Source organism: Acartia tonsa, chromosome 5, assembly GCF_053477335.1.
Source record: "Acartia tonsa isolate MP-2025a chromosome 5, ASM5347733v1, whole genome shotgun sequence".
Taxonomy (NCBI): Eukaryota; Metazoa; Arthropoda; class Copepoda; order Calanoida; family Acartiidae; genus Acartia; species Acartia tonsa.
In genome coordinates this window covers 37,656,265-37,768,680 of record NC_137264.1, presented here as the reverse complement: position 1 = coordinate 37,768,680, position 112,416 = coordinate 37,656,265, and the positions used below count along the sequence as shown (strand labels likewise).

The 112,416-nt window shown below is 32.2% G+C and overlaps 2 protein-coding genes and 1 non-coding gene across 3 annotated transcripts; 1 reads left to right on the top strand and 2 right to left on the bottom strand.

Moving 5' to 3' along the window:
* The first annotated feature begins 5,598 nt into the window (after window positions 1–5,598).
* LOC145320012 (uncharacterized) lies at window positions 5,599–81,046 on the top strand. The gene is made up of 12 exons (XM_080162453.1): window positions 5,599–5,652; window positions 18,633–18,743; window positions 37,018–37,069; window positions 40,365–40,410; window positions 56,917–57,024; window positions 68,345–68,403; window positions 71,533–71,551; window positions 73,331–73,361; window positions 77,612–77,668; window positions 78,102–78,182; window positions 78,462–78,586; window positions 78,947–81,046. Exons 1-12 carry the CDS (start codon window positions 5,616–5,618, stop codon window positions 79,184–79,186), a joined length of 966 nt encoding a protein of 321 aa, XP_080018579.1. The 5' UTR covers window positions 5,599–5,615; the 3' UTR covers window positions 79,187–81,046.
* On the bottom strand, window positions 11,885–11,956 carry TRNAT-UGU (transfer RNA threonine (anticodon UGU)). Its single transcript has one exon. It is a non-coding gene; the product is annotated as a tRNA-Thr (tRNA).
* Window positions 81,047–81,104: 58 nt separating the features above from the next.
* On the bottom strand, window positions 81,105–109,793 carry LOC145320134 (mitochondrial 2-oxodicarboxylate carrier). Its single transcript, XM_080162573.1, has 17 exons — window positions 109,712–109,793; window positions 109,258–109,317; window positions 108,524–108,550; window positions 103,224–103,272; window positions 102,468–102,495; window positions 101,788–101,853; window positions 98,110–98,154; window positions 97,577–97,623; window positions 97,108–97,132; window positions 95,810–95,859; window positions 93,906–94,017; window positions 93,625–93,667; window positions 92,357–92,467; window positions 91,391–91,475; window positions 89,964–90,044; window positions 89,649–89,682; window positions 81,105–82,598 (listed from the first exon to the last, which is right to left on the bottom strand). The coding sequence occupies exons 1-17, from the start codon at window positions 109,782–109,784 to the stop codon at window positions 82,515–82,517; spliced, it is 1,020 nt and encodes a 339-aa protein (XP_080018699.1). The 5' UTR covers window positions 109,785–109,793; the 3' UTR covers window positions 81,105–82,514.
* Window positions 109,794–112,416: the final 2,623 nt, after the last annotated feature.

Here is a 112,416-nt window from a genome sequence, read left to right as displayed (position 1 = left end):
CATTTTGACACTAAATTAAATGAATCAACCAATCAAAATTCAATTTATTGTTTAGGTCTTGGGATGTTTTGAAGCAATTTTCTGATTTCCCTAGCTTCAAAATACAAATGAGAAAGATTTCTAGTTTCTACAATAAGAAGAGGCGCTAACATTTAGAAAAATTAGAACTAATACAAGAATGACAACATATATCAAAGCGAACCTCTGTAATGGTAGGACAAATAAACTTTATAATTACTTGTAAGTTGTAGAGTGTTAGAACTGAGGGCAGAATATAAATAGATATAAGGACATATAAGATTTTTAGGACTTGATTAGGGAGATGCTTCGCTTATAACATTACTAATATTATGCATGGTTAAAAACTTAAACATTTTAATAGATATTGAAAACAGAAATATACTTTTAATTTTTCATGACTCTATACATGTTTTTTTTATTATCTTTGTCGTAAGATGTATTATGTGTTAAACTTATAATTATTAAACTTTAAAAATTGTAATTTACAGAAGGGGTTGTGTATGATCATTGGGGATGTGAATCAATTTATCTGCCATTGTCTTATCCCTTTAGATCTCATATAAAGAATACAGGACTACAGCCCCTCCACCCCCCCCCCCCATCTAAGGTAATATGATATGAGTTGTCCATCTGAAGTCTATTATTAGGTTTGTTTTTTTTTTTTTTGGGGGGGGGGGAGGGGGGAGGCTTATGTTCATCATAGCTTAGACATTTTAAAGGCGAGGCTTTTCTATGATTAGGGTTGGTCCTTCCATCCGTCACAAATGGATAGCTTTTTTTGTTAATTTAGGCATGTTTGAGATATCAAGCAGTTTTTTAACAAATTGACTTACAATTTTGCTTCGACTCTTCTGACACTATACAAGTGTTAATATCCGTTTGTCCTACTGTATCAGTGCTTCGCTTTTATGGATCTTGTAATCCTTTCTAAAATTTTCCATGACTGAGTATATACATGTCATACATTTCCCCCCCCCCCCCCCATAAAATGGGATTATCATCATCATAAATAATTAATGGGGGGTGGGGGGAAAGAAAGGAAGGGGTTGAACATAGGAATAGTGTGATCAACAGCTCATTGTCCCCTCCCTCCCTGGATATTAATTTTTCCGCCTCTCTTTATGGCTTATAGCCTTATCCTTTTGCAAAATGAGGGTTTTATGGATGTTGTAATCCTTGTTATAATTTTTCCTGACTTTCCCTTTTTATGTTTTAGGTTATGTCAGTCTAAAAGTCAAAATATCTTGCAATAAAAATTAAAAGTAAGAAAAATCAGGGATCTTAAGAGATAAGACAATAGCCAATAAATTGATGTACATCCCCAACAATGATACAAAATATGGTTCTGATATCACAAAAACCAATCAACCAATATTATTTTTTTTTATAATTCATTCTATAAAAATAAAAAACTCATCAATATTTAATTTTTAAAAAAAATTTGTATAAAAAGTAAAAAAAAACACTGAGAAAATATTAGGTGTAGAGGTTTCGTGTTCTTTCTAGACAGCTATATTGGCTATTTTTCCAAATTTTGACGGAACGAAAAAATTTATTGGAAAATATCAGTAAATATTAACTTTCAGGATCGTAAATATTTAGAAAAGATTTTAATATTTCTGTTTCATGTCCATTTTCAACCCTTTCCCTAATTATTATCAACGACTTTGGACCGTTCGTAGATAGGGGGAATATCTGAGAAATATTGACCCGTGGGTTTCAAATTTCCATCGTCAAAGATATATTGGATTTATTTCAAGTAGACATATGTCTGAAAAAAAGATTTTTTTATATTGATTTTATGGATTTCTATGTCGCATATGTGCATTACCGCCAGAAAGACGGACAAATGACAGAAGTTTTAAAGGGTAGCTTTGCTAACAAAATATAAAATGGAAATACAATCCAATTAAACTTGGTTCTAGAAGGTGTAAAAATCAGGGATCTTAAGGGATAAGACAATGGTCGGTAAATTGATGTACATCCCCAATGATGATATATCAAACTACCTACTCTGATGCTGACAATTAGTGGTTGAAACAATTGGACACTCAACTAAATAAAACAACCAATCGAAAGTTAATAGAAGTCCCAAGGGTTGTTAAGCCAACGAATACAAAAACATGATTATAAAACTTTGGGGACTAGTTTAATTAAGAGTTGAATGTGCCCTCCCTCCCTGTGGACAACTAGAATAGTTATTGGGTTTTATTTGTTTTGTCTGATTTTTTTGTGTTTATTATACCAAATATATGAAATTGAAAATAAAGTTTTAAGAAAGGTCTTTGAAAGCCTAAAGCATAATAAATCCCTTATATGTAACCACAGCCTCACTACGAAGGGGGTCATATAGCTACTGCCTACTTTAGTCGTCTATCTTGAATAACAGTTGAGGAAATGTTTAAATTCTAAGACGGACAGTTAGAATGACTTTGCATTTAATACAATTAAGGGCTCGGCCGCCGCGTTCAGACCTCAGTGAAATCGTCATATCATAACTTTAAAACTAAGCTGAATGTGTAAAACTGTTCCTAAACAGACAATCCAATCTTTTATGCACCCAAACAGGTTTAAATTTGAGTCTAATGCTTGGCTGCCGAGCCCTGCATATAATACCGAAGCATAATATAAAAACGTGACAACAAAAAATTGGGTCGCATTTGACATATTTATTTAGTAATAAAAAGCCTTATTATACCCAAATAGTCGTAATTGGCGGAGGAAGGAACAGTGTATAATCATTATGGAAACTCAAAACGAAAACCTATTCAAATATGGACGTACTGTCACTAGAGTAGCTATATTATAAGCATCAAATTTTGTACAATTAGCAAAATAAAAAAATATTTTTTACATTCTAAATTACATTTACATTAGATACGTGTCAAATGTAATGGTTTATAGATTTACGTATTTAGACAGACCAACTTGCAAGATTTATAAAGTCTTCAGGCTTCAGTTATCAAATTTTTTTGAACCGCCCATTTACAACCGTTTTGCAACTTAAATATGTTTCTAGCGGCAGCTACTATACAACCAGAGTATGTCTGATCGACTGTCCATCATTAACTTCCGTCAATTCCTTTTTAAATTTAAAGTAACTTATATATATAATAGTTTAAGCTGCGCTAATATAGGACATAATTGTCATTGATGAAAAAATCCATAAATTGATAAAAAAACTATTCGATTTATTTGAGAAAACCCTTCCCTGCGAGTATGTAAATAATATATTTGAGGGCAATTCAATTAGTTTTACTTTGTAAATAGAGAAAAATACACTTTAAGGTTTATTTCGTTAAAACACTCTTATCTATTGCTCGGTTACACATAGACCACCCCCCCCCCCAACCACCAACCCCCAAGATTTTTATTTTTGAAGGAGGGGTACAAACCTTTATTTACGGTGTAATTCGGAGGGTAAGGGGGTGTTAATGATCGCACTAGGGATGTCAAAATATTTAAGTGCGCTTCGCGCACCCTCCTGAAAAAAACTGTGTACGCCCCCTGAATGATGGATTTGTTGGACAGCTAATTTTGATTATTGTATACTATTAAAGTTTAAAAATCCGTATTGAATGTAGTTGATTTAGGTCATTTTTACTTTTAAAATTGAAAATAATTAAGGAGGGGGGGGGGGGGGGGGTATAAGTATCCACTGACGTTTGTATGGATAATTTCCCTCTATTTTGTTTACTTATCATTATTAACATTAGGTTTTTCATTTAATATAAAATTTTATTACTGACTAAAAATAGTTTTTTGTAAAAAGTAAAAAATACCTTTCTGAATTTGATCTAATTAAATCGTCATATATAGTGATTTATTTGCAATGTCTGTCAAATAGAAAAAATGTTTTTCTGCTATCGGTATATTAGCATTTTATTAAAAGCGAAGCTTTTCTATAATTAGGGTCGGCCGGAACGGATAGCTTTTTTCGATAATTTAGGCATATTATAATTGTTCTATCAATTTCAAACTTTGCATGGTGATTCCTGTATTAGTTATTAACATTGTATTCGTGTATGACACGTTACTGTTACTGTTTTTTATTAAATCTCTTACTGTAATCTACTAAATATATTTCTGACTATTTATATAATTTTACAAATTAGGTTTCAAGTCATGAAATTTAATTTAAACAAGGATGACAACATCATAAGTAGCGAATCACAAAAAAACAATGAATGACAATATGAAGAAAAGTCAAACAAAAAGACCTACAAAATAAGTCAATTAAATACATTTTCGTAAGAAATTTTAAAATCCAATTTTATATTTGTACGAGAAAGTTACAATTCTCCATAGAGTTCAAATTTCCTCGAAGCATTATCGACTAGCATACAGGCAAAAAAAGATATGAAACAGTTGCCATAAAAATCTTCAGCTTTTTATCTTTAGAATTAGCATTAAATACCCTCCGTCAGAAAAAAAATAAGGTGAAAATTTTTAAAGATGCTCAGAATTAGCCGCACAGACAAACGGACGTATGGACAATAGGGTGGGTCGATTTTGGACATTTTTTTTCTGAGGCCAAAGCGGGGATCTGTAAATGATTTTTATGAGTATAACACACCTCTGGATGATTTAAAATTTATTCTAAGTCTTAAAACCGCTAACGACCAGACATTCAATTGTATAGCTATTTGTAAATGGGAGTCAAAAATTTATTGAATCAGAACTATGGCTTCATGGTGCTCCCAGGAAAGGCATTGAGGAGTAGAATCAGGAACTTTTGACCGTTTCAAAATATCTCGTTCCTAGCCTGAGAAAATCTAAAAAACCTCTACAAATTGGACAATTCTCAATAAACCTTTAAAAAATGTGGTTTTTTAGTGATTTCTAAGGCTAGGAACGAGATATTTTGAAACGAACAAAAGTTCCTGATTCAGCTCCTCAAGGCCTTTCCAGGGAGCACCATGAAGCCATAGTTCTGATTCAAAAATTATTTTGAATGTCGTCTGTGCATATTAATAAGAAATCAAATATATTTTTTAGTGGTCGCGTTCTAAAACTCAATTTTTGAAAATTCTTTTTCGGTCAGAAATGTTTTCAATGTTAATTTTATCTGTTGCATATCCCCTCTTTGTCTAATTCCGATATGAACCCGCCCTAATGGACAATGTGAATTAAAGAGTAGCTTCGCCCTTAAAAAGGTTGAAAAAGCATTAGACAAATTGAAATTTGATGCAGATGAAAATAAATCAAAATAAATTAGATTTTTTCTGTACGTGTGTTTGAAAGCAGTGAAATTAAAGACTGGATTCTTGTACAATCTCAGACCACTTAGTGTCTGTCATTTCTGTGACAGTCAGGCACACAAACAAGGTTTTATTAACCCAATCAGTTGATTGATTCCTTGGACAACAATGTACAATATTTTCAGCGAAGCATTCTAAAGTACTAAAAATGTAAATGAGTCCGGGACAGTAACCTGTATTAAAGCAATTTTACAACAAATTTTATTACATTTTTAGACTTATTAATTAAAATTTGCTTATCATAGTGTCATGTTCGTTTTTATTAATGTTGTCATCCTTGTTAAAGATATTGATTTTCATATTTATTTTCAGATAAAATATAATTTTATAAAAATGATGTTATATAATAGAAAAGAGAAGTCAGCTACAGGTACTAAAACAAGGGGGGGGGGGATGAGGAGGCATTGGACTGTAAATTACACTGGTGTCTAGAGTTTAAAACCTTGTTATATTATTCGTTGGCTCAAAACTTTAGTAATTTTTATTGAATTTTAATTTGGTTGCTTCCAAACTATTATTGTACAAACTTTTAAACCAATTGTTTTCAGGGATAAGGGATAGGAAACCTGGCCATAAATTAGGTCTCGGCCTGGTTTTGAAAGGGATCATGCAACTTTTACCATTTGCCTAATTTAATGACGTTACTGGCGGACGGCTCATATTGGCTATCGCTCTAAACCAATAGTGTTCTGTGATTTGGGCTTGTTTTGTATCAACCAATCACCAATTGGCGGAAATTTTAGAAGCAGACAATTCTAGAAAAAATAATGATTTGTCTGCTACGAAAAAATAAATATAAATTGTGTTAGATCACATTAGTTTAATTATTAAATCAGCTTAGAGTTAAACATTAAAAAAGGGCCATATAGAAAAAACAAAAATAACGGAATTATTTTTTTGGAAAGAAGGTAGCTACGAATTTTCATTTGGTAGTTTATAAATTAGATGTTGTATTTTTAATTTTAAAAATTTAATACCGAATTGATACAACACCTTAACCCTAATTTTTGTACAATACAATACAGTACAGATATATCATTACATTATAGTATCCAAAGAACTTGATAGAATGTTACCCAAGTGAATATTTATTTATTTATTTTGAATTTTAATTAGCAATGAAATTTTCAAATAAAATTTTTACTCATTAATAAAAATGCAAATAATACAAACTAAAATCTGTCTGAGGGAAACCCAACGATAGCTTTCTGACAGTTCAAATTACCAAAGTAAAAGATAAAAAAATTTTGGGAGAGAAAAAACTTCATTTTAACAAAAGCCATTAATATATAGGTTTAAAAAAAGTTATGTTTTTTACTTTAAACTAGCTACCTGAATTTGATTCTATACTTTATCTACACACACACACACACAGCTTTTTCATTAGCGTTTAGGACGAACCACTGCGCCATCCCAAAACTGGTTTATTAGGCCTAGGCTTGAAATAGGCCTGAAATAATATTTTCCTACGTTTCCCATCCCTTATCCCTGATTATTTTAAATTTACAGAGGGTTTGTCATCATTTAGAATAAACATAATTTTTCCTTCATTGTCTTATCCCATAAGATCCCTGGGCATTAACTATATCAGTTCAACGAGATACTTCGCTACACACAAGCATCCTGTTACTTTTATATAAAAAATATCGAAAGAAAATTGAATTAATTTGAAAAGACCAATCTAATATATACAGGAAAAATTTGCTTTCACAGTACACAAATAACAGGGATCTTAAGGGTTAAGTCAATGGACAATAAATTGTTGTACATCTCGAATGATAGTAAACAAAATTTCCCTAACTGTTAAATCAAAATCATTGGCTGAAAAATCACTGCAAATTTGGAATCAACTATTATTCAATAAATGTACCCAAAGTTTTTAAATCAACGAATGAGATAACATGTTTAAAAACAGATTTGTGTAATTTTTAGGTCCAATGTCCCCTTCCTCCCTGATAATCCTTATAAGTATCAGGATGTGTGTTTGAGGATCTTCTCGCTAACCGCTGATCTGATCGGGTTCTCCTTAACAGGGTAGCTTCTCGGTAGGTCTCGGGAAGGTTTACAACTATTTTGGGCAGGGTTCGGAAGCCGCGCTATCAGCCGCGCGGCTGCGGCTGCGGCTGAATCCTAATTTGCGGCTGCGGCTGAGGCTGAGGCTGCTTAAAGTTATGGAAGTGGCTGAGGCTGAGAGTGGCTGAGGCTTAGTGCGGCTGAGAGTGGCTGCGGCTGAATGCGGCTGAGGCTTAATAAGAATTGGGGTGGCTGAGGCTTACAGTGGCTGAATTGGAATTTTGTGGCTGAGGCTTCGAGCGGCTGAGGCTTACAGTGGCTGAGGGTGGCTGAGGCTTACAGTGGCTGAAGGATTTGTGGCTGAGGCTGCGGCTTACTGAAAGCCGCGCGGCTCATAGCGGCTGCGGCTTACAGTGGCTGATTGGAAAATTAAGCCGCGCGGCTGAGTGAGGCTGAGGCTGAGAGTGGCTGATAACATAATTAAGCCTCGCGGCTGATTCTGAGGCTGCGGCTTACTGAAAGCCGTGCGGCTGAGGCTGTGGCTGAATTAAATTCAGCCGCGCAGCTGAATGCGGCTGCGGCTTAATACAATATTAAGCCTTGCGGCTGATCTTATGGCTGATTATAAAATAAGCTTTGCAGCTGAGGCTTCGGCTAAATTGGATTTTTTAAATGCATTCTAGGACATTTTTTGGAGAGTTGAGGGTGGTTAGGGGATGTGAGAATAAGAGTGGAGGGAAGAGGGGGGAGGACAGCAGGATTTTTTCAAATGTTTGATTCAGAATTAGTACCCAAATTTTATACTGGTACCCAAAGTTTTATACTGGTACCCAAAGTTTATTCTGGTACCCAAAGTTTTATTCTAGTACCCAAAGTTTTATAATGGTACCCAAAATTATATACTAGTAGTCAAATTTTATTCTGGTACCCAAAGTTTTATTCTAGTACCCAAAGTTTTATACTGGTACTCAAAGTTTTATACTGGTACCTAAAGTTTTAGTCTGGAACCCAAAGTTTTATAATGGTACCCAAAGTTTTAGACTAGAACCCAAAGTTTTATACTGGTACCCAAATTTTACTGGTAACCAAAGTTTTATACTGGTACACAAAGTTTTATACTGGTACCCAAAATTATATACTAGTACTCAAATTTTATTCTGGTATCCAAAGTTTTATTCTAGTACCCAAAGTTTTATACTAGTACTCAAAGTTTTATACTGGTACCCAAAGTTTTTATACAGGTACCCAAAGTTTTAGACTAGTACTCAAATTTTATTCTGGTACCCAAAGTTTTATACTTGTACCAAAAGTTTTATACTAGAACCCAAAGTTTTATACTGGTACCCAAAGTTTTATACTGGTACCCAAAGTTTTAAACTGATACCCAAAGTTTTATACTGGTACTAAAAATTTATACTGGTACCCAAAGTTTTTTACTGGTACCCAAAGTTTTATACTAGAACCCAAAGTTTTATACTGGTACCCAAAGTTTTATACTGGTACCCAAAGTTTTAAACTGGTACCAAAAGTTTTATACTGGTACTAAAAATTTATACTGGTACCCAAAGTTTTTTACTGGTACCCAAAGTTTTATACAGGTACCCAAATTTTATACTGGTACCCAAAGTTTTATACTGGTACCCAAAGTTTTATACAGTTACCCAAATTTTATACTGGTACCCAAATTTTATACTGGTACCCAAAGTTTTATACTGGTACCCAAAGTTTTATACTGGTACCCAAAATTTTATACTAATACCTAAAATTTTGTTTTAATATTGGTACCCAAAGTTTTATACTGGTACCTTAAGTTTTATACGAGTACCCAAAGTTTTATACTGGTACCCAAATTTTATATTGGTACCCAAAGTTTTATACTGGTACCCAAAGTTTTATACTGGTACCCAAAATTTTATACTAATAGCCAAAAATTTATTCTGGTACCCAAAGTTTTATACTGGTACCCAAAGTTTTATACTAATAGACAAAAATTTATTCTGATTCCCAAAGTTTTATACTGGTACCCAAAGTTTTATACAAGTTTTTTAGCAGTAGGAATTTATTTCAACATCTTTAGTTATGATGCAGTACAAAGCCTATCAACTCCCAGACGACGAGCCGATGCGCTACATGTTGAGCCACGGTCGAGGGTTTCTATGACATTAACTCAAGGTCCAACAACCCTGGATAACTAAGGGGAATTATATCTTTCCTTTGCGCCTGTTCATGTTGCACACCTAGCACCTAGGAACCATTTAATGTCTTCAGTTATAACGCAGTGTCTGCGCGAGATTCGAACCTATTACATCCCTGATGACAAGCAGATGCGCTACTTGTTGAACCTTGGGGAACCAATTCTTTCCTTTTCTGTATTAGTTTAAGTGACATCTATCCAGCAACCAACTTTTTTTATTGAACTACCTGCCTGAAAGTTTTATGGTAATGAGTTACGCCTGTTTATGAGCCAAGGAAATCCTCCTACTCCAACTTTACATGTTGCACACCTGCCATAGCAGCAGTAGGAACCATTTAATGTCTTCAGTTATAACGCAGTGTCTGGCCGAGATTCGAACCTATTACCTCCCTGATGACAAGCAGATGCGCTTCTTGTTGAACCTTGGATAATTAAGGGGAACCAATTCTTTCCAATTTAAGTGACATCTATCCAGCAACCAACTACCTGCCAGAAAGTCCTATGGTAATGAGTTACGCCTGTTTACGAGCCAAGGAAATTATACTCTAACTTTACATGTTGCATACCTGGCATAGCTGCAGTAGGAACCATTTAACGTCTTCAGTTTTCGCGCAGTGTCTGGCCAAGATTCGAACCTATTACCTCCATGATGACAAGCAGATGCGCTACATGTTGAGCCATGGTACGCAGGTTAAATTTGTCTTAAAAATAATTGTCTTTAAAATGCTTATCATATGTACACTTGCAATAAATGTATTTGTCATAAAAACTTACCTCTTATGAAAAATGTTTTTTTACAAAAGTGATTTTTATTACAATTATTCATGGGTATAATTTTTATGACTAACTTTTTATGTCACATAATCTTAATGACAATGTAATTATGAAGTTATTACAAAAAATACTAAACAATAGGTACTGGAAAAAGAAGAACTGAATTAAAATAATTTTTTGGGGGGTAGGGTGATTTTTATTGGGTGGGGAGGGCCAGGGCGAGTAAATCACATTTTTAATTTTGGGGTGATGTTTAATTTTTTTTCTAAGGCAATTTTTTTCTGGTAGTGTGATGGTACCCTCCCCCAAAATAGTTGTAAACCTTCCCAGTACCTATAAGAAACTACCCTGAATAGGAGCACCATATCGGTTTAGTAGTTAGCGAGATCCTGTAGTACAAACATATAGACAGACAAACAAACAGACATCATAATACTTAATGATCTAAAAATAAGACAAATTTTCATTTTGAAATATTGGAGCTCTGATAGCTTTTTGGTACGGTAACAGCTTTGAACCATCTATCATCCGGGTTCGAATCCCAGAAGAAAAAAAAATTTGGGGGGATGAACGGTGACTTTTATTATTTTTTTATGGGAAAATAGGGGGGAGTTTGGTTGAGCACCCACCAGTTTTAATTTTAGTTTTTTAAAAAATTCAAAAACTTGGAAAAGGCAATTTAAAAAGTTTACATTAGTTCAGTAGTTATCGAATTCTTAATCTACAGACAAAATAACTCTCCATACTTTATACATTTCCCCAAAAAAATTATAAACTTTCCCTGGATCAATAAGAAGCTTCACATTACCACTTTATATAATAGAATATGTGGATATATTAAAAAAAAGAAAATTTGTTAATAAAATTATGGACCTCATTTATTGGCCAGTTCATTTATATATCCCATAAGAGGGGAGAGATGGATTAAAGGGGGTGTATGGGGGTTATTGTTATTTTAGCCAGCTGAGATTATTTCTTTATCAGAGTACATGAAAATATGGACAACATCAAAGTAATAATATATCGATTCATGTATTGCTTATAAATTCAGAAATTGTATAACATAATGATAAAGATAAAGAAACATTTTTTTTATAATAATTGCAGTTTCGAAAATAAAATCAATTTTAGTAAGCATCTTTGTAAAATAAACAAAATCGGATGATATATGATAATCATTTAACTATTTCAATCTATCGAGTACATAAAGATTATGTAGATTTTTTTGCATATTATACAGGACAATTTATTGCATTTTACAGACCTTTTTTAACCAACTTTAAAAAGTAAAATACATCGCTGTTTAAATTTTTTTTGTTAGAAAACATATTAGGATAATTTGTGTTCAAAATAAACACACACACACACCCTCCCCCCTACTCAAATCTTAATTTAATTATTTTCATTAATTTAAAAATACCATGAAAAATGAAATATGTATAAATCTTTTTTTTTGCATAACTTTTTTAGTGTCTCTCATCAACCACAAAGTATTAAATACATTTAAAATTGAAGAAATATCTAAGTAGGAGAAGCTTAATTATATAGAACAAGTATTGCGTACCTAAACGGAAAAATAATAGAGAAGCTACTATATAACTTGAGTATCACAAAAATTGATTGCCCCCTGTGAGGTTTGAACTCACGGTCCCTAGTTTACAAGACGAGTGCTCTACCATTGAGCTAAATAGGCCACTTGTACAAGAAAAAAAATTTAAGATAATGCAAATTCATAGTGAATATTAAGTAAATTCTGAAAAATTTGTATCTTTTAAAAACAATAAAATTAGGCAAACGTCAGTAGGGCAGTTACCCTATAAATAGTATTCAATAATATTCATAAGTATCAACGTTCAAAAACGTATTGCTCCTGGTGAAATTCGAACTTATAACCCCGGCATAACAGTGTAGAAGAACCGTGTGCTAACTGATTGCGCCACTAGAGCTCTTACATTACAGGTTCAAACTTTTTGTAGTTGTTCGAGATGGTAGTTTCTATGTTGTAATTTTAAAAAAAACTTAAGATAAAATTTTTATAAAAGAATATAAAAAAATTTAAAAGTATAACATTTAAAAAAATTATTTTTGGGCGATGGAAATGTCTGACCCCCACCCCAAAATTAGCTCAAAACCATCCAATGTCAATATATATATAACTAGCGGCTACGCCCCTAGAGGCCTTTAGGGGGCACTTGAGGAAGAGAGAGAGTCAAATTTAATAACCCAATTTCTTATTTTAAATTTTTAAAGAAAAGTAAAAAAAAAATTTTTTTTTGGGGGGGGGGGATTTTTTTTTTAGGGGGGGGGGCCTCCCCCCTCATTTTTAATTTTAGTTTAAAAAATTTTAAAAAAATTTTCTTTTTTGAGGGGGGGGGGATTTTTAATTTTTTGGGGGGGTTGGGGGTGTCCCACCCCCCAAAAAATAGTTATAAACCTTCCCAGGACCTATGAGAAGCTACCCTGTTAAGGAGAACCCGATCGGTTCAGCGGTTAGAGAGATCCTTCGGTACAGACACACAGATACACAGACACACAGACATCCTGTTACTTTAGTAAAAGGATTCCTGAGAAGGACAACATTGTCAGTTCAGTGGTTGCTGAGATCTTAAGCTTCAGACAGACAAAATTAAATGAAAATTAAGCCCCGCGGCTGAATTGACGGCTGAGGCTTGTACTAATTTAGCACCTGCGGCTGCGGCTGGGGCTTACAATATCTCAGCCGCGTGGCTGTGTCAAAGCTGCGGCTGAATTAAAAAAATTAAGCTGCGGCTGAGGCTGCGGCTTACAAATATCAAGCCGCGCGGCTGCGGCTGCGGCATAATCATAACTTTGCAGCTGCGGCTGAGGCTTTCTTGAAGCCGCGCGGCTGAGTGCGGCTGCGGCTTCAAATTATTAACAGCCGCGCGGCTGAGTGTGGCTGAGGCTTCCCCAACTATAAGCCGCGCGGCTGATTGCGGCTGAGGCTTAGAGGGGCGTTGGCTGAATGAGGCTTAGTGCGGCTGAGGCTTAATGTGGCTGAATTGGAGTTTTGTGGCTGAGGCTTACAGTGGCTGAGGCTTACAGTGGCTGAATGCGGCTGAGGCTTACAGTGGCTTATGTTTTCTTTAAGCCGCGCGGCTGCGACTAAGGCTGAGGCTTATTGGGTGGCTGAGGAAGCCGCGCGGCTGATTTTGAGGCTTCTCGTAAGCCGCGCGGCTGATGGTGGCTGAGGCTGAGGCTGCGGCTGCGGCTTCCGAACCCTGATTTTGGGGGAGAAACGCCCCTAAAAAAATACCCCCCCCCCAATTTTTCCCCCTTTTTTCTTTTAAAATTTAAAATAATAAGTTGGGTTATCAAATTTGACTTTCCCCTCATCAAGGGTCTCTAGAGGCAGCTAGTTTAGTAAGAAACTAGGACAATCATGTCCATAAATAGCGCAGCAGTAACAAGACACAAATATTAATCTGATGTTCATTCTCCTATTACTATATTCGAGTTAGAAATGCAGTTTCTCTTAATCATGGTTAGGGACAAGTTTTCTTAAATTTTCATATTGTACCTTTGAAATATGATTAAAAATCATAAATTATAAACAATTTTTCATGGATCTGAAGTGATAAGAAAATGGACAATCAATTTATGTACTGTACACCATTAATTATGATAAACCATATTACCCTATATGTAGATTAAAATTTTTGGTGGAAAAATTTGGGCACTGCACCAACTATAAAAGAGCCAAGCTTTAAAGCCAGCTTTTAATTGTACTAGTGATGCTATAATTTGAAGTAGTATCCTACAAAAAAAAGGAAGGCAGGGCGGGAATCTATTTTGGGGGCTAAAATAAAAAAAATAATTTTATGGGAGGGGGGGTATTTTTTACTGATAACTAATAGTAACACGATATGTGTTGGTTTGGTAAATTCTACATCCACTTGATTTTATTTTTAAAATTTTTTGGGTTTGCTCAATATTTCAGAAAACATTCCCCTTGTCCTGCAGGTGTATATCCAGAATAATTGGCAGGACAACCTTTATATTTAATCAAATAATTGTCAAGATTAGATTAAACAACAGAAGGGGTGGACCTTCACCTCCGCAGAGGAAAATAATACCAAAAAATATCCTATATTTCTGTTTTTTTCTCTGTACTGAAGGATCTTGCTAACCGCTGAACTTATATGGTTCTACTTCACAATGTAGCTTCTTATAGGTCTTAAGAAAGTTTATAACTTTTTTTCGGAAGGGTACCTTCACCCTCCCAAGATTAATTAAGAGTTGATATAGTTAATTCCTTATCGTCTTAGGGTTCACCATTATAAACATATTTTTTTCCTATTGATATCTATTCAAATGCGCGTAATTGATAGCACATTCAAGAGAAAAGAACAATAAAGTAGGTTTTTGGTAATCAAATAAACAAAAACATGTATTACAAGTGCATTTTATTTGTTTTAGCATGGCAGTTTTAGAGATTTTAGGCTTCACACAAAGAGATACAAACACTTGGTGAAATATTTATTGAAAAATACAATAGTATAAATTGGGAGGATATAAAACTTTCCCGATTTTGTATAATTTTTGAGGAACACGACTCCAGTGACGTCATATTTTTCTTTCCCGAAAAAGGGAAGGGGGGAAGAAAATCTCTTCAAAAGAGATGGGGAAAACCCCCTTTTCTCCCATCTCTTTTTTCTTCCCTCCTTTCCTTTTTTTTCTTTCCCCCTTCCCTTTTTCGGGAAAGAAAAATATGACGTAACTGGAGTCGTGTTCCTCAAAAATTATACAAAATCGGGAAAGTTTGTTTATCCTCATAAATTGGTTCAATAATGTTAAAAGAACAATGAACTAGAATTTTATGTATAAATAACCTTTGGCAAATAGTTAAATGTTGAAAATGTGTGTAATTTAAAAAGTCTTAGCTACGGACCATCTCTGATTATAGAGCATCTGCGTTGCTAAAAAAATATACAGAGACGAATATTGCATGTATCTGGAGATTTTGACAGGGATAGACAAATGGATTATAAATAATCTTCTTCCAAATTCTTATAAAATAAAATTATTTCATGTACAACTTATGAACTGAAGGGGAAATGAGAGTTGTAGTTTAATTTAACCGCCTTTAACCCATACCTTCCTGTAAACAAATGTGATATACATACGTCTTTTATGATTAGTCAGGGACTTACTTAGGACATTAAAATTTGATCATACTGAAGTACAGAAACCTGCCTCTAATAATCCTCTCAGAATTTTGTTTTATAGCACCAGAAAAGCCATTTTTCAGGGATCATATACAATATACATCCCCAATGATGAAAAACAATTACCCCTTCTGCAAGTTAAAATTATGGTTGAAAAAATCTGATACTTCTAGTTTGGAACCATCCAATTAAAATTAAATACAGTATCAAAAGTTTTTGAACTAAAAAATAAGATGCCGTGACTATAAAACTTAGGGTACCAGTGTTATTTACAGTCCAATGTTCTCTCCCTCCATAAAACTTTTGAACTTCGGAGATTAATAATTTGACTTATATGTTCAAATTTTAGGGTCAGGTTTTAATACTTGAACATGAACCAATTCTGGGAGTTATCTTCAATAACATTATTATGCCAGAATTACTATAATGATAATAATTATGAATTGCCAGAGTTGCAATATAGTACAGAATCATTAGATTCAGTGGTAGCCAAACCTTTAGTAGCGCAGCTATTCATTAACTAGGATCTCTCCGTAAGAATACGAAATGGAGAAAAATAAAAAGAAAAGCAATGAAAATACAAGGAATAAATAGTAAAGAGGAAAAGGAGAAATTTTATGAAAGGAAATAAAAGGGAAAGGTAGGGAAATAATAATAGGGAAAAGATTGAAGTATAGAGAGAAGGAAACTAAAAAGGAGAAAGAAAAAAGAGAGGGATGCAAAAAGGGAATTTAGAGATAGAGTTTAAAGAAAATAAAATATTATGATAACCGGTTCTACCCCATCCCTTATTCTCTTCCCCACTTTCAGATTGGCAGGGTGACGCAAATTTCAGATCCCGGATTTCGCGATTTGAATGAAAGTTATCTTTATGTATTATAGTGAATTAAATAATCTTAAAAGCAATGCTTTTATCTTATGAAGAAAAATAGTAAATCAAACAGCGAAAACTGATATCTGAAATTTGCGTCACCCTTCCAATATGACGCAAGACGCATGACCGCTACGACCGTGGTAATATTTAAAACCCAATCAATTTAGAACAAATGAAAGAAAGTAAAGTAAAAGGAGAGAAAGCAGTACGTACTAAAAAGAAGAAAATGCCTTATAAGCTGGACTTGTAGAGTAGATTTGCTTCTAATAATGCATATTACAGAATTGCAGTAATATTTATTAAGCCTTGTCTTGTCTTTTCATTACAATAAGATTGGAAAATAACTAGGTTTAGACCTTTTTGAAAGCAGGCTTTTCTTTAATTAGGGTCTGTCCGTCCGTCCGTAATAGTTTGCTCTTTTTGTTTATTTAGACATGTCAATCACCTAACACAATATAACCTAACCTAACCTAAAATAACCTATAAAAAGCCATTTTAAAAATACGAAGAATCGCTCCTTATGGAGGGATGTCGTGGAAAGGACTATACCCCAGAAATATCCTATCGATGATTCCCATACCAGTTAAGTTCGGACATCCATTTAAACTTCTTGACAAAATTGTTTTATATGATTTAATTATCCTATTCATCTGATTTTTGGAATAATGATTCCTAGGACAACAAGTTATAATATTGAAAGTGAGGCATCTCTATTATCAAATCCTAAAACACAACACATGTATATAATTTTTTGTTTAGACTAAAAATTAATGTTCTGTTTATTAAGTAAGAAGTACAGCTACTCTTTAATCAAGGTATATCATAATGTTTGTAACAGAACATTAGAAGTTTTGTTAAACAATTAAGGTAAATGATTTTCAAAATGGAGGATGGTAATGGGGTGATTACCCCTCTCAAAAATACGGGAGGGCCGTAAACACCCCCAAAATATTAAAATGTATTAGATTTTACTAGACAAAAAGTTTACTTTAAGTTGGGGTTGCCATTGATATCACCAAAAGTAATTTGTTTTAGAAAAGGGAGGAGTGTGTTTCAGTTTTGGCATTGTACCTCACCTAAAGTTGAATTCCCCTCCCGCTATGTAAATATTCCTTGAATATTCCTTGAGTATGCATTGGCAATTAGGAAACTATGAGAAAATAATTCTGCCAAATAAGGTCTTCTGTGGGAAAGGATTGCAGGGATCAGAAGGGATAAGACAATGGCCGATAACATACATCCCCAATTATGATATACAATATTACCCCTTCTGGAGATTACAATTATTGATTGAAACGTTTGGAAACTCAACTTTAATGAAACCATTAATCAAAATTCAATAAGAGTCACCAAAGTTTTTGAGCCAGCAAATAAGAAAACGTTATCATAAAACTTTGGGTTCAGTATTTTCAGGGACCTTACGGTCTAAGACAGTGGACGATAAATCTACATTTCCAATATTGATAAACAAAATAATCTCCTATTTTCAGGTTTAAAATAGTATTTTATCCAAAGAATAAGTTAACATGGTTATTAGGGTGGGTCGATTTTGGACATTTTTTTCTGAGACCAAAGCGGGGATCTGCAAATGATTTTTATGAGTATAATACACCTCTGGATGATTTAAAATTTATTCTAAGTCTTAAAACCGTTAAAGACCAGACATTCAATTGTATAGCTATTTGTAAATGGGTGTCAAAAATTTATCGAATCAGAACTATGGCTTCATGGTGCTCCCATTGAGGAGTAGAATCAGAAACTTTTGACCGTTTCAAAAAATCTCGTTCCTAGCCTGAGAAAATCTCAAAAAACCTCTACAAATTGCACAATTCTCAATAAACCCTAAAAAATGGCGGTTTTTAAGTCATTTCTAAGGCTAGGAACGAGATATTTTAAAAAGGACCAAAGTTCCTGATTCTACTTCTCAAGGCCTTTCCTGCAATAAAGGATTTTTTTCATTTCGTTCGCATTATGAGTCAGCTATAAATTGTCGCATATCTTAGCTTTAAGCTTTTCTTGGATAAATTATTTCGTGAAAAAAATTTCTCCCTCAAATAAATGTGAAGAATATGACAAAACATAAAATAAGTTAGTCTTGAATAGTGGACTTAGTGGACTTTCTTAGAATAAAGTTTGCTTCATAGAGGTTATGTCGCTGCAAATAATGTCGCAAGTATCTCGTAAATAACAAAAAGTAAACAAAGGTTTTTGTCTGCAAAAAAATCCCATATTAGGTTTGACGAAAAATGGTGTCAGATGGACCATCTAGATTTACTTTGTCTATTAAATTTATTTACTTATTTATTTAGACTGGTTATGGCTGTGTACCCTACCTGCACACGCCCACCTCCCCCCTCACCTCCATGTACAGAAGCCCCTCCACCTCCTAGAAGTTTACAACAAAAGAAATATGACCACAGGTAACGCATTTAGAATTACTTAGTAAGCAAAGTACCCCCCTTATTTTTCAAATAAATTTTAAAAAGGGGAGAGTTTTTTATTTTTATGCCTAATTTCTGCTGTGGGCACTTTAACCCTGAGAGGCTACCCTGTACTCATAATGACCTAACCCGACTTGATCTAAAGTACTAAACAAACACATGAAAAACAACGCTTCCCCTTTCCCCCCTACATTTATACATTTATTTATTCGCTAATTTAAAATGGCCTAAACATACAAATAACATATAGGACGCACTCCATAATATAATCATTACTTAATTGATTTAAAAACTTTAAAATATTTTGACCAATATAAGTACATTTTGATACAATAAAATACTATACAAGCAAGGCACACTTGGTAATGTTCTGGCCATTGTATAGAGACAAACAGACATATACACATATTAATAAATTAAATAATCCTAGAGGTTCAGGGTCTATATAACCTTCCGAGAAATTCTCTAAAAAACAACATATTATCATATATGATATTTTTCTAAAAGTTAATATTTCTAGATAAATCTTAATTATATAAATTATTTCCTTATAATCGACAACAGAAACAAAATACACTTGTTAGTGTGGTTCATTCTCACTAACTAAACAAGGATGACAACATCCAAAAAAGCGAAACACTGAAACTGTAGGACAAACGGACATCAACACTTATATAGTGTCAGAACTGAATAATCAGAATATAAATGTATTAGAGTTGAAGCAAAATTGTAAGTGTAAATTTGTTGAAAAACTGCTTGATACAGGATAATGTTTATGGACATACTTACATTTTTAGGACTTGATTATAGAGTTGTTTTGCTTGAAACATTATACTTTGTTGTCCCAGGAATAAACATACCAAAAATCAGATCAATCGGATGATTAGATCACAAAAGAATTTGTTGTTCAAAAAGTAAAAAAATCAACATGTTTAAAATAGACGTACGGACATTCTTGTAATGATTATAGAGTTGCTACGCTTTCTAAATCGTACCTAACTACTAAAGGAATCACCATACAAAGTTTGAAATCGATAGGACAATTCTAACATGCCTAAATTAACTAAAAAAGCTATCCGTTTGTGACGGACGTACGGACCTACCCTAATTATAGAAAAGCTTCGCTTTTAAAAATAGCTTGAAACCAGCGTATAAATACCGTTTTGACTTGACTGGTTTAGGTACACGAATCTATTAATGGACAACAGAAACACACCCACTTGTCCCTATGGGGTATTTTCCCTGCGGGACTCTTCTAAACCTTACTTAACCTATCCTAACCTACCATATAAGCAACAAAAATCCTTCTTGTAATTTTTTTTGTGGCCCACAATTGGCAAAGATTCATAAGTTTTATATCATTTAGGGATAGTGGGATATGACAATGAACGTAAATTTATTTGTTTCCCCATTCTATATGTAATCCTAATAACAAACATATCTATGAGAGGGAAGAAATGGGTCTAGTTTAATTTAAACACCATTATCTCATCCCTCCCAGAGTAACTGTAGACTAGATCTAATAACTAAAAAACTTTCCTTTCCCGGAAAAATTTATTTCTGCTAAAAAATGGATGTAGAATATACGTGGATATTTTAACAGGGGAAAAATTGTCGTAAAAATAGGTTGCTATTTCTACAGTCATATATTGGTTAGTTCGTTCATCCTGTAGGTGGAGAGGGGATGTGGTAAAGGGTGGGAATTCGGGATCGTTCTTATTAATCCCACTACTTTATAAGAGTACAAGATAATTTGGTGTATGATCCAAGTCATGATAAATCCATTGCTGAAAAGGTAAAACTAAGTATAAATAATAGATGAACCTAAATTAAGAGAAATTGGGAAAAATAGCAATATTGTAAACATTTATAATTTAATGCAAAGTACATATATAAACAAGTGACGCAACATCCATAAGTAGCGAAATTTCTTATCTATAATACAAAGTAGAACGATATCTGTCTGTCTGTCTGAAGCTTAAGATTCTAGTAACCACTGAACCGATTGGGCTCTACTCTTCAGGGAATATACCTATTGATCCTGTGATGGTTTTAAGCTATTTTCTTGGGTAGGGGGGGGGGGGCAATCCAATCCCTCCAAAGAAAAATATCCCCCCTGCAAAAAAAATTCTTTTAAAATCAAAATTTAAAAAATGGGGTGGTCGACTACCCCACTCCAAAAAAATTCCTCCCCAAATCTTTTTTTTACTTTTTCTCTTTAAATTTAAAATTTTGAAAAGGGTGGGGGAATTCCCAGTACTTTTTGGGGCGAAGCCGCTAGTTGTAAATATTACCACTTCCCAATAAAGCCCTCTATCCGATATAAATTTCTTTAAAAATTCTCATAATCATCAAGTCAATTTTATGTCTAATTACATGATATTCATTTTTGTATTCGTTGAATTTTTTTAAAAATACGATGCGATATTGAATGGATATTGGAAAATATAGTGATAAAAATAAAGGTTAATAATCCATGGTATTTCATGTTTATTTTAATTTGCAAGAACTCAACCAAAAGTTACCATTTAAAAATGTATAGAATAATATGGATTCGGGAAAAAGGAATTTAAATAGAATACTTATGGATCTTAAGCTGTAAGGCAATGGACGATAATTAGTGTGAATTCTCAAAATTATTTGTTTAAAAGTTTAGTCACTGCTTTTCTGAATCAAGTATTGGAGATTTAATAAATGTACCCAAATTAAGGGAGGGAGAGGACATTAGTCCCCATATTATCTTATTCGTTGGACACTTTTACTCAGTTTAATTGGTTGGTTTCAAACTAGAAGTGTCTAAACTTTTCAACCAATAATTTTAATAAAACAAGTGGTACTTTTGTTTATCATTATTAGTTTTAGATTAAAATACGTTTAAATGTATTAAAAATATATCGGGGGGGGGGGAGGGGGGAGGGGCATGCGTATTTTTTGTTTTGTTTATGCCTAACCCCTGCGGGGAGAACCTAATAATAATGTCTAACTTTTTATCTTTGTGACGTAACAAAAATCAAAGGATGAGAGGGGAGGTGGGAAAGGAAACCCCTAAAAAAGAGATAGATTTTTGTTACGTCACAAAGATAAAAAGTTAGACACTATTAATAGGTTCCTGCGGGGAGCCTAAACTCTCTACTCAATATAACCTAACCTGACCTGATTCAAAGCCTAAACTTACCCAATATAACCTATTCCAACCTACTCTAAAGTGAAACACAAACACACAAATAACTTCCCTCCCCCTTAATATTTTTAATTAATTTCAAAATAACTTGAATTCTGATAGTTAAGATTATACAAAGATTAAATTTTATTCTATTTTCCAATGTTTTGTTCACTGCTACTGGTAAAGAAATGAAATCATACAACAAAATAGCATAAACATTTTCAACATTAAAACTTAATTAATCTACCTAGGAATTGATTATTACCTCCACAGGACCAATTTATAGCTACTGAATAATTATACAAAGTTATTTTTGAAATCAAAGTTTTTTTTTACATATATTGTGTTTCCGTAAGGGAACAGGGTTTATTTAAGTTCGGTGTAACAAAACTGGTATTCATTTTATGATTTTTATTTTGATATTTGTAGAAAAGTTAAGGTATAGTCCCTTTTCGTGACAACGCCCCTTAAGGGGCGATTCGTCGTATCTTTAAAATGGCTTTTGATAGGTTACTTTAGGTTATATTGGGTTAGGTGATTGCCCCGCAGGGTTAGACAATTGGCCCCGCAGGGTTACAGCCCCCACAGGGGCTACTTTCATTGAATTTATTCTTGTTAATGTTTATAAGATTTTCTAAACTGTGATTTTATGAAAGCTAGCATCCTTATTAATATTAAGACCTAATGCTATTATTTCTTCTAAAATATTGTTGCTGCGTTATTTGTTGAATTAATTGTCATGTATTGTTATTTTTGTTTTATTTTCCCCCAAGGAGTCAATAAATCTAAAATCAATTTACTTAAAACATTTTTTGTGTATTATTGTTAGGAGATTGAAACTAACTTTATAGAAAGTTGAAATGTAATATAGGATTAGGGTCTTGTCTAATATAAAGATTTTATTTCAGTGTATATAGTTTTGAAATATCACATTTCCTCAATTTTGGGCTGAGAAAAGCTTTACAGTTTAACCCAATGGGCCGTTTGTCTCTATGTCTGTTTTTATGAAATTTTGCTTATCTCGGCAGTTTTATTTTTTTTTGCTAAAAGTATCAGAAAATAATTTCCAGACGTCGTATGTCATTGGATGAAAGGAAAATAATCTTTTTTTTTATTTCAAAAGGTTTTTCATATGAAGCTAATTTTGTTTTAGTAAGGTTTCTTTTTAAATTAAAAATTGAATATAAAATCACGAGTCAAGTTTTTATTTATAATCGATTATATATCAAAATGTCTACGGTGACAGATACCTAATAGTCAGAAATGTACGACTTCTAAATGTTTAATGAATATTGATTATTTTTTGAAAATATCTTTGTTATTTTTGTACAGTTAGTACAATTAATTCTATTTCAAATGTCGCAAAAAAGTATAAAAAAATACATTGTACAAATATTATTAAACAAAATTATCCTTGCAATAAAGTAAAAGGATCTCTGTGTGTGTGTTTGTTTGTACCGAAGGATCTCGCTAAACACTTCTCATAGGCCCTAGGAAGGGTAATAACTATTTTAAGGGAGGGTACCTCTTCCAAGAAAAATCGCAAAAAAACAAAAAAAATATATCTAAAACCACCTAGTGGCCGCAAAAATAATTTTTGGTAAACAGCTGATCTTAACATAGATTGAAAATAAAACATTTTACGTGCCCCTAGAGGCCTCTTGGGGGCGTTGCCGCTAGTTATACAAATAATATCAAATCTTGACAGGTTAATAAAATAGGAGAGAAACAGAACAATTACAATTATATAAACAGCAATGTTCCCAGGGAGGGTGGCGACATTAGATAGCAAATTACATTTGTACCCAAATTTTTATAAACATGTTTTCTCAGGCAACACCCCCCAAACCCTTAAACTTGAAATTGCAAAGGTCTGCCTTTCCCTTTTCCTTTTCCCTAATTGATTTATACCCCCCTATTGCATCGCTGTGCACGCCACTGGTACTAACCGATAATAACCATGAAACAAATATTATGCAGATGCGCTACTTCTGATCATTTTCCTTCTTGTTTATTTGTAATCTTAAGACAAGAAAAAGACAGGGAGTAAGGGAGGGGACAATGGATTGAATATTCAATTTTTAAGAGTCTCAGACTTTGGGTACTGGCTTAAAGGGAATGTGCACAAATACAGCAGATTCTGACTGACTTTGGGTACTAGCGCATCAATGCCCCGCTAACTAGCTGAGTTAGTTTCGAATATGCAGACAGAAAAATTTGTTATTGATGGCTGGTTTTGACAAATATTTTTTCCCAAGAAAACGTCATTTCATTTATTGAAACTCTACTGTGATATTTATGTATTAAACAATCTAAGAACTGCTTGAATTTAGGTGTTAGTTAAAAATATATGAAAAGGGTTGACGTAGTTCTAAACAAGATTTTTCTAGTGATTAATTACAGAATGTTTACTACATTGTGATGTATTGGTAATTTAATTTTCAAGTAAATGATTTTTTTCTTAGAACTAATTTTGTTTTAAATTAGGTTACCATGATCCCTTTACAATTTTGGTCAAATTTTCTTGATAAATCTGGTTTTCATTGCTTTTCAGCGAACCCTCTTAAATTGAATTAATTGCCCATTGTCCCCTCCCTTACTCCCTGAGAAAAAGAAGTCTAGGTATGATAAGCTAGAGTGTGTGTGTGAGAGAGAGAGAGAGAGTGAGAAGAAGAGAGAATAAGAAAATAGATCATCCAATATTAACCAGGATAATACAAGAAATCAATATCTACACAGGTAGCGAAGATAATTAATTGAGACCCTTTTTCAGACCCTCAAGAATTTCTGACTCTAACACCACCACAGTGACCATTTTTTTGATTCCTTAACACATTTATTTTCAAATTTTTTGGGTCCTTTTTACTTAAAAATCTAAAACGGTTGTTATTTTATTGTTTTTAAAGCTAGCAGAACAATGTTTGATTGAAAATATTATTTTTAGGTAAAATTTAATTTAGAATTGGTTAAGGTCTGATAATATGATATCAAAGATTTTATTTAACTGCAAATTATCATTAACAAAATCTGATTGAAGTTATTTCTGAAAGACTAGCGTGTAGAAACTTTTTACTATTTCAATCACTATCAATGTTGAGTTACCCCCCACTACCCCCCCCCCCCCCCATTCCTAATTATTTTTGTTTTTAAAATAGCCTAGAACCCTCTTACGACCAGTACCAAACTTTTCTGAAAACTGTGTATAGATCAGTCTAGTCATTTATGCGATATTTTTCACCACACACACACACAAATAAATACTTTAGGGTAGGATATTTGAATAAGGGCCAGTCAATCTTCATCCATTTTTTTCGTGTGAGAATATGGCTTGGATAGCTTATTATCTCACTATCGGCTTCGCCCCTAGCCTCTAGTGGCTTTGCTCCAAGAGGTAATTAAAAAGAGAAATTAAGTATTTCTGGTGCTGCCATTTAATATGAAAATTTTTTGTTGGTAATATCCTCTTAGAAATTTTTTTTAAAATTTACACTGCAATGTCCCCTACCTCACTAAATAGACATCAAATTGATTTTGGGCATTTGTATTTTATATAAAAAATGTACCAGACAACATGTATAGAATAGCTGTCTGAAAATGATGAAATGGGAAAAACTTTATATGAGATTAATAAGCTTTTATCATCAAAACTTTCAATATATTTTTCTGAAAACTTCGAAATAACATCCCTTTTTTTAATAATTTACATAATTTACTTGATTTGTCGGTCTGATAGTCATACTAAAAATATATTTGAAAAACATGTGAAAGATTTCATGATTTATCCCCAAGCTTCACATAGGTCCTGGGATAATTTTAGGCTATTATAATCCTATTATATAAAGTAGCAAGCTTTTTTTGTCTGTCCGAAGGATCTCGCTAACCGCTGAACCGATATTGTTCTTCTTTACAGTGAAGCTTCTTATAGGTCCTGGGAAGGTTTTGAACTATTTTTGGGGAGGGTGTCCTCACCCCCCTCCCCCCAAAAATATTGTTTTCTCTTTTGGAACTCAAATTTGAAATGGGATGAGGTCGAATTTTCCTCTCATTCCTTAAGTGCCCCTACAGGCATCTAGGGGTAGCCGCTGGTAATAGATTTATTCCGTCAGATGGTCTTATCTATTTTTCCTTCTCTAGTCCCTAGATGCTAGAGGCGCAGCTGAAAAAGCAAGGAAAAAAATAAGATAAAAAGTATATGATGTTATGTATTACCTTTATTATATTTTGCAAGCATGATCTTTAGTGTTCCTTCACTTCCGCTAATACCTCATAATAACAAAGTAATTGATATTTTGTAAAGCCCCAATACAAATTTGGTTGGACAAAGTACCTCATAGACTACTAGTTGTTGCGCCTAGCATTTATAGGCTCTGTAATTATATGAGGCAGACAAATAACATGAAAACATACCAAATCTCAGTCTAAATATAAAATGGAATAAAAGCATTACGGGACTTAAGTGAAGCTACCCCAAAAAGGAGAGTTCAAACAGTTCAGTAGTTATTAAGATCTTAGGCTCTAGAAAAAAAACTTACTACTTCATGGCACAGGAAATACGACATAGTCACAGGAATCTTCACAAAAAAATAACAGTTTATCTCGAAGGAAAGCCGTGTACATCATATTTCGCTCCGTACACAATCATTTTCTGGTTAAAGTGATAACACACCAACAACTTAAGTTCTGCCAACAGCAAAACGGGGCCCTGACAAAAAAACAACAAATCTTTGATTTGAAAAATGAATCTTTCCTATAATAATAATATGTTCAATATTGTTCGTGCTATATATCTGTCTGTTTATTAACAAGTCCCCAAAGTTCTATAATAACGTTTTCTTATTCGTTGAATTAACAACTTTGGGGACTTTAGTGAATTTTGGTTGGTTGAATCATTTAGTTGAGTGTCCAAACGTTTCAATCATTAGTTGTAATCTAGAGAAGGGCTGATTTTGTGTATCGTCATTAGGCATGTACATTAATTTATCGGCAATTGTCCTTTTGATCCCTGGGTAATAGCTGACATATACTTTACATGTCATTTTTTCAAATGGATTTTAATATTATTTAGGTCGACTGCATGGCATTAGATTTATTAAAAGTGGTCATAAATGACACACTATTAACATAATGGCATTATTTTAATATTATAACTATTATATACTTGTACTACATAAGTAACTACGTAAAATTTTTAAACGAAGGATTAATTCATACGGGCGGGTGACACTCAAACTCCAGGTCCAACAACTCAGGATAACTAAGGGGAGACAAATGTATACTTTTCTGTCTAAACAACCGGGGTATTAGGTTAAGAAACACCCATCAGACAACCAACTCTTTGATTGAACGACCTTGTCTGAGAAGTCGTAACTGTGCATGGTAATGAGTTGCGACTGTTTTGGACCAAGGCATTCCCCCTACTCTAACTATTAAAATTAGCAGCATGAACCATTTTTAATGTCTTTAGTTATGACACGGTATTAAGCCGATATTCAAACCTATCACCTTCCCGTCGACGAGGTAGCTGAATAAAGTGACTCCAAAAATCAGCCATCTGACGCCATAAAAATGAGGGATTATCCATCTATTTTTTAGGGGTTTTTCTTTCCCACTTCACCTCTCATCTCCCACATTTTTTATGACGTCGCATGGCTGATTTTTAAGACACTTTGTCCAGCTACTTAGTCCGGGCCTCAAGATAGATGCACAGTTTTCCATTATTAATGGAGTTACATATTTTACACACAGAAATCTTGACAACAACCAATATTAAAAACGGTCATAACACCGCCTTGAAAAAATAAGAGCTTTCACACAAAATATCATGTTGAGCACTGGTACACCCGCACTAGATATACCACACTTTTCTGGGATCTTGCTGAGTCAAGTATCAACTGTTGGGAATATCAAAGGATGACTCCATGCAAAATTTTAGCCGGATCCGGCCAAAACCGGCCGTGAATTTTAATAAAAACCGGTTTTTTCCGTTTTTTAAGGGGTATCTGTAAATCGATTCGGCTGGAGCAAAACCGGTTGGAGGTACAAAAAATTTTACTTCACATGAAATTTAGCCAATGCAATTGCCTACAAAAATGTACTTCATCATCAACTTGATTGGACAACTCTTTCCCCTCCTAAATGTCCATTAAAACCTCGGAAACGGCAAAAATCGCCAAAAATCACGCCTTCGGCGGCGAATAACGGCTAAACGGTCAGCCGGAGGAGAATGAAACATAAATGAAGAAATGTCCGCCTCAAAAAGTTGTTCAATATCAAAGAGATGCTTGAAGTCTCTTAAACGACTCCTTCCCCTCCTTTAAGGGGAAAAACTGAAAAAACGTGATTTTCAAAAGTATGCCCACTTCGTGGGTGTGGGGGGCACTGAACCCGTCACCCCAGGGTCACCAAATATAAAGTCTAGGCGGCCCACAATGCTGAATTTTCACCAAGTGAAAGTCTTGTGTCAATATCTCTTATGAGAAAAAAGTTATTAATTAATTAAAATTTCAAATTGTGATTTTTTGATGGATTTCTTTGATGAAATGACAGGCTGGTCAATTTTTAGGCCGTTTTTTGCGGTTTTTGGGCTGTCACGTCCAAACGGTTTGATATAATCTCACGGGACCTTTTGCCCGACCTAAGTCTGTGAGGTCTAGGAAAAAAAATCAGACTTATGCAAAAGATTATAATTATAATCTTTACACAGAAAAATGGCACGAGGTGAGGGTTTGAGGGGGCAAAATGAGCCAACCAGCGATTTTTGACAGCGCACAGCGACGGTGTGCTTCATCCAATCCGGGATTTTTTTTTCTTAGACCTCACAAATAACCAGACTTAGGTCGGGCAGAAAGTCCCGTGAGATTATCTCAAACCGTTTGGGCGTGACGGCCCAAAAACCGTAAAAAATGGCCTAAAAATTGACCAGCCTGTCATTTCATTAAAGAAATCCATCAAAAAATCACAATTTGAAATTTTAATTAATTAATAACTTTTTTCTCATAAGAGATAATGACACAAGACTTTCACTTGGTGAAAATTCAGCATTGTGGGCCGCCTAGACTTTATATTTGGTGACCCTGGGGTGACGGGTTCAGTGCCCCCCACACCCACGAAGTGGGCATACTTTTGAAAATCACGTTTTTTCAGTTTATCCCCTTAAAGGAGGGGAAGGAGTCGTTTAAGAGACTTCAAGCATCTCTTTGATGTTGAACAACTTTTTAAGGCGGACATTTCTTCATTTATGTTTCATTCGCCTCCGGCTGACCGTTTAGCCGTTATTCGCCGCCGAAGGCGTGATTTTTGGCGATTTTTGCCGTTTCCGAGGTTTAAATGGACATTTAGGAGGGGAAAGAGTTGTCCAATCAAGTTGATGATGAAGTACATTTTTGTAGGCAATTGCATTGGCTAAATTTCATGTAAAGTAAAATTTTTTGTACCTCCAACCGGTTTTGCTCCAGCTGAATCGATTTACAGATACCCCTTAAAAACCGGAAAAAAACCGGTTTTTCATAAAATTCACGGCCGGTTTTGGCCGGATCCGGCTAAAATTTTGCATGGAGTCATCCTTTGATATTTCCAACAGTTGATACTTGACTCAGCAAGATCCCAGAAAAGTGTGGTATATCTAACCCGCACCCCCCCTGATTTTTTAACAAATTGAAAATATGGGAAGGGAAAATTTTTTCGCTTGTTGAAGTAAAAACTACCCACCCTTATATTCAATTTATTTTAAAACTTAAGTTGAAGGTTTCAGTGCTCGATGGACACTTAAAGAAAAAACATATAAATTTCAATATGTTATGCATTATTTGAAATAATTAATCTACTGTTTTTCAAATAATAATTCCTGAGAAATTTGGTACAATTATAAATTATATAAATACACAAGATTGTAGGGCTTTATGAGAACAATGAAAATCTTGATTGAAAGTGTTTTCAAGGTTAATTTACTGGAAATAAAGAAAGATAATGTAAATGATTACCTACATAACATAAAGAGTTCCTTTATATCATTTTATATTTATATGAGGATGTATCGTAGATACTTTAGGATTAGGGAGGTAGGTACGTCCTTTCTTTTATTTGTAACTCAACTATTATTGAAGATATGCAAAATAGAGGATATACAAACTTTCCCGATTTTGTATAATTTTTGAGGAACACGACTCCAGTGACGTCATATTTTTCTTTCCCGAAAAAGGGAAGGGGGGAAGAAAATCTCTTCAAAATAGATGGGGAAAACCCCCTTTTCTCCCATCTCTATTTTCTTCCCCCCTTCCCTTTTTTTTCTTTCCCCCTTCCCTTTTTCGGGAAAGAAAAATATGACGTAACTGGAGTCGTGTTCCTCAAAAATTATACAAAATCGGGAAAGTTTGTATATCCTCCACAAGGACTCTGGTAGGAAATAGACAACTTATTCATACGTACTGTACTAAATCAATCATTACTTGGACTAATTTAACCAAATTAGGTTTTTTTTTAGGTTTTTGATATTTCATACAACCCCCTTAAGTTATTCATTACAGTAAAATACAATTTTAAAATTTATTTACTGTGTAAATATGCATAAATATGACGTTTTTACTGACAATTATGTTGATTTTTACTCAAAGCATATATCTTGTAGACAATAAAATGATTATAACTTTCGTTCTATTTAAGATAAATTGATGAAATAAAAAGTACATTCAATTTTATTAAGCTGAAAAGTCACTTATTGATATTAAGAAATAATAAACCCCTTTGAGTGGGGGAGGGGGGGGGGCGTTGAGTATCGAAATAAGAAACTAATGTAAATTTCTTTTCTACGGTCGGTTTTAATGATTCATATAGCAGCCAAACTGTTTTAGGCAATACCCATTTGTCTGTCTGTCCCTCTGTCTGTCTGTCCTTTTGTCTGTCTGTCCCACCACTTGTCTGTCTATCTGTCTAACTGCCTCTCTTTTGGATTTCAATGAATCATCTACCATAGCCTAATTATAATTTGTTAATGCCTCAAAGACTCTCTGTTACTATTTACCTGTCCCTCTGTCTGTCTGTCTGTCCCTCTGTCTGTCTGATCATTCACAGGTTCTCTATTAATTGTCTATTTTAGTAAAATTTTGATAATTCTTCTTGCCCGTCTGTCTGTCTATCTACTGAGTTTCTACCCTTGGTCTAACAGACTTATTCACTTAATTTATAAAAAATTAGATTTAACTAATAATATAGTGGTATCTTGTACCAAGAGATACACAAATAACCTTGTGTTGAAAAAAAACAAATAAAAAATGATTCAATTTCTTCTATGAAAAAAAGTGTAATACATGTTACTTTATTCTCTTTGTACATCAAAAATATGTTTCAAATTTATAATATCAGGTTATATTCCATTAATTTATTAACAACTAAATTTTTTGACACCCCACTTATGACTTTTAACAGCCCCCTTTAACTAAAATCAAGGGTGATTTTATTAAGATTTTACCAAACCTACTTTACATAAGAAATTTATTACATTTTAAAAATTTTTTTTATAAAAAGAGGATTGGGATATATCTCCCTCCCAACATTAACTTTAAAAACTATTGTAAAATATATTAAAAGTTATAAACATATATCTATCAAGATCATTAAAGGAATTAACTCAAGTTTGAGGGGGGGGGGGCTTAATGCAACCATCTCATAATCAATGCACAAATTGCACTTAGAATTCGAATTTTGTTACAAAACTTGGCATGAGTAATCCTTGGTACATCTATTTTCCCAAAATGGAACAAAAAGTTGCAAAAGTGACGGCTAACAGCTGGCGGCTCAGTCATTTAGCCGTTTTTGGGCTATATTCAGGGCGAAACTATCATTAATTGCATAGGAATCAACTTTTTGAAACATATTTTTGCTTTAAATATCCATTTTTAAAATTTCTTGTACCAGCTGCTTGAACTGGCTGAAACTGGCTGGGAGCAGCTAAGAGTATGAAGAGTATATAGGGCTTGTGACATGTCTAGGGGTAGGTTTTTATTGTTACTGAGCTCAAAAATACTACTATAAATAGTGGGGGTCCATCCATTTGGCAGCTGGGGCTGTTACACAGACTGTTAAAAACCTACCTAGAGACACGTCACAAGCCCTATCTACTCATTCTACTCTTGGCCGCTCCCAGCTGTGCTGCGGCCATTAGCAAGCTGCCAAATGAATTTTTTTTGTGGTATTCTAAAAGTTAATAAAATAAAATTAATGGTCTTCTTATCAATAAAGGGGGGTTTGGTGCTGGAGGGTGGGCAAAATTGATATATATTGAGCTAAAATTTTTAAACTACCTGGTCCAGTAGTTACTGCATCTAAAAGAAAAACAAAATTAAAATTTTTTTTTAAGTTAGGTAAGAAAAACTGCAAAAATGGAATTTGACTTTGCAGATTTCTTGCTACACCTTCATATGTTATTATTGAGACTGCTCCATTTTTTTGGTAAATTTCAGGTTTATATTGACATACTAGAATTGAAATTTTGTAAAAATCTTTAAAATTGAGATCACACAAAAGAACTAAAAAAACATTCTTTTTGCAGATTTCAAAAACTTTGAAGTGCTCGTGAGGTCACAATTATTGCATCACAGAAAAAAATATTTAGCATGGGTCATTTTTTTGCTTAAATCAACCACATTTTTACTGGGGGCAAAAATTTTTTCATGGTGGGATGATTTAATCTACAATATATACTTTTGGCTGTTGACAGCTGTTCTCAGCCATTTTTGGCAGCGAAATCTAGAAATTAAAAAAGTGTTTTTAGTAATATGTCCTTGTCCATGACATAAAGTTATAATGTTAATTAAGAAAAGTTTAATTCAATGGAAATATTCAATTTTTTATATCCTTATAAGCCATTACCCAGCTGCCACTATTTTTGGTAGTATTTTTCAGCTCAACACCCCTTAAAACCTATCCCTAATGGATGATTCCTACGTAATTATTGCTGGATTTGCCCTGAAAATAGCCCAAAACTGGCTAAACAGCTGAGCAAACAGCCCTTAGCCATTACTTTTCCAAATTTTTGTTCCATTTTGGGAAAAAAGATCTACCAAGGATTACTCATACCAAGTTTTGTAATGAAATTCGAATTTTTGGTGCCATTTGTGCATTGATTACATGATGGTTGCCTTAACCCCCCCCCCCCTTAAGCTTAACTTTTTGTTAAATTTTGAAAAACAGACCTACTAAGGATTACACATGCCAATTTTCATAACAAAATTTGGATTAATTGATTATGGGATGGTTGCATTAACTCCCCCCCCCCCCTACATATGTATGAGAGTTTCCTCATGTCTCAATTTACTAATTAAAAGTTGTACAGTACAGTTGTACAGAATATTGCAAGATTTTTTTAGTAAAGTCTGGTAATTAATTTACCTAAAAATAGATAGCATAGAATTATCTGAATCAGTGACTTGCTTAAATACACCCTCCTTAAACACCCCCAACCCCACTTTATTTTAAGGGGTGTAAATTTATTTCCTTTATACCCCCTTGGAATTTATAGAGGGGTGTATCTGAGGGTGTAGGCTCTTGTCAAGAGGGTGGACATGGGTGGACACCTAGGGAGGTGTATCCATCCCCCTTAATTTTACAAGGGTGGTGTAAACAACCCCTATACCAACCTTTTGCACGCCTTTGATCTTAACTATACTTTTAAAGTACATAAAGTTGTAAATTCAGTAACTATTCTACAAAAATTATCTTCCTAAATTGATGTATGATTTTAAGGGTAATCTCCGGTGGACTAAACATTAAAATTTTATGGAAAAAAAGATATCTTTGGAACATGTATGTCTTGAAATTATCCCCCCTTTGTACCCAATACGCATTATTAATTCTAAGTGCGTCAATTTTGCGTTTAAAGATACCCTTAGTTTAAGCATTAATTTCTCCAAAAAATGATGAAAAAAGATAAATTTTTTTTTGATAAAATGATAAAAGTATATGTAAAATGAAATAACCAGCAAAAAAAATTACAAAATTACGTTAAATAGAACGAAAATTAGAGCGTTTAGTATGCCTTATAAAATGCGTAATTCTCATGAAAATTGTAACGATTTAGTATGTTGAGTAAAATATTTACAAACTTCCCGCTTTTATAAGTAGCTAGAGCCTTTGTGCCTCTGCAAAATATTTACCTTAAAGTATTATCTAAACTATCAAGTCTTTATTATTATATACACAGTTTAAACTATACAGTATCTACACAGTCTAGTCTGAAGATTCTACAGTATCTACACATTCTAGGCTGAAGATTCTACAGTATCTACACAGTCTAGACTGAAGATTCTACAGTATTTACACAGTCTAGACTGAAGATTCTACAGTATCTACACAGTGTAGACTATATAATAACTTAACAGTCTAGACTGAAGATTCTAAAGTATATACACAGTGTAGACTATACAGTATCTACACAGGATAGGCCTTACGGAATCTACACAGTTTAGACTCTACAGTATTTACATAGTCTAGATTCTACAGTGTTTACACAGTATCTTCAAGGCTTAACCCGTTGAAACAACTAGCGGCCAGATATATTACCCTCGCCGAATAAATTTAGATTAGATTTAATAGAAACATCTTTTCCTTATAACAATGCGTATTAAATACGGCTCGGCAGCCACAACCACATTACGGCACAATTTTTTAATTCGAGCTGCCTTCCCTATTACCAGGGGCTGCTATTCAGTCAATTATTTCCATTTGAAATTGCCGAAAATTTAATATTTTTTTTGGAGTAAAGTTGGAGTAAAACTTGTTTTTTTTTGTGTAACTGAAAGGGAAGTGGGTTAGAAGGGGATAAAAAAGGGAAGGGGTTTGAGGGAAATTTTCTTTTCAAATTGTTTTTCCGAATCACATTCCCTTTTTTCCTGCCTATTCCTTTAAATCTACTTGTCTAAATCGTCAGCCAAGCCTCGATAGTTCAAGAACTGAAAACCGGAAATTCGACAAATTAGTACAATCCGCGCATCTGAAGCGACAACCGCAAAAAAAAGATCCATAATCCGCAGCAGAAACATTTTTTTGCCAGTTGTCTGAAAAAGCGCACCTGCCAAGCCTTAATCCAAACATTCAAGATTATTTTGTGCTTTCCCGCCTTGTTGGAAATATGGTCAATTTTGGGGTGCATTTTATTGGCAGTTTAAACAGCATAAAATTGCTTGGAATTGGATCATTTTATATAAAGAGACGTTTCATTCATGTTCCAAGAAATAGGTATAGGGCTCAGGGAGGGAGGGGACATTGGGCTGTTTATAACATTAGTATCCAAAGTTCTAAAATAACTATTTCTTATTCTTTGGCCTAACAAATTTGGTGACTTTAGTAAATTTTGATTGGTTGATTCTTTAACGTGTTCAAACGTTTCAATTGATAATTGTAGTTTATTGAAGGGGTAATAGTGCATCATCATTGGGGATATACATTAATTCATCAGCCATTGTCTTGTCACTTTAGATCTCTGGATATTGTGTTGTTATTGTGCTTGCTCTCTCTCTCGCTATGTCTGTAACTATGTAAAGAATATTCCAACAGAAAACCAAGCCTTTAATTGCAAGACCTTTTAATGTAAATCTAAACTGTGCATGGTAGTAAGTTGCGCCAGTTTAAGGGCCAACGCACTGGCATTGAATCAGTAAGTATCATGTTAACATCTTTAGTATAACTCGTTACTAATTTCACTGATGCCAATAAAACTTTTAATGCATAATGTAATTTCAGTTATTTGTTTTCTAAACTTTTAAAATTCTTCAAGAAACAAAGAAGAAACAGTCAATTTTACAATTGACGGACATACCTACATACTCATTTTATAGTATATCTACGCTGCTACTTATACGTTTATTCCTGTTTTATTATAAAATACAGAAAAAATTCTTATATTATGTAAAATATATGTAAAAAACTAAAAAAGCATTATATATGAAACTTTTATATGATATACACTTTTTTTAATTTTGAATATAGGAAGAAGTTCTCTAAAATGTAAATAGTTTTATTTCGAAGTAATAGTTATTTATCGCATAGACAGCTTTCCATGGCTATAAAAAATGAAAAAAAAATTAAACGAGTTTTGTTTTTCAAAAGGGGCAGATAAATTCGTTAAAAATGTTACACTTGATTTTTCAGTATGGTGGATATTAATCGGTTTTAAGGCCATGCTGAAAAATGAATTTTAGAGTCATTGATTGATTAATACTTGTAGAGAAATATAGGAAATATAATATCAGACCCCCTAATGATCTTTTAGTGCAATACAGACTGTAGGACATGAGGACATACCCTTTCAAAACAATCTACAATATACAAAAAAATATCGTAACTTTTCAGGGACAGAGGGGACATTAGACTGTGAATTTTACTTGTTCCCAAAACTTTTGTAAATTTTGTTACATCTTGCTTGGTTGGATAAAACATCACGTTCTTATCCATTGCCTTATGCTTTAACGTCCCTCAAACTTTTACTTTCATTAAGGAAATATGTTTGAGGTCATCCATTAATTTATAAAAATAATTGTCCATGTCCATTTATAGATGACACATGAAAATTACAGTTTTTTCCTTGTTTAAAGCAGTAATAAACTCTTGTCCGTAGTATTTCACTATATAAAAAAGGTCCTTGGTTGTTTTCCAAAATAGTTTGAGTGGTTTTATACACTAGACTACTAAAACTAATAAAATAATTGTATATTAAAATCTTATGGTTTATCTTTTGCTTATGGACCTTTGGTCCCCTAGGTCCAACAAACCAGGAATTAAATAGTAATTTTTTATTTCTGTATTTTGCTAATTACTTGCTTAATATAGAAATATTCAACTCTGTTATATAACTACATTTTTCAAATATGTCTGAAGAATATACTTTATTACTTTATATGAATTAGCCATATTAAAAAAATTTGCAGAAAAGTTTTGGCATTTATGGTTTGTACCAACTAATCAAGAAAAAAACGTTCTTTATTTTTTATTTATTTTATTCAATACAAAAAAGTCATTTGGGAGTGATAAATATAAAACCTATGTAAATATTTGCAAAACTACTTGGTTACTATTAAACAAAATTATTCTTGTTTGTTTCAGAAGAACGACAGAATATCTCCAGCATTCTCTCTTCCTCTCCAACAGGAAATTGGTAAGTAGTATCCACTAGGGATCCTAGGGATAAGACAATGGCCAAAAATTTGATGTACATCCATAATGATGATACACAAAATAAATCACATTTAGTGGTTAAAACGTTTGGACACTCACATAATGAACAAACCAAATAACATACAATAAATGTTCCCAAAGTTATTAAGCCAAAAAATAAGTAAACGTAATTTTAAAACTTTGGGTACTAGTGTAATAAACAGCCAAATGTCCCCTCCCTCCCTGGACAGGGATGAACATACATTTATATACATTGTAGAACAGATATGCCGATTACTGAAAATGCTAGATATCCTTGTAAAAAAGTAACAGGTTTTTATGTAGCAAAATATCTCTGTAACCTTCGAACCAATATGGATCTCTTTTAAAGTGAAGAGTTAAAGGTACAGGGAAGGTTTATCTATAAATATTTATGGGGAGGGTCCCTACAGCCTCCAAGGTGAAATCGCCCCTAGAAAGAAATACCCTTCACAAAAATTTAGTTTTCACTTTTTCTTCTTAAAACTAAAATTAAACCGCTCCCATGCTTTATCGTATTTATCGTAATAAATAAAAACCCACGATGTTTTAAATATCCGTCTAAAAACAAAGGAACGAAAAGGTAAAATGTAGATGAGTTGCTAAATTTCTCATAATTTTTACAAAACATTTATCTTTCTTTTTATTCTATAGAATATCATTCCCTTATTATTATATACATATTTTCGGCTTTATTGATTATTACACAGCTTAAATATTACAGGAACTTAGGGACCAGACAATAGACAGTTGATAAATTCTGCAAACCTTGCTTATTAAAAAATAATATTTAGCTTGGAAGAATGAAGTGTTCTTACCCCCTATGAAATATAATTACATAATTAATAAACCACACAGAATATGAAAATGCAAAAATCTGAATATACATCTATTTTACTTACCCTATATTCCTGCTTTTATTGGCAATCAAACAAGGACGACAACAATCTAAACATCAGCTAACATTAACAATTTGGCATAAGATTATGTTTGGTTAATACATCCTAGGATAAACTAGAATATTATTGATTTTGATTGTGTAAAGATTCCATCAAGAAGTGCAGCTTTTATCTACAAAGTAGCTTGATGTCTGTCCATCCGTCCCTTAGGTTCTCGGTAACCACTGAACCGATCGGATTCTACTCTTCAGGATATATACCTACTGGTATATACCAACCCCCCCAAAAAATGAAAATTCCCCCCCCCCAAGAAAAAAAAATTTCTTGGGAAACTACTTCACATAAAATTGGCAGCACCAGAAATTTTTTTTCTTTTAATTTTTTTGAAAATTACCTCTAGGGGCAAAGCTAGCGGTTCTTCCCCTTGCATATTGGCCTCTGAATTTGAAGGGTGGGAAAGAACATAAATTGAGCCTAAAGTCACAGGGAGGGAGGGGACATTGGGCTGTTTATTAAACTAGTCCCCAAAGTTTTATGATAATATTTACTTATTCGTTGGCTTAGCAACTTTGGAGACTTTTATAAAATTTGATTGGTTAGATCATTATGTTGAGTGTTTAAACGTTTCATCCACTAAATGTAATCTACAGAAGGGGTTATTTTGTGTATCATCAGTGGGGATGTAGATAACTATATCGGCCATTGTCTTATCCAGTTAGATCCTTGATAAATCTATCCTAAGACATTTTATAAAAACAAAATAGCCTAAAACCGTCATGATATATGAAGCTTCCTCAAACTGGAATAATAAATCAGTTCTTTAGTTATCAAAATATCAAGCTACAGACAAAAAACCTTACGTTATAAAATAGGATAAAGAGCTTCACTTCACGGTGTAATTTTGATTTTAGTTATGTTATCCTTTACAAATGCAATTTAATGTCAGTTTGATTTCAACAAAGTGTTTGAAGTACAGTGAGTGTCATCCACTTTGTCTAAACGTTCTTCCACCCGAAATGCCTGTCGAGCGGGGAGCCCTAATTCTGCAGGACCTATACCTACGGTGGCCTAACCCTGCGGGGCTAACCATTATATGATATAACTCCATCTAAAGTAGCAATAAACAAACGAAAAACTTTCAATTTCAAAATAAGTGGGTGGGTTTTTGCGTTGCCGTGCACTTTGAGGGAAATCTTTCTAAAGACAATAAAGAATTTTTTGTGAATTATTAGAAACTAGCGGCACTTGAGGAGGGTTGAGTCGAATTTGATAAACCAATTTATTATTATTTTAGATTTTAAAAGAAAAAGTAAAAAAAATTTTTTTTTAGGGGGAGGGGAATTTTTTTTATGTGGGGAGGGGGGTTAATTATTTTTTTTTAGGGGCGATTTTTCTTTGGAGGGTGGTGGCACCCTCCCCAAAAATAGTTATAAACCTTCCCGGGACCTATGAGAAGCTACCCTGTTGAGGAGAACCCGATCGGTTTAGCGGTTAGCGAGATCTTTCGGTACATATACTGTAATTACATGTGTTCGTTAGAATGTCTCTCTGGCAGTTATGTTTAGGGAAAACGTAATATTCTTAGTTGGTATTAAGGAAAGACCACGGATTTTTTTGACGATTCTTCTGAAAAAATGATCATTTACTCTATAAATCAATTGGTATGTCTGTCTGTCTGTTATGCTCACGTGTTCTTCCAACTATATGGCTCTTCTCTTTAATGTTATAGTTACTAGCCTTGTTAATTAATGTTGTTGTCATCCTTGTTTAAAGTAAAGTTTGACGCACTAGTAGTTATTTATCGCATAGTATTATAGACAACTTTCGAACACAGTAATAGTGTCTGACTGATTATGACGTAATAAAAAAAATTTAGCCAATGAGAGGCCACTATAAATTTTACCATTGGTCAATAACGGCCTCTCATTGGCTATTTTTTTTGTTACGTCATAATCAGTCAGACACTATTACTGTGTTCACAACTTTCCGCGGATATTAACACTAAAAATTATAAGATTTATTCTAGTTTTGCTAGCCCTGTTGGCCCAAAGGCTCGGACTAACAAAACTGGTATTGATATTTCAATCTTTATTTCATTATTCGTAGAGAATTGTCTACAATACGATACGATACATGATTTTTCAGTATGATTTGGAATTGGTTCTAATCCATTGGATATTAATCGGTTCTCAGCCACACTGAAAACTCATGTATCATACCGTATTATATCCAGCTTTCTACGAATCGGCATATCGGGGTTAACAAATCGGGGTTTTAATCTTTTAATTGTACATCTTTATATCCGAGTAAAGCTGTTTATAATACGATACAAAAAATAACTATTCTTTTATATTTCAGGGCTTTAAATCCGTACTCTGGTAAATACGAAATAGTTTTTCACAAGGTAAGTTTCCAAATTTTTAAATTCTCGAAGATTTTAAAAGTACCTTTCAATTATGGCGTCATACTGGACTACCATTGGTCAAACAAAATGTATATTGGCCTGCTATTCGTAATTTAGTCTGTGTAGTGGACTATCGTTGGTCATTTCTACGTATGACGTAATTTTTTTATAGGCACTAGAAAGAGCTTCAAATTTTCAAATCCAACGCTTTTCATCATTTAGCGTATATCCATACATTCGTAACAGATGGCTATTCTTGTTAATAAAGGCCAGCATGCTATTATAGTCACTTCTATCTGAAATTTTATGTGTGTTAATTTAAAAATGGAATGGCTATTCTTATGACGATAAGGTACAATGTTTTAAGCGAATAATTCCTTTATCCAAGTTTTGAAATGTAGAAAAAATCTTCATAAATATTCATCCTCGTTTTAATTTCATTTTATACTGAATTCAATTAATTCTATCTTTTGTTAAATTAAAATATAATTTATTAACTATCTTATTCTGTTATAAAAAAATATTTTTAAAAATTAGTAATTAATTCGTCTAATCTTATCCTGAAGAGATAAGTAGCAAGAAAAATGAAGGTTTAGTCAGTCAGCCTCTTGACTTTTAAGCGGCTGGATTTTTTATATACTTAATTTCATTAATACTAGCGGCTACAAGCCCTTAGGGGGAAAGTGGGCTCTCCTATTTTCAATTGTTGGTTTTAAAAGAAAATGTACCAAATTTTTTTTGAGGGGGTTATTTTTTCTGTGAGCGATTTCTCTTGGGAGGGTGTTCTTACAAAAAAAGTTATTAACCTTCCCAAGATCTATACAGGCTACATTATAAAAGAGAACCGGTTCCGCAAACAGCAAGATTCTTTGATACAGAGAGACAGACACACACACATACTGACATATATCCTTTTTAAAAGCGAAGCTTTTCTATAATTATTAAAAGCGAAGCTTTTCTATAATTAGGGTCGGTCCGTCCGTCCGTCCGTCCGAGATAGATAGCTTTTATTCGTTAATTTAGGCATGTTAGAATTGTCCTATCGATTTCAAACTTTGCATGATGATTCCTGTAGTAGTTGGGTACGATTTAGAAAGCGTAGCAACTCTATAATCATTACCAGAATGTCCGTACGTCCATTTTAAACATGTTGATTTTTAACTTTTTTAATAACAATTTTGCATGTGATATAATCATCTGATTTATCTGATTTTTTGAAGTACTGAATTTTATTACAATAAGGTACAACATTAGAAGCAAAACATCTCTATATTCAAATCTTAAAAATGTCAGTATCTCCTTAAACAGAATTCTGTATTTAAGAAGTTTTGCAACGAATTTATGTATGTTGTATATTTTTGTCAAAGCTTATAGAATAATATTTCGTATATTCAGTTCTTTCATACCATGTCAGAGGTTAGCTTTTATGGATGTTGTCATCTTTGTTTTATATTTATTGATAAAATAAAAGATTTAAGGTCAACGAATATGGAGAACTTGATGATTATAAAACTTTATATCCTAGTTTAATTTACAATAAAATGCCCCCCCCCCCTCCATGAATTATTGTGACAATTGTCGCATGTTTCATAAGAAAGCCAATACTAAAATAAAAACGTAAAATTCGCAGTACCTACGTAAAGCAAAGCAAATATTATTGTATTTTTGTAATAGAGAAGCTACTCCATAAGTCACTTTGTTTTTGCGTCCATCAGTCCGTAAATATAATTTTCTTGGCTATTATTCAAGATAGACGGCTGATTTCTTCTATCAAGATTATAATTAAATATGTCCGTCAGTGTGTCAGTCATGCCACAAAATACAAATATTAAAATATATAAAAATACATGTTAAAGGTTTTATGATTTCCCCCCATATCCATTTTAAACATCTGTTCTTTAAATCACCTTGTCCGTATTATCATCTAAGACTTTTTGTGTTTGGCTGCTTATGGATGTTGTCATCCTTGGTTTCATATTTTTACACATATGAACATACATACCATTTTGACATAGTTTTCTGCATTTATAAACAAGAACACTTTTATGATTAGAAATTTAATATGTGTGTATTAATTGAGGGCGTTGTGCTTTGTAAATAAGGAGGATTTGGTATTGTCAGTTTCGTTAAATCGCCTCTTAAAGGGCGTTTCGTCGTATTTTCACAGTAGCTTTTGATAGATTATTTTAGGTTAGGTTAGGTAAATGTTGATGATTGCCCCGTAGGATTCGAACCCCCCTCAGGGTACAGAAATAGAAGATAAGCTACTGCGAAAATACGAAGATTTAATCCTAGTTAAAATGAACAGCCAATTATGTAGAATAGTCCAAAACTAAGAGCTAGTGGAAAAGTAGAAAAGCTTTGCTATTTGTCGATAGACTGTTTAAAAATAAAATTTAAACAGTTTAAAATATATGTAAGGGTTTGGCAGCTGCAGATTGTTTAATTATTGGCAAATTTTGAGCCAATTTAGTGTTTTTTTTAACTAATTAAGTAAAAAAAATAAAACAAAACTACTGCGGCTGATTTCAATTACAAGCAGCTGCGGTAGAAATTTGAGCACCCATCTGATTTTAAAGACTGCAAATTGCTGGCCAGCTGGTAGCTGCGAAATTTTTCTTTTTGTTTGCTTCGCTGCCGAGCCCTGGAATCTTAAGTGCATGCATAACAAGTTTTAAAATTGCTTGAAAACTTTTATATCAAAATAATTATTTTAAAGTCGCTTACATAAAAGACAAAGAGATATGACAATGAACGATAGATTTATTCTCTCTTATTTGATTGAACAAATTTTCCGTTTAGAAGCTTAAAAAAATCATTTAAAGCTATCAAAGATAAGGTTTGATTTCTAATTTTGGGGGGTTGCTTTCTACCCCCCCCCCCTTCCTTTAAAGTTACAACAATCTTAAGAGGAACCAAATTCCTGATTAATTTCTAAATTCTTAAATTAGAATGGGAATGAAAACAAAAAATCCTAATCTAACTTTAATTATCAAAACAAAACTTATTTAACTTTATCTATTTTTTTTTATCGTTGTTTTCAGTTTTATTGGAAAACTAATAATTAACATAACTTTTTGGTATAGAATTAATAAGATTAGAATTAATGAGTATATACAATAGGAGACTAGCTTTTAAGAAGCATCGACATAATGCAACAAAAATATGAAATTAATGTAGATAATGTAAAATGACTTTGTCCTATCATCTTTTCTAAATTCAATGCGAAGTTTTAGTTTTCGTGACATCGAACGTAAACATCCTTGATTAATTGTTCGTGGTAGATATCTTCTATTTCAAGAGTATCAATTTCAATGGTTCTTGGAAGACAGATAGCATCTAATTTCCTGAAATCTTTTATAAGAAGTGCAGCTACTCTATAACTATTGTATTTTTAGCCCTTATATAACGCTGTAAAAGGTTTCATTAAAGGTTTTTAAGTACAAGTTGAATTTATAAGAGTTTTACTGAAGATAGACAAGTATGTTTAGGTAAAGAAGAGGGAAGTATTTTTATAGGAGAGATTTGTTTTCGTTGGGGTGATGCACCCTTTTCTTCACTTGGCCTTGGCCTTCAGACACATTCTGGAACACAGTAATAGTGTCTGACTGATTATGACGTAACAAAAAAAAATTAGCCAATGAGAGGCCGTTATTGGCCAATAGTAAAATTTATAGTGGCCTCTCATTAGCTAATTTTTTTTGTTACGTCATAATCAGTCAGACACTATTACTGTGTTCCACATTCTGTTTTTCTTTTCTAAAAGGACAAGACTGCATAAAAATTACCTTTAGCTGCTTTGTTCTGCTTTAGATGCTATAAGGTGTTATTAGGCAGGGGCGTCGAAGCTTTTTTTTTTGGGGGGGGGGTAAAAATTTTTTAAGGGGGGGGGGGGTAATTCGCTCTTTGTTAGAGATTTTTATTTTTTTGGGGGGGGAAGGGGTATTTACCCACCCAAAATTGTTGGTGAGGGGGGGAAATACCCCCTCCTAAATGGTTGGGGGTGCCCCCAGGGTAGGGTAAATTTTAAATGAGGGGGGTAAAATAAAAAAATTTTTGGGTGTGCCTACGTCACCCCCAATTTCGTTTTTTTTTTTGGGGGGGGGGGTAATCCCCACTTTACTCCCCCCCTTGGACGTCTATGCTATAAGGTATTATTGAACTGTGAATTACACTCACTTTACCTTATTATTAGGCCTAAAATTTGGTTGGTTGGTCCAAATCTGTAGTGTTTAAAATCTGTACAAATTTATAACAAAATTGTCTATATTTTACGGTTTTAAAATTTACTTATTATTACATATATCTAATGCTGCGTTTTTTATGTATATATTTGTCCTTGTTATATACTTCTTCTACAATTTCTAATTGACTTCTCCATAATATGAATCCACAGAGTATAAAGTTTCTTAAGAAAATAATATCGTCATAAATATATAATAAAACTTTTATAACAATATTAATTAAAATTTCAACACATAACAAACACATAAAAACCCCTAGCACAAGACCTAAACAGGAGATCTACACAAAAATTTCAGATGCAATATAAAATTTACTTTAATTTCTAAAAGAGAGGTTTTTTTTTAAAATTTTTTAGTCAGAACTAATCGTTAATAGGATATTCTAGAATGGTTCTATCGATTTTAAACTTTGCATGATGATTCCAGTCAGTCATATCGTTAGTTTCAAAAACTAATTTACGGCTTCAAAATATTAAAATTGGTGCCAAATATTGCTAAATTCCCTAATTTTCATACTGGGGGTTAAACGTGTGAAAGAAAGGGGTTAAATAGGTATTTGATAAATATTGAAATAGCTATACATTTTCATACGGCCAGGATATCGTTGTAAATCACTAATTATCCCTTTCAAAAACTTAGCTAGACCGTTTAATTTTATTGGGCAATTTGAGTTTTTTAAAAAATATTGGATTTCTCAAATAAATTAGCATGTTCATATGATCACGGAACCTTTGCATATTACAAAAAAAATTTTCTAGCTAAAGTTTTTTTTTGTTGAAATGTACATGAAAAAATTTAAATAGATATAAAATTTGTATAATAGATAAGATTTTTAACACTGAAAGGTTTTTTTACTTAATATGCACGTCATTATAAAGTATAAACATTGTTTACTGAAGCAAAATGTTGTCCAGATTAAATAGTGATTGTCAAAGAACCACTTTATCTTGTTTGACTTGTAATTTTACAGTTCGTATTTGTAAAGTAGCGGCACTGCAGAAAAAAAATTTATCTTCAGTTAAAATTTCCCTCCTTTTTATGAGGTTCTTATGATAATACTCCACTGTAACTTAAGAAGGGGTCATCTTAAACGGGTCAACATATGGGAGAGGGAGAGGATTAAGAATAAAATGAGAGATAAAAAACAAGGATGATAACTTCCTTAAAAGCAAAATAGTAGTACAAACAAACATTAACACTTGTATTTTGTCTGTTGTTATAACTGAATAATCAGAATATAAATGTTTAAGTAAAAACAAAATTATAAGTGAATATTTGGAGTTGCTATGCTTTCTAAATTGTACAATAGAAAAATACTAACATGCCTAAATTCTAAAAAATCTATCAGTTCCAGATGTACAGACGGACGGACGTGCAACCAACCCCAATTATAGAAAAAAAAATTATGATAAGAGATATCAGTAAAGGACGGAGCGGCCTTGATTATAGAAAAGCTTCGCTTTTAAAAATTGGTCCTTAGAAACACATTCTTACAAAGGTATATCTAACATTGTCTCACAAAAAAGTTAATTTTTAAAAGCGAAGCTTTTCTATAATTAGGGTCGGTCTGTCCATACGTCCGTCCGTCACTCCGTACGTCCGTCCGTAACAGATAGCTTTTTTCGTTAATTTAGGCATGTTAGAACTGTCCTATCGATTTCAAACTTTGCATAGTGATTCCTGCAGTAATTAGGTAAGATTTAGAAAGCGTAGCAACTCTATAATCAATTTTACATCGACTCTTATACATTTATAATCTGATTATTCAATTTTGACACTATACAAGTGTTAATGTCCGTTTGTCCTACCAGTTCAGCGCTTCGCTTTCATGGATGTTGTCATCCTTGTTGTTTCTATAAATGCTCATATTTAAACTTCCTATTGTATAGGATTATGGGGGGTGGGGTGTGTTCACAGGGTTTTTTAACCCCCCCCCCCCCCCCCCTCCCATATTCAATTGAATATGATTTACTTTACAAGGCATAGGAAAAAAACAAGCCGTTCTTATTTTCTCTGCTCCCTTCCTGAACTACAAATGAATTCTTAAGAGCAACTTTTTTTATGTGGGGGGGGGAGGGAGATTAGAATATAGAATTAGTTTTTTTCTTCGGCACCTCGGGGCCAAAAAAACTGGTTTTAATCTTATAATTGTACATTCTATATCCGCGGAAAGCCGTTTATAATACAATGAAAGAAATAACTATTATTGTCCATGTTTTACCTTTATTTTGGCAGAAAATAGTAGTAAATCATATTCAATTGGATATGGGGGGGGGGGCAACTCTGTTTAACTTTAGCCAAATAAAGGAAATCAGAGGGTTTATCAACAAGGATGACAACATCCATAAAAGCGAATCAGTAGTACAAACAAACAGTAACACTTGTAGATTGTCAGAACTGAATAATCAGAATAAAGTATAAACAGAATTATAAGTTAATATTATAAAGTTGTTCCACTTTCTTAATCTATCAGTTCTAGATGTACAGACGGACGGATGTGAAACCAACCCCAATTATAGAAAAGCTTTGTTTTTAACAGCAGTAGATATAATTAACACCCCTTCCCATAAATCTTTACAATAGGAACTTGATGTTTAAATATGAGCAGTTTTAAAAGTTAAAAGAAACAAAATTTAACTTTCACTTTTAATTAAGAAGCTTTATTGTTCATTGGTTCAGCGGTTAGTGAGATCCTTAGTTAGAGCATGACCTGGACCTTTCTAGGGAATAGGTAGAAAGCAATCAATTACAAATCTGCAAAATTAATCTTTTTTTTTTAAATAGAATCTGTTTGTTTTGTATTGATTCTCTGCTTGTAAAACTTATATAATAAGCTTTTTTTTAAAGCGAAGCTTTCTATGATTAGGATCGTTCCGTCCGTTCAGAACAAATAGCTATTTTTTGTTAGCTAAAATTCAAATTGGATAGGGAAATGGGCGGAGATATGTTATATATAGAATCTGTACTTATACTTTTGTCTTTCCAACCCCTTCAGTATTCTCATGCAATAATTTTTGTATGCCTTAAAACAGCTATTTTTTTTAGAAAAATAAAATATCATTTTGTATGTAATAAAATAGTAATAAAATGTTTAAAATAGTTGTACGGACATTCTGGTAATGATTATAGAGTTGTTACGCTTTCTAAATTTTAATTTTAATTTGAGCATTTATAAAAGTTATAAAAACAGAATGACAACATCCATGAAAGGGAAGCTCTGAAATAGTAGGACAAACAAACATTAACACCTGTAGAGTGTCAGAACTGAATAACATTATACATTGTTGTTCTAGGAATCTGTATTCCAAAAATCATATCATTCAGATAATTATAATGCATAAAAATTTGATGTTGAAAAACTTGAAAATCAACATGTTTGAAATGGACATACGACCATTCTGATAACGAAAAGAGCTAACTGTTACAGACGTACGGACCGACTCTTATAATAGAAAAGAAGTTGAGGTTTTGATTTGAGCAAGGGGTCGAACTTGAAACCTTACTTTTAATAAAGCAGGGCTTTTCTATGATTAGAGTCGGTATGTCCGTCAATTACGGTTAGGTATGTCCTTTAAACAGTATTCTGTATTTAACAATTTTACAAAAAAAAATGACGTATGATTTTGTCAAAAATAATACATTTATAAGTCCAAGCAAACGAATGAGAAAACGTGATTATAAAACGTTGGGTACCAGTATAATTTACACTTTACAGTCCATTCAATCCCTACTTGCCTTCCGGGTTTTTAAAAATGGACAAACAATGAAATAATATGAAATATATACATGGATATACTGAGAAAGAAAATTTGTAGTTAATTTAGCTTGCTAACACAGAACTCGTTTATTGTTCATTAGTTCATCTAGTAGAAGGGGAGTGGGTAGATTGGGGGGTGGGGGGTATGGTTATTTTAGCCAGCTATGAGTTTCACTTTATCAGAATACATGAAAATATGATGCAGCATCCAAGTAATAATATTTCCGTTGTAGTAGCGCCTCTAAAATGGAATGGACACACACACAAATAATCTATGATTCATACCCAGGAATCTGAGGGGATTAGAAAATGGACTTTGCATTGATGTACATCACCAAAAATTATAAATAAAAATCTATACAATATAAAACATTGGTTAAAAAGATTGGGCACTACAAGTTCGGACCCTACCAATCACAATTCAATTTTTTTAACCTACGAGTAAAAAAACTTATTAATAAAACTTTGAGTACTTGTGTCATTAATTATCAAATGTCCTTAACAGTGCAGTGGTCCTTTTTTGGGATAGTATCGACTTTAAAATGGATTTATAATTACTTAGACATTACATCAGATTTTCCTGTTCTATTAAAAAGTGAACTATTCGGCGGGCTAAAATTTATATCTCCCCCATTCCTCTTCTTTACCCCTTCCCTTCCATCCCGACCAACAAATGTGAGGGGATATTGCAACCTAAATTTTTCTCTTCTTGTAGTCGATATAAACCAATAAAATTGCATGTTGACAAGGATATTGATCAGAGATCTAAATTGATAAGACAATGGCCGATAAATTGATGTACATCGCTAATATTAATACACAAATTTACCCTTTTTTTTTACTACTATAGTGGTTGAAACGTTGGACACCCAACTTAATGAACAAACCAATCAAAATTCAAAACTTAATAAAAGTCCCCAAATTTGTAAAGCCAACGAATATATGATTAGTGAGATGAACAGCCCATTGTCCCCTCCCTCCCTGGATATTGATAGAGCTATATTATAAAATACTTATGTTGCATGTTTCAGTTGTTTACTCAGCTGGGCCCAGGAAGGGAACTTTGATGATAAACAAAAATACCCCTCATTAGATTACAATTTAAGTTTAAAATGTCTGGACACTTAACTTTATTGTGTTTTAAATTGTCACATAATCTTTAAGCAACGATCACAGAGTTGATAAATACATTTTATACCCAAAGTTTTTAAGCTAATATAATTTACAGTCCAATGTCCACCCCCTCCGTGACTCTGCTAGTTCAATAAGCTTAGTACTCAGATTTCATACATTTTCAACCCCCCCCCCCCATAAAATAGGGTTAAAATCATATCGATCCAAAGAAACAATAAGTTATAAAGACATCCTGTTACTTTTTTTTACAAGAAATACTGGTTAACTTCAAGCGTAGTTTGTAGTATATTTAGAATTGAAAACAAAACCATATGTTAAAAATAACCTCCCATTAAAAAAATATTTACCCTCCCCCCCCCCCCCCAAAAAAAAAAATAAGCTTGGATGCCCCTGGTACATCCCCAGTAATGATAAACAAAATTACCCCATATGTAGATTAAGATTATTGGTTGAAAAGTGTGGACACTGATAGTCTTAAACCAACCAATGAAAATACAATAAAAGTACCCAAAGTTTTGCGCCAACCAATAAAATAAAGTAATTTTAAAACTTTGGGTACCAATTTAATTTACAGTCTAATACACCCTCCTCCCTGGGGACAGTAAAGAATTTCTGTTATGATCTTTATGTAAGAATGTTAAAAAATATTGAGAGGGTTTTACCTATTAGAAGCTAACCTGTAAAGTTCAGCTAGATCAAAACAGACGCACACATTCAACGGCAAAATTTGTGCTGTGTTGTTAATTTTTTTTTTTTTGGGGTCAGTAGCTTAAAAATATCTGAACTAGTATCCTATTATATGTATACTAGCAGCTACGCCCCTAGCATCTAGAGGCTCTTTATTCGAAGGGGCAAAAAAAGAACTAAAGAATAGCTTAAAACCATCGTAAACCTTAAATATGAAAATATAACAGCATAAAACCATCACAAAAATTATGTGAAGCTTACCTAGAATAGAGAACCCAATCTGTTTAGCAGTTATTGAAATCTAAAGCTTAAGACAAAAAACTCCAACTTCTTTATATAATAGGATGTTATTTTTTTCTAAATACTTATACTCTTTTTATATTTATTTAAGTCTCGTTGTAAGTAAAAGATCCCTCCCCTCCCCCTATTATGATGTATGATATATGATGAATGATCATCGGTCAACTTTTGCTAAAAGAGATGGGGGGGGGGGGGGAGTTCAATATAGGTCAAGTGAAAGTTAAATCCTAAAGGGTATTATTTTCTTCCATCCAAAAAAGTTGTAAGTCAAATATAAATATGAAGGGGGGGGGGTGAGGAATATTTTTAAGGTTTAATTATATCAACAAGGATCACAACATCCATAAAAGCGAAATGGTAGTAGTAAAGAGGAGGGAGGGGACTCGAGTATTATTATTATAAAGTCTCCTGAATTTATTTAAATGTATGATTTATGGGGATTAACCCTCGGAATATGGGGGGGGGGGGGGGGGTGGTGGTAAGTAACTGGTAACATGATATTACGGTCAGCCAAGGTGTTCGTACAGAAATGTTGTAAGAATTATTCTTTAGAAAATTCAAGCTATATTTTAAATTTGAGAACTTAAGTAACTGATATAGTATTATATTAATTATTATAAAAAAAAATTTTGTTTGGTATATTAGATAAATAAATAGCTATTTCTGATCATTGATACATCAAAGTCAAGCAATATTTTGAAAAATTAAGTATCACATATAGATATTATAAAAAAACCTTTGGTTGGTATATTAGCTACTTCTGAATCTGATGCATCATTGTAACCCCCCCCCCCCCCCCACGCCAGAATTCATTAACAATATATATGCGATAGAGTTTAACTTAAAGTCAAGAAAATAAAACATTATGATAACCTGTTTTACCCCATCCCTTATCCTCTACCCCACTTTTGCTTTCATTACAAAATTCTTCCATCCTAACTTAACAACGCTACTCAATAATTATAGCTCACCAAATTTACACATAAGGTGACGTTAACATGGGAAATACATATAATTAATTATGAAAATAATATATCCAAGTGCGTCTGTCGATAAAAAGAGAAAGACGCAATAAATCATTTAGCTCTTTATTTTTAATTTTTTAAGTTTAAAAATATTGTACTCGGCTATTCCTTGGCCGATTTAGGCTTTTAATCATATCCTGGCCGAGACAAATTTAGACCGTTGACTAATCAAAAATCGGTTCAGTTAGAGGGATACCCAACGTCTCAATTTATTGCTACCAAAAGTCTTATAACTACGTTGCAATTATATAAAAACCCGTAAATTGAGTTTAATCAAAGGAGTATACTACACATTTCAATCACGCCCCCATCCCGTGATACAGCGTGGCATTAATTTGTCATCGACCATATATGCACCTGTTTCTCTACTTTGTGTGTGACTCACGTATAAGATATTTTAAGAAATATGATTGGGGGGGGGGGGGGTTACATAACATTTTTAAAAAATAATACATAATTAATAAATCTACAAAATCCTATTTCTTTATTTGAACTGACAAACACAACAGAACATAAAGTAACTGGAAAAGTCAAAAGATAAATTAGCAATAACAACTTTGGAGACTTTTTTTCTTTAATTGTGATTGGTTGGTTTATTAAGCATGAAATGCTGCCAAAATGGAAATAAAAAAACAAGCGAAATTAGCAATAAGAACTAAGATTAACTATCTTGATAATCTGGCTACGAGATTGCGTGATGCTATAAAAAAAAACTATTCACCAAACCTCTATTATTCCAAGTCATAAAATTCTAGTGAGGTCATAAACCTTCTTTGTATGTTAATATTTTCCGGAATTTTTATGATTTTCTGACAATGTTTGACCGTAAAGATATGTGAACATATGTAGTATTTTACAAATACATCCCAAATCTAGCATAAGTTGACCCCTTCTCTCCGTATGAAAATGTTAACAGAGGTGTGAAGTCTCAATTTCCGGTCGTTTGAATATATCGGGGAATTTGTATATTTTTAGGGTTATTTTAGTATTTTGAAAATATTGAAAACAGTAACATTTCTCTACGAAATCACCCATCGTTTACGATTTTGAGTATGTTTTGAAAAATACTATAAACTAAAACTATCATTGATTCCAGTAAGAAAAATTTTAGGTAGCCATAGCTTCTTGTTTTGGATGACTTAAAAAAATTCATAATAAACTTTTTGTCTTTGATCAATAGTAGGCCAGTATGACGTCTTTTTTCACAGGCACTATAAAAAGCTTCATTTTTAAATGTAGTGTTTCACTGTATTATACCATGCTTTCCTTTTTTATAAAATATCTTGTTAGCTGCGCTTTTCTATTTATGGACATGATTTTACTAGAAAAATTATAAATTTATGAGTATGCACCAAAAATGTGATTTGTACGCATAAAAATACGATTAAATATTCAAATTTTTCGATACTGCATAGAGGAAACAAGGACAACAATGTTGATTTGTAGCACAGCAACAACGAGCTAAAAATGTGTTATTATTAGGCCAGTATTATTAAATTGTCATATTGTTTTTAAAGTATCGTTAAATTTCATATTTCAATCAACAAATCTTTCGTTTTAAAAAATCGACATAGTCGATATAAATCATAGTCAATAATGTCTGAAAAATTAATGTCAGCAAAAGGCCATATTGTTTCTATAATTTTTAAATATGCATGTGTTTATAGTTTGAACAGGGACTGAACTTAGGTTATTCATTTAATCCTTAAATAAATTAAGTGGGGGAGGTACCGAACAAAATTTTGGTGTTTATTACCCTATACCAGATGTATACACAAATGTGATTACAATATTTGTACTTTTATATTTTAGTTTGGTTACACAGATAAGATTACAATATTTATACTTTTATATTTTAGTTTGGTTACACAGATGTGATTACAATATTTATACTTTTATATTTTAGTTTGGTTACACAGATGAGATTACAATATTTATACTTTTATATTTTAGTTTGGTTACACAGATGAGATTGCAATGTTTATCTATAATACAAAGTAGAACGATGTCTGTCTGTCCGTCTGTCCGTCTGTCTGTCTGTCCCTTAAGATCTCGGTAACCACTGAACCGATCGGATTCTACTCTTCAGGGTATCTACCTATTGGTCCTGTGGTGGTTTTAAGCTATTTTCTTGGGGGGTGGGACACCCCCAACCCCCCCAAAAACCAAAAAATCCCCCCCATTTTTTTTTTTTTTTTTTTTGAAGAGATTTCCATGGTCCTTTACGATTTTCGCCATAATTTTTTTTATCGCCTCTTGGGGCAAAGCCCCTAGAGGCTAGGGGCGAAGCCGCTAGTACTTTTATATGGTAGTTTGGTTACACAGATGAGATTACAATATTTGTAATTTATATTTTAGTTTGGTTACACAGATAAGATTACAATATTTATACTTTTATATTTTAGTTTGGTTACACAGATGTGATTACAATATTTATACTTTTATATTTTAGTTTGGTTACACAGATGTGATTACAATATTTATACTTTTATATTTTAGTTTGGTTACACAGATGAGATTACAATATTTATACTTTTATATTTTAGTTTGTTTACACAGATGAGATTGCAATGTTTATACTTTTATATGGTAGTTTGGTTACACAGATGAGATTACAATATTTGTAATTTATATTTTAGTTTGGTTACACAGATAAGATTACAATATTTATACTTTTATATTTTAGTTTGGTTACACAGATGTGATTACAATATTTATACTTTTATATTTTAGTTTGGTTACACAGATGTGATTACAATATTTATACTTTTATATTTTAGTTTGGTTACACAGATGAGATTACAATATTTATACTTTTATATTTTAGTTTGGTTACACAGATAAGATTACAATATTTATACTTTTATATTTTAGTTTGGTTACACAGATGAGATTGCAATGTTTATACTTTTATATGGTAGTTTGGTTACACAGATGAGATTACATTATTTGTAATTTTATATTTTAGTTTGGTTACACAGATGTGATTACAATATTTATACTTTTATATTTTAGTTTGGTTACACAGATGAGATTACAATATTTATACTTTTATATTTTAGTTTGGTTACACAGATGAGATTGCAATGTTTATACTTTTATATGGTAGTTTGGTTACACAGATGAGATTACATTATTTGTAATTTATATTTTAGTTTGGTTACACAGATGTGATTACAATATTTATACTTTTATATTTTAGTTTGGTTACACAGATGAGATTGCAATGTTTATACTTTTATATGGTAGTTTGGTTACACAGATGAGATTGCATTATTTGTAATTTTATATTTTAGTTTGGTTACACAGATGTGATTACAATATTTATACTTTTATATTTTAGTTTGGTTACACAGATGAGATTACAATATTTATACTTTTATATTTTAGTTTGGTTACACAGATGAGATTGCAATGTTTATACTTTTATATGGTAGTTTGGTTACACAGATGAGATTACATTATTTGTAATTTATATTTTAGTTTGGTTACACAGATGTGATTACAATATTTATACTTTTATATTTTAGTTTGGTTACACAGATGAGATTACAATATTTGTACTTTTATATTTTAGTTTGGTTACACAGATAAGATTACAATATTTGTACTTTTATATTTTAGTTTGGTTACACAGATGTGATTACAATATTTATACTTTTATTTTTTAGTTTGGTTACACAGATGAGATTACAATATTTGTACTTTTATTTTTTAGTTTGGTTACACAGATGAGATTACAATATTTGTACTTTTATATTTTAGTTTGGTTACACAGATGAGATTACAATATTTGTACTTTTATATTTTAGTTTGGTTACACAGATGAGATTACAATATTTGTACTTTTATATTTTAGTTTGGTTACACAGATAAGATTACAATATTTATACTTTTATATTTTAGTTTGGTTACACAGATGAGATTACAATATTTATACTTTTATATTTTAGTTTGGTTACACAGATGAGATTACAATATTTATACTTTTATATTTTAGTTTGGTTACACAGATGAGATTGCAATGTTTATACTTTTATATGGTAGTTTGGTTACACAGATGAGATTACAATATTTGTAATTTATATTTTAGTTTGGTTACACAGATAAGATTACAATATTTATACTTTTATATTTTAGTTTGGTTACACAGATGTGATTACAATATTTATACTTTTATATTTTAGTTTGGTTACACAGATGTGATTACAATATTTATACTTTTATATTTTAGTTTGGTTACACAGATGAGATTACAATATTTATACTTTTATATTTTAGTTTGGTTACACAGATGAGATTGCAATGTTTATACTTTTATATGGTAGTTTGGTTACACAGATGAGATTACATTATTTGTAATTTATATTTTAGTTTGGTTACACAGATAAGATTACAATATTTATACTTTTATATTTTAGTTTGGTTACACAGATGTGATTACAATATTTATACTTTTATATTTTAGTTTGGTTACACAGATGTGATTACAATATTTATACTTTTATATTTTAGTTTGGTTACACAGATGAGATTACAATATTTATACTTTTATATTTTAGTTTGGTTACACAGATGAGATTGCAATGTTTATACTTTTATATGGTAGTTTGGTTACACAGATGAGATTACAATATTTGTAATTTATATTTTAGTTTGGTTACACAGATAAGATTACAATATTTATACTTTTATATTTTAGTTTGGTTACACAGATGTGATTACAATATTTATACTTTTATATTTTAGTTTGGTTACACAGATGAGATTACAATATTTGTACTTTTATATTTTAGTTTGGTTACACAGATAAGATTACAATATTTGTACTTTTATATTTTAGTTTGGTTACACAGATGTGATTACAATATTTATACTTTTATTTTTTAGTTTGGTTACACAGATGAGATTACAATATTTGTAATTTATATTTTTGTTTGGTTACACAGATAAGATTACAATATTTATACTTTTATATTTTAGTTTGGTTACACAGATGTGATTACAATATTTATACTTTTATATTTTAGTTTGGTTACACAGATGAGATTACAATATTTGTACTTTTATATTTTAGTTTGGTTACACAGATAAGATTACAATATTTATACTTTTATATTTTAGTTTGGTTACACAGATGTGATTACAATATTTATACTTTTATTTTTTAGTTTGGTTACACAGATGAGATTACAATATTTGTACTTTTATATTTTGGTTTGGTTACACAGATGAGATTACAATATTTATACTTTTATATTTTAGTTTGGTTACACAGATGAGATTACAATATTTATACTTTTATATTTTAGTTTGGTTACACAGATGAGATTACAATATTTATACTTTTATATTTTAGTTTGGTTACACAGATGAGATTACAATATTTGTACTGTTTTCCTTCCTTGTTCTGTTTGCTTTCTACAGATTATGGCTGGTATGGGCGTATAAACTTAACTTTAGAGAGGTAATTGCATTTTTAAGACACACAGAAAACTGTCCCGAATTTGTATTAATTTTGAGGAACAAGAGTCCAGTGACGTCATATTTTTCTTTCCCGAAAAAGGGAAGGGGGGAAGAAAATCTCTTCAAAAGAGATGGGGAAAACCCCCTTTTCTCCCATCTCTTTTTTCTTCCCCCCTTCCTTTTTTTTCTTTCCCCCTTCCCTTTTTTGAAAAAGAAAAATATGACGTAACTGGAGTCTTGTTCCTCAAAATTAATACAAATTTGGGACAGTTTTCTGTGTGTCCATTTTTAAATATATTCGTAAATATTTTAGACAGCTTACTTTTTTGAAAGAAAAGTAAAAACAACCCTTCTGCAAGCTTTTGAATTAAAAGGGGGTAAAGTAGTTCAATCAATCAATCATACCATAGTTATAGAGTAGCGTGGCTGAGCTAGCAAACACATAAAGTCTAACTTTTATCTAAACATAGAGAAACTTTTTTCCTCTACGGGCAATGAATAAATAAGAAAACTAATAAAAGTTTTCTATTCAATTTTTACCACTTTTGTCGAAATATACAAGTCGAGATATTTATTCGTTGGCAAATCAACCCCTTACCCCCCCCCCCCCCCCCCAAACATTGAAGATTTTAATCAAAATGAAGAAAAGCTGCATGAGAACGAAAAAGGGCGAGAAAGAGGGAGAAAGAGAGGTAGAAAGAGAGGAGGATTGTGATTTTCTCGGGTGCTAATTAAGATATAGTACGTCTTTTTGAGAATCCTATCGTTCAGGTATTTTTCTATTTTTTATTCACTTTTTTTCTACCTCTCATTTTTATGACAACAGAACATTTTCTGTATAATTCACTTTGCCCGTTAGTCAATCCATCATTTTTTGGGTGCTTCGCATCTTATGGATGTTGTCATTCTTGTTTTGAATATAAGGTAGGAGGGGGTTATAAGGGTGAACTGTTGTTGCCTACTAAAATATTGTCTGCTTGCATTATATAAAATAATAAAAGTTATACTCTATCTCTAAACTATTATATAAGTTATACACAATACACATAATATCAGAGTTTAACAGTCGCGGCTGCAGATTTGGCTTCGACTGAACAAAATGATTTTTGCGGCTAGAAAAGCTGACATTCTGCCGTCCGCCTTGAACAATTCACATATTTTATGGCTGTGGCTTCGTATTTATTCAAAAATAGCCATAAACATGTTAACTGTGAAGGTTTATAGAATTCTGTACCAGGTACTCCCACATTTTTAGGGAGCGTAGGTCCCGTCCCACATGGGTTAGACCCAAAAAGCTAACCCCCCTTTATTATTTTTAATTTACTCCAAAATAAGAAGGGAGTGGAGGAGCTGGGGGTTCATGGCTCGACATGAACTTTGTGGGAAACTACAGAAAACATACATCAACAATAAAAAAACATATTTATATGGGGAAAAAAGCAGGGGTAGGCAGTCGCGTCTAAACCTCAGTTAAATCTTCATATCATAACTTAAAAATTTAGCTTACTTCTTTTTCTGAACAGACAGTTAATCTTTTCAGATTTTATGTAAAAAAAGCGGGTTTAAATTTGAGGCTTAAGCGCAGCTGACGAGCCCTAGAAAAAATGAACAAAATGATGCACCGCTTAAATTACATGTTAATTAAGGAAGAGAATCTTCATAGGGAACTTTAGAAGATTATTTCAGACAATGGCCGAGAAAATTATGTTTAATGATTATAGACAGACAGGCGAGTTAAGTTGTAGAGTAGATTTCTAATATTAATCCAGTATTCTACCTACAGTATTAGCAGAGAAAATCAATTTTCATTACATTATGCCCAAAAGCATTACCGATAGACAAACGGACAATCAGCCATCCATCTTATATAACAACCGATTACAAACTATATCCCTCAAAACATTACGAACTAACGAATAGACAGACAGACAAAGAGGAATATAGATTAGTAATTGCCATTTATTTTACAGTAAACAATAATTTCATAAAAATTTATGGAACAATTTTAATTTTAGCAAGGCTACTTTACAATTCACTTTATCTGTTCGAGTCCATCAGTCCGTAACGCTATGGGGGAAGTGTGATTTTCAACGCTGCTACTCAAGATAGACGGCTAAAATTTTTAGTGAAGATTCCCTATACATTTAAGCATCTAGTATACAAATTTTTATGTCCACCGGTCTGCTAGTCATGCTACGAATTATGGGTATGTTTCTTTCGTAGCAAAGCCGCTTAAAGGGCGTTTCTTCGTTTTTTTCACTGTAGCTTTTCTCCTATTTCTAGCCCCTGCAGGGGGCTCTAACCCTTCGGAGCCAATTGCCTAACCCTGTGGGCAAACCCAATCTAACCTAACCTGAATAACCTATCAAAAGACAATTAAAAATACGACGAATCTCCCCTTAAGAGGCGTTGTCACGAATGGGAATATACCCAAAATAAATTATAAATAATAAGAAATAAAAAAACTTGATAAAGTTTGACATTTTTTCTCCAATATATTTATATTCTTGACTTTAACAAATGCTCTTTAAATTCATTTTGTGCTTCGCAAATTATGGATATTGTCATCCTTGTTTTTATTCTTTCCTAAAACTGAAATCTTCTCCTAAAGTCAGTAAAATTAGTTTAATTACTTTACTAAACGAAGCTATAATAGGCTCATATCTTACTGTAATTCCATTGTTTAAAATTACCTTAAGAATAAACTTAAAACTGCATGCATTTGTAAAGAATTTTGCGCCCGTCCACAAAAGGTTATATATGGTTGCAAATTTTACAAGAACCCAAGTTTTCTTAGCAGCAAAGCATATTTAATACCCAAACTTATAAAAATTCTCCTTTGTTATTAAAGTTAAAAATCCGCGAATTTAGTGTAAAACGTAACGCATCCGCACGTTGGCGGGAAGGTGGAAGGGCCGAATCTGAGCCTAAAATACGTGATAACTAAAGACGTTGAAAATTATAGCCAATTCTGTTTTACAAGATGCGTAATATTATACAGTTAATGTAGGTTTTTTAGGGTTTTTTTTCATTGGGCGATTTCTTTTGTGGGATGAAGGTACCCGCGTTTTTGAATACATAAACACTTTCCCTTTAGACCTATAAGAAGCTTCGCACAGACATACTTACTCACATCTTGTTCAAAGAGAGATGACAAGAGGAGTGTTCAAACGTTTTAACCACTAATTTTAATAAACAGAAGGGGTAATTTTAGGGTTGTAAATCAATTTATCGGCCATTGTCTTATTTAGATCCTTGCATCTTGTTACTTTTATATAATAACATACGGAAAGGCCTTAGATGTAGAAAAGTTCCGTATTTAAAAATGCAAACAATGCTTTTCAGTGCTTTTTATTCTTCTGTTGCACACAAAAACACACACAACTCCACTTATTCCCCACACCCTTACACATACACACACTCACATACGCACACAGAGCCCAAACATACAAACAATTTAACAAATATGTACTTAAAATCACAAGATTTGTTTCTATGATACAAAGTAGCTTTATGTCTGTCCGTCCGTCCGTCCGTCTGTCCGTCCGTCTGTCCGTCCGTCTGTCCGTCCGTCTGTCCGTCCGTCTGTCCGTCCGTCTGTCCGTCCGTCTGTCCGTCCGTCTGTCCGTCCGTCTGTCCGTCCGTCTGTCCGTCCGTCTGTCCGTCCGTCTGTCCGTCCGTCTGTCCGTCCGTCTGTCCGTCCGTCTGTCCGTCCGTCCTTCTGTCTGTCCCTTAAGATCTCGATAACCACTGAACCTACTACTCTTCAGGAAATATACCTACTGGTCCTCTAGTGGTTTTAGGCTATTTTCTTTGGGGGTGGGACAACCACAACCACCCCCCCCAAAAAAAATACCCCTCCATTTTTTAGGCAATTAATTTAAGATAAATGCAAAACACCCCCCACTCCAAAAAAAAGAATAAAAACCCCCCTAATTTTTTAGGCAGGTAATTAAAAATTTGGTGGTCGCACCACCACTGGTTCTTAATTTTTTTTACCTCTATTTTTGAAATAAACTATAAAAATGGTTTTGGAGAACTGTTTATTAGAAGAAAGGTGAAAAGAAACAGGAATAAGGTAGATTTGTACAGTACTAGCCATTATTGTTATTTTTATTACAGGTTAATTACTGCAGCACTTACAGCAAACATGATATATCAATTAATTATAATTGGTATTTAACATATACAATTCCAAAGTACAAATATCCAGTTAGACACTGATTCTAAAATTTGCACTAATACTTGCTTGTAAACATATCTTTTTTTTAATTTTGTTAATTAACCTGTTATAAAATTTTTTTATTTTAAGAACTTGAGAATTTACAGAATATAATTGTACAAAAGTGTACCATACTTTTGTTGGCAATTTCTTAAAGTTCCTTTTTAAGCATAGAAAACCGTAAGTTTGAACGATAAAGTAAAAATAAGGGAGGAGGGTTAGTTTTTCGTTGGTTCATTACTTACTTTAGATCATTTTATTCATTTTAAAAATAAGGAGGATTTATCAGTGCTCGATAGGCAGTTTTGAGGAAAGCACCAGTTTGATTGTCATAGAGCACAGATACTCTATATTTAGATTTTGTCTGTATAACTGTCTACACATTCAATAGACTTGAAAATTGTCATTCACGCATACAATTTGAATTACACACACCCGTAAAGACTGGTACACAGCCCACCATAATAACACGTGTACTATCAGCTATGCTAACAATTTTCGGTATTGTCAGTATTCATTTGTTTTTATTTAGACTTTTTCTTTTGGACATAATAGTTCTTGTTAGTTATAGTTGTAAGAAAAATCTGGGTAAGATCTAATTATAAATCTAATTACGACTCCAGTTTTTTTTTCATTTTTTAAGCAGAGCAGTGTAGCTATTCTATTATTCCAAATGTCCTTCTGTCCGTTAAACCGTATTATATGTTTTTTGGGGATATTTAAAAAAAAAAATTATGATTAATTCGCATCTACTCTTCAAATTTCGAGTACGTCGGTCTGTCTGTCCTTTTCTAAAGTTGTTTTTAGTTGTTCTAAAAATCCTTGATCTACAACTTACCATGCATGACATTGACCATCTGTCAGTCTGACCCACGAACAATGAGCATTACTTTTTTTTGTGTTGTCTAGGGTAGTGTGTAAGGGTGTAGGGGATGGGAGTTGGCACCTAGGGGTGTGTTTTCACCCTCCTTCATTTTAGGGTTAGATACAACCCCCTCTGCACGCCTCTGGCTGCTACTAAAGATGGACAGCAGAAATGTTTTTGTCTTTTCTGTATACTAACCCCCTTAACCCATTAAGATCTACATTTTGGAGAAGCTTCACATAGCTCCGCCTCCCAGGACCAGGGGCGTCAAAGCTTTTTTATTTAGGGAGGGGGGGGGGGTAAAAACCACTCACCCCTTACTTGGACGTCCTTGCCCAGAACGGTGTTTATAAATTAAAGTTTTGGTACTGTTATAGGTTATTTTTTTGCCTCTATTTCTCTCTTTAGAATACAGAGCCCCTAGCCGCTAAAGGTTAAACCACTTTGTTTACAGTATATTACAATATGGATTCTTTACTCTTATTTCTCTGTGAAATTAAATTGTTTTCTGAAATCTCTAAATAGATTTCACTTATAAAAGAAAATTAAATTGTCCGTTTGTTTTATCAGCTTTCTTGCTATCACTTTTATACTTCCGAGATTCGCTACTTATAGATATTGTCATCCTTTTTTGTTTTGTTTATTGTTAACTTAATTTATTTTTACAATCGCAAGTAGAACAAGACAAAATAATAAAAACAAGGACAATTATATTTATGAGAAGCGCAGCAATAACACTATATTCATTGATACGGCCCAGTTTTCGATAGAACTGAAACAATTCTCTGCATTTACCATACGACAGTGGAACCCCTTGTTTATATCATATATTCATTTTTCTTGCATCATTTCCAAAAAAAATTGCAACTTCCATTATAAGTAAATCACATAATAAAGTCTCAGCTGTAGCATTATTAAGAGACATTTTATAGAGCATTTGCTCTATAATAAAAGAATCTTCATATAAATATTATGCCTTCTATTCTAAACAGCAACCACGAAAATTGCATTCCTGCATAAAAATTCATTCATCTTAATAACAAAACAAAACAAAACGGATTTATCATATCTTCGATCTTACACCAGATTATCATGTACTCTAATAAAGTCAAACTTGTAGCGGGCCAAAATTGTGACCTCCCCTGCTCCCAACCCACTTCAATTTACCCCATCCTCTCCCCTCCTACTGGATGAACTAACTGGCTAATAAATGACAGGAGAAATAACAACCTAAAATGACGACAATTATCCCTTGTTAAATAATATCCACCACGTATATTCTACATCCATTATTACATGCAAGATAATGTTAGTCTACATTAATCTATGGAAAGTGCATATAATATTGATTATGCATAAAATGATAATATATGTTTAAACCAACCAAAGTATAATTGCAAAAAAATCTTTAAATTTAAAAATTGCTAGCTGCGCCTCTATCCTCTAAAGCAAACTTATCTTCCCTGAAATAAAAAATCTACCTACCCACACCGATCCAATTGTTAACTTGATCTGACAGACAGACTAACATACATCCTTTTTCAGGATATTTTTCAAGTTTATATTGAATACTATAAATATACACATGTGCAAAAATTTTCAAGGAATTTGCAGTCTAATGACAATATGCATTGAAAAACTGCTATAGGAAAGATAAAAAAGATTTATTAAGTATTTAAAATCTTTTTACATTTATTAGCGGCTTCGCCTTTTAACGATTCACAAAGCTTCACCCCTACCCTTCCTACCTAAAAATAGGATAAAACCTACCTTTTCTTAAACAAAATCATACAGTCAAAGATATCATCTACGGTATGTTAAGTAACAAAGCTGTGTTGTCTTTGTCTGTAATCATCCTTGTTAATTGCATTTCTGCATATACTTAACATATATAACTTAATAAACCCCGAACAAACATATTATGCAAATCTGAATTTTCAAAATAGCAGCTTTATTATTCATTTAGGATGATTTTACAATAAATATGAAATTTAGATGCCTCTTTTGGTTAAAAAATTCCACTGTTATTTTTTAAATAATCAGCACCAATAAAGCACAAGATATCAAAAACAGCATTTCTGGGTAATACTGGTGAACAAATATATTATGCAAATCCAAAACAAAGCAACAAAAAAAAAGGTTTTTTGGCACTTTTCTCCTCTTTTAAAGATTGATTATGATAAAATAATAATTTTTTAAGGGATTTATGCATTAATTATTATTAAATATAGTGTAAGCTAGAAATTAATGATTTTTCTAAATAAGAAATAATTGAGAAAAAAAAAATTCGATCTCTATCACTTTAGAGGACAGCTGCTGACCCCCAGTCTTATGGATGAACCTAAATACATGTTAAAGATAAAAGTTACTCTGAAAATTTTACAAAAATGTTTTTTGGAGTGTTGAAAAAATCAATTTTAAAATCTTGATTTTGAGGATGATGACCTTTAAGATGCCCCTATTGGTGGTGATGGTGAGCCAAATGTTATCAAAGTGCATGTCCATGATGACAACTTATATATTAAACTATAATCCAATTTTTGTTGTTATAGCATCCTCCAGCCCAGCATTATTAAAAAAGAAAAGAATTGCAATTTTATTTACTTCAATTCATAAGGTGAATACTGTAGTTTTTAGAAGATGGTTATATTTCTTGTCGGAAGGCTCCATTGGAGGATGCTATGACTACAGAAAATGGTACATAGGTTAATAGACAAGTTGTTGTAATGGGCATGTACTTAGATAACTTTTGGCTCACCATCACCACCAACAGGAGCATCTGAAAGGTCATCATCCTCAAAATCAAGATTTTAAAATGAATTTTTTTAACACATAAAAAAACATTTTTGTATACTTTTCAGGGTAATTTTTATCTTTAACATGTATTTAGGTTCATCCATAAGACTGGGGGTCAGCAGCTGTCCTCTAAAGTGATAGGGATCGAATTTATTTTTTTCAATCATTTCTTATTTAGAAAAATCATTAATTTCTACCTTATACTATATTTCATAATATTTAATGCATAAATCCCTTACAAAAAAATATTGTTTTATCATAATCAATCTTTAAAAGAGGAGAAAAGTGCCAAAAAACCTTTTTTTTGTTGCTTTGTTTTGGATTTGCATAATATATTTGTTCACCAGTATTACCCCCAAATGTTGTTTTTGAGATCTTGTGCTTTATTGGTGCTGATTAATTAAAAAATAACAGTGGAATTTTGTAACCAAAAGAGGCATCTACATTTCATATTTATTGTAAAATCATTCTAAATGAATAATAAAGCTGCTATTTTGAAAATTCAGAATTGCATAATATGTTTGTTGGGGGTTTATATTTAACATGTACCTTTTATATGTAAAATTAAGAAAGCATGTACTTTACAATTTATTACTTGTAGTTCATCTTTTTCTTGCATTTAAAGGCAGGGACAAGACAATGACCGATAAATCCTTGTACATCCCCCATGATGACAGACAAAATTACTTCTTCTACATATTACAATTTGTGGTTGAAACTTTAGGACACTCAACTTATTGAACTAACCAACCAGAGTTGTTAAGCCAACAAAGTGCGCGACGTCATCATAAAACTTTATGGACTAGCATAATAAACAACCCAATGTCCCCTCCTCCATGATTCAAAGGAGTACAAGGACAGATATGTCCATAAGTAGCCCAGCAATAACAAGTATAGGAAAATAAAGTTGAAATATAAATCTGCGAAAAAATAAAAGTGTTTAAAATATAATTAAGATTAAAAAGTGAAAACTTGAAAATTTAAATCGTATAAATCTAACCGTAAGCTACTTTTTAATAAGATGCTTAATATTGACATGCTTACAGAGATGCTTCGCTTACAAATTTATCGAATCGTCTAACTAACCTAATTGTTACTTGAATCATTATTAAGAAAGGAAAGACAAGATTATAATATGCTAAAATTCGGAACTGTCCGGCCTTACGGACGGGCCGACTTTAAATGTATAACACCTTGGCTTTCTAAAAAGTTTATTTATTTATAGTTGCCTTATCTTGTTAGATGCCAATCCGTATTTTTCTCAAGTTTTATACATTGGTAGGTTAGCATACAAACACGCAAATATTTGTGAACTAGCAGTTACGCCCCTAGCCTTTTTAGGTTATAAAACTTCTCTTGACTTCACTGCAAAGGATAACCATATGTGTCCGCAGTAACTAATTTTTTAGTATTTGTGTTAATCAAAGTAATAAGATTTTTTTGTCTGTAACGAAGGATCTCGCCGATATTATTCTCCTTTACAGTGAAGCTTATTATAGTTTCTGATGTGGTTTTTGGCTATTTTAATTTACATATACGTTTTGGGTATGGTTTTAAGCAGTTTTTCTTCCCTTTCATATCTCTTCAAATATAGAGCCCCTAGATGTTAGGCGCCAAGCAACTAGTAAACAAATAAAGTAACAGACAACCAACCATTATTTGCACGACCATTTTCTGGAAGTCCACGACACAGTAACACTAGGTCCAGCAACCACGGATAACTAAGGGAAGGATTTTTAAACACCAGTTTTATTGGGTAAATTAACAGACAACCAACCCTTATTTGCACGACCCTTTTCTGTAGGTCCTAAATGTGCATAGCAATGCTGCTGTCCATGACACTGTAACAGCAGGCCAACTGGCCAAGCCTCTAAGGGAAACATGTTTAAACACCAGGGGTATCGGCTAAAGTAACAGACAACCAACCTTTTAATTTACACAACCCTTGCTTAGAAGTTTTAACTGTGCAAGTTGAAGCCCTTCATAAAGCCTATATGACGTCATACAATACAAATGACTATAAAAAGATTCGTGTATGTTAATAAAATGTTTATTGGCCAAGGTATTTCTCCTACTCTTACTATGCCTATAAAAGCAAGAAGCAGAGGATACTAGTTTAACGTTTCTAAACCAGACTTTGTTGTTGCATTTTTATAACACACCAACAACATATATATATATAAAAGTTTTCATTTAATTATGAAAGATGGTATAATTTAACTCAGTTCTGTAAAAGGTTTTCATAATTTTTACACTACCATACACAGACAGACAGACAGCCAAGGACAGAGAAAAATCTTCACAGATTTTTGAAAGCGAAGTTTTTTTTGTAATTTTGCTCTGTACGTACGTAAATGTCATATTAATGATGTTTGAAATGTCCTATCGATTTCAAACTTTGGGTGATGATTCCTGTAAGTTTGATTTATGATTAATGATATACAAAATTGCCTCTTCTGTAGATTAAAATTAATGGTTGAAAAATTTGAAAACTATTAGCTATGAACCAACCATTAAAATTCAAGAATGATAAGAAATTTAATGAACTTTAAATTGATATACAATTTCAATGATGATAAACAAAATTTCTCCCTTCTAAAGATTAAAATTAAGGATTTAAAAGTTAGGACACTGCTAGTTTGAAAACATCTATACAAAATTCAATAAAAGTACCCCAAGTTTACGAATAATAGAAAACTTTGGGTACCTGTATAATTTCCTCTCTGATAACTAGAGCCGTTTGTCTTACACGAATGATAAACTATCATGAAATATTTAATTAATAAAAATGTTGTTTTAAAATGCTCTACTGTTTCTATAAAAATTTTATTCGTTTTTGTGAAAAACATTTTTAAAATTACTGAAAATTTTCCTTGTTGAAAACAATAGGTTCATTTTGAAGCATTTTTTAATATTAATTTTCTTTCATCTACGCAATCAATTTGCAAGATTTCTATTTTTCTGCAGTACTACTTTACCATTGTTAAAGGACTTTTAGTTTTTTTGCTTAATTATTATTTACTCACGGTTGCGCCTCAAAACAATTTTAGACGATTTGATGAAGCACAGAAAAATAGCCTAAAACCATCCTAAGAACCAAATTAGATAGCCTAAAACCACCTAAGGAACCACGTAAAGCTTCCATAAAGTAAAGGACTAAACTATGATGTAAATTTAAAGGTTGCTATGAGTTATTAATGAGTGTTAATTGAAAATCAATAAATCACAGAAAATCACAAAACCTTTAGGAAAAACTTATATTTTTGTGTTTTTGAAGCATGACCGATATACGAGCAGACAAGGAACTGGTTGCTCATTGGTAAAGGAAATCTTCACTAAAAATTTCAACTGTCTATCCTAAATAGCAACTAAGAAAATCACAATTCCCCCATAGCAGAAAGTGTTACACATATTTTTCTTTTAATTTTCTTTATTTAGTCACACCAGAATAGCAATCCACAAGGCTGGGATCTGTTGGTAAATTGGGTTGTTAACAGGTAATAATTCTATTCTATAAAGTATAATTATGTATTTGTGTGACTCTGTCTGACTCTGTGGGTGTACAACAGTTCTTGCGCGTCGTTACTGTTAGACTTTAATGGTCCTTAACCAATAATTAAAATTGTCAAGAAAATAGAGTAAGCTCGTAATTTGCTCACCCCGTACCTCAAGCGTAGTGTATTTGCTCTTTAATTGGCGCATCCTGTATCTTACAGCGTAGTCTTTGCTCTTTATTTATGCATCCTGTATCTTGCAGCTTAGTCTTTGCTCTTTATTTATGCACCCTGTATCTTGCAGCGTAGTCTTTACTCTTTATTTATGCACAATGTATAACTTGCTGAGTAGTCTTTGCTGTTTATTATGCGGTCTCTTTAATTTGCTGAGTATTCTTGCTCTTTATTTGTAGCACCCTGTATCTTGCAGCGTAGTCTTTACTCTTTATTTATGCACCCTGTATAACTTGCTGTGTAGTCTTTGGTTTTTATTTGGTGCACCCTGTATCTTTCTGAGTAGTCTTTGCTGTTTATTATGCAGTCTCTATAATTTGCTGAGTATTCTTGCTCTTTATTTGTAGCATCCTGTATCTTACTGCGTAGTCTTTACTCTTTATTTACGCACCCTGTATAACTTGCTATGTGGTCTTTGGTTTTTATTTGGCGCACCCTGTATCTTTCTGCGTAGTCTTTGCTGTTTATTATGCGGTTTCTATAATTTGCTGAGTATTCTTGCTCTTTATTTGTAGCATCCTGTATCTTACAGCGTAGTCTTTACTCTTTATTTACGCACCCTGTATAACTTGCTATGTAGTCTTTGGTTTTTATTTGGCGCACCCTGTATCTTTCTGCGTAGTCTTTGCTGTTTATTATGCGGTTTCTATAATTTGCTGAGTATTCTTGCTCTTTATTTGTAGCATCCTGTATCTTACAGCGTAGTCTTTACTCTTTATTTACGCACCCTGTATAACTTGCTATGTAGTCTTTGGTTTTTATTTGGCTACACTATGTATCTTGCTGCTTAGATGATAGCCATTTAGAATAACCAAACCTTTATTTTGATTTGTGGCTAGTCTACAAGTCTAGATTAATTCTACGCCCTGACTAACGTTCAGAAGGAGGTACGAACTTGCACTAATAAGAGAGTAGGTTTGCTACTAATAATTAATGTTTCATTATCTTCATTTGTCTGAATCATTGAGATGAATCAATATTCATGTTGTGCCTTGGCTTTACACAAAAAAATGCCTTCAAAGCATATTCAGTAAACGTTGAGCCATTCATAGTTTTAGCAGTGCATCTTCTCTGAATTTAGTGTATGTCTACATAAATTAACCCGGATATAATTTTTGGCTAAACAGAAATGTCCAATTGATGTGAAACCTCGAATGATAACTCCTGTAACAAAAAAATTATAATCTCTAAAACGTAGCAACTCTATATTATAACCATCCCAAGAAAGTCCGTAACTTTACAAAGTGTCTCAAAAATCAGCCATGTGACGTCATAAAATTAGGGAGATGAGAGAAGTAGGAAAGAAAGAGATGGATAATTCCTCAGTTTTATGACGCCAAATGGCTATTTTTGAGACACTTTGTAAAGTTACGAAAGTCCTTTATATGATTGTTGATTGTTAGCCAAACCATGGTAAAGGGGGGGGGGGGCGGTTTAATGCAACCATCTCGTAATCAATGATTTAATGGCACTTAGAATTCAAATTTCGATCTGAAATTTTGCATAAGTAATCCTTGGTAGGTCTATTTTCCCTAAATCGAACAAAAAGTTGGAAAAGTAACAGCTAACGGCTGTGGCGGCTTAGCCTTTTTGCCATTTTTTTGCTATCTTCAGGGCAAATTAGTCACGAAACCTATCTCCACATAATACTCTTTGCCGCTCCAAAACGTTATTAAATGGTTCTAGCCGGTAGCTGTGGTACTAGAAATTTTAAAAAATGGTCATTGCTTTCATTTAACATGAATTAATCCAAAAATATGTTTTAAAAAGTTGATTCCTACGTAATTAATGATGAATTTGCCCTGAAAATAGGCAAAAAACGACTAAACGGCCAGCCAGCCGTTACTTTTCCAACTTTTTGTTCGATTTAGGGAAAATAGACCTACCAAAGATTACTCATACAAAATTTTACATCGAAATTCGAATTCTAAGTGCCATTTACTCATTGATTACGAGATGGTGACATTAACCCCCCCCCCCCCTTGTAAAATTTATTTTATTATGATTTTTAGTACTATCACGTAAAGTGTTAGAAGCGTAGCCTCTCCTTAATTACGTTGTAAAAGTTACGTCCACTTTAAGCATTATGAATTTTAGGCAATTTTACGACATATTAACATTAAACTCCTACAAATACAGTGTGTTTTTTTTATGAGCACTTTTTTGAAAGCAATTTTACCCCACTTATAGTTATCAGAATTTAATGATTAATGGCTTATTTTCTTCGTTTTTTAAGGGAAATTATGAAACAACCAAAAAAAATTACAGTTTTTGTTGGAAAAGTACAGTAAAGTTGAAAATTAAAAACTTAGGTGTCAACATCTAAAAATGGTTTTAGCGCATTTTTCTTATGTTCAAATATTCTACCTTTTGCAAGAATGGCTGCAAAACGCTTCAAAGTTGAGATATAGAGCTATAAATTTATACAGATACTATTGGGGACATGTACTAGAATAGGTCAAGTTTGAAGGCCATATCTCAATCAGAGAGAAAGTACTGGCCCCCCAAAGTCGACTACTGAAAATCCAATTTTGAGCATAAGAAAAATGCGCTAAAACCATTTTTAGATGTTGTCACCTAAGTTTTTAATTTTCAACTTTACTGTACTTTTTCAACAAAAACTGTAATTTTTTTTGGTTGTTTCATAATTTCCCTTAAAAAACGAAGAAAATAAGCCATTAATCATTAAATTCTGATAACTATAAGTGGGGTAAAATTGCTTTCAAAAAAGTGCTCATAAAAAAAACACACTGTACTTAGTTTCTTCAATGCAATTTTAAAAGCGTTCTTCTTTCAAATTTTTCAATGTTTGTTTGTAGAGGAGAACCATAATGGTTCAGCGATTACTTTTATATAAGGATTTCACAGCAACCAACTAAATTTATTTTTTAATTTCAGAGTTCAGTTGAGAAAAAAGGAATAAAGTGTGAAATATTTGAATTTACATAAATCTTTAGAAAGTTAAAAACTTAAAATTGTTGTTTTTCGTAAGTTCTAGTTTTTTTTAATAAAAACAAGGATGACAACATCCATAAAATGGAAGCTCTGAAACGGTATGAAAGACGAACATTAATTAGCATTGTAGAGTGCCAGAACTGAATATATATAATATATATATAAGTTTTGACAAAATTATACGTAAATTTGTTGCAAAACTTCTTAAATACAGAATTCTGTATAAAGACATTCTGACATTTTAAGGAATGAATTATAGAGATGATTCGCTTATAACATTGTACCTTATTCTAATAGGAATCAGTACTCCAAAAATCAGATCAATTACATTTGATTATGTATTTGCTTTGCTTTCTAAATTGTTTCTAATTACTACATGAATCATCATGAAAAGTTTGAAATCGATAGGACAATTTTAACATGCCTAAATGAACCGAAAAGCTATCCGTTAAGGACGTATGGACCGACCATAATTATAGAAAAATTTCGCTTTTAAAAAGTAGTCAAGTATTATAATAGAAAAGTAAGGATAAGTTTGTAGAGAAAATAAAATAATAAAATAACTATAAAAAAGATAAACATTCATGATATTGTTTCAATAAATAGTTTCAGTTTATTCTACATTTGTAAATAATGGTGAATAAAGGGTTGTTGATTAATTTAAATATCACTTGTCCCCTCCCTCACTGGATAAACCTAACATAGAGTCCATTATCTTTAAGAAACACAAATGTTTCTACTTAAAATGAAAAGCTGTGAACAATACTAAATTTCAGGGTTTGTACAATTTAACATTTTATAAAGATGTTCAAGCTTTTATCTGGGAATAGGGATTGAACAATCTCAGTAGAAAGGGGTTATTAAAATTTGGGGTTGGGTAAAGAACCCCGCCACCCCTAATTTTTTGGTTATAATTTCATGGGGGGAGGGGTCGGGGTCGAAAAAATTTGGGAGGGGGGAAGGGTAATCACCCCACCCATCTAACTTCGATTAGGCTAAATAAGCGACATAAACTTATTTATAAAATACTAATAAATATATAAAATATTGGATACTAGAGTTGGCTCGATATAACGATCTTGCTATTGGCTAGTTTTCTATAAGTACATATCTATTTATCTATTTCTTAATGAATCAATTTTCCTCCCCCGCCATTACTATTACTATATAAAAGGAAGAAGTAAATATTTAATAATTTAAATGATTTTAAAAAGATTTTCACATTACCATCACCAAATGGTTAATATGATTAAAATTTTAGTTTTAATATTTGAACACACAAAGAAAATGTCGCCACAATCGAATTCTTTTAAAAAATGAGTTTTCTTAAATTTACTATATTATGAACGCATATTTTTTGTTTATTAATGAAGATTAAATACTTCAATGTAATTCAAATATCAACATGAAGTAAAAAACTTAATTCATTCCATAAACAAATAGAATAAAGGTTTTATCCCTTTGGTCAATGAGAGTTAGATTAGGATTATTAGAGCACTATGAGTATTGAACACTCTACTATTGGAAGACTCGAGCTCATTTATAGACGTTTATTTCCTATTTAGATCTGTCATGGATCTTGATGCAATAAATCAAGTCATTTCATAAAAAATCAGTCGAAAATATTTCATGAGGTAAAAAATATAAAAAAGTTGTCGCTCATATAGGTATAGATAGAATGAGTGTTGTTCACCAAGAAGAAAAAAATTAGCAGCAATATTTCACATTTTATATTTCACAGAAAAAGGCTGAAATTGAAGAGAAGAAAAGAGGTAAGTGTTTTTAGTAGCGAAGCTATTCTATTAGTGATTGTGTCTGTCTGTTTATCCTACTGAAAATGTTTTTTTTGCAAAGATTTTGTACCTTTAGGGGTTGTTTGTTTGTTGCGTAAAGCTTTGATAATATTTTTGGCATGTCCAAACAATTTCAAGCACTGTAGGAAGATTACTATTACAATAAGATATAAGAGGAAAATAAATTTATTGCCATATCTTAATTCTGTTGATTCTCAGGACAATAAAACAAGATCTACAGAGAATAGTATAATGACAAACATACTAACTTTCCTTTTCTTTAGGGGGGGGGGGGAGTGGTTGGTAATCATCCGATTGGGTACAAATTAAGGGCTTTCTACTATTTTTTTTTTTTGGAGAGGGATGGGGGGGGGGGGAAAAATCTAATTTAATCTTTAAAGGCGGTTTTACTTAGATTTCCATTTGAAGTTTATATTCTTTCCTGTATATGTACTTGTATTCACAGAAAATATCATGACCTTCGCTTTAATAACTAATCCCTGACTACTAAGGCTGTGTGGATTCACTTCTGGATATTAGTTCACAATAGAAAATATATAATGCAAAGCAGAAAGATGTCTATCTGTCTGACTGTCTCTCTGCAGTTTAAGATCTCCCTAACAACTTAACTGTTGAATTTATGCTTCCAAGGGAATATACCTAGCGGTCCTGTGGTTTTAAGTTATACAGCGGGGGAACTTCCCATCACTTCTTGGGCCGAAGCCGCAAAAAATATATAATGAAAGTGATGTTTATGATAAGAAGAAAAAAACAAAGGCGAAGAGACTGTTTGTGCTGTTTTAATAATTCGACAAATGTACGGAAATTATTAAACACCAGCTAGTACATATGCTGAATAAAAATAGTAATCAATGAAATCTTATTAGACAAGATTAGAGTTGCTCTAAATAGTGTATAGAGAATCACAGGATTTGATCATGTTCAAGTAAAAAAAAAACCTGCCAATAGAAAATAAAATAAATAATCATTTCCTAAAAATTGCTTAAATATTTACCAATAATCAATAACTTCAAAGACTTTTTTTTTGGGGGGGGGGGGTAATAATACTTGATTTTGATCTTTTAAGTTATAAATATAAATTAAAAACTAGTGACGTGCAGTAGAGAAGTGTAGGGAGTTGTTGACACCCCCCTACCGACCATAAAATTTTAATTTTTTACCCCCTGCCTTTTATAGCCTCAATCTCCCCTGGTCCCCCCCAGTCGCTGTGCACGCCATCCTTTGAAAATGACAGGCTTCTAAAACAATACACATGGAATGATAATTTTACTGAAGATATTTTAATTAGCCACGTATAAAGACAAAATATTTTGACTACGGAACTTGCATTTTTAAACAAAAATTTATAAATTCTCTTCCTTTACAATGCTTATTTGAGTGCCTTATAATTTGGGCATTATCGTTTACATACCTCGGTCAGGTTTCTATACTCGCACATGACCCATACTAGGTTCCTGTATAAGACATCAGGGAGTAAGGGAGGGGACAATGGATCGAAAATTCAATTTTTAAGGAGTCTCAGACTTTGGGGACTGGCTTAAAGGGAATGTGCACGAATACAGCAGATTCTTACTGATTTTGGGGACTTGCGCATTAATGCCCCTCTAACTAGCTGAGCTAGTTTTGAATATGCAGACAGAAAAGTTTGTTATTTATCGCTGGTTTTACCAAATATTTTTTCCCAAGAAAATGTCTTTTCATGTATAGAAACTCTACTGTGATATTTATGTATTAAATAATCTAAGAACCGCTTGAATTTGGGGTCAGTTATAAATATATAAGAAGGGTTGTGGTAGTTCTAAACAAGATTTTTCTAGTGATTAATTACAGAATGTTTACTACATTGTGATGTGTTGATAATTTAATTTTCAAGTAAATGATTTTTTTCTTTGGTTACCATGATCCCTTAACAATTTTGGTAAAATTTTCTTGAAAAATCTGGTTTTTATTGCTTTTCAGCGAACCCTCTTAAATTGAATTAATTGCCCATTGTCCCCTCCCTTACTCCCTGATAGGACATACATATTTAGTCATTTCGTTGATTTATTTTGATTAGACTAGTAAATCAGAATATTTAAGAAATGGTAACATATGCAAAGAAAAAAACAATTGTAAAGTTTTGAAAATTAGATTTTAAACAAGGATGACAACATTCATAAGTAGCGAAGCACAAAATTTCGTGGATGGGACTGACCGTCATGGTTGTTTTCTTCAAACGACGGGAAATTTAATTTTGATATCTTTAACTGAAAAAATTTTGAAAATCGGACTAAAAACACCATAGATATGGGGGAAAATATAAAATAGCCAAAAACCTGCAAAAAGGCAGTCTGACCTTCATAGTTGTTTTCTTCAAACGATGGGAAATTTGATTTTGATATTTATAACTGAAAAAATTTTGAAAATCGGATCATAAACACCAAAGATATGGAGAAAATGAAAAAAATATAAAAATAGCCAAAAACCTGCAAAAAGGCAGTCTGCCGTCATAGTTGTTTTATAGTTAATTGTGCTCCTTAATAATGGGAATGTTGTCAAAAATTCAGAATTCTATCTTTTATAGGAGCTGAGTAAATCCCATTTCCCCCATAGCGTTACGGACGGACTGACGGACAGACAAAGTGAATTATAGAGTAGCTTTTTACTAAAAAACTTATTGATCAAGAAAGTTTTAGTATTCAGACCATTCTTTCATCATATTCGAGGGAGAAAATCATACTCAATTTTATAAGCTTTACTTTTGTGGATATTATGATCCTAGTTGTATAATTATATCGTTAATAATAAGATATACTTTTTCTCTAGTTCTATGAATAAAATTATGTTTGATTCATATACACATTTTCCTCATTAATTAATTTATATATATATATGTCACGTTCTTTTTTTTTATGTTTTTTTCCTCTGTATGTCTGTTCGTGCATCTGTCGGTCAGTCAATCCGTAACGCTATGTTTGGGAAACTATGACTCTCTCGGATGCTATTTTTTTGTGGCAACTAAACATCTTCTCTATAAATAACTTTGTAAGTTTGTCCAACCACGTTTTTCTATGCTTAACTATTTATGGATGTTGTTATTTTTGTTGCTTATTTGTAGTGCAGATAGTACATAGACAGAATATGTCTGTCTGGCTGTCTGTATTATGTCAGCCACGTCAATATTTATAAAGATATATACACGACATACACCTTTAAATTTTATATAGATAGAAAAAGCTTTAATGATTAGGTTAAGCCTTAAATAGGGAGATATACTTTCATAATGTACAAGACGAACTGAAGTATAAAACCAAATCATAAAATCAAAAAAAAACTTAAATCGAATAATAGAATAGTTTAAATTTTGTAAATATTTTGTTTGTTAGATATAATTCATTTTGATTTTATAACAAATTGATTTTCTAGAATTTTATTTGAAATTATAATCATTTGAAAAGTTATAGCTAAAAGGATGGAGAGACATTTTCTGTGAAATAAGATATGAAACAGAATTTATAAAATTGAGAATAGTTTATGTAACACTAAATTATTTCATTTAGATTATTGGTAAAACTGATTTTTATATTCTGAAAAATACTTTTAATGGCTTCACTATTGAAAGCAATGCTATTTCATGATTTTAAATGCTTATTTGTTAAGCCTTGCTTCTACAAAAGATACACGTATGAAACTTCTTGCCAATATTCCCTTCATTGTGCAATGTGACACAACCCAATCTTTCCAGATTTTGTATAATTTTTGAGGAACACGACTCCAGTGACGTCATATTTTTCTTTCCCCAAAAAGGAAAGGGGGGAAGAAAAAAAAAAGATGGGAGAAAAGGGGGGTTTTCCCCATCTCTTTTCTTCCCCCCTTCCCTTTTTCGGGAAAGAAAAATATGACGTCACTGGAGTCGTGTTCCTTAAAAAATTATACAAAATCTGGAAAGATTGGGTTGTGTCTGCAATGTGCACCATAATTAATTATAAAAAATCTATGGTAGTCTGACTGATTTTAAGCAGCTTTTCTGGTTTCGCGATTTTAAGTTTTGTTATTCTCTTTTTTTTCTTTGTTATGATAACAGATAATCTGTTATATAACTCACTTTCTTCGTTTGTATACTACATAATAGTTTTGTTATTCGCTACTTATGGATGTTGACATCCTTGTTTCACCCTAATATTTACTAACTACAACTTTATTATTAATTCTTATTTTTTTGGTTATAGGTCGAACTGAATCAGCTAATTCCGACCATAGAGCAAGTATATCAGATATTTTAACAGGTTGATTTTTGTAGTTCAGCTTCTCTATAAATAAGACGACCGTGTACTTATGTCAGTCCACAACTGATATGTGCACCTCCCCCCCCCCTCTTGAAAGTTTATAAACTCGTTCTAACATTTTGTCCCTCAACTTCCAATTTTAGTTTTTGAAAGAAAAAAAAATGTTGTAAAAATTTTTCCGGATTTCTTTTGTGAGGTTGTAATTGCCCTACCGCGAAATAGCAGTAAACTTTTACTAGACATTAACGAAGCTTCCCTGTAATGGACAACCATATAGTACACCAATATACTTCGCTACTCACAAACATAGACAAACATCCTGCTACTTTTATATAAGAATAAAGAAATTAAACGGCAATGACGGTACCATTCACAACAGATTACCACGCTACGTAATACACGCTTTAAAATTTTAAAAGATGACTTAATACAGGATTTGCAGCGGAGCATCGACCAAGTTTATCAGATATCCTATCCCAAGAGAATAAATTGCTAGAGTGGAGAAGTGGGGCAGGTAGTTGTTTTGTGTCAACACTCAGGGATACAAAGGGATAAGACATTCTCATAGGTACTGGGAAGGTTCATAACTATTTTGTCATGTAACTTATACGGGAAGGACAGAAAAAAGCCTTAAATGATCATAAAATCATTGCTTAAGGCCATCGACTGTTATCAATGTGAAGCTTCCCTAAAATGAATGTCTTATTTAGTACATTAGGTCTTAAGCGATAGACAAAAATAACCTCAATACTTTATAAATGGGATAGATAAAACATGAAAATAATAATTTCAGTTCATCACGATTCTACTGACAGCCAAGAAGTACCCTGCAAGCCAGCAAGTCCGAGGGAAGACGACAATACAGAAATTATAATAAAAACGCGGCAAGGGTCAGACAGCATTACAAGCACGCGACAGGCACAGTTTATATAAAAATAACGGTTATGCCTCTAAATCCCAGGGATCTTAACACAAATAACGATAAATTAATATACGACCCCAATGATGATTAACAAAATTACCCCTTCTGTATATTCAAACAATAAGATGAAACATTTGAACACTCACCTTAATAAACCAACCAATTATAATTACCCCAAATTTTAATACAACGAATAAGAAACATGATTATAGATTTTTGGGTACTAGTGTAATAAACAGTTCAATTTTAGCAAAAAGAATTAGCATTATTCATATCATAATCTTCCTCTGGCTGAATAACAGGAAACGGACATACAGACATCTATAAACTTTGTACTATATGTACTGTGTTGCTAGGGAACCGACAGTATGACGAGCATGCGAGCAGGTAGAAGTAGCTTGACCAGTGCACAGGACACTATTGCTGAAACAATTAGTATCTGCCAGAAAGAGGGAGCTGTCAGATCCAACAACACCCTGTTACCAATATCCGCCCAACAGGAAGTAGGGGTCCAAATTGACGAGCTTAATATAGAAAATTTGCCCAAGATGGAGCGAAAAATCAAAAAGTCACGGTCCTATGTCATTTATGTGTGATCGTTTTAATGTTTAAATATTTTACTATGTATTATTTGTAATTTTTTTTATGTTTTATAATTTTTTAAATTCTATGTTATGCAAAAAATAAGTCCATATGAAAAGATAAATTTATTTTGTTTGTTTTATTTGAATTAGCTACGTTTTATAATGTCAAATCCTCGTAAAAAAATATGTTGTTATTGTGTCAAAATTAGTACTGTGTATTATTAGTATCGATATTATGTCAGCCATTGCCATATTTTATCAAAGCATATATAAAGTCGACATAATTATCAAAAATAGGATAAGTATCAATATAAATGTCAGTAAGTCTACATAAACCCCTAAAATTGTATATTAGTAGAATATCGACAGGGATTTTTATGTCGACATACAATAATATAAAGTGGTCATGACTGTCACAACAAAAGCAAATTTTTCATATGTTACAAAAAAAGCAATTCTAAAAATTAAATTATGATTATAGTCTTCCCTCGCATGGGAGTCTACTGTCCTTGACACTTGTGCAAATGAGTTGCATTTGTTTATGGGTTAAGGTATACCCTCCCATGTATGAGGCTGCTACCCTAGACACTTGTACAATTCACACCCAACAGCCCTTTGAGTGCACGACATTAGTCTGGAAGTCCTAACTGTGTATGGTAATGAGTTGGAATTCTTTATGGGTCAAGGCATACTCCGCACTCATAATACCTGCCTAAGATAGTAGCAGTAGACAGCATTTTTTACTTCTCTAGTATGATGTGGTGTGGTCCAGACTCGAACCTGAAACCCTCCAGACATATATAACTCTATTACCAGGGGTAAATCAAAGTATTGCTGTGTTGATATAATAACAGCCCCCAAGTTTGACAGGGCTGGTTCTGCAGTTATACTTCGTCTGTTTTTGATTTTATTTAAATGAAGATTTATGTAACTTTGATTTTAGAAAAGCATTTAGTTTACAAAATATAACTTTTAACATTATATACTGGAGAATCTCACAGAGAGAGAGAGAGGGGAAAATGGCTGTTTATTACACTGATCACTAAGGTTTTATAATAATATTTTCTTACTCGTTGACCTAACAATTTTGGAACTTTAGTAAATTTTGATTGGTTGATTCATTAAATTGAGAGTTCAGACGTTTTAAGCACTAATTTTATCTAAAGAAGGGTTAATTTTGTGTATCATCATTGCGGATGTACATCAATTTGAGCCATTGTCTTATCCCTTTAGATCCCTGGGGAAATTATTCAATTTAGGGTTTGGCAGCCGGCAACTTGTAAAGCGGCTGGACTTCAACTGCAGTTTTTACAATAATTAGCAACGGGATTTATTATTGGAACTGCCATCAGCAGCTGACTAAAGTGAGCGTCTGCGGCTTAATAAAACTACGGCAGTGGAACCTTGATACATTTACTTGGTTGAAATTTGTATTGAAAATTTACATAGGAAATACTATTGTCAATATTACAAATCTTTTGGAAATTCATTTATTTTTTTTAGTGTCGAAGCTTCTTTATATGGCACTTAGTCTGTCAGTCCAAAATGCACTTAATTGTTTTTTTTTCAAGATTCCCTATGCAAATGAGCATATAGTATATAATTTACTTTGTCCATCGGTCTGTCATGCATTTTACAAAAATATAAACCGTATTAAAAATCATGCACACGTAAAAGGTTTCATATTTTCTTGTGAATTTATTCTTGACTGAAAATCTGCTCTTTTATTTACTTTGTTCTTTTTTTCAACCATGATTTGTTTTGTTTCGCTACTTATGGATGTTGTCATAAAATTTTTTTTTAAGAAGTGCTTTGCCAAAAAAACACCACTTTAACTTTGATACTAAAATGTTTATAAAATATGTACATTGGCGTAATAATGTAAACATTATTTTAAGTAAATTTTAAATTTTCATTATATTTTTGTAAATTTGTTTTATGTATGTTTTATTGTTTTGTATTATAAAATAAGAAAAAAATATAATATGTAAATATATAAAGCATTATTAATGAAACAATATTTTTTTAACCAAAGAGGAAAAACTTTTTTTCCTCTAATATTTGGCTAACAAATGAAACAAATCTATAACATATAAATTCTTTTAATAAGAACTCAATAAACATTTCTGTCCGTTGCAGTTTTATTTAGTTAAATAAAAAACTGATACTGTTTCCAAAAAGGAAAGAAGTAAAACCAAGCTGTCCAGCAGTGGCTGGTTGTAAATAATGTAACGCGGCATTCTCCTGTATGTTATTCCTAATATCATTAATTTATTTATAAAATAAAATAGCCTAAAACCATCTCAGGACCTATAAGAAGCCTCTAACTGTAAAGGAGAACCATTGTGGTTCAGCGGTTAACAAGATGCCTTGCTACAGACAAAAAAAAAGCTTGCTATTTAACATAATTGGACAGCAGAAAAATTTCTAACTCCGCATTTTCTTCCAAGAAGGAACAGTTCGGATTTTATTTCTAGCATCCCAATACATATTACTAGCCTAATCAAAACTTTAACATTGAGTAATTCTTGGTAAATCCAAAAGACTAATACAATAAACTGGCATTCGAAATTATCAGCTGATGATAAATCTTTGTGTTACAGACAAAAAGACATACATGGATGACTTGTAATAATATAGCTTCACAAATAACTAAAATATCAAAATATAAATAAGGGGGGAGAGGTTAATGCAACCATCTCGTAATCAATAAGTAAATGGTACTTAGAATTCGAATTTCGATCTACAATTTAGCATGAGTAATCCTTGGTAAGTCTATTTACCATGAATCGAACAGAAAGTTGAAAAAGTAACGGCTAACAGCTTAGCCGTTCAGCCGTTTTTTTTTTGGCTATTTTTAGGGCAAATCTGTCAGAAATTACGTAAGAATAAACTTTTTGAAACATATTTTTGCTTTAAATCATGTGAAATGATACCAAAAATATTTTTTAGATTTCTAGTACCAGCAACTACTGCTAGAACCCGTTAAAAACGTTTTGGAGCGGAAAAGAGAATTATGTGGTGATAGGTTTCGTGACGGATTAGCCAAGAAAATAGGCAAAAAAATGCCAAACGGATGAGTCACCAGCCGTAACTTTTCCAACTTTTTGTTCGATTTAGGGAAAATAGACCTACCAAGGATTCCTCAAGCAAAATTTGAGATCGAAATTCTAATTCTAAGTACCATGTACCAGGAATAAGAAAAACACGTATAGGTTTCGTGATTTTTTTCCGAATTAATTTCGTTATTGGTATGAGCTGACCATGTACTCATTAATTACGAGATGGTGGTTACCCTTTAAGATTACTAGTATAGTATAAAGCAATATAGTATGGAATACTATGGATACTTTTGATACAAATAGTTGGACATTTTCTCATAGATGATTAGCATAATGGCTCCTCCAGGACCAAGACGAAGCACCTGAAAAACAAGAATGTGTCTATGAGTAGCTCAGCAACAATGAGGTTGGTTGGCGGTTTTCCTCAAGGTGCCTAGTCGAGCACAGTCACCTCCCCTTATTTTCAAACAAAATTAAAATAAAGAGGGGAGGGAAGTTTTGTCAGTGTTTTAATTTAGGTTAGGTTATATTGGGCTTTTCTGTTATAGGCCCCGGAATTTTGGTGCGCTCTGAAGGGTGGGGCATTATAAGAGAAAAAAAACGTTATTTATTTTTACAAATTAATTTTCAGAGGATCAAATCAAAGAATTAAAGGAGAACAATACCAGCCATAAACATGGGTCTCTAAACATGGGACTATTAATAAACTGCACTGGTTATCCAAAGATTTACAATCAGGTTATTATTCGATGGCATAAAATGTTTAGGTATTTTTATTGCATTTTGATTGGTTGATTATATACTAGTAATGTCCAAAATTTTCAGCCAATAATATAAATCTATAGAATAGTTTTTGTTTATCATCATTGATGATGTTTATCAATTTACTGTCCATTGTCTATTCCCTTAAATTCCCTAATAAAATAAATTTATTTAAATTAAGCAGGGAAAAGGAAATGTGATTCTGACAAACAATTCTAAGTGAAAATTTCCCATCAACCCCCTTTCCTTTTTTCTCCCCTTCTTACCCACTTCCCTATTAGTTACACACAAAAACAAGTTTTACTCTAATATTATTCCAACAAAATATTAAATTTTCGGCCATGGAATTAATTGGCTGAATAACAGCCCCTGAAATTAAGTAAACTGTTTATGGCAGTTTGACATAAGGAAAACGTTAGATAATGTTATTAAAATAACTTGAATGAATAAAAACAAGGATGACAATGTTTGTGCATCTAATCTAAAACAGTTAGGGAGTTGAATCCATTTTTATAGAAGCAGAAATATAATCTATGATTATGGTTGGGACCCTCTAAAACTCTAATCTACCTTTCTACTTTCCCCTCTCTTGGTGAAGATATCTTCAACGCAGATACGATTTTTGAAATGTAAGATTCTACTTTCCCTTCTCTTGGTGAAGATATCTTCAACGCCGATACGATTTTTGAAATTTAAGATTCCACTTTCCCCTCTCTTGGTGAAGATATCTTCAACGCCGATGCAATTTTTGAAATATAAGATTCCACTTTTGTCTCTCTTGGTGAAGATATCTTCAACAAGAGAGACAAAAGTGGAATCTTATATTTCAAAAATTGCATCGGCGTTGAAGATATCTTCACCAAGAGAAGGGAAAGTGGAAGGGTAGATTACAGTTTTAGAGGGTCCAAACCATAATCATAGATTATATTTCTGCTTCTGTAAAAATGGATTCAACTCCCTAACTGTAAAATATCATAAATAGCAGCCGAAAAAATCTAATTTCCCTTATTGCTAACGTAAATTATAGCTAAAAATCTAACACTAGTGGCAACATTAACTAATACAGCGAAGTTATGAATAAAAAAAATTTTACCAAAAAAATATACAGATAGTGTAACGCATAAACAAAATCATAAATTTATCTTTAATAGAAGCTAAGGAAATCTTTTTACATAGAATTGTCCCCCCTCCCCACTTCCCTCTCACTTCTGCACGCCTTTGGTTTAAACACAAAAGTACACTAAAAGTGGTTTATAGATTTCCGATGGTAAAAATAATTATTTGATACACAAAGAGAGCAAAGAATTAATATTGATATCGATATATGTATATCCTTATTATAGAGCCCACTAGAGGTAAGGGGGAGTCGACCCTCCACCACTTTTTATTTGAATTTTTAAAAAGAAAGTTTTTAGTTTTTTTGGTGGCTTTATTTTTTTACTAGAGCTGATTTCTCCTGGGAGGGTGGTGGTCCTTTTCCAGGACCTACGAAAAGCTATACTGCAAAGGAGAATCGAACACAGTAATAGTGTCTGACTGATTATGACGTAACAAAAAAATAGCCAATGAGAGGCCACTATAAATTTTACCTTTGGTCAATAACGGCCTCTCATTGGCTAATTTTTTTTGTTACGTCATAATCAGTCAGACACTATTACTGTGTTCAGGAGAATCATATCAAATCAGCGGTTAGAGAGATCCTTCGGTACACACAGACACAAACATCCTGTTACTTTTATCCTAATACAAAAGTAACAGGATGTTTGTGTTTTGATGTGTACCAAAGTATCTCGCTAACCGCTGAACCAATATGGTTGCCCTTAACCCCCTTTAAGGTAAAGCTATACTGCATAGGAAGTGGGAATGTGTGAATCTTTTTTTGGGGGGAGGTGGGCCAACCTCCAAAGAGAAAACGCCCAAAAAATTTGTTTTATATCTTTTTAAAACTAAAATCGACTATGTAGGTGAGAATTACCTCCCCCTCCTCTCAAGTGCCTCTAGGGGCGTAGCCACTAGTGATATATATGTATAACAGTAGGATATTTAACCATAGAGAAGGGACTGTAAATAAAATAGTAAACAAAACTCTCGTCTATGATTCGTGTCGAAAGTTTGTTCATCTTAAAATTCAATTAGGCTTGATAGAATTTTCCTATCGATTTCAAACTTGGCATGATTGTTACTGTAACAATTTTATCGTAAATTAAATCGTCCATCGTTCCCTGATTTATTATAGTAGGAAAAGCTAATACAAGATACAGAAAAATAGATTTAATCTATATAGATACTTTCTAAATTAGCCAATAGAAAAACATCGAAGGAACAATCAAGCCATATTATTGGTTAAAAAACGCGCATATATTGTTACGAAAAAGCAGTTAATTTTTCATTTTGTTCGCATAATGAGTCAGCTATAAATAGACGATCGTATATTATTAAGAAAATGACAAAACATTTATAGTAAGTCAACTATGAATTTCTTAGGATTAATTGTATTTCGTTATCATTTTGAATGAAACTTATAAAGCAAAAAAATAATCAAAGGTGTTTGTTTGCTGTAATTTTCTTTTTAAGTTTGACGGATTATGTCGCGAGTTTGACCATCTACAGGGTGCGCCACATAAATCCGGACTTTTTTTAAACGGCCATAGCGCCAAAACTACTTGACCAATCAGGACGTTTGACCCCACTATAAAAAGCTTAGGTAATGACCTTTTTGCCCATGAAAATCTTTGGACGATGGAGGGCGTGTACGCCGAGCTGGCCTCGCATATGTTCAACAAGGCAGATTCGAATTGCGCAGATAAATTACCGTGGATTTATGACTTGGGCCTACTAAATCTGACCTCAGCCCATCTGTAGGTGAGATGGACTAATGAAACTTGCTGGAGATACTATCAGATTCCTAGTGAAAACACTAGAAAAGACTAGAGCTCTCTATCCCAGCTGACTTGGCTGTAGTGCTCCGACAAAGTGAATCGTGGTAGATTTTAAGATGTCAAAAACGTCAAAAATCTTGAAAATTTCTCGGATCTTGACTTCAGGGGCCCATATGGAACCTTAAAACTCGTTTTAGACTATGTATTGCGCTTATAACCCTATCTTAATCTTCATGCCATTTTTAAAAAGGTATAAAACGTTGTTCTAGCTTAACTGTGGCCCAAATGAGAGCCGCCGTGTCAAAGAGTAGCTTTAAAGATGGGTTAATTTGGATCCTGCTGTTACTCACTCCTTCAGGATATGTGGCCTCCCAGCAGCCCCGATCTTAATCCAATGGACTTTTTAGCCTAGAGCGCCATTAAAGCATGAACCAATAGACGCGCCCATACCAAGAAGACCTCTCTCACTGCTCCTATCATGGAGAACTTCGCCTGCTTGAACAGGGACATGGTGACCAGGGTCGGCGGGCGGTTCAGGGGGCGGGTAGAGGCGATGATTGAGGCTGGCGGCGATTTTATTGAATAATCTAATAGTCATATACCTAGTTTGCTTCCCAGTTTTTAAAATTCCATAAAATCTTTAAAATTGACGATTTTATGTTCATTTGTTTAAAAATAAGAAAAAGTCCGGATTTATGTGGCGCACCCTGTATATGTACTATATCTATTATAAAAAACAGAATTTATTATTTAGCACAACAACTTTGCAAATTTGAAATGAAGAAATGAAATAAACATTTACTTTTAATACTTAGTTTAGAATTAACAAGGATAAAAAAAAACGCTAAAGATGAAAGTACAGAAGAAATTTTGTTTTTACTTCTAAAGTATAACAAGGATGACTACAATTTATAGTTGCTACGCTTTCTAAATCGTATCTAACTACTACATGAATCACCATGCAAAGATAAAAACATATAGGACAATTGTAACATGTCTACATTTACGAAAAGAGCTAACCGTTACGGACGGTCGGACATATGGACCGACCTTAATAATAGAAAAGCCTCGCTTTTAAAAACTATGAAGAAAACAATCGTTACAGACATGTAATTTTCTCGGCTGCTATTTAATATAGACAGCTGAAATTTTCAGTCTATCTTCTCGTCTGTACTTTGTTTTATCCGAATGTATGTATGTATGTTGTTCTAAGGTTTCGTTATTTTCCATATCTAAGGCAAATTCTCTCTTTTTATTTTCGTTTTTATTGACAACTGAAAATCTGCTCTATAACTCACTTTGTCCTTTTAGTTAATTAGAAGGAAAATAATTTAGTTTGCAGATACTGTAGGTAAAGCACAAGTATTCTTTCAAATCGATGCTAGGTCAGATAGACGTGCGCTAATTATGGAAAAACTGCTCTATTATAAATATTTTATTAATACATTATGTTAATATCACGGCATGAGGTAAATGGTTAAAGCCTAAACATATTTTTCTGAGTGCTTTTATAATGTAAAGGAACCTCATTGTCGATTCAATTTATAAAAACGAAGTCAAACCTGAAAGTGATATTAAGAATAAATGTACCTACGGTTTGATTTTTATAATAAATTGAAAATAATGGGGGTGCTGTGCCTAACCCCTGCGGGCCCCATATCGGAGATTTCCCAGCATATGAGCCTACCCAGTACTCAATTGTACACCTTATTTTCAATTTATTAAATAAAATTAGGGAGGGGGGTTATCAGAGTTCAATTGGGTACTCTGAGTGAAAGCGCCTTAAGCTTATATCGAAACTGAAACTGATATCAATAATTTTCGGCTAGGATTTTTAATTTCTTAAACTTACGGAGAGTCCATTTGAAACAAAAAGTTAGACTGTCATTTACATGGATTTGGACTAGGTATAAGTATAACCAACAATGGAATTATGTTAGAAAAAAAAATATTTGGATTTCAGCTTATTTTGGAGGGCAGTCTTAGTAAATACTACAGTAATCCCCCCCCCCCCACCAAAAAAAAACAGCTAAAATATGAAATTGATTCAATTGTGGATACAGCTGGGTTTGGAAAGCGACATGTATTCTGGAAACATGTCCCATGACTACAGTATGACCCTCGAAAATGTATCTTTAAGGGTATACAGTCCTTATTTCTTAATGTATCACAAAAAATAGCATATGTCCTTCTTCTCTGTACATTTCCACACAAACATATATAAAAAAAATTATTTTACCTCCATTAACACCGGAGATTTTTAGAGCTAAAGTTTTGAAAAAGTGACTGAGAAAAATAATTTTTTTTGTTTCCCACTATTTTTGGATGGTTATATTATGTCTTTCTGGTAACTGAAGAATGATAAAAAAAGAAAAACATGGTAACTAATTATTTCTTTTTATTCCACCAAAAAATATAAATTTTTAAAGGCAAAAAATACTACTGAATGAATTGATTATTTGCAAATTTCAGGCTATTTACTTACCCTTATTTAAGAAAAGGATTAATTATGACAGTTGCTCCGCCCCCTTTTTTGACATCTCAATCACTTAATAGGGGGTTAATTAAGCTTTTTAGACTAAAAAATCATTATAATGTAATTTTATTTTCCTTATAACTTTTCTGTTATTAAAGTTATGATTATGAAACAAAAACAATATTCCTGCTATATTCATAAAGATTTATTTGGTTTTTTAATCTAAAACAATTTTGCCTCATAAGTAAGTTTTTCAAAATATCATTACTCAAGAAAGACTCAAAAATATGTGTAAAAAAAGACTTTTAACTTAAAACCTAATTTTTTTGTTTCATTTTTGTATAAAGTTTCTGCTAGTAACAAAAGTAATAGGATTTCTATCTTAATTTTGCCAAAAAAGTCAATTTATGTTAAAAGTTACTTTTTGCTCAGTCACTTTTTCAAAACTTTAGCTCTAAAAATCTCCAGTGTTAATGGAGGTAAAATAATTTTTTTTATATATGCTTGTGTGGGAATGTACAGAGAACAAGGACATATGCTATTTTTTATGATACATTAAGAAATAAGGGCTGTATACCCTTAAAGATACTTTTTCGAGGGTCATACTGTATGTATATACCATTACAGATACGTGGATATAACTCCCATCCCTCCATTTCAAAAGAATTTTTTTTTTATGGGAAGGGGTTGAATCTTTTTTTTTAGGAATGATTTCTCTTGAAATCTTAAGAAGCTTAACAGTACAGAAGAACAGAAGTCTAGCAGTTACTGGGGTCTTTCTAAACTGACAGAAAGAAAGGTATCCTGATACTTTTATAAATGGATAAGGAAATTCATTTCTTTTAATTTTTCGGAATACATTTTCTAAGGCGTGGTCACAAACAATTTCATTTTATTTTTCCTGTCACAATACACAAACAAACTTGCCAAAATGCTAGACATGAATTTCAAAAAAAAATTTAAACCGTGATGCATTTATAAATGAATTGAAAAATTTAGGGTTTATAAGCGCAAATTTAAATATTTTATGCAAATCCGGCAAAATAGTAGTTTTTCCAGGGATATAAAGGGATAAGACAGTGTACAATAAATATAATATACATCTTTGATGATGATAAACAAAATTACACCTTCCGCAAGTGAAATTATTGGTGGTAAAGTTTGGACATGTATAGTTTGAAACCAACAAATCAAAATTAAGTGAAATTACTTAAAGTTTTTATGTCTACGAATAAGATAACGTGGTACCAGTGTGATTCAATTTTATCAATTAATTTTAATTTTCAAAATTTTACCTTTGGTAGCAATCCTTTGTACAATGCCATAAACCTAAAAAGTAATTAAATCTATGAAGCAATTAAAAATTATCTTAAACAAAACTAACCAACTATATTTGATTCTGCTAAAATTAATTCATAACTTTTAGATCCCATAGTTAAGAGATATATTTTATGTAAAATATTTTGCTTGTAAGATTCTCACATTACAGATATGTTTCATTATCAAAGTTACACAGTTCACAAGATAAAAAAAACTATTGGAATAGAAATCGAGACGTAAAGATTTAAATATAACACCAATTAACATCGCAGAGAAAATTTGTAGCTTACCCTTCTTCTTTATAAACTCTAAGGATAACTTTAGCAGTTCCTCTGTATACAGGTACATCAGGGTGCTGTGGGCCTTGAATTCTAAAATAGTTAATTATTTACTACAAGCCATAGTAACTTTAGTAGATGCTCTATAGACTACTATTATAATTTTACTTCAAGCCATAGTTTCTATATAACTTTAGCAGTTTTTTGACCTTGGATTCTAAAATCATAAATAATTTGCTACAAGCCATAGTTCCTTTATAACTTTAGCAGCTCCCATGTACGTATTGTACAGGTACCCCAGGGTGCTGTTGGCCTTGGATTCTAAAACCATAAATAATTTACTACAAGCCATAGTAACTTTATAAATTTAGCAGTTCATTTTTATGCAGATACATTAGGGTGCTATGGGCCTTGGATTCTAAAAATATAAATAATTTACTACAAGCCTTAGTTACTTTAGTAGTTGCTCAATATACTACTTGTGGGTCTTGGAGTACAAAATACTTTTGTGTCTTTAAATAAATTAATGATATTATTGTTTGTAAATATAAAAATTATAAATAACTAACTACCAGACAAAGGTTTTATTCCTCTTATTTGTTCTTTATTAATATACAAATATTTATGATTTGAAATTAGCCACATAATTGGCTACATGGAGCAATGTGTAATATATTATAATCTCTGTACCTTTTTACTTCTGATGTATGTATCTTATAAAAAAATAAAGTTACACAAAGTTGCTGATGTCAAAATTCTGTTACAGGAAAATCAAAAGATTATGGTAAGCAAATTTTTAACAAGTGTAACCTCAGTCATATTTTAAAAAGATATTCAGAGAAAATTTGTAAATTTTTGGTTGATTGTTAACCTTGTGTTGTTATAGTTTAAATTTCATAGACCCTCAATCTATTAACTAAAATTTTCATTTGTTTGTTCGCATCCATTATTCTTATATAAAAGTAACAAGATGTCTATGGGTATTGAATGATTTCCCTAACCGCTGGACTGATATGACTCTCCTTTACAGTGTAGCTTCTTATAGTTCCTTCAATGTTTATAACTTTACAGTGTAGCTTCTTATAGTTCGTTCAATGTTTATAACTTTATAGTGTAGCTTCTAATAGGTCCTTCAATGTTTATAACTTTACAGTGTAGCTTCTTATAGTTCCTTCAATGTTTATAACTTTATAGTGTAGCTTCTAATAGGTCCTTCAATGTTTATTACTATTTTTGGGGAGGGTGTTACGAAACTATCTAATTTTTTTCTTTTTAAAATTAATGTGTGGGGGCCGACTACACCATGCCCCTCCCCTCTTAGTTGTAGATAAAACAATACATAAAATGTATAATTATCTTAAAACTTCAGGTTTAGAAAGCAAAAAATTTGCACGCGGAGAATTCCTCTTGAAAAAGTCTAAAACCTGTTAAAAGATTACCTGCTTTTAGCGACATCAAAAGGTATGTTGAAACAGGAGCCTAGAGTTCCAGCAGTGAATCCAAGTAAAATCTTCCCAGCTAATTCTAAACAATAACAGGGAAAATAAAATAAATAGAAAGATAGTAAAACCAAGGAGAGAGGGGACATTGAACTGTACATTACACTGGTACCCAAAGTTTGACAACCACATTAACTTAATCTTTGGGTAATAAACTTTATTGAATTTTGATTGGTTGTTTCAAACTAACTAGTAGTGTCCATACTTTTAAACCAAGAACTTCAATCTACAGATTGGGAAATTTTGTTTATTATCATTGAGGATGTATATCAATTTATTGTCCAAAATCTTATCCCTTAAGATCCCTTAGTACAGCCCACAAATATGAACAATTTACTTTAATATGACAGCTTAACAAATGGACATTATGAATTATAAAACAGAGTGAATGAGTTTTCAGGGATCTAAAGGGATAAAACATAAAACTTTGGGACTATTGGAATAAACAGCCCATTGCTCCCTTACTCCCTGATGAGTTTTAGTGATTGAAATCTGCACATAAAAATCAGACATCTAATTTTAATATCAACCAAGAAAATGCCATATTCACCAAAGACAGATAAATGGAGTAGAACTAATGCTCATTGGTGAAGGAAATCTTCTGAAGAGTTTAGAGACTGAATAATCAGTTTTCTAATCTCCACCATAGGATACTGGAAGGACCAACAGTCTGACAAAATGAGTTACACACTATAGAAGCTTATTGGTAATTGGCAATTGGCTGCTGTAACTTCTAGTTAGGGAGGGAGGGAGGGGATATTGGACTGTAAATTTTAACTGGTGCACAAAGTTTATAAGTCCAAACTTTTCGACCAGATTTATTCTAAAAGAAATGTACTTAATTTTTTTGGGATGTAAATCAATTTATCGTCCATTGTCTTATCCCTTAAGATTCCTTAGTTTTACCTATTTTAGGGTCAGTTGAGGCTGGTATGAGATCTTTTGTGGAGTGATAAAAACCAAAATAAATCATATTAAAGAATCCATTTCGGCCCATGGTGGCGGTTATTCCTTTTCCTAAATAAAAATATATAAAAAACGGATCATGGAAAGAAAACGAAGTTGCTTGTTTCCTTGTATTTTTACAAAAGCTTTTGATAAGTTATTTTAGGTTAGGTTAGATATATTTTAATGATTGCACCAGCAGGGGCCAGAAATAGGAGAAAAGCTACTATGAAAATTTGACGAAATCCGATAATTAGTTTTCTTTCCATGATCAAATAAAACATATTTATAGATTTAAAAATATTTCTTTTAAGGAAAGTTTTTTTTATGTTGTATATTTATTCCTGTAACGATTTGGTCTAACCAGGAAGCGTTTTAACTAAAAAATTCATTATTTTAAATGTGATTTTTTATGTTAAAATAACTATTTATTGATTTGATGCACAAAATTCGGATTCCTAGAATAATATTTTTTTCTTTTTTACCAAAAGTATATTTTAACTTCGTTTTCTTCCTGTATCGCATCGAAACCGATTAATATCCGGTGGATTAGAACCGATTCTCAGCCATACTGATAAATTGTGTATGACATCCAGTTTTCTACAAATATAAAAATGAACAATCATGAACAGTTTTTTAACCCCGAAGGCTGGGGCTAAAAAACTGGTTTTAATCTTTATGCTTCTATTCTTGCTTTTGAAATTGAAGTATATCAACAATTCTTTTAGTGGTAAAGCAACCACCATCCCAACCAACCTAAAGACACATTAGACTATAAAAGTTGGAAAGATTTTTAATCAATATAATAGATTTGAAATCTGCATAAAATTTTAAGGATTTTTTTATAAAATTCGTTTTTTATATAATTCTTTATTTAAAGGCGCAAATACGATTTAAGTTAATAAATTTTGACCAATAGGATAGCTGGATTGGAAACTACCTACGCTCTAATTGGTTGAATGATGTACGTCACTTAAGCTTCTCCAATCAGAGCGCAGATAGTTTTCAATCCACCAATCACAGATCTCCAAATTATTTAACTTAATTTGTATTTGCGCCTTTAAATAAAGAATTATATAAAAAACTAATTTTATAAAAAATCCTTAAAATTTTATGCAGATTTCAAATCTATTATATTGATTAAAAATCTTTCCAACTTTTATAGTCTAAGACACATATTTTAGAAAAGCTTTGCAGTCAATAAATGTAATAACATAAAATACTTTTACCTAATAAGCCATTAGCACCAAAAATTCCATCTGTTTTTATTATCTCTCTTCATTGTTAGAAAATATTTTTATACATCACTTCATCAAATTTTATTTCTTACAAAAAGTAAAATTTACAATATTTTGTAGAGAGCTAGACAAATAAATATATATGCTCATAAAATACCAAGTGCAAATTAACCATGACTTACATTTCATGTTAAATCAAACTTTAAAAGAAATTTTTCAGTAATTGATTGACAACGTTTAACTTTTTATCTTGTAAAAATCAATTTTAAAACTGAAATTTTATCCCTATTTTGAAACCCATCACCTCTGCAATGATAAGCTTTAATAATGGGAGATTCTTCTCTAGATATATGGTCTATAAAAATATTATTCCTGGCTACTGATCTAAAAAGATTTATAATTAATAATTACATTGTAATAACGCCGATACAATGTTAGCTATAACTTCCCAAAGTTTTATTACCACGTTATCTTAATAGTTGGGTCAAAAACTTTTCATTGAGTTTTATTTTAATTTGGTTTTAAACTGGTAGTGGCCAAACGATCATTTTGGCTTCTAATGCAATTATTGGACGACATTTTGCTTGGGAACAATTCCTATATATAAAATCTTCCCTTAAATAACCTTCATTTTTCCCCTTTTAAAAAGAGTTTACAAAAATCAGGGAATGATAGGATAACTGTGATCAAATTATTAATACATCTTCATAATGATCATATTTATAGCTTACAAAAATAAACGTGTGGGAGGTGGAAGGGGGGGGGGAGGGAGTTGACATAATTTATCGCTCATCAAATTCCTATATCCTTGGGCATAGGATAAAAGGGTAATATTGCATCGTATGTATAAAAAATCTATTGTTAAGAAAATACAAACTCAGCTTAAAAGACAAGATAAACCAGGGACCAGGGATAGATATTCTAAAAATAATTTTCTTGGCATTTTAATTGGCACTGTATATTTAGGGCATTCCTGCGCGTACATACATTCGGTATAGAGGGGTGGTGGGATAATTTATGATGTGCATCTAAATTTCTCAAGACGATTCCTCTGACAACTCCCATTGTATATAATTCACTTTGTCTGTCAGACCAGGAAGTAACTGGGATTTTCTAGGCTGCTATTTTGGATAGATTGCTATTTTTTTAAAGATACCTCTTTTGAATTAGCCAGCAACCTACACCTACACAACTACACAACCTATTTGGTCCTGTATCGGTCTGTCATTTATGGTACAAAAGACAAATTTTTTCTGATAAAGGTTTCGTGATTTTTATTCATCCGTAATTCTTTCTTTATCTCCTTCTCTGAGCACTAGAGGGGAAAGGGTTAAATATCTGTATCTCCCCAACCCAATGACCTTGTGCCGACTCTTAATTGGGTCTTTGAAAATCAACCAATGGTGTCAGGAATATTAACACAGCCAATTAGCAGAAAACAATTTGTTAGCAAGCCAGAAAAGGTCAATGGAAAGGGAGGGAGGTAGTTATCTGTATTTACATCTATAGATCTGTTCTGTAATGAACGATGTCCGCTAATTTAATTCGCTACTTCTATATGCTGTCATCCTTGTTTTAAAGAAAAATCCTTAAACATAAAGATCCCTGATCCTAATAAATGCTTAGTCAAGATTCAAGTTCAATAAAAATTATTGTGTGCTAATGCAAAACTTCTACAAAGAAAATGAAGGAGGCGGGGACGGGAAGGTAATGGTCCCACAATCATATTTAAGGTCTTTTAAAATCTTTTTCATCTTAATTTCTATCTTTTTTCCCTCTTTTAAATCAGCAAATAACCAATATTTATTTGGTAATAAATTTATAATTACAAAAGTTTGTAAAGAATGTGTCCTAACTTTTTTGATTTTTATTTCAAATAGCTAGTCGGTGTTTTTAGTAAGTAGTAGATGTAAAATGGTCCTTAGAATTTAAATATGCAATCGGACTTTTTGCAGACCTCTTATTTTTGAAGTAATTTAAGTTTTGAAAAAAATTAAGTCGGTTTTAAGGTATTAAAACGCAACAAAAAGAAGAAGAAAATTTCCAACAAAAATAGTAAGATCTTAATTTGACACCTTACTTTTGGATTCGTGATTTTTTTTCAGAATTAATTTTGGTTTTTTTTTGTTTGGGACATAAATATAATTGTTTGTTGAATAAAAAATAAAATATTTACCCCGTGGATGGAGTTACTGATTGATGAGATTGATTTGATTGTAACTTCACCTATAACAAAGACAACATTCATAAAAAGCAAATCTCTCAAAAAACTGTGAAGAATAAACAGATGGATTTAATAAACTGTATCCTTATACTAAAGTAACAGGATGTTTGTTTGTGCGTCTGTGTATCTGTGTGTGTGTATCTGTGTGTCTGTACCGAAGGATCTCGCTAACCGCTGAACCGATTGGGTTCTCCTTAACAGGGTAGATGTCCCGGGAAGGTTTTTAACTATATTGGGGGAGGGTACCACCACGCTCCCACGAGAATTCACAATAAAATCGAAAAAATTTAAATATTTCCCCCGCATAGTGTCGCTAGCGTAGTCTCGCTAGTGTAGTCGCGCTGCGTAGAAGCATAAATTTAACAGCTGATAACATAGACAAATTATTTCTCAAATTAGATATTTAAAATAAAAAAAACATTTAAATGCCACTAAAGGCCTCTAGGGGCGTAGCCGCTAGTAGTATATATAGAGGTAATACGAATCTCCATAAAAAAATTATTTGATAACAGCAGAAAAAAAGCATATTTCTTGCAATAAAAAGTTGGTTTATTTCTGATATACTTACATACAAAGAAGTAGGGTATATGTGCTACGAATGATTTTTATCTAAATAAATGGTAATTTTGTAATATTGGGGATAAAGGGAGGAGTAGGTTTTTCTAAAATTCCATAAAGGTGTGAGTTTTAAGGCCTAAAAACAGGAGTAGAATGATAATATTCACTAAATATGTGTATACCTTATTGAAAAGAACTATAGACAAAAAATCTTTTTTTTAAACGAGGAAAATTCATCGAATGCTTTACTAATGTCAAACTGACAATAATAACAAAATTGGCAATTATGAAAAAAATTACTGGAAAGAGTTTATTAAAAATTACAAATAATGCCAATAATTTCAAAGATATTAATTTGTTAAAACATTATTTGATTGTCCATGGTAATTCTATGTATTATATGTTAAAAATAAATTTTTGTCAGCTTGACATTAGCAAAGCTTTCGGTCAAATTTTCAGGTTTTTTAAAACAATTTTCTGGTAAAAAAATTTTTTTTGTCTTTAGTTCTTTTCAATAAGGAATACACATGTTTAGTGAATATTACTGTCCTTCTTCTGTTTTTAGGCCTTAAAACTCACACCTTTACAGAATTTTAACACAACCTACTCCACCTTCTATCGACCATTGTCCTAATCCTTAAGATTCCTGTGTTTAAGTAAGGTATAAAGACAATGTCCTCATAACATTTTACCTTTACAACTTCAAAAGGATTTACTGAGTAAGCAAACACAACACATCAATTTTCATCAAATTTTGGGACAAATTGCTACTTCACTTGTAAAACTAATTGTGAAGTATATACAGGGGAAAAAATATTATGCATTTTTTAACATAAAGTAATTAGTTTTTTTTGTCTGATAGTTAAGAACTTGCTAACCACTTTTTTATTATATGGAAGCTTGACCGAAGAGCCGGAATGGTTTTGGTCAATTTTATTTATAATTGTACATTTTATATCCGCGAAAAGCTGTTTATAATACGATGCGAGAAATAACTATAATCATTTACCTTATCACCATACAAACAGCTTTTCGCGGATAGTAAAATGCAAAATTATAAGAATTATTGGCTCAAAACCGTTTCTAATCCAGCTGATATTAATCGAATCAGTTTTAAAGCTATAAAGTATCAAAAATTAAAAAATTTGATGTTAGTTTCCTATAATAGCTTCTGTTACCCCAGAACCAAGTCCAGCCAATGAATAAGTCTGAAATTATAGTTATGTCAATATATTTATTTATGATGCATTTCCTGAAAGTGCCTGCGAAGCACTGACCCCCCCCCCCCTTTTTTTTCTTTGATTTTTGTAGCAACGCCAATTTAAAGGCAGTTTCTAACCCTGCTGGGATAACCATAATCCAATTAAACCTAACCTAACCAAACGTATCAAACAAACAACAAAAAATCCCCTCCCCCCACCCTATTTGTAAATTTATTTAAAAAACAGGGTGGGGTGATTAGTTCTTCACAAGACAATTTGAAGAAAACTGCCAATTTGGTTTTTGCATCCTTTTACAACTTATTTATTTTCCGTTCAAAAGTTCCTAAATTTTAGTGATAATCTTTATCTTGAACTGTTTTTGTTTGCTTGTCTGTACAAGATTCTTAGGTCCTACGAAAAGATCATTATAAATAATAGACATGATTAATATAGAGTAGCTTTGCTACTATTAAAATATGCAAGTTTACTTACCAATGCATTGGGTTTGTCTCTACCAAACAGAAACATATTTTGAAACTGGCAATTATTAGGAGTGAATATAGGATAGATTATAGGAGTTCAGTGCGGGGATCTAAAGGGATAAAACAATGGCTGATAAATTTATGTACATCTCCAGTGCTAATAAACAAAATTACCCCTTCTGTAGATAAAAAATTGTGGTTGAAACGTTTTAACGCTTAACTTAATTAATCAATTAATCAAAATTCACGAAATTCCGCAAAGTTGTTTAGCAAAACAATAAGAAAACGTTATTGTAAAACTTATTATCATTGTCCCATCTCTGAGCTTATTAGGTATGTGGTTACGAAATTAAAAATGAATTTCTGTCAGACGAATATATTTCATTATGTTTAGTCACATATAATCAAAAAAATACGAGCGACAAAATTTTTGATTTTCATTGAAACATTATATGTGTATACGTTCTAACCAATAAAATTTCCGGATTGTTCCTTCCCCGTGTTCTTATTGGTAAAATGTAATGATTACAAATCTAGATTTAATATATTTATTGTTATGGTTCTGCTCGCCTTAACATTGGGCTGTAAATTACACTGGTACCCAAAGTTTTAAAAGCACATTATATTATTCGTTGGCTCAATAACCTTGGGTAATTTATTAATTTTGATATTTTGTCATTGGTCGTTTCAAAACTATTGAGTATAAACGTTTCAACCAATAAGTTTCATCTACAGAAGAAGCTGATGATCTGTGGTAAAGGATATCAATTTATCGTCCATTGTCCTATCCCATATAATCGCTTGAAGTTGAATAAGAAGTAAGCTTTGCAACTAGGGTCTTCCATTAAAAGAAAAATTCGAAATATTCTCAATCCTTTGAAATGAAATTGAAAATAAAATGACCTTTCTGTCAGGATTAGTGTTAATAAACATGTATGACAAATGAATAAAGTGAAAGTTACATTTCAACTTTTACTGGATAGGATCGCACTGACTTCTCAAAATATTTTTCTAATTTAGAATTTTTAATAGAATTTAGGTTAGTTCAAATAAGTTATTTGACCTTTATTTTTCCTAGCAAGTTGAAAACAAGTTTGACAGCATACATAAAAGCGAAGCCTATTAATTTAGAAAAAAAATCATGAACAATTTTAGATTTTCTGGACTTAAATTTTTTAAATCTAATAAATTTCCTTTTCATTATAGGCATAGTACTGCAATTTAAAAGTTGTTTTAACCCTAAAGAAAAGGGGCCTTTAGGAATTTTAGAACTCTATGCGTTGTTGTAACTCTTTGAAGAACTTATGAAGAATATATTTGGAATAAAATATGTGTTATTCTCCATTCATATCATATTCTATCTCTTTCACATGGAGAAGGGATAATCTTATCATATAAAGCTTTTTTTTCCTGTAGCGAAGGATTTCGCTAACCACTGAACCTAAATGGTTCTCCTTTACTATTTTTTGTTATTAGTGTAAATACTAACATCTTTACACGCACTAGAAAAAGTTAGCTATTCCTATGAAAATCAGGTTTTTAATGTTTTTAAAAATATTAAAAATTAAACTTGGAACTAAAAAAAATTGAGGAAAAATCCTCCAACATAACCATTCAATAATGTTAATGCTGATCTTTCTAGTGCTTCGTGTAAAAATGAATTATTACGCTTATCCTTTTTTCTTGTTCATATGTATAATTTATATGAACCCTTTTATTCTCTACATAACAAATGCAAATTTGCTTTTTCTTGCACAAATATGGAATTGGGACTATTTCTTTTTAAAAAACAAGGCTGGCAAAATCCATAAGAAGCAAAGCTCAGAAAATATACGGACAAACGGACAAAGTAGGACAACATAATGCATGATTTTTTTTTTTTGGGGGGGGGGAGGTACCCCTATTCCCACATTTTAAATATTAGTTAAAAAAATAAATCAAATTTTTTTGTGGGGGGAGGGAGTATTTTTTTTGTTGGGGAGGTATTTTTTTCTAGTGGCGATTTATCTTGGGAGGGTGGAGGTACCCTCCCCCAAAATATATATAAACCTTTCCAGGACCTATAAAAAGCTACCCTGTAAAGGAGAACCATATCGGTTCAGCGGTTAGCGATATCCTTCGGTACTAACATACAGACAAACAAGACATACAGACTTTATTGTAAGGATTGATTGTTATGGGAGTTGTAATCCTTGTTTTTATTCCGAATATTTGTCACCAGTTTTGCAGAAGTAAAATTTGAGCTCTGTATACAAATAAATATTTCATAAAAATACTTTTCTTAGAATTCAATTTTTCAACAAATAAAAAAAGACAAAATGCCATGGATCTTAAAGGATAAGACAATTGACCTTAAAATGATGATAAACAAAATAACCTTCTATGTTTATTGGAATTATTGGTTGAAAACTTTGGACACTCATAGTTTAAAAACAATTAACCAAACCTCAACTAAGGTACCCGATTTTTTTTGAGCCAACGAATAAGATAATCTGTAAAAAAAAATTTGGTACCAGTGTAATTTACAGTCCAATGTCTTCTCATCTCAGGCTTTGCTATCAAATTTTCCGAACATGGCTTTATAGATAGTTGTCTCTTTATTTTGATCCAGAACTTGTAATTAACGTTTCTTCATTGCGATATTGATTCAAAAGTGAATGACAATCAATCTAAATAATGTAGCTAGACTGTATAGCATTGAATAGTAGTAGCAGCTGACAAAATTGACGTAATTTATGTCAAATATGTATATTGCATAAAGTTAAAAAGGTCATTGCTGAAATATTAACGACATGAAAAAAAAGATATATTTAACTTCGTCATTTCGACTAGATAGCAATAAAAAAAATGGTCATTTACTAAGTATATTTGCGATAACTTTTATTTAATAGATTCTTCTAATTTTTAACATTTACAAAACAGCCTGCTTTATTGCATCAAGATCCATGACAGATCTATATAGGAAATAAATGTCTATATTTGAGCTCAAGTTTTCCAAGCAATAAATGTTTAAAACTCATAGTGCTCCAATAATCCATAATAAACTCTCATTGACCAGAACAATAAGACCCATTATTTTACTGTATGAAGAATAAATTATTTTTTTTATTTCATATTGCTATTTGAATTATATTGAAGTATTAAATTTCTATCCATAAAACAGAAAATTTAAATTTATAATATAGTAAATAAAAGAAAACTTAGTTTTAAAATAATTTGATACTAGCAATACATGCGTAATGTGGTCAGATATTGAACTAAAATTTAACAGTTGAACTAAACATTTTAACCCTTTCAGGACGATAATTTGAAATAAAAAAAATATTAAGATCCTAAAATATTTTAAAGAAAGAAATCGTCAGGGAGAAGATAATGGAAGAATAGGGTTAATAGTCAGAATTCAGATAACCAAAAGAAAGTAAATAAAACATTGAATAAACCTAGCCAATAGCAAGATAATTATATCGAGCCCAACTCTAGTAGCTTACATATCATCGACATACTAAAATGTTATACTTAACATTTATTACGTCATGTTGACTATACATAATGTTGTGAAAATGGTAAAACTGATATTTTATCGAAATGATAACATTCTTAAACTGATATATAACTGCATGAAATTTTGCATGTCATATAGACAGACACATTCCATATTAAAAAAAAATTATCCTATATTACCCCCTGCCTGTTCAAAAGTAAAAAATTTCCAGGCACGCTTGGGAGTTTCAACCATTATGGGGGGTAACACTCCCTAGTTACTTTGGGTTAGTGCATCTAGAAATTTGTTGGAAAAATATTCAAAACATGTTGTGTGTGGTTTTTTTTATAAAATACTTACAGCTAGCCTTAGCCCCTAACTTCTATGCGCTCTGTATTTGACGAGAATGGCGAGAAAAATAGCTTAAAACCATAACAAGACTCAATTTGAAAATAAATTGGCCTAATCTTACCTAAAAAAGAAAACTCAATCGGATCTTAAGCTCCAGACAAAACCCCTTTTTTATACTACTTTATATAATAGGATATGGAATGTCAATTGTAAAACTTTTGTTTAGTGGTATTGGGCTTGAGTCCTAAAAAAATGGAGATCCACATAAACACTACAATCCATTTCTTTGAGGTCCTAAAATTAATAAAGGTACTATTATTTCACCCATAGATTACACCCAAGCTCAAATTCCCTACCGAGGACCTAAACCAAGCGGTAGTCTAGTCTGAATTTCTATCCGCACTTTCCAATCTCATTTACCCCTTTTATATTTTCTCCTCTACGTTATTCTTTACTTTAACACAGTAACGTGGTCGTATTAGTTTTAAGATTAAAGACATACAATCTTGAAGATAATTTTGATGCATTAACCCAACCTTCCAAAATGATTTGATTCCTTCAGTTCTGAAAATAGAAAAATAAAGTTAACAAAACAATGACATTCTTAGTCAATGATAAATTGATTTACACCCTCATGATGATAATTCTTTCTGTAGATAAAAATCATTGGTTGAAAAGTTTTTACACTTCTTGTTGAAACGAACTAATCAAGATTTATAAAAATTTAATAAAAGTGAAAACTATGATAAGGAGGACAGGTTTGTAAAATTTTAGGTGCCTGTAACAACAGATCTATAGTATATATGGGTATACAGACAACTACCTTCCTTTCTTTTTCAAAGACCTCTTTCGTCTGCTTCTAAATTATTTTCTGCTACTTGGCTGTGTTAACATATGCGACACCATTGGTTGATTATCAATGACCCAATAGAAGGGTTACACACAAGGTGGTTGCAATTTGGAGATACAGTTCTTTAACCCTTTTTCCCTCTAGTGTTTTAATCTAATCCTATAACATTTCAATCCAATATCCTCTATCTGTCAATCTACAAACCTTTTTCCTTTTAATACTTACCAGATAACAAAAATTAAATTCATAGTTATATAACACAAAAATTCATTTGTGTTCGTTTTTTCTATACCTCTATTCTTTTAATATCAAACTCACTGATATTTTTACTAGGAGGGTGTAAGTGGGTAAAATCATTATTTAAAGGAGGTGTTCTATACACCTCATTAAACGTTCCTCATCAAATTTTGATATAGTTTTTAGTTAAATTTAAAAGGTTTACCTATACATTTTAACAAAGCAGTCTCTCAGTCCGTTATATTGTACACGTTCTAAAAAAGGACACAATATAATTTTTTAAGACAATTTTTTTCAGTTTTGTGTGTTATGACCGTACACAGCCTTGTTTTTGCCCTGAATTTATAATGAAAAAGCCAGGGATTTTAAGGGATAAAACAATGAATAAAATAATGTAATACTTAAATATAAGGATAAATAAGATTACTCCTTCTAGAATTAAAAAATTCAAATTATTGGTTGAAAAGTTTTGACCAAACCAATGAAAATTTAATAGAAGTTCCCAATTTTTTAGGCAACGAATAAGATAATGGGTTAATAAAACTTTTGGTACCAGTGTAAGTTACAGTCTAATGTCCTTTTCCCTTCTCCCTGGAAAAAGCGCAAATGCAATTCTTGATCAACTGAAAATTGATTGCCCATTTGTTTCGAACACAGTAAAAGTGTCTGACTGATTATGACGTAACAAAAAAAATTAGCCAATGAGAGGCCATTATTGACCAATGGTAAAATTTATAGTGGCCTTTCATTGGCTAATTTTTTTTGTTACGTCATAATCAGTCAGACACTTTTACTGTGTTCATTTGTTTCCATAATTTCCGAAGTTGTACGACAGATAACCCAACTATTGCAAAAGCTATTTTCAGGTACTCCGGTCAAAGGGAAAGGCTTTTTACATTTACAAAGCGATTTATACATTATACATTCAAAATTTTTGTTTTTTTTTCAAATTTGATTTTTTTGGAAGTTTGAAGCTTCTTTAGATAGTATAGTAGTAAATATTGAGATAGGATGAGGGTGATACGTACAAAATCGGAAACTAAGATTCATCTGACCCAATTCTTTGTGTAATAATCAGGAATAAAATAAAACAACAAGCAACAAATTCTAAAATAAGATTTGAGGGGAAAATAAAATGAAGCTTTACCTCTAAGCCATTGTCTTATCCCTTAAGATCCTAAACTATAGTGTATAATTAGTTGGATATATAGCCATTGTCTTATTTCTTAAGATCCTGTACTATAGTGTCCAATTAGTTGGATATATAGCCATTGTCTTATCTCTTAAGATCCTGTACTCTTGTGTCCAATTAGTTGGATATATAGCCATTGTCTTATCTCTTAAGATCCTGTACTCTTGTGTCCAATTAGTTGGATATATAGCCATTGTCTTATCTCTTAAGATCCTGTACTATAGTGTCCAATTAGTTGAAACTATAGCCATTGTCTTATCTCTTAAGATCCTGTACTCTTGTGTCCAATTAGTTGGATATATAGCCATTGTCTTATCTCTTAAGATCCTGTACTCTTGTGTCCAATTAGTTGGATATATAGCCATTGTCTTATCTCTTAAGATCCTGTACTATAGTGTCCAATTAGTTGAAACTATAGCCATTGTCTTATCTCTTAAGATCCTGTACTCTTGTGTCCAATTAGTTGGATATATAGCCATTGTCTTATCTCTTAAGATCCTGTACTATTGTGTCCAATTAGTTGGATATATAGCCATTGTCTTATCTCTTAAGATCCTGTACTGTAGTGTCCAATTAGTTGGATATATAGCCATTGTCTTATCTCTTAAGATCCTGTACTATAGTGTCCAATTAGTTGGATATATAGCCATTGTCTTATCTCTTAAGATCCTGTACTCTTGTGTCCAATTAGTTGGATATATAGCCATTGTCTTATCTCTTAAGATCCTGTACTCTTGTGTCCAATTAGTTGGATATATAGCCATTGTCTTATCTCTTAAGATCCTGTACTCTTGTGTCTAATTAGTTGGATATATAGCCATTGTCTTATCTCTTAAGATCCTGTACTATAGTGTCCAATTAGTTGGATATACCTGTACTATAGTGTCTAATTAGTTGGATATATAGCCATTGTCTTTTTCCTTAAGGTCCTGTACTATTGTGTCTAACTAGTTGGATATATAGCCATTGTCTTATCTCTTAAGATCCTGTACTATAGTGTCCAATTAGTTGGATATATAGCCATTGTCTTATCCCTTAAGATCCTGTACTATTGTGTCCAATTAGTTGGATATATAGCCATTGTCTTATCTCTTAAGATCCTGTACTCTTGTGTCCAATTAGTTGGATATATAGCCATTGTCTTATCTCTTAAGATCCTGTACTCTTGTGTCCAATTAGTTGGATATATAGCCATTGTCTTATCTCTTAAGATCCTGTACTCTTGTGTCCAATTAGTTGGATATATAGCCATTGTCTTATCTCTTAAGATCCTGTACTATTGTGTCCAATTAGTTGGATATATAGCCATTGTCTTATCTCTTAAGATCCTGTACTATAGTGTCTAATTAGTTGAATATATAGCCATTGTCTTATCTCTTAAGATCCTGTACTATTGTGTCCAATTAGTTGGATATATAGCCATTGTCTTATCTCTTAAGATCCTGTACTATTGTGTCCAATTAGTTGGATATATAGACATTGTCTTATCTCTTAAGATCCTGTACTATAGTGTCCAATTAGTTGGATATATAGCCATTGTCTTATCTCTTAAGATCCTGTACTATTGTGTCCAATTAGTTGGATATATAGCCATTGTCTTATCTCTTAAGATCCTGTACTCTTGTGTCCAATTAGTTGGATATATAACCATTGTCTTATCCCTTAATATCCCTGCTTGCCTGCACTATCGTGTCCAATTAGTTGGATATATATAGCCCCGCTTCTGGTCAATAAATTTACAGTGGGCATTCACTTCTGCATAGTAGCACATTAGCATCCATAATGGATGTATCATTACTTGGATCTTACACCAGATTATCATGTACTCTTATGAAGTGAAACTTGTAGCGGGCTACGATAATTTTCCCCTGTCATAATATTCTTGTATATTCTACATCTATTGGATGAGCTGATTTTGAATTTCCGAATGCGTACACAGTTTCTTCGGTGTTTCCTCATCCTATTTCAATATTTACTACTAGCTAAAAAAATTCAAACTTCCAAAAAAATCAAAATTTGAATGTATAAACGATTAATACATTTTACATTCAAAATTTAAATTTCTAAAATTTAGTTTTCTTCGAAGTTTGAAGCTTTTTTAGCTAGTAGTAAATATTGAGATAGGATTGAAACACTGAGGAAACTGTGTACACATTAGGAAATTCAAATTCAGCTCATCATCTATTGATAATTGCATGCATAGTGTTTCATATAAAAACAACACAATGTTAAACAAATTACAAGGATGACAACATCCTAAGTAGCGAAGCACAAAAAATCATGGATGGACAAACGGACAAATTCATTTTTTATCATGAAACATTAAAATAACATTGTGTCTTTTTTTAGCTTGACCAACAGAGCGAGGGACACTGTAAATTATACTCTGGATATTGATTGAATATATCTTGAATATCAAAAGAAAAAATATCATTTTCCAATAGAGTTGCGAGTGGACTGACGTACAGAATTATAGATTAGATTTGCTCTTTTGTAATAATGTGAAGTTTTGCTGTTGTAATAATGTGAAGTTTTGCTGTTGCAATAATGTGAAGTTTTGCTGTTGTAATAATGTAAAGTTTTACTATAGTAATAATGTGAAGTTTTGCTGGTGTTATAATGTGAAGTTTTGCTGTTGTGGTAATGAAAAGTTTTGCTGTTGTAAAAATGTGAAGTTTTGCTAATGTAATAATGTTAAGTTTTGCTGTTGTGGCAATCATCAATGTGCAGTTTTTCAAATGCAAATCTCAGAAGTAATGCTATTGTAATAATGTGAAGTTTTGCTGTTTGAATAATATGAAGTTTTGCTGTTTGAATAGTATGAAGTTTTGCAATTTCTATACATGATTACATGTGCGGCAGTGAATGTCCACTATCAATTCACACTCTACCAATATATCTATTACCCTAGATGACCAATCAGATATAAAATCCGTCTAACTTATAAAGGAACCCCTAACAGACTTACTATATTGATGAAATAAATAAATAATTGCTCTTCCTTATAAGAAACTAGCGGCTTCGCCCCTAGCCTCTAGGGGCTTTGCCCCAAGAGGTTTGATCAAACCAATTTTTCGTAATTTAGATTTTAAAAAATAAATCTAAAAAAAAAATTTCTTTGGGGGGGGGGAAATTTTTTTTATGAGGGGGTGTAGTCGACCCCACTATTTTAATTTTAAAAAGAAAAGAAATTTTTTTTTTTTGGGGGGGGGGTATTTTTAAATTTTAGGGGGGGGGTTGTGTCCCACCCCCCCAAGAAAATAGTTATAAAACTTTCCGGGTCTTATGAGAAGCTACCCTGTAAAGGAGAACCCGATCGGTTCAGCGGTTAGCGAGATCCTTCGCTACAAACAAACAAACAGACAAACATCTACACTGTATTATAGATTGTACAATTCTTATAATAATGTGGTCTGATTGTTTCTACCCTGCACTGTGTTAATTGCCCAATCTACACATTGAATAATAGGTTTTCTCGTATTCATTCGAATCCGGTGGATAGGAACCGGTTCTCATCCTTACGAAAAAACTATGTCTAGCATCGTATAATTATATCCAGTTTTCTACGAATATAGAAATGTACAATCATAAGATTAAAACCAGTTTTTTTTAGCCGGTGCCTCCGGCACCTCGGGGCTAAAAAAACTAGTTTTAATCTTATAATTGTACATTCTATATCCGCGGAAAGCCGTTTATAATACGATACGAGAAATAACTATTCTTATATTTATTATTTTACCCTTCCAAAGATATATCTACCATGTCGCAGCAGTGCTGGGATAAAATATTTTGTGCGTGTATACAGTTTTTTTTTACATGCAGAACGTGTTCTTTAAAGCTCACTCTCTCTCACTCTGTCTGTATGTAACTATGAAATGCTAAACTTTATTGAAGTAGCTTTGTTGTTTCTCAAGACTTTTTATCTTTATTTCATATTAATAATATTTAAGATTTAATGACCAAGGATCCTAAGGGTTAAGACAATGAAAGTTAAATTGATGGACACCCAGAATGTTGAAAAACAAAAATATTGGTCTAAAATTTTTAAAATTACTAGTTTCAAAACAACCGTTAAAAATTCATGTAATACCAAAAAAACTTTGGATATAGTCCCTTTCGTAACATCGCACCTTATGGGGCGATTCTTCGTATTTTTCACAGTAGCTTTTCTCCTATTTCTAGCCCGATGTTACGAAAGGGACTATTCCCAAAACTTTTAGCAAACCATATAGGTTATAAAAACTTTTGGTGCATCGACATCGGGGGGTAAATATTCATTTGCTATTGATTGTCCGATCCCTCTCCATATTTACCTGAATTCAAGTTTGTAGTATTACTCTATAAATGTCATCAGCATCAGAATAGAATTAACCAAGAAAATTTTTGTCAATAAGTAGCAAAGCAAATCTAAAACTGCAGTAATAAATATTTCTTTTTTAGCATTTTCGCAGATTAAGTCACGCTTTGGTGCACAATTTAGCGACAAATCAGGAACGGCTATTTTAAGCCGGTCTGGCTTTGGCAGAGGCGAAAGGCCATCTGCCGATAACTGCTTTTTTAGAACAAAAGACTAACACCCTTTTTTGGCATTAAAAATTAAAATTTTGTCGTGCACAGGGTTTTATAAATGGATTGTGAACCTTTAGTGCTTGAAAAAAAAGCCTCCTTGTTTCAATTCTAAAGGGCGTGTTGACAACCCCATCCTGCATGCTCAGATTGTTCTGATTTTTTGAATAATGATTCATAGGACAATAATGTACAATGTTATAAGCGAATCATCTCTATAATCAAGTCCTGAAAATGTAAGTATATCCTTAAACATGTAAACAGTTTTTCAACAAATTTACTTGAAATTTTGTTTCGAATTTTATTATATATTATAATTATTCAGTTCTGACTATCTACAAGTTTTAATGTTTGTTTGTCCTACAGTTTGTCCTTTGCTTTTATGGATGTTGTCATCCTTTTGTTTAAATAGAAATTAAATTATATTTTAAAAAGATGATTAAAAACTAAAATCAAAATTCAATGATGACGACATTTTCCTGAATCTGAAATCTTGTCTTGACTAGGTCCAGAGGGTGCATGATCGAAACCTCGATACAACCTGTTATAGAGATGTGTGAATTTACATTTTTGCAAATGGTTCAAATTAGTAAAAAAAATACAAAATAGCGAAGTCATGAGATGGTTCAAATTAGGTAAAAATTTAATTAAAATTCAGTACCGAATTGACTTATTTTTTTAGCTTAGTTTTTGTTTATTTTTTAACCCCTTTAGAAAAAAAATCTTATAATTATAAGTTGAACCGGTCGGGCACTAAAACCACCACCCCTTATTTTTAAAATAAATTTAAAGTAGTTTGTTTTCCCTGTGACTATGCCTATACTTAACATTACCTTTTAAATCAATAAAAAAACAAATTAACAACTACCCCACCCTCCCTTGTTTTCAATTAATTTTATAATTAATGGGAGGGGGGGGTATCTGCGCCAAATAACCTGCGGATCCACCAGCAGCCAGCTGGATGGCAGCTTTTTTCATGAAGCTTGGCTCTTGCTTGTTCACTGACATTTTTCTAAATTAATTATAAAAATAATTTTTCATTTTCGAAATAAAAACTATTCAATCACAGAGAGAGATGGGACAATGGGCTGTTTATTACAATAGTCACCATAGTTTTATTCTTATATTTCTTATTCGTTGGCATAATAACTTTCAATTATTTTGATTGGATGGTTTATTAAGATGATTGTCCAATCGTTATAACCAATAATTGTAATCAACAGAAGGGGTAATTATGTTTATTAACATTGGTGATGTGCATTAATTTATCGGCTATTGTCTTATCCCTTGATATCCCTGATTCAATAATCACAATTTACAATCTTTATCACTAGCTGTTTTAAATATGTTACTAAATTTATCATGCTCACCAATCGAAAGTATAGTTGTATATCGTATGTTTCAGTCGCATTTTTGGTCGTGCCAGAGCCAAAAAAAGGTATAACAGTACTCAGCCTAGCAAAATTCCACCATAATTGCTTATATTTGATTAAGAAGTCTGTAGCGAAACTGTTTAAAATAAACAGCTGCCTAGCCCATCTAAATAACTGTAGTATTCGAGAGTCACTTAGTCTTACAACTTCGGCATTTCATTTCTTGTATTTATAAGTTGTAATTTTGAATATTACAAAGAGTATTATAAAGTAGGAATTGTTATATTCAAGATAAATTATCATTATATAAATGATTCCAAATTATTATTTTTAATTTGAATCAAATTGAGCAAATCCAAAGTATAAATAAATTGTGGTTTGTATTAATCTACAAATAACTCAAAAATAAATTACATTTTTTTAAAAATAGTACAACAACAGTACAAATAATTTTACTACTGCAGCTGCTAGTCTATATTTCAATAGTTTAGGCGCATATGTCCGTTTTATTAAAAATATCAAAGCATTTATAACTATTAAGGAAATAATTAAAATTATTTCACTTCTTCTTCTATCCGTCACACGTCTAACATTGCAAACGTAGAAACTTTTTTATCACAATAATTTCTCCTGTTTTCTGGTAAAGGCATGCTCTCTTCTACTTTTAACATCAATATGTCATGTATCTGACACTGCATAAGTAAGAAAAGAACCATTTAAAACTAATATTTTGTGGCGCAATCCAAATGTAAACAATGTTTATAGCAGACATGGTTTATGGAGTATTTGTTTTTATAAAAAGAAAGTCAGCCAGACATGAATCAGCTTTCTTCTCATGGTTTCCAGAAATACAGTGTGTTTTTTTTTATTAGAACTTTTTTGAAAGCAATTTTACCCTACTTATAGTTATCAGAATTTAATGATTAATGGCTTATTTTCTTCGTTTTTTAAGGTCAAAGTCGACTACAGAAAATCCATTTTTTAAAGAAAAATGCGCTAAAACCATTTTTATATGTTGACACCTAAGTTTTGAAATTTAGATTTTACTGTACTTTTTAAATGAAAACTGAAATCTTTGTTTGTTGTTCTATTAATTGCCTTAAAAAACAAAGAAAATAAGCCATTAATCATTAAATTCTGATAACTATAAGTGGGGTAAAATTGCTTTCAAAAAAGTTCTCATAAAAAAAAACACACTGTGTAAAGGTATAAAACAATAGAATTATTGGTTGAAAGGTTTGAACATTTCTTCTAGTTTGGAACGATTCAAACAAAATACAATATAAGTAACCAAAGTTTTTGAGCCAACGAATAAGATAACGTGTTAATACAACTTTGGGTACTAGAATAATCTACAAATTAATTCATCTTCGCTCTCTCGTGAATTCACTTTATTTTTTTGTTTGTGCTTCGGGGTTTAGCTTAGTAAAAGCGAAGAATGTCTATAATTAAGCTTGGTCCATACATCTGTCATTAACAGATAGCTCTTACCATAGTTAGTATATGTTAGGATTACCATATCGATTTCAAACTATTCATGTGACAGTTAGGTATGATTTAGAAAGCGTAGCAACAATATAATCGTAACCAGACACTCCCGTACGTCCATTTCAAACTTTTTGACAAAAATTATCATCTTCATCTGATTTTTGGAATAATGATTCCTAGTAAAAAAGGTAAAATATTATAAGCTAAGCATCTCTTTGATTGTAGAATGTCCCTAAACAGAATCCTGTATTTGAGCAATTTTGCAAAAAAAATTATATACAAGTTTGTTAAGTCTTAAAATCAATATTCTGCTTAATAAGTTCTGGTACTCTACAAGTATTAATGTTCGTTTGTCCTCCTTCAGCTAAAATTAATATTTTAAGCATTTTCTGCCTTTTGTAGGTTAGCCAAAGCTGGAGGTAAAGGTTGGAAGGTGATTTCAACCGTTTTCGAGATCTTAAACACACATATAAATGGAGAGAAGGTTAGACATTCTGTCTCTTAGCATTAAAATAAATTTTTTGTTTACATTTTTATCAAGTTTCTGTTATCACTGTTAACATAATATGTAGTCTACAACTTGAGATAAACTGAGTTATGTCTAGTAACAATCAACAATTTCCATGGAGGGAGGGGACATATTGGACTGTAAATTACACTGGTACCCAAAGTATTTATTAATTCCTCGTTGGCTTAAAAACTTTGGGTACTTTTATTGAATTTTTATTTGTAGGTTCCAAATTGTTTGAAATTTGCAACCAATGATTTAATCTACTGAA

Excerpts from the sequence above, each read along its gene's own strand:
- LOC145320134 (XM_080162573.1), bottom strand. The coding sequence starts at position 109,784 with ATGTCAGTGAACAAGCAAGAGCCAAGCTTCATGAAAAAAGCTGCCATC. Across the intron at positions 94,018-95,809 it reads TCAGTAACTCCATCCACGGG|ATCAGTAGCCAGGAATAATA; the intron begins GTAAATATTTTA and ends AAATCTTTTTAG. Across the intron at positions 91,476-92,356 it reads CTCAACTGACCCTAAAATAG|AATTAGCTGGGAAGATTTTA; the intron begins GTAAAACTAAGG and ends GTTATTGTTTAG.
- LOC145320012 (XM_080162453.1), top strand. The coding sequence starts at position 5,616 with ATGATGTTATATAATAGAAAAGAGAAGTCAGCTACAG. Across the intron at positions 5,653-18,632 it reads AAAAGAGAAGTCAGCTACAG|ACTGGTTATGGCTGTGTACC; the intron begins GTACTAAAACAA and ends TTATTTATTTAG. Across the intron at positions 78,183-78,461 it reads AGAGTGGAGAAGTGGGGCAG|TTCATCACGATTCTACTGAC; the intron begins GTAGTTGTTTTG and ends TAATAATTTCAG.